General features: G+C 38.0%; 2 protein-coding genes across 2 annotated transcripts; both read right to left on the bottom strand.

Moving 5' to 3' along the window:
- Positions 1-3,686: 3,686 nt before the first annotated feature.
- TNFAIP8L3 (TNF alpha induced protein 8 like 3) lies at positions 3,687-52,187 on the bottom strand. Its single transcript, XM_064456403.1, has 2 exons — positions 51,947-52,187; positions 3,687-6,721 (listed from the first exon to the last, which is right to left on the bottom strand). The coding sequence occupies exons 1-2, from the start codon at positions 52,167-52,169 to the stop codon at positions 6,159-6,161; spliced, it is 786 nt and encodes a 261-aa protein (XP_064312473.1). The 5' UTR covers positions 52,170-52,187; the 3' UTR covers positions 3,687-6,158.
- A 34,710-nt stretch (positions 52,188-86,897) lies between these two features.
- On the bottom strand, positions 86,898-104,220 carry LOC104042374 (aromatase). Its single transcript, XM_009501807.2, has 9 exons — positions 104,037-104,220; positions 102,228-102,378; positions 99,478-99,632; positions 97,703-97,879; positions 96,863-96,977; positions 94,877-94,991; positions 94,070-94,232; positions 92,422-92,663; positions 86,898-89,490 (listed from the first exon to the last, which is right to left on the bottom strand). The coding sequence occupies exons 1-9, from the start codon at positions 104,176-104,178 to the stop codon at positions 89,239-89,241; spliced, it is 1,512 nt and encodes a 503-aa protein (XP_009500102.1). The 5' UTR covers positions 104,179-104,220; the 3' UTR covers positions 86,898-89,238.
- Between the last annotated feature and the right edge of the window lie 4,224 nt (positions 104,221-108,444).

Here is a 108,444-nt window from a genome sequence, read left to right as displayed (position 1 = left end):
CATAAATTTAATCAGGCCAATATCTCTGTCCATGAAAATGTACATGGAGGAAATTTTCATTTATTTTGAATTATTTATATCCTCAGTATGACTCTTCAAATCTTTGACTTGCACAGATGTGGCTGTTTTGTGTGTGTGCATGGCTAGGAACTGCAGTAAGGCATGAAAGATCTAAATCAGAGCACCACATGTGATAAATCTGTATGTCTAGATTGTATCCTTTTCTTCCTGAAATAACCTCACAGTCTTGAAAATCCAGCAATCTTAATTTATTTAGATATTAAATGAAAATTTTAATACTGTTTATTATTTATAACTGGTCATGTTTTTAATTTTAAAACATCAGAGATGTACACACAGTTCAGACACAATATAAATGGATTCTACAGCTGAATTCTCTTGTTTGTGTGTAATGTTAACAAGGAAATTCTTTGTTATGTTTCAGTGTTATTGATTCTCACCCAATAAGCACTGGTTGTAAAGGAAAATAAAATATTCTGTTACTTTGCTAGTGTTTTGGTAAATGTTCAGGAAACAATCATAAGAATGTTAATGTGCTGATAGTTTCTTTTTCCTTTTTTGTTTACTTTTTTTAAGTCAAACCTCTTGTGTTATCACAAGTAAAATCATTTAAAGCTTCTTTTTTATTGCTGTTTCAGTACCCTCTTACTGAGGAATTTAAAGTGCACTGAACTTGTAAATATAATTCATGTTCTGTATACTTTAATGTTTATTTGGCACTTTAAGACAGTTTATATAAATGAAAACTGATTTATAGGGGAATAATTTCCAGCAAACTATTTCCCTGCTGGTAAATCAGACTTGTGTTACACAGTTGGGATTTTGTAATTCTATGAACTAAAGTAGAAATATCTGTTTCTGGCCTATGCATTTAAACCATTTCAGCAATGCGATGTTCAATTTCCTAGTGTTTAAAGAGAACAGAAAAACACAAAGTCTTCTAGTGTTAATGTAATGTTCTTTATAACATTTTTCACCATATGAATAGCATCACCATCTTTGCATTTCTTGTAGTTTAATAAAATCGTTTCATGCAAAAAAAATTAGCTCAATACTTGTTAAATATTCCTTGCTACCACATGTAGCAGTGTTTCTGCATATTAAGAACTAGCTTCTGTTTTAGTTGTTTCTCTTTGCATCTGAACAGTGGTGAAGTCTTGAATCCATTGGTGATTTAAACATCCTGTGGCTCAGTTGGAGGTGTAAAAAGAGTGGAAGAGTACACTTCAGATCTTCTGAACAGCATTCTGTGTGCCAGCTCACATTATCTCACACTTTTTGGAATAATGCCAGATTGTGGGGTTTGTTTTCAGGCATCATAGGAAACTTTGGGGTCTCTTGTTAGTCATAGCTGACAGCAATAGCTTTTTTTAAAGTCCAGTGTTAACATAATGCATGATTTGCTATAGTATTGAGGAGGAGTTGGGAGTTTGGGAATTTTGATGTAGTTGTTGAATTGAAGGTGGTTGCAGCCCTGATCTAAATCCTGAGGCTGTTTTGTATGGTGCGGCTGTTGGTGTGTAAGAAGAACACATGCTACACTGCAGTTCTGGCTGAGTCAGGAGCTTAGGCTCTTCAGAACCTCAGCAATTCAGTGGTGGGCATCCTCTGATCTTGATCTATCATCCAGTTGTCTGTAAAATGAAATATAGCTGCATAAGATACAAAGGAATATTCTTTCATTTAGTTCTGTATTGAAAGTCCTTTAGTGGATATCTTAATCTTCTGTGGTGTTCCCATTTACTTTTCTTTGTGACTCATTAGATCTTGAAGGATTAAGCTGTTTTCAGGGAAAGGGAAGTAAGGTGTGTAGAAGTAGGCTAGAAGGGAGAGAGCATATAATCCAGTTAGCACAAAGAAGTTTACTTTTAAGAGGCAAACAGAAGCTAGTCAGAGTATATACTGGCCTTTCAGAACTGGCAGAACCAGTGTTTTGGACCAAAACCCTCTGTACCAGGAGATGCCACTGTTTTACTGCTCTTTGCCGTGGGCAGCTTGGAGTTCTGAACATTTTGGAGTCAACAGATAAGTGATTGTATTGGATCCATATTTCAGCTGTTCTGTTGGGTGTCGTGTCCCCCCAAGTATTTTTAGATATTTTTAATGAAACAAATACTTTGGTAGGAAAACTGGTGGAAGTGCAACATGGCAGTATGATGCAGCATGTTTTCCTAAATGTAGATCAAATCTTAATTGTGTTGTATTACTTTCAGCTAGGTATTCCCAACCCCTTCTCATCCTGTAAGGACCTGAGACAATAAATTTCTGTAATGGATGGCACTGTCTTGAGGTTTTCCTGTACTTGCAAGTAGCTTGTACATGATACAGTCTGATGGTTTCTAAATATTGGAAAGGCAGTTCTCTCCTATAGAGTCCTGCTAGTAAGTTTTCATCATAAAATATTGTATTCTCTTTTCTGTGTGGATAAGAGTGTGCATTGTCTGTCTGGCATGGAGGTATGTATTATAGTATGTAAAGATGGAAGTAGGCCTGCTTAAGTCATCCAGTTAAGACTTGCTTTTGCATTTCTGTGGCTGTGATAAGAGTTAATTGTGCTTTACCTCTTGGTTCTCTTCAGGGTCAGCTATTTATATGCCTTTCTGTGAGAATGTTTCTCTAACACAAATAAGATTACATGTTTGTTACAATGCACTGTTCTGTGGTACATGTGCAATTTCATTAGGATGCCAGAAGTGGTCACTTCCTTGAGTTTCTTGAACATTAACATTTTTCTCTTTATGTAATAAAGTTGGCAGTGATAAAACAAAGAATATTGTGTCCTGCCATGATATGATTCATAAAATTAACCTGACAGCAATATTTTACCAGCTGCGTGGCTCAAAACACCACTTACTAAGATTGCTTTAAACTTTTATTTTAAGATAGTTGGCAGTTTCCTCTTCGTGCCAGTGTTTAATGTCTTCCAGTATAATTGCCATGTGAGTTGTTTGCAAATCCTGAGCTCTTTCAGCCAAAAGTGTACCTTCTCTGGGAATAGGGATAGGAGAATATATGCTTGCTGCTGTTAAAACATTCTGGTAGGTTATAGCATCTCCATGTTTAGGGCAGGGATTTGAAATTTGTCAGGGATGTGTCTTCTGTCTAACTTAAACCACATTTAGCTAAACTGAGCTAAATCCATCATGGAAAACTTGCAAGAAGGTGCTTGGTAGAGAGCTAGATCTTGGCATGTTGCCTCTGCTCTGGCCCTAATACAGGATGCCTGTGTATGTTCTAGGCACCACGCAGGCTGAGCCTGGGGAGGGGCTGGTACCTGAAGGCAAGAAGCTTGTGCCATTTCCTCCACTTGGCTTGTGAGGGAGTTTCTGAGCCTGGTGACTGAACTGGACGACTAAACACATTGAGCCAGCATCGTTTGTTAGCTCGAGTGCTTGAGAACTTTGTGGAAAACCAGAAACTTCCTTTGCTGCTGATATGTTTGTCTTGCATGTGTGTGATGCAACAGAAAGGTGGATTTCCAGTTTTCTTTTAAACTCTTAAACTATCTGTCTACCTACCTCTTACCTTCCCAAAATCTGGTCATCAAAGAGCATTAGGGTTGCAAAAGTTGAAAGTGATAAAACTCAGATTACATGAATTCCCTCTTCTTATTGCTTGAGTTTACATTGGATTGCAGAATAAATAAATCAGAAGGAAACAAAAAGGGCAGTAATCACACATTTTTAATCCACAAATATGATAATACATCATATACTTAAGGTGACCTGAACATTGCCCATATTTTAGCAATCTTATTACATACTAAGCTACAAGTACAAAAGTAAACAGTGAATGTACAGGATATGCAAGTATGAGAAATACTTGAAAACATCTCTTCTTAAGGCTACTCAGATTTATAAATAAAACAGATGTTCAGCTGGTTTGTCTAAAATACCAGAATCTGAATATTGATACTTGGTAACACACAAAAATAAGGTCACAGATACAGGATATCCTTTTGCTTTGGACATCTTGAATGTTGAATAATCTCTTTTTCTGGCTTTAAAAACAAATACTTAAATTTGTTTGCCAGAAATGAAACAAACACGCAAAATCTGACGTGTGCACTGGGACCGGAGTGTTCGATACATAAACACTGTTCAAAAGCATCAATTGACAGTACGTGCTTGGAAAAAATGCAGCTAATTGTGCATGTAAATATGGCTCTCCAAATGGTTGAACTTGCAACCCCAAATGTTGGTATTTCATCACTGTGCTGTGTTGCAAAGGAATTGTCCACCTTCGTTGCTACTAAATATACTATTTATGCTTAAAGGAAATAGTGAGGAAAATTCCATCATTACAAACTGCTCTGGTAATGTGCTGCCATTTTTACTGTGCTCCAAAATAAGTTCTCCTGGGAACAGATAAAAATCCATTGAGTAACAGCCCTAGTGAATATGTGAGCTGGGTATGTGTATTCTCAACCATAAAGGTGTGATAGTTAAAATTGTTGTTGCAAGAGATACAACATAGTTACCCTGGGGTGAGGAAGAATAAGAAGAATATCACCACTGTATTTAAGAATTTAAATGAGAAACATACAATTTTCTTATCCTATAGTGATGGGTGATCAACACTGGAAGTTTTCCTTAGAGAGGAACGGCTTCCAAATATATTTTCTTGTCTTTGTCAATTTTCAGGTACATACATCTCTGCATTATATGTGATATGGAAGGTGTTACCCCCAGATAATGGGATTGTCTGCTATCTGAGTCAACTAGAAGGAGATGGTACCTGACACCAAAATGTCAGTACACATAGGTGAGTCTGGAAGCTAAGATGTAGAGGGCAAGGAGAGGAGAGATTTCTGAATGTAATTTTTTACTTAGGGTTAGCCAGCACCTTCTACCCAGCTGCAGGATTCTGCAAGTGGCAAGCTTGTCTGGCTGCTCTGCTCTGTTCTCCATTAATCCTAACAAAACTACACAGAAACCAGTATTTCTTTGCAAAGTGTTTTCAGTTTGAAGACACTATATATTTAGTTTAAAAAAGAAAAAAGTCACTGAAAACATTCTCAACAATAAGTCATTTATGAAGCTGACCAGAGTCACCAAGACTGTTCTCTTAAGACTACTGTGGATATACTACACTTAGATGGCACTGCAAGCATAGCGGATGGGGTTCCTTCTTTAAATCACACCTCTGACGGTAGGCATAAATGAACATGGATGCATTAAACCAAGATTTTTATCTAGGCTGAATATTTCAAGGATAGGGCATGTAAATGTTGCTTTATAGCTCTATTGGTGTCTTAGCTATGCTCTTCTTCATAAGTGCAATTTCATAATCTTCACAAAGGAATTTTGTTCTGGCAGGCAAAAAGGTAAGACCACAGAGAGCAGCACAACCTTCAGCCTGAACTCATCTGATGTTACCAAAACCACAAACCCTGAGAGTGGGGAAACCAATGTACTACTTCATCTACTTTCCTGGTTACCTTTGAGTCTGAACCACTGAGCTGCTTTTCAAAATTAAAATGAAACCTCCTCTCTGTTATTAGCAGATATAAAACAGTGAAAATATTGCTTCATAGAGCAGCTCTTTAAATTTTCTCCCACTTCTACTCAGTTTGTACTGTTATTCCTGTTAGTAGTTAACTACTATGTAAAATCAGAGATGCCTGCTCATATTGATCCCTAATGCTTTTGAAAGGAGTGAGCTTAATCCATTACAGCCCTACTTTCTGTCTAAGCTTTTTCAGTTAGCATGGGAATAATAAAAAAATACAGACCAAGGGCAGCCTGGGGGTAAATTCCATGCGTTGCTTTGTTTGCCTTCACCTGTCTCTTTTTACATAGCCAAGCGTTTGAGTTTACTTTCTTTTCACATGTTCAACCTTGAACCCAAAGCTAGTAGGATCATGGTGTATAGCAATCTGTTTCTGAACAATATATATCAGTATCCTTGTTCACTCCACTCCTTGGAAAAGACTGAATTATCAAACAAAACATTAAAACTGATAGCTTTCTGAGTTAAGTTTTCCACTTCATCATGAGCCTGGTGAGCACTTTCTGGCCCCTGCTGGAGACTGTAGCAAGAGACCAGTAGGAAGGAAGCTCGCTTGCTCACCATGGCTCATGAAGGGTGGCCAGTTCTAGAGAGTTTTGGTTGGCTTCTTGTTCTCGAGTGTAGTTTCAAAGGACCTTCTCATCAAGTAGTTTGTTGATGCCATCGCAGATCTTTTTGAGGTATGGCCGACAATCCCCATCAAGACTGTACAGGGCAGTTAGAAATTCCACATCAGCAAAGTGATTGAAGACATGGTTGATGCGCCCGTGGGATCTTGGTGTCAGGTGTCGATCTACTAGTTCATGCACAAGGTCTTTACATTCATTCAGAAGTTCTGCAAGAACATTTCTGTCAAAAGTGTATTCTACCTCGTAGAAACTGACAATTGTCATGGCAGTTTGGTTCAGCTTCTTCCTGAACTTGTCTACGATTTCCAGCTCTTCTTGGTTGAATTGATTATTTCGATAGAGAATCCCAATTTTTATTGCCACTTTAATCAGGTCTTTCATAATTTTATGGGCTTCCTTTTTGTTTCTTGTGTGTTCCTTTGTTACTTTGTACAGCTCATCAAAGATTTCACTGCTTGTGTCATCGATCAGCATGTTAGCCATGGTTTTCGTTGCCATTTTACTCAGGATCTTTTTCTGGGCTTGCAGTGCGAGATTCTTGGAACTGAAACAATCGGGACCTGTTTTGGGATAGAGAATAGAGAAAATGTTAATTTTATTTGGTGAATAATTTTCACAGTCAGTTAAGTAGTACCTACGTGTTCAACTGAGACATTACATGTATCACTGATCATAACAGTTGCGATAGCAATAATGGGAACACTTCCAACACTGTATTTCCAGGTATCCTTGGCATCTCAGGCATCCATGTTTCAGATCTTCCTTACAAATTAAGAACAGAATTTCTGTCAGGGGTTATCTAAGCTGGTTCTTTGCTAGTCTTTTAATTTTGAAGTTCAATATTAAAGCTTTCTTGGCAGAGAGATCTGTTGAGATGCTGTGGTCAAAATAATACATCAGCTATCAGGCGAGCGAAATGAGATGCTGACAAGGACGTGAACCTGAAAGAATTATACTTTTGGTCACTGGGAGGCACTCTTGATCCGCGGTTAGACTAAGCAGCATCTCGGGTAAGGGCTAATACAGCAGATTCATAAGCCTGGATTTATTTTGCGTGAATCTCTGCTAATGATGCCTTTCCATTTATAACCAATCTGCAAAATTATAGAATGTGATTTTTGTAAAATGTTGGTGCTTCAGTGCTTGTGGTTCCTGCCAGATGAAAATATCTGAGCTATTTGCTCTACATTTATCAAATAAATATCTTGGATTTTTTATCTTTTTACCCATCTGTGCAAGCATAGCACCTGAGCATGTGGCTACTCCTGCTGGACTTTATCCAATGAGTGTCTATAATTATTGGTAGATATTAATTTGATGTTCCTCTGTTTTTCACATTAATGTTGGGTTTTAACTGACACTGTGTGGACAAAATAAAGGAAACGGAAACACTTCGTATAAAATCTAGTTTAATACCAGGGTAGTAAAGTCTCTGTTGGATCAAAGGGGATTTTATCATTGTAGCAAAATAATGTTGAGTGCGTGTATCAGGCTTACGTCTGATAAGGTGAGTGCTGAGCACTGGCAGAATAGACTTTCTGGTATGAGACACCTTTGCCTTCCCCTCACACCTCGTCTTGGTATTTGTTCATCCAAGGAGATGCCGGTCTTTCCCTGCCAGCTAGGGACCTTGTCCTGCTTGCTGGGAGACCAGAGCATTGGCTGGTGCAAGGGGGATGGAGGTAACTGTGCCCCTCACTGGCTGCTGGGAAATCAAACCACTAAGAGATTAAAAGTAGTAAAAATCAAAGCTTCCAGTGCTGGTTTGATTTTGGAACCTGAGTGGGTCTTAGGCTGGTTGGGTGAGCCCTGGAGCCCCTTCCTAGCCCTCAGCATGTGAATGCTCAGCCGAGACAACCATGCTGTCACCCTGCTGCGTAGCCATCATCTGTCAGTGTTGGTGGTGCAGTCTGATCTGTGGCCTTGCTCACACTGCCATGGGGTTCACTGCAGCCTCTCCTTCCTGTACTCCCTACAGCCTCACATGAGGCAAACGGGTGCTGCGTGCCAGTGCTGACTTTGAATAAATAACACTCTGAATTTAAACAGTCTTCTGTTTAAATCCTGTTTTTCAATTTAGCTAGAATATTAAAGTTGTCATCTTTCTTTGTGTGCTACAGCTGTACTACTGAGCAATATGAAAGAGTAACATTTAATTTCAGCTGAACCACCACCTGGAAAAAATAATTCAATGTTCTTAAAAGAATTGCCTGTCACTTGGAGAGAAAATTGTGGGGCTGATTTGCTAACTGGAAGAAATAGAAAAACTGTGATTTAATCTAGAAATGATAAAACAGGGTGAAAGCATTATTTCACTTAGCAGTATGTGGGTATACAAATAGTATCCGTGGTGAATAACTGTGTGCATTTGACACAGTAAAATGGAAGATGAATATTAGTGTCTGTTTCTATAGGAAGTGTTTGTTATTAATCAGGTGGACACAGTTGTTCAGTATCTGTTTTGATCAACAATGGAAAATAATTGCAGTAGATTTTTAGAATATTAATTTTACTAATGCTCCATGTCATTTTCACCAGAGGAGAGCCCAGTTGGCTCCCGCCATGCTCAGCTCTGCAGCAGGGAGACCTTTGCAGAGCCAATGCAATTCTGTAGCTCAAAGCAAAGCCTGCAGTCATGGTGTGCGGAAAGGTGGCTAGCAAAGTATCGCGTCCCCCATTGCATGCCCCACATCTTTGTTATGCCAGTGCATCTGTGGGAGAGCCAGGACAGGCATGTTCTCAAACACATGTACATGTGGCTGCCTTCCCATCTATGTGATTTCTATGGGACAAAATTTGATGCTAAATTAGCACATAAAAGCTTCTAGTAAATTTACAAGAAGTGAGGTTTGTCCGGCACAAAAAGAAGTGGTTCCGGGGTATGTTCCTGTACTCAAAGTCCTGGCTCTCATCCATAATCTTCAAAGATGGGTTTCTTCCCCTGTGACACCCCTGGGTTTGGTACCTCAAATGACGGTAACACAGCTCCTAGTGAGAGGTGCAAGCTATGAAATGGGCAGTGCAGCCAGAGACCGTCAGGCTGAGTTTAACTGAACGTTGGGGCTGGAGTGTTTTTTCATGGCAAGTCCCAAGTGTGAGATCTGATATTGAGCAGCATGAGATTGAGGTCATTCTCATCTTTCTAAAAATAAAATAATCTGTTATTACACTGGAGCTGCTAAACTTTTCTCTAGAAGCTGTATTCCCCTTTCCTCTATGATTTCCTTTACCAGGCTCTAATGCTATATCCTCCCCCTCATCTCCTCTTGCTCTCCTCTGCTCAAACCAGGACCCCAATTTCATGCCTTCTATCCTTGCTGCAGACCCCTTCACCCCTTTTTTGCACCTGGCTCTCCAGCCTGTCTCACCATGGCATCTCGAGCACCTAAGCCATGCCAGCCACAAGTGCTCAGAGCCCTCAGAAACTAAGCAGATCAAATACTTTGTGCACTCTCCTTTACCCTGCCTCCTTCCATGATTTGTGCTGCTCTGTGTATTGTAAAATCTGTAATAACCAGTAATTAGTTTCACCACCACGACTGCAGACAAGGTCCTGGCGGGGAAGGGCAGTGCTTGGTAGGGACATAGGACAAGCTTGTGCCTCTGTAGCATACTGTGGTGCTCTTTGTTAAGCACAGAAGCTGCAGCCTGCTGCCACAGTCCCTCCACATCACAAAACTGCTGAGAAGCTCAGGGAGGAGGAGAACTGGTGCATCCCAGCTGCACTAGTAAGCCGCCAACCTGGCTGCTGGGATCAGCGCTCTGCAGAACCTCTGGTGGGGTCAGGCAACATGTGTGTGATGAAGATGAGGTAGACAACAGTCATCAGCCCATTTATGCAGCCTAGACAGTGGTGTGGGGGCTGTTTGCAAAGGGCTGTGCTCAACTTGCTTAAATTCAGGGTGTACACAGCAGTGTATCCTGGAAGGCACAAGAGAGATGGACCAGTTGTTTGGATTCCTGCCTCCAAAATCACATAGTGCTCCAATGACAAGGTGACACCTTGCCTTTCAAAGATCACAAGTGGTTAGCCACATGATCAAATTCAGGCTTTCATGGGGACTGCAGGTTTACTGTGGCGGTCTTTTCTTACTGTAGCACATTGCTCATTACACAAAATACATCTTTGACTCCTACATATGGCAATTCTATTTTCTGCTTTCTTTCACACAGCAAAACAAATCAGCAACAACATTATACCAAAGCTGAAAAAGAAAACCCAACCTCTGAGCATACTGCTTTGCTTGGTAATGATTACCTTCCATAATAGAAAGTCCGACATCTTAATTTTTACTAAAGGACGGACTGGTTCTGCATTCAGATCTGCTCTTTCTCTGTCATCTAGAGAGTTGTGTATGATAAAAGCTATTCAAAAAGCCCCATGTGATGGGATTAATCCCATAGTAATCTTCCATCCTTCAAAAAGCACAACTCTTTGGACCTCTGTTTCCACAGCTGTGATATCTGAAGAGGGAATGGCACATGCCCAGCTGCAGGCAGGACAAAGGGGAGAGGCTCCCTGTGCCCAGGCAGTCCCGTGGTCAGGGTGCTACACCACTCCCCACCAGTGATGGCCCAGCTTCTGGCACACGGTGCTGAACATGACAAAGATGTCTTCACATCCACTGAACTTAATAACAGGATTGCTTAATAACAGTTGCATAATAACAGAAGTGTGGAAAAAGTTTGGCAACTTTAGAGAGAGGATGTAAGAGTTTTACGAGGTTTTGAGACTAAAATGCAAGAGCATCTGTAATATTCTCGAAGTATTTTGATTCCAGATGGCTGAACCAAGTACAAAATGATTAGAACTAAATGCTCAGCAATACTATTTTCATGTAAATATCCATTCAGCCATTCTGTTCAAAACACACCGCAGACCAGTGAACCAGAACGTGCTCCTACTACGCCCAGGAGAGAGCCCGGTCGATTTTTCTGAAAGCAGTTATGCAGATGTGGAAACAACCCCCCTGAGCACATGAATCCATTTCCCTCCCAGTTGGCCACTTCTTAGTCTTAATAGAGCTTTTGCAGCCAGGATATTTTCTCCTCTGGCAAATGGCTGCAAAGCATGTTGAAGTGAGTGCTGGAGGGAATACTGCTTCACAGGTAAAAATGGAGATAGTAGGAGTTAATCTGCAGAGTTTCTGTGGGGTTTGGCCAGTGTATTTTTAATTGTACTAGCAGGCTTGCTTGGAGAGAAGGGATACAAAGCAATTTCTTTGGTTTTGTTGCACCTGTGGAGTTATGTCTGACTCGGAGTTGTTACTGTAGTGCCCGCTGCAGCTTGTACTAACTGATCCATTACTTCAACTATTGAGTTCACCTGGTCTAAAGTGAATCACACTTGGAGATGTGTGCCTCATTGCCCACTTACACTGGGAGCGGAACCCCAGCTCCCAGCAGTTGGTGGTGGTGGGCTGTGTTTTCAAGCCACTGCCAAGCAGCATGAGTGTGTGTGGTGCTGAGTTAGTTTGAGAGCATCCTGGAGAGATGAGTTGAGCTCTTGTAAGTTAAAGGACTGAGCTAAAAGCGTGAAGAGGTTGCATGACTGTGGTGGGCTCTTGCAGTCTGGCAGGAATGGGAGGTGATGGGAATCATAAAAGGTCTCTGCATCTGTGCTCCAGCTGTACTGTAAGTAAGCAAAGGGCTGAATCTGAACTGAACAAGAGGGAAATACATAGGAAAGTAAAGATGATGAAGAAGCTGAAATATTTTTAATACTCCTGAATCCTCAATTTTTAAATGTTGTGCAGCCTCTGCAGCAAAACGCAGGCTTTAAGGAGTCAGCAAAGCTGCTGGAAATGTGGGCATTCCTCCAGCTGCTAGCAGTTGCTCAGGCTTGTGGGAGATGGACTAAGCCAAAGGACAGGCACACTTTGAGTCTGCTACAGCATGAGATAGGTGGGATGTGAAAATTGTTGTATGAATGTGCTGTTTTAATGATTTGTGTGACCCAGTTTGAATGCGTCTATGTACTTTAACTTAGTAACATACCTGTCCCCGAGCTTGGAGAATCTGGGAATGCCAATGAGAAGGAATGAGGCAGTCGTATCATAAAGCTCTTGTAGAGAGTTAAATGAGCAGTGGGCATCTGAATGGTTAATCCAGTGTTGCTGCTGGTGTTGATAATTTGCTGGGCTGGCAGCTTGTTTCATTGTAACCTGCAGTTACCTGTAATGTCTCTTTTTCTTGACATAAATAGTTAAAGTATAAATAACCTTTGAGGAAATAAGAGCAGGAAATTTTATTAAGCTGTTATGTAAAGCTATAAGGACAAAAAAAAGCAAGTGCAGATTTGGTAAAGGAGAATGTAGAAAAACAGCCCCAAAAAATCTAGTTGCTTAATTTGCAGTACTCAGGCAAAATGCTTAGAGGTAATGAGCTGCAAACTTGTGTGTTTTATTTAACCTTTAAGTATCACTTATGCTATAAGATTGATTAGAAGAGTGAACTGCAGAACTCAGGATTTCAAAATAGTTCTAAAAGCAGACCGGAAAACAAGTGCACTAAAAGCATTTCTCCCATAGTATTTTAGTACTGAGCAGCCAGGGAGCTAGTGCTAAGTGTGTGTGTTACTCTTGGACAGCTACAGGATCACTGCAGAAGAAACATTCAGTGTTTCCAGTAACTTTAAGCCAAGAAGCCAATAGACCAGATGGAATATATCAGCTTTCAGGGAGGGCCAGTTTAAACATGTGTAAGCACCAGGGGCCCAGTGCTCTAACTTTTAACAGTTCTAAATTGTTACTATGAACATAAAAGGGTTGCTCATTTCCATAGTGGAACAGGAGCTACAGACTGTTAATTATATGATCCTTGGAGAACATACCGGTATCCAAATGTCTGAAGGCAAACCTTGGACATGCTGGAAATGGCAGCGACAGCCGTGTATAGAGGGCACATGACTGAATGGAATAAAGCACTGAAAGGAAAAACTGTCTTTTTACAAGCAGCAATCATGCAAAAAAAAAAGCACTGTCTGGGAACCTAGTGACTGGAGATTCCTAATGATAGTCTTATTTCAGCAGCTGGCTTGTATTTGGCATTTACCTTACCAATAATATTGCTGCTACATACTGGAGTGTGCCTTTCAATACCTGGCAGAGGCGGTGGTAGGCTGGGGAGCCCCTCCTCTAAAGAGAAGAGGAGCAATGCAGAATGAGTGGTTAAACTGTTGTCCTCCTCTTGGTAATGTCTCCAGAGACAATATCCAGGGGAGAGAAGCTCAGTGCTGGTTTCCATCAACTCCGCTGGAGCTGCCAAGAAAGGGGCTGGCTAAATTTCTCTTCTGCTACCCCCAGTAGCTGGCTGGGAATTGAACTGTATTCTTCTCCTGTGTCTAAAAGCAGTAGCTTTAGAGAGTGTCAAGTGGTGTCTGGATAACAGGACTGTCCTGTGGCTGAAGCTGGCCCATCATGTGGAAACCTTCACAAGAACTCCCTTGATTATATGGCACAGCTGTCACAGTGCTGTGATTTTTGTATGGCTGCTATTTGACATTACAAATGAGACATTATACTCGGTCATATCCTGAAAACTTGCATCCAGCTTGTGAGAGCGGAAACCGCTCCCTGACAAAAAGGCTCAGTGATGACCATCTCCATGCACTGTGTCTCTGCACCACAAACCAAAGGGAGGTATCAGACAGCAACTGCTTTGCTAATGGCCCAGCCCTTGGCTCTCTGTGCCAATTAAGAGCTTGGCACATGCAAGCAGCAAAGTCACTGCTCTGAAAGTGGCCACCAAAGCTCTTAATTTTTTCATTCTGATAACATATATCAGAACCAAAACCTAAACCATGCTGAAGCACAGGGAATGTAATCTTTGAAGAGTGACTTTCAAGTGTTCCATTTAAACTTTGCACCTCCCATTTTGTAGCATGCAGGGAAGCTCTGCCAAGGCAGCAAACACGTCTGGTTAACTTTTGGCAATTGGTGGCAAGTGTAAACAATTCAGAGCTTGCTTACACAGCACCCTGAGGTACACACACAGTACAAACAAGGCTTTGCTCTAATCTGTCAGTGCTCAGGTGTTACAGAAAGGAGTAAGTCTGTCTGCCAGGAGTGATAGTAAAATGCTGTGGTGTTTGGGTGTTTTAATCTTTACTACAACTAAAAGAGGTTTTGATAAACTGACCACTGCATTTTATAAACAGGCTTGAAGTCTTTCAATGTCAACGCATTATGTTGATGGCAAGTGCAAAGTACATTGAAAAGACTGAATGTCCCTACCCAGAAAAAGCTGTTTTAACTCTGGCTGGCCCTGCAAGACAAAACACTTGCACGCTGACATCAAGGGTTTGACAAAGGAGGTATTTGCAATAGATCAAGCCATAATAGACCAAGACATTGCCTGGGCTGATCTTTAGGGAATGGGAATGCAGGAAGATTGGTTACCACCTGTTGCAATGACCTATTGATCCTGTTCCTGTATTTTGAGATAGATATTTGTGATTATATTAGTGCGTTGGTTTTTTTTTTTAATGCTAGCTTTGGTCAGAAAGAGACTTCTACAGTGGAGAAGCATGCTGACATATCCAGAACACTACAGCATGATCACTGGTAAGCATGAATAGCTCACAAAACTCAACAGATGGTGCTTTGGTGGCAATAGGGGCCATCTTGAATTGGTTAGGATTTCTTGGCCTTCAAACTGTCAATGATTCCCCCCTGGCCCCATGTGCAATACAGTAAATCCTGGGCAGTAACTGTTGAGGTGTTTAATTTCAGTCTCTGAAACATTTTGTGCTTAATCAACTTTGTCTTCTCCATAATTACCACAATTCTTACACCTTCCTTTTAAAGACACTACATTTAAAGTTGACTATGTAGCAAAAATGTCTAACTAGATGAATAATTATTACCCCTATAGGAAAATTATGCTTGTTTTAATGTCTGGCCATGTAACTTTCACAACAGGACAGTAACAAGTTCTTTGATCTGTGCCATGTAACTGTTTATTGCTTAGATGGGACAGGGTCTCTAGGGGAGCATCAGGCATATAATGAATGATAAACCAATTATCTTGTTAAGGAAAAAAGCCTCATAGGCTTCTTTAAAAGGACTCAACCACCACATTCTTCCACACAAAAGTAACAATTACCTAGAAAAGAAAGGATTTTCTTGCTGAAGTATTCTTTGCCACTGAGACTCTAATAAGCTATGAGAAACCTTTCAAGATCTTGCAGCTACCCTGTTTTTATCCAGATGCAATTATTGTAGCAACTTCTCTTTGTAGATGATCTGTAGAACTTGCTTGCAGTGTTACTTTATGATCAGTTTCCAAACTGGTGGATTCTAGTTTGAGTAGACACTTGAAGAGGGGGAAAAAAAAAAAAAGCAAGCACTGAATTATAGAAAATCCAGCTTGTGTTAGCTAAACATGGGGGATATAGTTATGCATCCTGGAAGCCAGCAGCTAGAATTGCCTCACCTGAAGCTGCTAAGGCTTTCAGTTTTCAGTACATACAATCTTTCTTAGTCTCTCCCCTTGCCTCTTTAAAATAAAACACAGACAGTGTACAACTATATGGCAGGTGCTTTCCACCTGTTATATCTGTGCTTTAGTATTCACTTGCAGTAGTCCAGAAACAAATCTCCTGGTTCAACCTTTGGCCATGTTTTCCTGGTATAGATGGGGGATTTGGTGCTTGGGAGTAGCTATGCCATTCTCCTGATAGTTGAATGCTGTGACACTTGCAACAGATCCTGGGGGAGTTCAGTGCAATTTCATGAATGCCCTGAGTTCTTGTTCAGGATACATGAACTTTTCTGTGTATTCTTTCATACCCTTCTCTGGTAGTGTGAGGGAAAGAGAAGGGCTATGGAGGTATCTGTGCTTTTCTGGGCTCGGTGCTTGGTAATTATCATAGTCATCATTCCTGGTTAACAGGAGGTGCAGATTTCCCCATGCTTCAGTAGCTCAAATGCTTTCTATCCTTCCACAGAAGTCTCTCTAGCGTGCAGGAGCCAACCCTTCCCAGTAGGAGCATAATAATATGCTGTTAGTAAAGCAAGGCTTGGCAATATCAGCCCTAGATATTAAACAAGGCCTCTGTGCAATATGCATACTTTAAACAGATAAAGTTCAGCTAAGAAGCAGGCTATTGGGTACTGGGGTACTGGTTCACTGATTTCTTCTCCCCCCCCCCCCCCCCCCCCCCCTTTTCTCATCTCTTCCATAAGAAAATTCTGAGGTTTACTTTTGTGCCTTAAAGTTGTTTGTTGTTGCAGTACACTGCTCTTTCTCTGGAGATATAACGTCCTTGCCTTTTACATAGAGTGATTCTATTTTTGAATCTAATATATTAAGAATGGCATGAAGAATAACCATGTCTATGCTCTAGGGATGTACAAAATTACATGAGAAAGTGAGCAGTTGGGACCTGAAGGACAGCTAGTCCTAAGATGCTGTGAAACTCCAGGATGGCATTTCTCTGTAGCTTAATATGAGGCTGAAAGAAAATGGGGGGAAAAGTATTTCTGCTAAACCAGGTCAAGGTGAATAAATTTTCAGAAAAAAACACAACAGGCTGCAGCTGCAGGAGATGTCAAACTGTGGCTGACCAGGTGGGCTCCCTAGCTGCACTAGGCTGAGCTCTGCCACATCCAGAGGGGAGAGGATGGGGTTTGGCAGCTCCAGCACAGCATCCCTGCAGAACTACACCAATATTTCTGCAGAGCGTATGGTTCTCTTCATCATCCTCCAGCATGCTGTTCAGATAAACCCAAAATGGCCCACCTTGTTCCACAGAGAGGGAGTGATTGGAAGCAAAGTTGCAATTCACTCTTGTTGTGTGTTTATTTTGTTTTTTAAAAATAACAAAAAAATCCCCACTGGCAATACTACTTAGCCTTCTTTGCTTGAAATGCTTTGAGGACACAGTGCAAGCACCGGATGGGTAAGGGTAACTGAACAGTGTGTGTGTGAGAAGAGGCCAAGGGAAGTGGGGGGCTCAAGGGGAAAGGCAGGCTGTTTAAGCTTGGAATTTATTTAAGTTAATGGCATCTCTGTGTCCTGCAAATGAAGGAGATTTTTTTGTGAACACCATGAGCTATTGTTTTACTACCTTGGTATTTTCTTGCTTGACCACTATGTTTTGAATTATGAAGGTGATGGAAAGAAGGGAAATAAAACAACAGCAGAGATCAGGTATATCTGGAAAACCATAATGTGCGTCCCTAAATAAAACACCAGTTTCCCCAATTAACTCTAGCCATGCTTCCAAACTCTGTTTAAACTAGAGAAGAAAGTCAAAGGAGGGGAAGATGAAGAGGACAATAGTGGCAAGAAGTGTCTGATAGCAGTTAACTCTTCCAAGTTGGGAGCAGACTCTCTAGACTGATCACAACATATTTAGAACTGTTAGGAAAAGAAAGTTTAGTTAACCTTATGCATAGGCTATTTATTGTCTCATTTTTTATTCTTTGCCTGTTATGTTCTTTGGGGCAGTCAATTAATTTGAAGGAAAAAAATATTTTGAAGATGCCAGTTAGTGCTTACAATTCAGCTGCTAGTCAAAAGGGCTGTGGAAAATGAGGGCTTACAGGTTATAATGTGTTTGGACCTGCTGTTTGGTAGTCAACAAATAGGGACAACTATGCCTATAATACACCTGTGACTGATTAATGTTCTTAAACAAACAACTCCCCAGACAACAAAACAAAAAACAGCCGAACAAAAAACCAGAACGAAATTCTTGATAGAAGATGCTCTGCAGATGTGTAAGTCAATTGCTAAAAAAATATTCTTCTGAACCCTTACCTTGAGTCATGCCTAGTTATAATATTTTGTATGTCACAGCATCATTTACTTACAAGGTATGTGGGTGCTATCCATGCTTATAACAGTTTTAATTTCCTACATGAATGTGAAGGCCTAGATTTGTGAAGGCATCTAATGTATCACTAAGTGCAGTCCAAAATTTTAATTCCTAGCCTGAAAATATTCAGGAGGAAAAAAGGGCTACAAAAAATCTGAAAGAGTTACTTCAAGTTACTTGTGAAGTCTTTTGGGGTAAAGAAAATACTCCCGCTCTCTTTACCCAATGTCCTTCTGCCCCAGTGTGCGGTGCCTTCGCATGTAGCCGTGCACTGTGTTCTGCTCTGGGCCCTGCTGCAGGGTGGAGAGAGTATCCGCTTTGCTGACCCAGGTTTTAAACTATTACACTTTGCTTACCATAATGTTACAGGATATAGGTCCAGGCTCTGCCCGCACAAACATGGCGCTGAGAATGTCATTGCCATTTGAAGCAGACAGTTTTGCTTTGCCCAGCTCCAAATAGCTGATGATTTGTGCTGCAGCTTTACAACAGGGGTGTAATACCAGATGGGAATGTTGCTTGTGCAAGTCCATAAAAGACCTGAGGGCATCCTCCCTTTCTAAGAGCTGCTGATAATATCAGTGTCTGAATGGTGCCTGCTCTGGTTTCTTTTCACTCATTTGAAGTATTTTTTTTCCTCCACTAAAAGTTTAAAGATTTCTTTAGAGAATTCTAGCAGACAATCCTACTATGGCTTTGCTGAAACAAAATCTGTTTGCTGTTTGAGTATAACCATCAGAATTGATATTGGATTCTACAAATCCATCTTCAGTGAGTTAGTTATAAATGACCCAATGGCGTTACAAGTTTTTAAAAAATTATTTTTAAATGTCATCTGCTTATCCTGGCTGACAAGCAAATGAGTAAATTCCTTCTTCTGGTAGTTTAGGGGTTTTTCCCCTTCTTCAATACAGAACAGAGCAAATGTGCTATGCTGAAATGGCTACCCATGGGCAAACACTGGTGCTCTGCATACCTTTACAGAAAAAATCTAAACTGAACGTGTCAATACTGTTGATCCAGCATGAAATCAATGTCTTGTTTTCAGTCCAAAAGAGCTAGAAAAGTATTTCTTAAAAACAGCAAAGCTGAAACTGAAAAGGCAAAAGACATGAATACTTATAAAGAGAATCTGCTTATGCCTGTTTACTGTTGTTCCCAAAAGAGGACAACAAAACTGGAAGAGTCTCCATTTACTTATTGTTTTAAACAATGCTCTACTGTTTGCCTGGTTTAAAAAAAAATTATTACAGTTGCAGAATATTAGGCTGTGTGGAATTCTTGACTTTTTTTTTCTCTTCCACCACCGGCACCGCCTCCCCCCCACTTTCCCCTGTGTCTCTAGAGAAGGATTAGATGCTGGGAAGATGGCCAACCCAGATTCTAAATGGAAAACTCCTGACCAAAGGAAAAATTAATGTTGGTCAATGCAGCTGGGATTCATCACACTTTCCGCCTCTTACAAGTTTTTGTACATCTGATTGGGGATTTATTGGTAGGAAGAAAGCACATGTTGCCTCATTCCTTAGATGTGATCAATAACCCTGTTTTCCATTAAGATGAAGCCTGATTTGAACTTTAATATATCCTTTGGGTGATCTGCTCTGCACTGCTCATCTGCAGTGTTAGGTCAAGCACCTGATCAAGATGCACTAAATACTAAGAATGGAATATGGGATGGCTTCCATCTGTGTGAAAAAAAGACACAGACTAATATGTATCTATCTATCCCACATGAACTAGACCACCTGCTGTATTCTCCATACTTGTTCTCTGTAATCCTGTTGTAAAGAATTACCACTGTTTATCTAGCATTTTCTTTAATAAAAAGGAATAATTTTTAAACCATGAAAACTGTAGTATAGTTGAATGAAAATATAAGCTGAGTCCTACAGCAAGAGGAAATTATTATTTCCTGTGGAAGGATACAAAACTCAGTAAGGTGGAATTGCAGGTCAGTTCTGCTCCTCCTTGGTTCAAGATCTCCATGAATAATATCTGCCAAAAGTTACAGTGTCTTACTGTCTTACGCTAATGAAATTAAAAATCCTGAGGTTATACTGCGGGAAAAGGGAGGATAAACTAGGCTACAAATGATTGCTTCCTTGTTATGGGTTTAAACTGAAGTGCTGAACATGGTGTCAATACATGTTCACAGCCATTAGCTGACCCAAGTAGCATAGATAATATCTTACAGTCAAAGCTCCTGCAGAGCATAAATGCTAATGAAGATAAGCTGATTTTGTACTTTCATCTCGTTCATTGGGTGTATACGTATTGCAAAACATATAATGCCAGGACGAATATTCTGATAACAGGGATGCTTTCTCTGTCATCAGGGGGTCTCTAATAACAGTTTAACAGCAGTAGCTGTAACCACCCGTTGTGCAGAAGTTCACTCTAAGTGCAACTCTCTATTTCAGGAAAGCAGAAATGGAAAAGATGCTGGAAAAGTACTAAAACAGGCAATTCAGTTTTTAAGAGGCCTGTTTCATTATTCTGAGGCATGTTAGTAACAGCAATGTGTTGAGATTTATATACGTGTGTGTATAGATATGTATCCTCACTGTATGATATTGCAGCTATATGGAGTCAGGGTTAAATTTGCAGAGGAAAATTTAAAAAAGAAAATCACTGCCTTTATATTACCTAATTAAAACCCTACAAGGACAAGCCTCAACAATAAACAGAGAATGTGCCACCCCTCATGAGGCTTCAATTCTGTGAAATCTCTGAGTACATATCTACTGAGTTTATTTGTGCTGATACCTACACATGTACTGAAAGCATCCAGCTGAATATCCAGTATAATGCAGAAATGTTACCTCTGAACACAGCAGCCACAACAGTCTCTAGAGCGACTCTACGTGAACTGAATCAGGCCCAGCCTGATATTTGGAGAAAGAAATGTAGCACAGCCCACATGCTGTTATCATCTCATTGTTTCAGATGCTAGCAAAACTGCTGCCTTTACATCTGGTTAGTGGTAACAGAATAAAAGACAATTCCACAGCTCTGCTAAAAAACAGAAATACTGCCTAGGAGCAAAAATTCATTCCGTCAAAACGACTGCTCCTTCTGAAGGTAATTTCGTCACTTTTTCTGTTTCTTAATCTTGAGCATGAATTTCTAGAGTGTCTGGGGCACATGCTAAAGAAACAGCTGACAGCATGCTACTTTTCTTTCCAGAGCTGTTCTACACATAGGCAGCTTCTCAAGGCTCATCAAGAGTTTCCAAAAGTGAGTTTAGATCCATCTGATCTCTCCTGGATTTGACATGGTATTCAAAGAGTGAACGCCCTGTGGAGCTTCCTGGGATAGTCTAGCAGTTGCCTGAGGGGAAATACAGCTTAGTTTCCTCTTACTGCTTTTTAGGACTTGGTAAGTCCTCCTTTCCTAGACACCTAAACTTGCATTTATTTCTTAGTCCTGCTCTAAGACTCTGAAGAAGCATGACAAAACCTACTTCTTGCTCAGCTCTCACCAGTCTCATAGGAACAAACTGGGTTCTGCCCAATCTCATGTTTCCAATTCAACTTTTTCTACAATGAAGAAAAATGTTCATTCCTTTCTTGAAGAGGGACTTGAACAAATCTTGTCTGTACTGCTGTGTACAGGCAACCCACCAGAGAGGACTTTGTCAGGTAAGGATGGGCCAGACCACTTGGGCCCCAATTCTAACTGGTCTGATTCCCTTTAGCAGGAAGGTCTAACAATCACTGTCACATGCTTGCCTAGAGAAATGAGTCTACTGTGCTCATGCATTTTGTAGGGTTGAGCTTTTCCTGAAACATCTATCTGTAGTTCCTACTCTGTGCTTCTGTAGTTGCTGTAGCATAACCCAGGGACATTCACATCTAATTACATAAAAAAAGAGCAGAAAGCAATCACTACCACAGACAGCCTTCAATCAAATGATACATTTGTATGCTTTTAAGGGGAGACTGGAGCCTTAAAAAGTAATGACTATACCTGTCATTCATTACTATTATTTTGTATACCAAAATAATCTCAAGAGTTTCCTATGGGTTTGTACCACAAAGCCTAGACAACAATAATCCAGTGTTTGTGCTCTAAGTATAGGTATTGCTATATTGCTCATAGGAAATAAACTGTTAGCAGGAACATTTAAATAAACTCTATCATCAAGTTGAATGATAAAATAAATCACTTAACTTCTACTAGCACTCATTATTCATTTAATGAAACTTCCCAGGATGATTTAAGCCAAAAGAGAGAAAGCTTGCAGTCCTCCCTGTAGAGACACAGCACATTACATATTCAACATGAAATGTCTGAAAGAGGAGCCCTTCTGTTTATTCTTATTTCATTTTAATTAAAGCTAATTTGAGCTGCTACTGTTACGCTATTAAGCCCTACACCACAATGGAGCTGAAGCTTCCCTTGGCAAACAACTGAGCAGAAATTTAACTCTGCTGACCTCACCTTAGTGGAGCTGATTTTGCTGCCAAACTCAAGAGATGGTATGCTTTTTTCCCTTCCAGTCTATTCAAATAGTTTCTTTTGCAGCAATCTGTTCCCTTCCTCTGGGCCTGATGGTGTTGCTGAGGACCCCTTGGCACAGTGCTAATTGTTCAGGCCTGCCTTTGCCTTCAGGGTGAACTTGCTCACCTGCATTTCTTCTGCTTCTGGCAGCATTAAGCCCTCCCTAGCTACAAGTCTCTCAAGACTTGTTATAGGAGTGATGCTACCAGCATCTCCTCATCAGTCAGCTGTCTGCCTGTCCTTTTTTCAAGCCTAAAGCCTGAAGATGATTTATCACTTGCTGCTTTTCAGTATTCTCTCCCCAAATATTAAATACTGTCATGCTTACAGAGAAAATGCATGCAGAAGCTTTCCACACTGCTTTACCCTTCCAGCACGCTTAACAACCATCCCTCCAATGCAAAATACACTCATGATAAAATTGCATTTTCTTACAGCAAATGGGCACCCCAGTGAGCCTCTCAGACTAGCTTCCCACTATGTGAACTCTCATGAAGTGTAGCTCAGGGGTGCTAGCATAATGCTGCATCAGTTGACACTTATTTGACTTTAATACACACAGAAATCACTTGTGGAAAGCTTTTATCAAAGAAATAAAACTCAAAATGCCAGGACCCTGTATTTTATATAGCAAGAGACTGCTTAGAAATTCAAGCAGTGGGTTACAGCTTGCAAGATTTCTGACAAATAGAGACGGTGTGTAAAAAAAGTCAGCTGTCATTGCCTATGTTTTGGTCCCATGTTCATGCTCAGAATTGGTTAATGCTTTTTTGTCCAGGAACTCACACAGAAAATACATCCTGAGACAGTAACTGAAGAGAGATTTGATTCTTGTGACTTTTGGTTAACTGAGAATATTAAAATGCTATAAACACAAGTCTATAAATGTGATGATATGCCACAAGAATTTATGCAGAGCAGCACTGATTTTCTTAATCTAGATAGTTGTAATAACTGTACTGCTTTGTAAACTGGTCAAATGGAAGCTGATAAATCTCATTAACATTTTTATGAGTATGGTCTGTAAGGTTCTAGAGATATTTGACAATTCTCCAGCTATCTGCTTTATTCCAGAATAAAAACCAGACCAACACCATAGAAGCAATGTGGTATATTTCAGTATTTAAAAAACATATGCCTGAATGTCTGAGTTTGAATATGCCTGTAATGACTACTTCTAGTGTCATTTAATTACTTATTTTACATTTACATATAAAAGATCTTTATTTTTAAAAAGCAAATATTGTCTAATACCTATGTATTGACAGAAGAATCAATGAAACTATATGCATTTGGAGGCAGCTCTCCTTTGTTTTCTTTCTAAAGAGAACTTTCTTTACGAAGGTAAAGGAAATGCTACCTTGTGGAAGAACATTTGCTGTATGAGGATCTGCCTCTGAAATACCTGTAGATCCTAAGGCTGCATATGAACAAGGAGATTTAGGACACGATTCTACCTCCGTTTGCGTAGATCAGAATTCTTTTGCTATATTTGGTGTTTCATGACAAAAAGTGTTTACTGGTATCAGTGATAATGACCTAAACTGCCCATGTAAAAATATCATGTATATGATGAAAGGGAGATTATTCTTCCAAAGACACTTCCCTACTTTCCATGATATACTTGGGTTTGTGTCGAACCATGTCTCATCCAAGGCTGGTTTGATAATCCAGCAGGTGCTCTTCCCTAATTCTTTTAGAGGGAACTTGCTATTGAAAGGGGATGTATTCCAATCAACCATATTTTTTTTGAGATTCCCTGCATCATGTTTCTCAGACTATGTTGTCTCTGTACAGGATATCTGGTGTTATTGTTCTAACTTCCCACAGCTACCAGAGGATAACCATGCATCATATGGTGGCTACTGCCTGAATTAATGTCCCAAATACAAGAAGTATGTCTTCATCATACTTAGGCTGCCATCCTCCAGACTGGGGAGTGGATCAGTAAACGCAGAGAAGGACTATTTTCTGATTTCTTTTAGTTATGTTTACTTTTCACTGTGCAAACTTCTCAAGCAGAGAACAAGCTGAAATCTTGTTGGGTCTGTTCTTGCCTCATTACTCCTTTTTTTCCACAAAATTATTCTGCAATTCATCTGGAATATAGGAATATAAATTACTTGTCTCAATGGCTAGATTTAGGAGTGACTTTTAATAGCACTATCTTTGCTTTGGCTTCAGAAGTGAAGAGACCAAAGGCACAGGTCACCAAAGCAGCTAATTAGAAAACAGCTTCAGAGATAGGAATGGAGAAATGTGTGCAGTGGATGATTAAAAGATCCCAAAGTTTGAAATATTATCAGCTAATTCTACCAAGCTCTCATGATTTATAAGATCTCTGGAACTCTTAGTTCTATGTTATTTTTTGGCTGTCATTCTTATCCCATATGCTAGTTAATGTGTTTTGGTTAAATACAGGCAACTATAATCACACTCTGTTCTTCAAGTCCTGCTTGTGTGATCTTCTCCTTCTTTGTTATACAAGAAAAATGGACTTTCTTCTTCAAATAAAAGCCCAGGCCAAAACCAGTTTAGGCTTCTGATAATGTCTAGTATGGTCTAAATGATAAGGGTCTATTTTAATGAAATTTAATATTCTCCTGAATATAAAATTTTGTTAATTTTGTGTGAATTTTGATTTTATGTATTTTCTCAGTTGATTGTAGGACTACCTAGGTATTAATTTGACCTGGAAAACCTACAACACATCTCTGCTTGGGTGAGGAAAGATTAGATGGAAAGTGTTGCATGACACATAATGCATTAGCTTGCTCTTTGTTGTTCAATAGACAGTTTGTATTGTATTAATAGCAGCATCTCCTGTTTTGTTCATCCTCTTTGCAAAACATACCTGGTTTGTTTTCTTTAGTGGCAAAGGTCCAAGCTAAATGGACTTTTCCTTCCTCCCTCATTTCTACAAAATAATGTTCTTTCAGATATCTTGTTTTATAGTAATCATTCAGTAGAGACACAAACACTCCCCTGCTCTCCTCCCTGCTTCAGAATAGGTTTATCTGTGTGCTGCTCAGTACACTAGCAGCAATGATGCAGAAGTGGAAACTGTTCATCAAACACAGGACTACAATTATGACACCGCAGCTTCAACTCACCTTGCCATAGGAGTGAGTTGTGCTGTCACTCTAGGGGCCAAGAAAAAGTAATGTGGCTAGGTACTGCTTTGGGTAATAACTTGTTTAGCAGGTAAGTAAAGGACATAATCCTTTAAGCACTGCATTCTTGGCTTCCTCAGGTAAGATGCAAAGCCTGCACAAAATCTAACAACAGGGCATTCTCTGCACTTTTTTACCTCTGAAGCACTGACACAGCAAAGGAGCCATTTGTTTTACTGGCAAGTATTCCATACAGAAATGTTAGCATGGGAAAGAGACTCATAGATGCAACCCTCAGGATAACATGAAGTAAACCACTGAATTCAGAAGGGTCATCGCTTCCCTTTCACAACTACATTTTTCTTTCTCATGCAATATAGAGTATGGTATTTTCCAGAAAAAGTGTTCTGTAATTATAGCAATTCCCGAAGTGTCAGTTAGCTCTAATTGCTGCCTTTTGCTGTATTGTTTGGACTTGCAGCTTAAGATGGCCACTGTTGGCTTAATGTTTCAGACATAATGTTTACTGGGGGAGAGGAAAATGCTTAGATAAATTTTATGGTAACAGACATGTTTACATGGAGCCTTTAAATGATCCAGTGGAAGAAGTTTCCTCCGATTCCTTGCAGAATTTGAAACATTATATTGCAGCACACTGTTAATGAATGAGTTCCAGAGAGTAAAGCTGTTTGGTTTGCTCTCCCTAACTGAGGTGTAGAGAAATGAACTTAATGATCTCAGCGGTAAGAGAAGCAAAGTAATGCTTTTGAAGTCAGCTCACTGTGAGAGGTTAGTAACACCTACAAACCCACCTCCACATAAAAATATAAAATCCTTATCCTTTGAACAGGTACAATAATGAGCCTATTCTACTCAGTTAGTCCTGACTAACCCACTGAAGTGGGAAGAAAATGAATGAAAAGCCGTTTCTTTCTGCATTGCCAGAGAACAGCTCTCAAAACAGCGCTTTTCAGCAGTACCCTGATTAGAATGGCTGGCAGCTCAGGGTAACCTTGGTTGCCAGCCTTGGCACCACGCTGATTTTCAGCACTATTTGTTACTTTTTTTAAACCCAAAGCAAGTTGAAACTAATCAAAACATGCTTCTTTAACAGCCAGGGATTTCACAGCCAAGCCCTGCTTAAACTCATTAATGTAAAGAGCTTTGCCATTTTATAGGGTATATTCGGAGTAAAATGAACAGACCTTAGTGTAAAACTGAATTAAAAAAAAATCTTGATTTTTTTTTTCCCTTCCTGTCTCGTATCTTTCCAAATGTGCCCTAAATTTTTGCATGCACTAAGGTAACTTTGTTCACGGGATCTAATGTTTAATAGCCATATTGAATAATAGACCAAAGATGAGTCAGAACATGGCTAAAATTTGCACTGAATTCATAGAAAAACATAACCCCTGAATCAAGAAGAATTTGTGGTCTTTCCTATATCTCCTGTCCCAAGGTACAGATCCAGCCTCTGAAACTATTTGCTCTTCTTTAAAATAAGAAGCTAAATCCTCTGGTGTACACTGGCATAGTTCCACCTGCACCAATAAACCAGTACAGTTCTATACCAAGGGAGGGAGATCTCCCCTCATCAGATTTATTTTTAATAGGTTGACCAAAGAACAATAATCACTCTGGACCTAAAGAGGCTTAAGACTGGATGAATATTATGGCTGTATCTACTTATGCAATCGAGAACAGGGAAATTAATGAATTATGGGCTATCCCTAGCATTAATATAAGCTGGAAATGTTCTTATTAAGCTATTGTGATGGAAAATGTTGACTGGTTGAACTATTGTTGGAAACTAATGTATATTTTATAAAGTTTCATATGATTTCCTGTCAGTCTCCTAGGTTGTCAGACAGCCCTTTCTTCTTGTGTCTGCTGTTCTTCATATTACCTTTACTGCATAGACTTTGGCTGAAAAAGTGAGTTGTTCCTGTTGTACAATAGGGAATCCAGCTCTCTGCTCCTCTTCAAACTACAGAACTGATATTGACCTTGGTCTTGTAGACTCAGTGTCCTTTTGGAAAGAAACCCAAACAAAACCAAAACAAAAACAACCCCATCAAAAAACTGTGTATGTATGCATAAATATATATATACACGCGTATATTTTTAAACTTTCTCAGGAAGTCTTTCATTCTTAATGACAACACACCACCACTAGATTTTGCTATTATTTCAGCAGTAAAAAGGCATTAAAAGACTGCCTTTTAATCAGGTCTAATCTTGCATACACTTTGTAGATTTCCCTAATGATACTACAATTTCATCTGTGACACCATAGGACTAACAGTGATAATTGTTTCAGCATTTTTTATTACCTACTGTCCAAAACCTTTGTCATTTCATAGGATACCAAATGCATTTATTGGGATACCCTACTTCTAAAATATGCAATGGAAGAATTATTGCTGTCACAAAATGTTCTAAATATATGAAGCATGAAAGGAACAGCCTTATTTCTCACAAACTCTGCAGGATTAAGTCACATACTTTGGGAGAACTGTTGCTTATTAAATTGTTTATGAGCTGAATTATATCACATCTAAATATATAGAGAGTTGGGATGGCTTCCAACAATTACTAAAGAAGCCAGCCAAATGATGCTTCCCAGTTAAATCAGTCTGATGTTTTGTTGTTGTTTTTTTTTAAAACTTCTCAGTGTTCTGTGTTCTTTCTTCTGTTTTTTCCATGATTCAAGTAGATAATGTATTAACCTTGTACAACTGAAGTCTCGCATGCCTCCTCTTTGGTATCCTTTCATGTGGTGGTGATCAGTAGGAGTCTCTCTGTAGGTACTCACTACATGAAAGGTTTCTTTCTTGTCCATATAACTGCTTCTGGTGATGTTTAAGTTCTTGCTTTTATTTAGGATCAGTTGTTATATGAGCTTTAAAGCTTATAATTTCTGATGGCTCATTTATATTTGTATTGTTCATTCTTTGATAGTGACTGTGTTAAAAAACCTGCAGAAAACAGAGCAGTACAGAAAACATTTACTTCCATGGTAGCACCTACACTGTTCAAGTTATGCAAGGAGATAGCTGTAACTCCATTACCTAATTTATTAGCAGGGGAATAAAGACAGATTAATTAAAAACAAAAATGCCGAACAAGAAAATCCACTAAACTGTAAGGCTTTTCCTTTCCCACTTGTATTGGGTGTTTACAGAGAGGTTATGCACCAGCACTTGGGCTATATAGCACTTGTACCAGCTCTCTAGAGTGAAAAATTTCACAACTCTCCACAGAGTTTTGAGTTTATTTCCTAGGTAAACCATATAGGAATTACAGTCTAGCACTCAGCCTAGATAAGTAAGACCTGGGTGGACACACCCAGACTAGAGCAGCCCATGAACTTTTTCCAAGATGTTAGTGAGAAAGGTAACTAAGAAAACCTAGCCAATTATCTATAAGCTTAAATTTACTATCTAAGCATAAGTAATTTGCAAAATGAAACAAAATATTGAAAAATCACTGCAGTAGACTATTGGGTGAGTGTTTATTCCTTGGCAGATCAGCCTTCCTGTAGCTGGCTATAGTCATCATTGCTGCAGAGTTCACTTTGTTCTATGCTAAAGGAGTACGTCTGCTCCAGAGTACATAGGGCCTGCCTTTATTGCTGGGGTAGGAAGTTTGCCACTCAAAGAACTAATCAGAGTTTTTTTCCCAGCACTTTGGAGAAGATAGCAAGCTCATTTAGTATCTGGCACACCTCTTTAGCTCTCTTACCGGTTCATCTAGTTACTGATAATCATTTACAAGATTTAAATAAAGGTTTCTCCTCCATTAGTGCTGGAAAATGAAACCAGATTGTGTTACTTGGAAAAATGATTTCAAATGATGGAAATTATTCTTGTACAAGACAGAAATAGCCCAACACAAGTGTATTTTGGAGTTGCCAGTTGAAACAGCAGCCTATTTTGTGCTACGCCTTTCACTGATTCATTTCTAGCTTTGTTCTATAAAAAGAATCTACAGTTAGTGCATCTGAACTGCTGCTTTCTGTCAAGTGGACAGTGAGTGGCTATTCCACAGCCTTTTTCCAAAAGCTTCTTTTGAAAGCTGAAACACTTGAGCACAGAGATCTGCCAGAGAGCACCACTGGGAATGCAGGAATGCAGTCCTTGCCTAGTGTCTGTACGTCCTGCCAGCTCCTCCATTTCTGCTATGACAATTCATATTGCTGCTCATGCCATATGTAGGGGCTTTAGCCAGAGGATTCATGAAGCCAAATCCATTTGTCACGTGTCCGCATCTCCACCAACCTTTATGAGAACTTCCCTGAAATAATATTCAACAGTACTTGGATTTACAAGCAGAGCACAGCTTGACACAAACCGCTTCCTATGGAGCGGAATTACCCTGTCATGCTGTTCCATGTGACTATATATTAAGGGGTTGGCACTTACAAAACTATGTACTGTTTTCAATAAAGGCTTCTTTAGGTTGGTTTCAGGACCTCAAGTTTTCTCGAGACAGAGCTACCATCTAAATTGATGCTTTTAGGACATTGCAACCATCTCTGCATGGGAGACAATACAGTCTTTTGCTGAGACCAATAGAATGAAGGTAGTGAGTGACGTGCCTTGAGTAGGAGAAGGACAGTTTCTGACTGTGTGCAGAATACCTGCACTTTTCCTTTACATTGTATATGGACAGCCAGAACCCTGGCCATGGCCGGCGAATGCAGTTCTTACTCTAAAAGTCCTTAGGAGCAAGCCAGAAGTCAGGTAGTCTGTGAGGCATTAGCCAAAGAGCACTCACAAGAGAGTGGATGGGTCTGTGACTATTATAGTCAAGCTGCTCTAACTCATGGTTAGTTTTATCCACAGATCAATCTCATAGAAGACAATTTAAAGCCACTGTGCTAGGCTCAGGTAGGGCTGCCAGTCTCTTGGGTAACATTTCTCACAATCAAACGATGCATTAGATGTGGGAAGCAGCAACAAAACTCATCATCTCATTGAATTATACCACATCTCGCTACATTTTCACAATGACATTCAAAGGGCAATAGCACACTAAAGTACATATTTATGTACTTGAAACAAATGCCTTTAAATGTATTTTTGTGGAATGTCCACTGTGCTTTTTAAAACTACATTCTCACAAGCCAGCAAGCTTCTGTAAAACTCTTACCATCCACTATCAACCATGGATAATCTTCTATGGCTAGAATTGATGAGTTTTCTTAATACTGTATTACCTGGGCGGGTGATGGAACATATAAAGAATCCCTGCAAAACTCTTCAAATTGCTTAAAGCCAACATAAGCCCTTAGCAGGGTATGGACCATAGGTCCTTATTGAAGTGTATCTTACAGAGATCTTTTTTACCCATATGAATTCCACAGTCAGAACTAGGGTGGATAGAGGAAGGAGTGGGAGAAGGGAAAGCCTTATCCCTCTTTCACCCCTAGAACTGCTCAATTAACTCATTTTGTTACGTGCTTATGGCTATACAATGTATCTTCCTCCCTTAGGTCAGGGCTGCATCCATCCCTGCTGATCATACCCTTTAACCTTCCTCTGCCCCTTTGACAACAGCTAGTTGTTCAGCTCACTTCCAGAGCAGCACTTAGCTGCTCCAGAAATTACCATAGCTTCTCTTTTGGGACACAGCCAATGTGGCCTCTGTCAAATTGTTTATTTACAATACATCTTAAAAGCCCACTGACATCCCAGTCAGTAGTAAAATGAAATAATCATTGATTTCTTAGAAGATTTATCAATCTTTATACCATTATGGAAAAGAAGGAAAATAGAGGCTAAAGAAATAATCAGAGTAATAACTTTTGAATCTCAGTCTGGAAATAGCAATACACATACACAAATACACACGTATATTTAACAAATAAGGATTTTAAACATATTTTGTACATTTTTGTAATTTGAAAGGTCTCAAAGCATACTGAACACAAATATCTTTCAGTTTTTGTTTGCAGAGTATATCCTGCTTAATAAACCATCATCACATAGCATATTGGCTCTTATAAATATCCACTAAAAGGAAGGCTGTCTAACAGGGTGTAGAGCTAGCCAGTTATTAATGTAATTAACACTTAGCACCTAGATAGTCTATGAGAGTCTCTGTTCAGCAAGAACTGAGAAGTCCATTGCATTTGTGTTAGAAAGGTCTTTCTGTAACATCCCTATTTGGAAAAGAAAAAGGAAAAGACACTGAAGCAACTTTTTCTTTTCCTCTCCAAGCAGAAGTTCTGAAAATTGTCTCCATATAAAATTGTACGGAGGAAAAAAAAAAGGCTTTCACAGCAATCAGTTTCTGAGGTATTTAAAATTCCCTTACTTGTCTTAGTTAACAAGTAGCATTACTGCTACTGCAAATTTGCTAGAAAGATAATGACAGATCTGTCCTGAGCTTCAAATAGTAGGCACTTGTTCATTGTTCTTTCATAATGAAATACCAAATTTTCACTCATGTTTGGAAATCAAATGACAAAATCCATTGACTACAGCTACGTACAACAAAACTGCTAATTAGAAATTTGCCCAGAAAATGACAAAGCCAAGACTTCTGTTCAAGACCATGATGTTTAAACTTATTCAGGTAAATAAGAAGTGCAGAAGACAAGGATAATCTGGTATGTTTGTGTAACCTAAACGTTTTTATTCCCAAATAATTTGTACCAGATTCTTTTTTATTTCCATAAAGAAAGTATACCTTCAAATTTTCTAAAAAGATAACCAGCAGCATCTTTTACTTCTCACCTCCTCCTAAGCTGTAAGCCGCTTCCTGCTGTATACGCTATCCATGTCAGAAAACAAATTTCATTTTTTTAAATTTATCCAATCACATAATCTTTGTCTTTGTACCCATCAGATTTCACACTCAAGCTGAGAATTTTCATTAAGGTCTGCAAAAGAACAGATTTTGGGACACAGCCAATCATGAATCCTTTATTCACCCCAAGTATTATAAAACATTCTGGGAAATGTAAACTTTCCAAAGCTTTTTGCCATTTGAACATTTTGATTTAGAATGAATCCTCAGTTCTTCAGTTATATTGGTTTCTGCATTTAAACATAAACTTTGTCTCTTTCTTCTCATACTCAGAATTCCACTTCATGCATAGGCTAATTAACTGTAATTTAGAATGGAGTAGGAATGATTACTCTACTGTAATGCTGCTGTTTCTTAGCAACCGTGAAAGATGTGAAAGAGAGACCCAAATAACATCATTTCCAGATTGAGAACTTCCATCTAGACTAACCTGCTAGTTGGATAGTAAATTAATTTTAAATTTCCATTTGCCTACTTCAGCGCTATGTCCCTTGCAGGCTCTAACAGTGCGATTTTCACAGTCCATGATGGCACTTAAGCATTTAATTTCCACAGAGCTGATAATGCCTCCTAGCTACGCCAAAAAACTTGTAAAATCTCATTAGAAAAATATCCTTCTGCTTCCTTCCCACATAATGACTTATGTCTAGCAGTAACTCCTCACTTGATGGGAGTTTTACCAAAGTAAAACTGCAAGGTTAGGCCTTGCTTCAGTGTTAAACAAACAAAATGCATTTTATTAATAGCAAAATTGGTAACTGTATTTTTTGCCATAATACTAATAAATTATTTTTAGCATTTAAATTGCTTTACTGTACTCTGAAGATACTTATTTCATATATTAACCAATTTTACACTGCAAGACAAACAATGCCATCAATGATTTTCAAAAGTATTAATAGATTTTTAAAAACAGTCTGACAGCTGAAAGTCCAACTTAAAATAAAATTTCTTTAATACTTGCAGAATCTTTTTATTGAAGATTATCCTATTAAGTATAAGCAATTATACTTCTGCCTTGCTATGTAGTCCTACTCTGCAATTGCTACTTGCATATGACATTGTCAATACTGCAGATTTAATTTTTACCCCAGAAGGGACGGAAGATTGGTCTCTGCGATCCTATTTATATTTTGCTTTTTGAGCATGGGAATGTCTGAAACAGAAAACCACACAGCAGACTTCAAAGTACAAAACTGAGGATAAAAATGAATTAATGGCTCAAAATAACATGAACCCTGTAGTCAAATTTTGGTCTACGCGTCTGAGACACACAGAACATGGAGTCATGGGAGATATGCACAGTAATGCTGTTTATTCTCACAGCCTCTGGGGCTGGGGAAGCCCCAGCTGGAAGAGATAGACGTCTGTGTACGTGTTGATAGACTCATGGCTAACCTGAGACTCACAACCCCTACCAGGATGCAAAAGTACCATGTCCTCAGCTCCAGTATCTAAGGTAGTGCTGCAGCCTGTCATGGGAAATGCCTCTAGCACAGAATGAGGGAAGAACAGTGGTGCCAGAATGCAATGCAGTAACCTGCCTTTCTGCAGCAGGACCTTCCTAAGAAAGCATCCAAGCCAAAGAACCTTACTGCTGTCTCATCCATTGCACAAGGTGCTCCACATTAGCAAATCAAAGGCTTCACTGACCAGGTGCACCTGGTGCTTAAAATAGAAGACAGGTGGGAGGAGGGTGTGTTATCCACTGCAGGGGAGTGTAGAGCTACTTATGGAAGGCTGAAACACAGGGCATATGACTGGCAAGGTGGATGTGTAGCTCCTTGGTACTGCTGGTATGTCTTCTAGCTTAGGAGGTCTTGGGGCTGTTACTTGTTGGAGGTTGTAAGAAATTCTTGTGCCCCTATTATAATATACTTAATTCTTTTTGTCTGGGTGTTCAGTGTTGTGAGAAGGTATGTACTGGATATAACTTGGTGACTATTCTGTGCAGCCTACAATAGTATGCTGGGGCTTACATGGAAAATATCTGCAAAAGACAGTAGCTTTTTCAGTGCTACAGAGTATGTATAGGGTTTTTGTGGTCCTGTGTTGGTCTGGCAGCAGGCACAGGTGGAACTAGGGTTTCTCTGGGTGGTCACTGCAGTTTTGTTTCGTGGAACTGAGAATGGATCCAATGGCTTCTTTCAGCAAAAATATCAACAACTTACACAAGGAAATTTAAACATATAAAGATCTGAAGCTGTAATTCTTTAGTCATAAACTTATAGTGGTGTCTGGCAGGGCATTCTGTAAAGTCCTGTATGAACTAAAGAGTCATCTCTGAAGGTACTGTGTGGTAATGCATCCACCAGTCTGTCTGATTATGTATTTAAAGAACTTCTGTTTAGCCTGTGACCTTAATATTAAGGTTAGTTTGATAGTGTTTGAATTTTTGCTTGTTTAGGTTGTGTGATTCTTGGCGTTTGGCTTTTCTGTTTTTTGTTGTTTGTTTTTTTTTTAAAGCAGAGATACTCTTTAGTAGTCTGAAAGAAACTGTTGGACTAACTAGTAAAAGCAAGTACATGCTCCATGTTCAAGTGGTGTTCACAGAAAGTGTTTTCTTGCAGTGGAAGCTGAGATTGTCCCTCGGAATAACATTCCACTATAACTGCTTTTTGTTGAGGTACTTTATATTCATCTACAAGGTAGATGAATATAAACTCCTTTAATATTCAAATGAATATAATCAAGGCTTGATGAATTTATTTCTGGCAGCAGAAGAGCTGAACATTATGCCAATTGCTTTCTGTAGTAGTATTGTTCGTGCACTGTTTTTTCAGTAATTTTTCTCTGACGTGCTTTCCTTGCATAGCCCAGACTGACTTTGTAGCACACTCTTTGAGAGGAAAAATGACTTTTCTCTTGTCTGCCATATATAAAACTTAATAAAACATTTGTGTTAGCAAGTTCCAAACTTGCTGCTCCTAAAGGCTGTACTTGGTTTGGAGTCCTATCCCTATAAGGCAGTATGAATCTCTTTCTCTTTCTACAGTCTGAAGCTGAAGAGAGCCTATTTTCCTAGCCTTTTGAATTTTGAATTCATAAAAACTGTAGGAAAAAATTGGTGTTCCTGACTATAGACTCAGCAGAGCAACTCAAGACCTTGTCCTCGGAGTGTTCAGTTGAGTGACTACCTGGAAGGTATCTCACCTCCCTTGCTTTGCATGGAAACCAAAGTCTGTGGGAGGAAGGCTGAAGTGTCTTAAGCCCTCCCCTTATGGGTCAGGCTGGAATTCACAACAGGACACTGGACTCCGAAGTCTGGAGAAGTCCAGAGACTCTGAGTTTCTGGAGAGGCTAACAACTCTATCTGTTACGATGTAACCTAAAACCCACGAAACTTTGCTTCTTTCACTCATTTTTGTAAGTGGAAAAAGTCTTTCTTTTTTTCTTCTGCCCTACCCCCAGCCTGCTTAGAATTTTCCAGGGGAAAATTTTAGTGCTATGGAAAAAGGAGTAAGGCTAACTATAATTCATAGGTTTTAACATTCCTCCCCACCCCCCCCATTAAAAATCAGATTCCTAAGATAGATGGTCTGTTTAGTCTATCTTAGGTCACTTCAGGAACAGTTCTACTTTTGTAAGACTTTTTTTTTCCCCTGCTATAACAAAGCCATATATAACAAGATTAAAATAAAACCCCCAGATATTCAATGTATAAGATAATGTTGTCAGGTTTGCCAGAAAGGGTATCTGGTCCTCAGCAGCTGCACTTAGTATTAATTTGCCTCCTGGCCTCACTGCACTATTAGGCTGTAAAACAATACATTGTCAGTCTGTAGGCTGGAGGTAGGTGGTGTATTTTTAACTGAGCAGAAATCCACCTTCATTTTTTCCAGGTGTAAAAAACTCTCTAATGGGCATTAGGCAAGTTGCATCTACAACTATCTACAGGAGATAGTTGTATTGTAGTATTATTTAAGATGGGGAGTTTGCCGTTAGGTGTCAATAACAGCTAGTGTATATGATATAAGATATTATTGACAGGCCTCTAGATATAGTTTGCTGATGACTTACGCTGGCTTTTTTTTTTTCCTGCTTTCAAAGTGAGCTGGCACAGGAGGTGGCTGTACCTTGCTTCTGGAGTGGTTAGGGCAGTGCCTGCTGTAGCAATTAAGGATCTGTAACACCTGAAGTGGTGCTGGGAGGGATTAATCTGCATTGAATCTAGGGAGAGAAGAGTGGATTAATGAATGTGATCTGGTAGCATAAGATACACAGAAGTACTGCACTCTCACCTCATAGTTTAACATAATCCATGTTTTTATAGCTTGCTGCAGAAAAGTAGAGATAAGAATAATCAAGTGGTTTTTCTTTAATTTTATTTCAGCTGTGTCTTTATGAGCCGCTGCAACTGAGCTGTCTGCATTTACATTCTGGAAATCACTGCTTGTGTTGAAATCACCTGTAACTTGGTGATTAGGTAACTGACCAATGAGCAAGGCTCAGAAGCTCTGAAGTTGCAGTCAGCAAGGGTTGCTTGACTTAGGATTGGTGTAATATCTAGGAAATCTATACAAGCATTAACTGAAGTAATGACACTCTCCAGAAAGACTGGAGCTTGTATGTAAAAGACTATCAGTGTTGAAAATGAGATGGAGTTAAGGATGGATTTTTGGCAATGGTTATTCTGTCTGCTTGCATGGAAAGCAGAGTTAGGGTAACAATTTGCTTTGGTATAGAAAATCATTGTTTATGTCACTGAACTAAGCTTTGATTTGCTGTGTGTTATTTCAGTATCATAGAAACATGAGGTTGAAGGAACAAATTTTTTATCAGCTGTCTAATCCATTCCATTCTCTGAGACAAGACTAGCAGGCTAGAAATGATACTTGTCTGTTCTTAAAGACCAACATCCCTTTGTAGCTTAATGCAGTGCTTGCAACTCTTAAGAGATTTTCCTAATGTCAGACTAAATCTCCCTGGCTGCAAATATTTTGAGTGCTTCTTGTTCTGTCTCCAGCAGACATTGATCCCTGTGCGCATTAACTAACTTTAACAAACTTCCAGTATATGTGTGTGTGGAAAACCATTGTTGTGTAGTGATCTCATTTCTAGATTAGATAAACTGATGTTGAGAAGTGAGAGAAGGAAAATAACACTACCTACTATAGCTGGTAACTGGGAAATCTTTGACCTGTGTTTCTACTTGCAAGACAACTGTCAGCTCTAATAATGAAAGGTTATGCCTCAGATGGACCTGATTTTCAATTTTGTTATATTTCAGGCCAGGTTCCATCTGGCTTTCTAGAATTGGAAATTTAGTGCTAGGTTACTAGATCTTGTCACCTCAGAGGAGCATTTATTATTCATTCCACTAAGGCATTGCCTCAGATGAAGCAACTGAGGGCAGATGGTTTTAAAGCACAAATTCACACCCTAGAAAGCCAGTTTTATGCAGAAAAGTCTTAGCATACAGGATCAGAAAATGTCCACATTCCTTGGCTTGCGCACAAGTCAGCTTGGCAGCAAGCAACCTCTTGAAGATTATGGTGTAGGTGGGTTATGGGTTATATATGTAAAGTCCACATAGACTGTTTTATGTGGAAGAACTGAAACTTGAGTTATGAACAAAATGGAGTGACTCTGTGTGCTGTGGGGAATAGTTTTTACTCTGACTTACAGTGGCTTTCTTAGGGAGACTATGGTCTTAGACTGTGCTGTGTGTATCACAGTCATGGAATAAAGCCTGTGTCCTATCACTTGATCAGGATCTCTTTGTGTTGATCCCATCTGGTACTTTGAAAGACCTGTATCAGAAAATATGCTAACAGTCATGGCTACGTTAATTCTGCCAAACTTTTTTTTTTCTGGTAAATTCTCTTTGGGTGAAAGGCTTTCCTCATGTCAGTGAGAGGCTCATGTATTAAAAGCAAAACAAAGCAACACTCGATATTTTTCAAATTGTGGGTTCTATTTTTATTCCAAACATGCTTTCACTGCCAGAGAGTTAGACGGTTGGAATCAGAAGCAAATGGAAAGATTTGGGGGGAGAGGGGGGAACATGTCTGTTCTCTTTAGCCGAATTGCTTAAAAAAAACCAACTAATTTTTCTACTTCTGTTTCTAACATTCCTTATTGTTTTATCATATGCAGTAGCAATGCTTATTGAAAAAAATCCCCAATTGCAGTCATCTGTTTAATATGACAAGAAGACAAGTGTGGTTACAATAAACTAGTTCTCAAACTGCAGCCTTTTATGAAAGACTTCTGAAAAGACCATACTGAATGCATACGTATTTTTCATATTCAAAATGACGTGTTAACTGCAGAGGTACAGCTTCTTTCTCAGGGAATAAAATTTCTCTCATACCTTTAAAAGCACCTGCAGTGACCATGCACTGCATTGGTATTAGTATTTATTAGCTTTTAATAAAACATCTTGGGGTTCTTACTGCACAACCTTGCAGTGAAAGACAGTCCTGACCTAAAAATGAAGGTAAACAGACAAAGCAGACCAGCGCTGGGAGGAGAAACAGACACAACTGAAATACTTGCTCAAGGCTGTGATTAAGACCCTGCTGTCAGTCCAGTCCTTTATCCATCAGATTTTGAAACGATATCATATGAGAGGTTGCACAAAGAAATTAGACCGATATCTTTACCATGTCCTTAAATTTCAAATCCTATTTGCTTTCAAATTCAGGAAGATGTTCTTAACAGAAGTCTGAAGTGGCAAAATTCTGTTTTAGAAGATATACAGATACCTCTTACAATGTGTTAAATTGGTGGACAAACCATTAATATGGAAGTCCAGGCTTAATATGAATACAGTATTACTAGTACACACACTTACTGGGATGTTACATGAAGAAAGGATCCTGCCATTTTTTTAATGATGGAAAAACTGGAGAGAAATAAAAAAGGGGGAACCTTACTTGGGTATTTTCTTTCCATCTTTTTCCAAATGAGCATGTAGAAACATGGTAAAGCTTCTTTAAGTACTGCCATTTTCTGTTACTCTGCATGTGTCTATCCCTGTATATTCTTAGAACAGCTCTGAATGACATAAACCCCAAATCAGTATTCCGTCTGTTGAAATCTGACACATCTGGACATATCCTAGGAGTATCCTCCCTATACCCTTTCATTGTAGCCATCTAACATTTCCTCTGTGATGTCTGCTCTACATGGTTAGCTGTGCTATTGCAGACTTGGTCACCCTGCTTTCACTGGTTCAGGTAATACTGTCCTGAGATCAATTTTTATTTGCTATTTCACTGTAAATTGTTTGCTTTAGGCAAGGTAGCCTCTGTTTCCCCCTTACCATTGTGAAAGGTGTGCATGTATATATGAGCCCAAGTGAAAGTCACTTTAAGTACCAATTTATGTGTGTCTGCATATATATAATGTTGGTGGTGTGGTTTTTTTTTGTGGGGGTTTGTTTTGGGTTTCTTGGAGGATCTGCTAAAAACAAAACAAAAAAAACCCAACATGAAAACCTACTCCAACTCCTGGCACAATCTAGGTGGGCTGCCCTCAAGGCCTGAGAGAGTTGCAAAAAGTCAAGATGCAGATTTCTTCCAGCGTAGCAGCAGCATTGTGTGCAGTTCTCCCTAGGGAGGCAACTTCCCAGCCATGGTGCTCCCCAGGGGCCTCTATGAGGAGGCCAAGACTGATTTATCCCCAATAACACCCGGCAATTTTGATGGCGCAAAAATGCCCCATAACATTCTCTCCTTTCCCAGAGCTGTTACTCTACACTGTACTTCGCAAGAGTTGCAAAGCCCATGCCTTCCATGACTTATTCAGGTCCTGACACTTGTTAAAAAAATATTTAAAACTTAGCTTTAAAGCCTTGCCCACTCATGTGTGTGAACCTCCCATCCTCAGCAACATGGCATAGGCATTACTAGAGTGAAAAATGTGAACCAACATTCTGCAGAACGCTGTTCTTTTTACTTACTAAGGTATTTCTGATGTTCTGTGTGTTCTTATAAGGCAGTTTCCTTCACATAGGCTCTCTAGGGATGATGTCAAAAAAACCTACTGAAGCCTATGACTTGAAAGTATTTAGCTTTTCTTCTATATATAGCATTTCCTTAATTAAGGAAAATGACTCTTGTCCACTTTGCTTATGTATAAAAAAAGCTTAGTTATATTCAGTCCTATGCTGTTTATACAAAAAATGTTTTCAGCCCCAAAAAAGTTAAGCTAAGGCAAGTTTCAAACCAAATAAATTCAAGTAGGTAGCTGTAAAACTTTCAGTAACAGAATTGCTGTGAGACTTTCATGAGCTTTATGATGTCACTTGTATTTTTATTACTTTGTCATAGTAAAGAATCCCCATTGCTTTATAAGCAAGCTAAGTACTTGTTTAAAGTCTTATTTTCAATCTCATTAATAACATATGATCTGTAGAGCAGACAGAATTTGTATTTTAGTCATTGATGAAGCAACTAAGCATAGGCATCAACTGTCCCTAAATTATAATCCCTATTAAGAAGCATAAGTACTGCTTTAATGTCTCTGAGTGAGGAAAGAAACTAAGTATTCTCGAATCAGTTGTTTAACATCATGTCACACATGCTATCTGAATTGCCATCAAATGTGGCTACAAGGAAGAAGGAACTCTACAAATATAGAAAAGCTGTTTCAGTAATGAGTATATAATCAAAAAACCTCTGTCTGTGGTTGCCTGCATTTGTTATTCGGTATGTCTAGTCACACTTCATTTCAGTGCATAGCCAGAGGTATTTCACATGCACCTTTCTTCCTCCTTGCCATTGACTGCAGTAACTTCAAGGAAATTAAATTCTGTTCAATGAAACATGGAAAATGTTAAATAATAGTTACCCCTACCATCAACCTAAATTTTCTTCCTACACATTACTTCTCTGTCTTAATGCTGCTCTGCTGTTCTAAAAGGCAAATAGAGAGCTCAGCAGTGCAAGAGCAACTGTTATCTTCTGTACGTGGGTGGGCAAGCATGGACATAGCTCTTGGGAGCTGCACAGGAATCTTGCCTGCAAAAATCATGTCATGTGAGCATGTCGCTCCTGCTGTGCTGCACCATGCAAATGGAGAAGGGCTGTACTGGGGAGAGCTTTTCCACCTTGTCCTTGTCTGTCTCCCTATCCGCTGGGTGGGACCATGTGTCGTCTTAGGTTCTGGCAGATCACATGCAAGATATTGCTGACTGAGGGCAAATGAGGTGGGTCTGGCATTTAGGGTTACAATCCAGAGAGATGCCGTGGTGGAAAATGGAGACCTGTTTCTAGCCATCCTGGTGATGGAAGATAAAAGCTAAGTGTCAGGGTGGCTGCTGGCCCTGCAAAGGGCAGACTTGCCTCTGACTTAATTCAGCTTAGCTAGGTCAGTGGTGGAGTGAAAAGGTGGATGCAAGGCACTGTGGTGGCGTTCTGGTGAACCTGCACCATCTTGGCAATTCCCCTGCTTCAAGTCCTTTCCCTGAAGCCCCGACTAGGTATGTTTCTGTGCTCCTCTCATCCTTGTCTTATTGGCAGAACATTGGGAGAAGCATTCTTGTCCTAAGTGAAGAAGAGTTTAGTTTCTAGAAGCATCTCTCGCCTTCACTGCCTCTTCGCAGCTGTCAAAAGCTTCTGCTTGCTTTCTACAGGCAACCTCTGTGAATTCTCTTGCAATATCTTTTAATTTAAAATTATTAAACTTTTATGAAAATATATTGGTAAACTTGGGTGGGGGAGATCTGCATGCCATGGTTCATCACAATACTCTGCAAAAGGGCTAGGCTCTGTTTTCCTTTATTCAGTGTAATTAAGCTATGTCTCTAGAAATCAGTGTCCTCCTCTGACCTCATTTGATCAGTGACAATCATAGGCTGCTGTATCTGGAGAGAAATGCAATTCCTCCCCTGGATCTGTTATTCAAGCTCAATGATTTGATCTTACAGGAGTGAGGATATACTGTTTCTCCAAGTAGGTGTTTGTTCTGGAATGCACTCTGGAAACAACAGGGAGGCTCTTGCTATCTGTAGAGATGCAATTGTGTTCTCACTGTCTGGCAAATATTGCATCTACCTGTTTCAGTATTACAAAATCAAATTAACTTCCCTGTTCTCAACATGCTTTACTAATCAAGATAACACCAATCTCATTTGCAAGCCTGCTGTCTGTATTGTTTGTTTGCCAGAGGAGGCAGGTTAGTTCCTCTGGCAAGGAAAATCTGTTTTTAATACCTCTAATTACAATGACAGGACAAGATCTTACTCCCATCAGTTTTCTCTTTCATGAAATATAACCTGACAGCATTTATTCCCTTTCATAGTGGCAGAAATCATAAACCCAAGAATATTTGAGAATAAATGAGTTAAGGAAGAAGAATCAGATCAATACTGGAAGAATTGAGGCTTGCAAAAGAATAGCATATTGGTCAAGGCACAGGGGAAATGAGATCAGTTATATGCTAGAAAGATGTGGTTATCTGGAGGAGGGACACAAATTACTAGTGTAAAAGGTGAGGATGGGTGGAAAGACAAAGAATTGAGAAAGATTCTAGAGGTTAGAAGATGAAGAATTTAACCAAAATCTTGGTATCTGCATTCCTGCAAGGGACTTAGCCTCTCTGGTAGCATGTGGCAGTCAAAGGGAGGGTACAAAGGGGCTTTTGACCTTCCTTGCCTTCAGCATGCCACAATATGCTGCGTGTCATGCCAGGCCTTCTTATTTTTTGCCTTTTTTTTTTTAAGCATGAGTCATTTCTACATGTCCTCCCAGGGTCCAGTTCCACTCACTGTTCTTGATGTAATCAAAAATCAATTTTTACTGGCACAAACTGTTGCATATAACAACATAACGTTGAAAGTGACTACTTTTTCTCTTCATAACTATGCTTTTAAACACCTAGCACTGAGTAAAATCAGCACAACTTCCTCTGAACTTGAAGTGAATTTAACCAGTTGGTATCAAAGAACTCTATTTCAGTTGGGAAATCACCCTCAAAACTACAGGAGATACTGTGGTATGGAGGATAAAGTGATACCAGCTGATTAACAACTAAGTATTGAACTACTCTAAGCCCTCAGGCATCTGATTTAATCCAAACTTTAAAGTTAATTCATGGAATTATGGAGAACACTGGTATTCATCTGCCCTTAAGATGATTTGTTCTTGGCTTTCTACCAATTCTTTACAATTTCTGTAAGGGGAAGTGCTTTATGGAGTGATGCCAGTTGCTGTTTTGGATTAATATACTGGTCTGGGGTTTTTTTGGTATGGGTTTTTTCTGTTTGTTTTGTTGTAGTGTTTGTGTTTTCTGGTTATAGGGGTTTTTTTTGGGGGGTGGGGTGGAGTGCAGGCAAGGATGAAATGTCAGCTGTATCTGCCCCAAGGATACAAAGTGTTATGTCATTCCTTCTTGCAGCATGATATTTGATACTAACCTTTAAGAACTTATACGGAAACAGACTCTTAAAAACAAATACAGGTAAGAGAGAAGCCAGAGAGACCTCATAGCTGAAGTCAGGCTAGATTTATACAGTAGAAGCTATTTTCTGGGAGAGATGAGTTTTAATCCCTGAACAAAACCTTCCTCTTTTAGTTATATAGAACCTTGTACATTTAAAGGGCCCCAGTTAGTCCATGTTGGTAAGAATGGGGCATACTGGCACTCTACAAAGTTTGTGGAAATAGTCTTTACATATACTTAAGCTTGAACTTTTTATTCCATTCCTAAATCTGTAATCCAAGTCAACATTTTTCTTCACTGATGCTTCATCGTTTTCTAAGAAATCGGCTGCTGTGCATTGTAACGACTGTACTGATTATTTCTGCATCTACTACTACACTTTTTTCCTAACAGTGGAGATTTTTAATGAAATAATGTATCAAAATAGCAAGGCACCAACTATAACTTGCTTTGAAGTGAACAACAAGGGTGCTCTTCATACCTTTAACCTACTTCCCTCCAACTTCTGGGAGAGAAGGGGAAACAATATACAGATAAACAAAGTTAAAATTAAATACAAGTAAACAAAAACCACAGACATTCACCTGGCATAATACTATATTGCACAGCTGTTTTGTTGAAAAAATAATCCAAGAGATTGTTATCTTAATTTTAAAAACCCCAAACCTCACTTTGAAAAGTCAAAGAAAGTTGTATTTGTTTGATCTGTGTCTGTCAGTGATTTGACCATGTAAACTATGTGCTCTAAAAGTAAACCGAAAACTACTTGGAAAGGAAACAGTAACACAATAATAGTGTTAATATATTTCTTCAAAGAGAAAGAGGGAAAATCTAGCTTTTTCCTGTCAAACTGCTTGGATAAACAAAGTTAATGCCAGAAAAGAAATGCTCGTTGGTGGTAGCGAGGTTTTCTGCTAACTTTTACTATTTGTGTTTCATATTAAACTAGCACCAGTAAGAAGACCAAATGGAATGTCTTCATGGTAAAGTATGTTTCATATCATGGATGGAAATAATCTTCCTGCTTTAATTTCTGTTTTTACATCAACAGATGTTAGCCAAAACCTATATGTGTACAGAGAAACTGGTCACACTGTTCCTCTGTAGGAAGGCTAGATAGAACCAACTGATAATACTTGACTTAAAACAGAATCTCTACCAAGGAGGGATTAGTGGCCACTGGAAAGGACAGCAAAGTGACTTTTGCTCCTTCTCAGCCTTTTTCATTAAAGATAGCTGCCTTAAAGAGAAAAAAAAAAAAATAATCACTGGATACTAGCCAGTGCCTGAGCTCAGCTTGGCTTCTCAAGAAGTTTGAGGCTTAGGTATAAGGTCATAATTATCACAAGTCAGTCTCAGCTTCCTGTGAGTCTCCTGCAGCTAGACTTGTCAGCCTATAGGGTGCCCTCCATAATCTAACTGGCAGAGAGATTTCTGTAGACAAACAGCAAATAAAACTCTCTTAACTGGTCAGAGCTCTAAACCCAGGTCTTGGCCCAAGGCAGCTGCCCTGAGAGAGATCCACAAGTGGTCCAGCAGCCTGGACAGCAGTGAGCAGTGCACCAGAAGTTACAGCAACAGTGAAGAACCTCTGCACCCTTCTCTGACCACAGGGTGTATGTCAGTAAATAAACTGGGACAGAACCTGTTGTACATGCATTGTACTGCCATCTGGATGCAAGCTGAGTTCTTTCCCACGCTCCAAATGTTGTCTAATTCATACTGGCCACTGCTATACTCTGTCTCATGCCAGGACATTTTGTGGGAGGCTATCTGGCATGGGCTGAAATGGTGCCAGGAAGTATATTAATAGATAAGCGGTTTAGAGGATTGTGTACCACTGCTTGGGCCCACAGCCAGGTCCTGCTTAGTTTACTAGAAAAGCTAGTACTCTTAGAAAGTCACAGGATTCTTCTCCTTTCCTGGGACCTGGGAAGGCCTGTCACTCCAAGGCTGATGCTGTGGGTAAAATGCAACTACAAAAGGCTTCTCAGGTGGGCTAGGTCTCCAGAACTTTGCGATCTATCTGGCCTACTGTTTTCCTTTTTACCTGGGATTTATAGCTGCTTTGTTCCATTGCCAACAAAATCAGGTGACCTACTATTCCTCCCATGACTACTTAGTTTTTGGTGTAGATGAGAAGAAAGGATCAAAGACTTATGTTTTCAAATGGGAAGTGTGAGGTCTTTGAGGACATGCATTCATTGCCTTGTACAGGTTATCCACCTTTGCCAAAACATCACATCAAATGGAACCCATTCCCATCCCAAGCCTTTGGCAAGGCAGACAGGAAGGGTCAATGACCGCTGTGTGGCAGGATATTGCTTTATGTTCCTATCTATGAACTTCACCTGGCATCATAAATTCCTGCACCAAGGCTTATCCATATCCACATTTTAGAAAAAGCAGAGGCTTTCTGTTCACTGACTGCTAGCAGCATCATAATTTCAGGTGGGAACAGCTCAGTTTGGGGCTATGGACAGCCCCTTACAACCATCATTCACATAAGTGTAAAATCAACTTCCCTACCTGTGAAACAGGCTCTCTCTGACCTGGCAAAGTTGTGGCTGGCCTCTGCCTGATATTTGTGTGTCTGGGTGGCACTAGCATATACTGTCCTGAAAGTGAGTAGTTCTGATGAAGAATATAAAATATTTATGCACTAAGATAACTTAACACAACATCCTTCATGTGCCTGCTATCCCTTGGGAATCAGATTCTGCTCTACCCATGATGACAAGTCCTTCTGAGGCTGCATTTTCATATGCCATCTTTTCAAAAGTAGGAAGAAACTATCAAAGCCACTAAAAGTTGTTACCTCATATACTCTCAGCTATTGCTGCTTAAGTCTCATCCACAGATGTTGCTATTGCACAAGCAGGTGATTTGAGCTTCAGTCTAGTGCTTCACAAAGTCCATATTTGCACTCGATTTTAAAAAACAGAAGCCTGTACAAGTTGATCTGGTTAACTAAACTGTCTATTCTGCTCATCCAAGTTGTCGATTTCATTTTACAAAACTAGAATAATTTATGGTCTTTATCATCACAGCATGATTAATTTTTTTTGCCTTTCAAAGTTCTACCTTTTTTTTCCAGTTGGACAAGGCTCCCAACCTGACAGTCACTGGGCTAAGGAGGGGTCCGTATGTAAATCAGCAGCCCAGGTGTTTCCTGGAGGGGAACAGTGAAGAGATCAAAAAAAATTTCACCCAATGAGGCTTCGGCTCATGGGCCTGCTCTAGGTGCTGCTCTAACAGACAGCTGCTGCCTGCTCATCCTGAAGTGCCTCTGCCCACTCTGCCTTGGCAAAGAGACTTGGACACATGCTTGCCTCAGCTTGCAGTGTTTGAGCATGGTTCCCATGATATGCAAGTTCATGTCTGTTGTCTGTCCACCTTTTTTCAACTAGCTTTGTTTTCCAACAGAAGGAAAGGGAGAGCCCTTTATTAGACAGGTGCTAGAAAGCACTTCAATACAGAAGCATCCAGTAGAGTCTGCACCTTCCACACAAAATAACTTTCTGGATTGTTTTTTTCCTAGCTTCCTTACCTAAAACACACTGTTACCTACCACTTCTGCTGGCTTGTCTAAAGCCCAGTAAATATTATTGTATATCTGACTTAGACCTTTTTATGTAGAGTCAAAACCAGGCTTTGTTAAATCAAAACCCACTTTGTTCAAACACACAAGTTTTCCTGAGGCAAAGTATACCTTTTGTCATGAAAAACATTGTCCAAATGACCAGTGTGATACTGCAAAAAGAGTTATAAAATGCTTAACTGCATTTTATATCATATAAGCATGTTACTGATGCCTCAAACTAAGTCCTAAATATCTTGAAGTACACTTTCTAATTCATTTTATATTTATGAGAATATATTAGCTCTAAAACAGTGATTAAAATATGTAACAGGCTTAAAAGATTAATATCCCAAAAGTATGGGCGGTTCATGTAGCATGATAAATAATTTATAGGAAAAAATTATTTGCTAAGCACTGCAAATCAAATAATATTACAGCTCCAGAAAAATTAGTCATGTCTGTTGGGGCTGTTTTACAACAGTAAATAATGTTTAAACATGTCGTTGTTTTTATTAAGTATATATTTATTGTCTGGGGTAGAGTTCAGATAACTTATCAAATAATTTAAAATGCATTAATATTTTTGTGCCAGGAGATGCAGGGTAAGATATTGGCCCTATTGAAGACAATAATATGACTCCCACTGCCTTTATGGATGCAAGCCTGGTGATAAGGTTGTCTTCATTTTATCTCTGGCATCATATGAAGTTGTAGGCTCCACAGTGTTAATGCTTCAAAAAAACAAAAAAAAGTCCTGTCACCAGTTTAGAGCTCTGCTTGGAGTGCAAGCTGCTCTCTTTCCTAGGCCAAATGTCTTTTGACTTCAGCTGGAGGAAAGCCAGAGGAGGGACCAACAACAGTTTACTTTCCAGGATATGTTAAACCTCATTAACCACCACCCCAAAAAATAATCTGTATTATTTCAAAGACCACACAGGCAAATTAGCCTCTAGTTATCATATGTTAATAGTGTAACATAATAGCTCCATTAAAATAAATGTAGAAATCTATGTAATGACTTAGTAGCTTGTAGAAAGGCTTAAATCAATATTGCATAAAAGCTATGTGGCCAAATACCTGCACGTTTCAGGCAGGGAACTGAAGACAAGGCACACCAAATGAAGGTCTGTCACCTTCTTTCTCTTACCTGCAGAATCTCCAAATCCACTGCAAAATCATTGCAGTTGGTGAAGACCTGGATTTTTGTGAAATGTTACTCTGAAAGATGGCACAGAGGACCATACTTTCATGTGGTAGGCTGCCTATGAAAGAGCTGGGAAAAAGTAGCCCATTGCTTTACTGACGAGTTCTTAAAAAAAAAACCACCTCTCAATAGGTAGACATTAAAAAATGAGAACAATGTTCTATTTTAAGCTTTTGAGAACTCAACAGGTAATCTTATTTATAGGACAAGAAAAGAAATGTGACTAGTTGCATGTACAGTGAAACTCAAACTTCACTGAGGGTAGTTCTAGTAAGCATGTAACTTTCTTTTGCATTACAATATGTAATTTTTTCAGAATCATGAGGATCTGATTAATGCTCTTAATAGGAGTCTGTCTCATAAGTAACTTTATGGAAAAAAACCAAAACTTTTTTACTATATAGAAAACTCAAATGTGAAGCAGTAATGGATGAATGTGAGGAGACTGGTGGAAGCCAAGGCCATGGAGGTGGATGTTCTTGTGTGCAGAGGTGTGGTGCTTTTTGTGATTTGTTTTTTTTTTTAAACTTTGTACTTTAAAAGTTTGTTTTTAAGCTGTTAACATCTTGCACTACTTGCATATAAGGGGCTTTTTTGTTTGCACCAAAGAAATATGAAGATGTTATTGTTACATGTTCAGAATAAATACAGAAAAAATGCTTCTGCCTCCTTGGAGACTCAGCTTTAACTGGGCTATTAAAGGAAATGAGGCTGCTGGAATCTCAGAGTAGGACTCCAGCTGGCCCTTGGAAGCCAAGTGTGTGTGGCAGATGATGGGGGCACAAGGTAGCCTCCTGGCCTGTGCACACCTGTGTGAGTCCCAGGAATGACAGGTGTGCTGGTCTGCTGGGACAGAGCAAAAAGCTGAATAAGGGTTTGTACTACTTGTGCAAATACTTAATTGGGATAAGTTTTAAACATATGTATTGCATGAGCATTGTGGAGCCCTGGTGATAAAGTAAACTATCAAGCTGGGCTTGAACAATCGGACAACCTAAGGGGGCAATGGCCACAAGGAGTTTTAATTGTAAACTGAAGTCATTGCTTTACAAACTTGGAAGTGCAAAGACTGGTAACGAAGAGAATAAGCTAAACATTCAAATTGGTGTCAGTTTCAGTACAAAATCCTAGCTGTCCTAAAGTCAATGGCCAAAATCAAACCATTACTAGGACTTAATTCCAAATGCTTCTCTGAAGCCCTCTGCTTGCCCTATAATCACGGGCAGAATGTCCCTGGTCACTAGGATGTGTTGGATATGGCATTTCTCTGAACAAGGTGGTGACTCAGTCCTACACTATAACCCCTCAGCTTCTGTGCCTGCAACAGTGACTGACAGCATGACTGCTGAACACCCACATACACTGCAGTATCTCTCTGTGCATATGGCATAGTACAGAAAAAAGACCAAATGAAACCTAGCAGAAATGTATCTTTCAGAATAGGATGGGAGATACAAACAGCAAGTAGTTCTTTAATGCAGAATAAAAATTATTGCAACTGGTTAAGACAAAACCACCAAGTTTTCAGTCTCTTCCAATTTTATTCTACTGCATAGGCATCTGCCATGTATGGTCAAAATACCAGATTTTTCTCTTAGTACAAAGAAGGAATAGAAAAGAGGAAAGGAGACTAATGAACATCAACTCTTGGCAGCTAGCAAGTGATGACATGAAAAGCACTTATGGCAATCTCTAAGCATAGTTACTTTTAATTTATTTAAAAGAAAATCCTATTCAGAACAGTTGTTGGCAGGAGCTATATTACATTATTTGGTCTATAAAGGTAATGTTTGTAACTTGTGCTTCACGCACTGCTTTGAATATTTGGATGAAAAAGTATAGCTGTTGGTAGTCTGTTAGTAAGTTCAGCCTAATGGAGCTTTAGGAATACAAGAAGCTCTATGACCTGTTGGTGGTCTTATTTCATTATCTAGATATCAAGTAAGAAAATACAAAGCAAGATATCAAGAGTAAATACCCCTAATATTCAAAACTTAATTGGATTTAAGACCGCTAGAAAATCCTGTTCTGCTCAGAGACTAGACAACACCTATTTGTCTCACGACTTCCTACTGTTGCTCATCACTGCTCTATTGATAGGATGGTTGAAATATTTCACAAAATATCTGGCATGTTTTTCCTGTAGTAGTTAAAATATTGTTTGGTGTTGAAACCTTTCTTTTTGGGGATGGGGGCAGGTGCCAGCTGTGATGAAGGACATGTCTAAACTGGACAGATTATGGTGAAAAGATTTTCTCAAAGATCTTGTAATGTAACGCAGTAACTGTTCTAGTGATCATAATAAATGAAAATAGAAAATTTCAGACAACATTCCAATTGCGCTTACTTATGTCAGATGCCAGTTAAACGGTTTCACGGAAGCTGCCTGTGACTTCCATCATGGGAAGCTGGAGGTCAAACGGGTCCCTTCTGCACCTAGCGTCAGTGATCACCCAGCGTCTGTCAGGTGCCAGCCGTGTGTGATACCACTGCAGCTCTGCTGAGGGCAGGGTAACACCACCGCTGGCCGAAGAAGAGTTGGAGACCAAGAGGTGTGCATGGGGAAAGAGGTGGCCTTGAGCTGGGAGCAGCTCTCTGTGGACTGGCACTGGGACGCACGCTGTGCTGGCAGAGCAAACCTACCTCTGTGTATGCTGGATTTCAGTTTATTGTCCCCATTTACTGTTTGTGCAGGACAGCCTTTGATTAGGGCACATCAGTGGTGGTTAGTTTGGCGTAGAACACAGGAATGTGGAGATTTGGAAATGGCAAGGGAGGTTTTTTTCCTCTTCTGTCTCATCTAAGAACTATGCTGGCTGCAGCAGTTAGACAGCAGCATTTTAATGTTTTTTTCGTGACAAGTTAGGACATGAAAACAAAAGCCTAGCGGCCCGAGGGCCCTGCGTGCCGACCTCTGAAGGGAGTCTCCCCATCTGCACAAGGCTGGCTGCTGTGGTCCCGGAGCGGCAGCGAAATAACCCTGACCAAATCCGAAAAACTTTGCCGCCTCTGGATGTAAAGCACAACGCCTCGCACTCGCCCACGCCGCGAATTTAGCCGGCCGTCACGCCGTGGTTGAACGCAACTCCGCGGGGCAGAGCGGGCCGGGCCCGGCGGGACCCTCCCGCTGCCGCGGGGCGCCTCTGCCCGAGCAGCCGCCGAGGGGCCGGTTACGGTCCCCGCTCCTGCCCGCAGCCGGCGCTGGCCCGGGGCGGCAGGGAGCCGCTGGCCAGCCGCGGGAGGGCGGCGAGCTCTCCTCAGCGCCCAGCCTCGCAGCCCTGCGCTGGGCTGCCTCGGGGGGAGGCAGGCCGCCCCCGCCCGCCGCGGGGCCAGGCGGCACCCCCTTACCTGCGGGTGAGACTAGCTCGCCTTCGCTGAGCTCCCCGGAGTCCGAGTCCATGCTGCAGGTACCAGCGGGGGAAGGGGCACCGAGGGGCGGCTCGGGGCGGGCGGCCCGCAGCAGGAGGGGCGCCGGGAGAGAGCGGCGAGCAGCGCTTGCTGCCTCCTCCTCCTCTCCCAGCCCGGGCGCCGGGTCCGCGCCGCCGCTTGCAGCCACCTCGCTTAGTGCCATTGGCTGCAAAGGAGGAGCGGGGACGGGCGGGCCCGAGGGGGCGGGGGCGCGGCGGCGGAGCGCTGCCGTCCCCCAGCCTGTTACACAAGGTCGCCTCGCAGCCGGCTCCACCGCCCTGGGAGTGCGCTGTTTGGTAAATGAAGGCTATGTTGGAAGATTGTTTTGAACTCTGAGTCTGAAGTCTTTATTGCTTGAGCTTTGCAGGCTTTGCCTGTGTCCTACAGGCTACAACAGTCCTGAGCTACCCCTTAATTCAGATGGCTGAGGACGCTTGTTCAGCTCTGAGGTTAGCTAGGTCTGTCTTTCCCTTTGCTTTTACCCCTGCCTCCTTTTTCTTGCTGTTACAGGCCAAAGATCACTTGACTTCCAGCCACAAAAATCCCAGGGAAGTAGTAGCAAGTGTACTTTTCTAACTGGGAACCAAATTTCATCTTAATACAGACCTCATAGATTTATCTCATCCATAGACATATCACATCCGAGAAGCCAGCCAGCACCTTGAACGCTTACCTGCAGATTACTGCAGTCTTCAGCCAGAGGTTTACACCTGTAGCTGTAGATCACAGGTATCTGTTTCTTTACTCTGTAACTCTTTTCCCCCAAAACCATGCAGATCCTCGTTGCTGGAGAAGGCAACGCCTGGACACTGCTTTGAAGCTGCATATATGAAGTTACCTATTGTCATTGGACTATGCCCAATACCCTTGACAAATGTGAAGACTTTCTCCGTTAGGCATATACTGTGACATTTAAAAAAAGACAACCCAAACCAAAAAGGGCTCTTTCTATAAACTCAGAGGGCGTTGTTGAATTCCCTTATCCTGTGCAATGCTGAGTGTAAGAACTAGAACTACAATAGTAAAAATGAAGCCAGAGCTTGCCTTATATTTTAGGGTGTATCCTAGCATGCTCCCCTGCCTTCAAATCCGGTTGAGCCTGAAAAGATAGAAGACCTCAAGCATTCTGGCTCTGGAATACATGCATTGATATGTCGAATTTAGATACACAAATCTTCAGCCTCTGGAGTGAAAAGTTATTTCTTAAGTAGTTTGGCACGTTGCTGTCATACCCAAGGCCTGTCGTGTTAAGGCACTTTTGGTTTTTTTTTCTGCGAAAACAAGCTCTGACTTTGGTTTGTAATTGCTTTCATTAAAGTTAAAATGGCATTCCAGATACTGCTGGTTATAACCCCATAAATTAGTATCATATAAGGAAAAGCATCTAAATTTAAGTGATTCTTGGATTCTATTGTGAGGCACTAATGCAAAATCTGAATGCAGAAATGGAAAATCTACAAGTGTGGTATAAACAATGTAGCAACAGGAAAATGCCAACATAATCCCAGATACCCCACCAAGACCAGAATCTGAGAGCTGGGAAGAATTTAGTCTCTCTCTGTCTCTTTTTTTAAAATTTGTTTTTGTTTGCTTTTTACCAGTGTAGATGCAACTTAAAAACCTCCCCAAAAAGAACATAACAGTTTAATAGAGTAAGTTTGTATCTGAGTGTAATTAATTCATTTTCTGGACTGTCTTTAATTGCTTGAAACTTGAATGGTGATTTTTAACCTGGACAAGTTCTGACTTTGTAATGGCAATCACTGAATTAGGTAAGCAAAAACCAAAATGTTTTTTGCAGGGACACGTGTACAGCAGAACTCTTCCTGATCCCTCAGCGGCAAAGGGGGATGCATGGTATAGTGTATTCTGGGTCATGTAATGAGCTGGTACAGTGCAGCTGTGTGTGCACTTCCAAGGTATTCTAGGCACTGGCCTCACCCTATTTTCTGTGTGGGCTTTTTTTTTTTTTTTTCCCTGAGTGAATAACTTATACTATAATTGCAATTAAATGTTAAACTCTGAATAGTCACGCTTCTCTGCCATGGACCGTAGTTCAGCTGGTAAAAGGACAGGTTATTTTTCATGAACCTCTGAAAGACGAAAGTCTTGGCATAGAATAGTTAAAATGAAAACCAAATCCCACTTATTTTAATTCTTGTCAGTTTTTTTTTTTATCCTTGTATAGCCACACTAATAAATACTAATGTGGAAATGGTATAACTTAATATGGTATTGCGTCAGACTTGTGTTGTACATTGGGCATTCTCATTACTATGCTGTAATTACTTTCTATTCCACAGTAAATGCTGTTTAAAGATTACTTTCCCTCTTTATTGCTGCTAACTGTAAAGCAGTTATTAAAGTTTTCAGCTGTAACAGAATGAGCATACTGTTTCATTTCAAAACATATGGTTAGAATTCATTTTTCTTTCCTTCTTAATGTTCTCTGCTCAGCAGAGTCCAGCACTTGGTTTAACATGTGACCTGGAAAATTCCATATGCTTAGAGCTCTGAACTTCATAGTTTCCACTCATTACAATACTGGTGCAAAGAAAAGCACAGAAGGTTTATTAACAGCATTGTATGTACTAGCTAGATGCATGTTAAATGAAACTCCATGGAGAAAGTTGATGTATCATGACTTATTTTTTGCATTTACTACATATCCATTGTTATAAGCTAAAGCTCTGTGACTGTAGTTCTGTGACTGTTTCCTTTCTTACTGGGGTAGCCCTCAAGACTGTTGGGATATATAGAAACTGGAACACTTTTTCTTAAGGCTTAGTTAATACATTTGCCTGCAAATGTCTACAAATGAGACTTACCAGGGGAGCTGGTAACACAGCTGATTGGAATTGCCCCATGTGTTGCATGTATTCCCAGTTACGTGATGCTGTCTGTAGTGGCTACACCACTGCAAGGCTCCTTCATTCACATTTCAGCTGCATCTGGTCTTAATCTTCATTCCACGTGGAACTTATCTGAAACCTTCCTCTGCCTACTCATTTTATCTCAGTGGTGGAGGTCTGACTGTGAGAGCTTTAGGGATTCATGTTTTTTCACTGTTTTATCTGAAAATCACACTTGTGTGTTCACAAAAATACAATTTTATTGTATCCTAAATACTTAAGTAGCCCAGCTACCATAGCATCTATGTCTAGTATATTTATCCTTACAGGACTATTGTGAAATAAGGATAGTACTATTTCTCTCTTTCAGAGAAGGGGAAATGAGGTACTGAGAAGCTGTGATTTAAAGTCAAGCATGGAGCATAGGCTTTCACCTGTATGACTTGAGCCGTACCTGAACTGTTAGGTTATCCATTTCTGCTAAATAAAAGATTGGTGAACTGGCTCTGTGCTTTGCTCCTCAAGCTTTCCTTCTTCAAACTGAGCCTTTAAAGCTATCCCAGCAAGCAGTCTCTCTTTTCTTTCCATTATTAAATCTAACAGAACCTCCTCTGCACTACCATCTTTGTGTTTGTCTTGCCCGTTTTTAGACTGTAAAGACACACGGGTAGGATTACATCTTCTTTTTGGTTCTAAATGTGAAAATGTAGGACTTTTTTTTTCCCCCACAAATAATTTCTTAACAATATTTAAATAAGGTCTACCTTAGGAGGTATTGCTTCTAATATTGTTGCCTAATTTTTTGCTTCACAGTTTATGATATATATTTAATATCCAAGTGCCATTGCTAATGAATTTATTAAACTGAGAAGCACCTCCCACAGGCTGATATACTCATGAAATGTACTTTAGCAGATTTTAGATTTTTTTTTTTTCCAATTTCTTCATGATGTCTGTTTATGTATATATATATTTAATGAAGAAAACTATCTGCACTGTTATTGGCAAAGCACAAATAACCAGTATCAAGGATCACCAGATTCTCTGTCAAAAGCTTTGTCATGCCAGGAACTTAGATTCTTACTGATGTCTGGCAGCTAGTCAGCATGCATATACATATATATGTTTTGTATTCGTTTTTAATAATTTTTAGTTGCAATAGTGCATTTATTGGTGGCCTGCAAATGCTCTTCATTTTTGATTTATAATTCAAATAATGAACAAGATGTCTGCATTACTTTAATTCTTACTCATGTGCTGGTAGATATTCAAAGATCTAGATTTTTGTAATATCTGATTTAGCAGTGCATGTACATCCTATGCTGGAAGGATAAATATAGAGAGGGCAGTATTTTCTGCCCCCCCCCCCCCTTTTTTTTTTTTAATAGTTTTTTTTAATAGTGCATCAGTTCTGAATACCTACCACAGTATGGGCATATTTTTATCCATTGGACTTGCGGAATTATGTTCTGCCTTTTGCCTGGTGTTGACTTTTCTTAAAGAAGAGTTGAAGCAGTCACAGCCTCATACTGGTGCTAATTGACGCTGTGGTGTTTTTTGAATATCAGATTTAATGCTAGAACTGAAATTTAGCTTCAATTGCCTCAATTGCTTGTAGGTACTCTTATAAAATTTTAATCCCAAACAAAATAAAGTAGAATAGAAAAGTATTGTACTCTTGTGCAACTTATAGTGTGCTGAACTGCATTACTCTTGGTAGGTTATCAGAAAGGATAATTTTCTCAGAAATTGGATTTTCACCTGCTTAGATAGGCCAGGACTGTGGGTTGACTAGCACAGGAAAAGTTTAATAACAGTAAGTAATTGGTCTGCTCCAAATTCTGACTGCTCATACTAAGAAAGGAGGAAGGATCAATAAGTATCTTTTCCCTTGAGTTGATGCAATACTGAGCAAGGGTAGCAACTTTTAAAGAAGGAGCAGTTAAATTGGGAGGCAAGGTTGCTAGCATCTATGCTTACAGACACAGGAAAACAGCACAGCCAGAGTAGTGCCCACTTTCTGTGTGGTTGGTTGGTTGGGTTTTCCCCCTCTAAATCAGTAACTTGTCCTGTTTCCTCTTACCTTATAGAAACAAGACTCCTGAAAGAACTGAATGGCATAAATGTTCATATTCATTTTTTGGCCACAAGGATGTTGTTACTTTTCTGTTCATTTAGAGTAGGATTTTGCTTGTAGAATAAGGTTTTCTATATTAAACTGTAATTTGAATTGCCTGGGCATTTCATGGCTTTGTACTACTTTAGTGATATAGTTTTTACTTTTTTAAAGATACCTTACCATTCTTTTGTGTGATGATGATTTGTCCTGTGCTTAGAAGGATGTGTATCTTGCAAGCTATGTATGCAATTTGCTGTAGATGGGCAAACTCTTGCACTCATAACCTTACATTCTAAGCAATTAAAGAAATAAATGCTGCCTTCCCAAATTGAAAATGCACCTGTTTTAATTCTGTTGGTGGAAAATTTCTTTTGGGGAAATTCTTTGTGGAAATTTTATTGGTGACCATGACCTTCACTTGTTTTTATGAGCAGGGAGGTAGGCATTATTATTTTAAAGACCTGATAAATTGGATATTTTTTTTTACTTGCAATTTTAAATTTCATTACATGTGGGATACTAATAATATTAAAGGATAAAACTGATGAGCCAAGACATGAACTTTGTTTCTGCTTTCTCTGTTCTGGGGTTGGGAAAATAAACTTTAAAGAATTTTTTCTTGAGAGAATCGCTGTAAAATACAGGCTAAAGCAGGGGTTTGTCTTTTGTTTTGTCCCAATTCTGGTGCTGTCTAGAGAAAGCTAGGGGACAGCTGCCTGTCAAAACCATTTTCCTGTCTGCCACTGCCTTTGAGAATTATTTTTAATTCTTTTGGTGGTCACTGAAGTTATTTTAAAATATGTCATATTCTTCACTTCCCATGTGTTGTTGAGTTATGCTCTTCATGACGAGGGTTGATTATCTGATGGCTACATGTAAGCCTTTGACCATGTCTAAGATGCAAGTAAAATACAGTTAAACAAAAAACAGATGCTGGTTGTTACTGAGCTGTGTTTCAGCAAGCTTTGAAACAGTTTTCTGCTTCTAGTCTGGAAGATGGGTCATTCTTGTTTTCATCCCTGATTTCAAATTATGTGTAGGAGGCGGATTCCACAACTTCACGATACTCTGAGCAAGCAGAGAAAATTTTGTTGCTAGGAAACTATGGAGGACCTATACTGTACTGTCTTTCCAGAATGTTTTACAGTTAGCATCAGTTATTTCATTAACTTTTCTAATCCTGTTCTTTATGCAAACATCCACATTTTTTCCTACAGTCACGATGTTTGTTACATGATTCTGAATGCTACAAAACACATTCTTTCTGTGGTTATTTCTTTACTGCTTTCTTCTGTTCTTCAACACATAAAAAACAACCCACCAAACATTTCAGATTATATTGTTTTGAAGGCTAATATTTATTCACATGATATTGTTGCGTAGACATCCTGAATTATTAAAATATGGTAGGTCATGCTTTCCCACAAAAGGCAAATACTGAGATCCTCAGAGTTGCAGATATTATGTAGAAACTTAATAGCATTTTTCAAATTGTATATTATCAGGAAAAGTCTGAAAGCATACAGTGTTTTGCAGCTGACTAGGTCTGGTTGCTCCTTTACACCAGATGCTGTGACTCCCATTTTAGAGCCATACAACGTATCTGCATGTTGGAAAGGTGGCTGAATCAAGCTGTGGATTTCAGTCCAGGTGTGGTGCACCTGTGACTGAAATAGTGACGCAACAGTTGAGATTAGTCTTGGTATAGAGCCTCTGCTAAAAAGTGTAGCACGCTTTGGACTAAAAGGAATCAAAATCTCTGAGAGACAATGATAGAAACAGAAACCAATTTTTTATGGAGCAATTCACTGACATGTACAGACCTCACTCAAATGGCAGAATGTTAATAGACTCATTTGTGGTTTCTGTAGAGCTTGATGTGATTTTTAGAACAGTATGGAAACATCATCTTCATCTGACAGTGCGTGGGCTGTCATGACCATTTCTAAAAGCATGGCAAAAGGCACTCTGCTTCCCACCTATCTATAAATAACTAAATATCATCAACCCAGACATAAAATTGCATTTTATGGGTAGTCTTAGGAACATGCAACCTAGGCAATTAGATTACATGTAGTCCTCCAACATTCCCAGTAAAGAGAATGAAATTACTTAGAAACTTGCTGTCCAGATCACTTTCAGGTGAATTATTTCTCTTGCACATGTTGAGGGACTCAGAGTACCCATAAATACAATATATGAATGATTTGGATTCAACTTGGAGAACACGAATTTATTTGTAGATCGGTAGATCTAGAGCCTTTACTTTTGTATGAGTAAATTTTTGGATTGTAGATCCTGGGTCCTCTTTGCAGCTAAGTTAGCTGGAAGGGCTTGAGAATATGTAAAGGCCCTTTTTAATACTGCTGGAATTTTGAAGGAAACAGAAAACATAAAAGGCATTGATAACTTTGCATAGTCCTTCAATGAGCTCTACAGACTGCTTGCCATTGGCAACTACTAAGGGAAACCTATTCCAGTGCAAGATGTGGCCTTCAAGCCAGAATTTTTCAAAACAAAGCCCCTCCTGCAATCTTGATGGCTGTGTGTCTTTAGGCAGAATCCTTTGTTCAGCTGGAAGCTGCTGTTTTTCCCAAAACAAAAAATTTATGGGAAAACTTAGATGAGACTCTTTCTAGGTCCATCTTTCCCTGCCCCACCCTTCAGGGAAGAACACTGTAGATAGCAACCATTTCACTGAGCATTAAAATTGGTGCAGTCATTCTCATTGTTCTGCAGGAGCGAGGAGGAAGATACTATCTGGTTGAGAAGAATTTACGGTTTGGGACTGGGGAAAAAGAGAACACAAGCAGGTTGCAGTCATAACCTACTTTATAGTACTTTCCTGCTGAATCTAGAGAAACACAGGTTCACAGTCCTTGTCTGTCTGATTGAAAATTAAGACTTGAACATATCTATTTATCTTGCATCATATGAAGTGTCTATGAATTGTTCTGATTCATTGCGTGTATATATAGTTATTCAAAGAGAATAGTTCTAGCAAGAGTGGTTCAAGCTGGGCTACAGATGTAAATCAGTTGTCTTCTTGATAAATAGTACCAAGACTATCTTCCTTTAACATTGCTGAGGTTAGCACTGTGGGACGTGTCTGCCTAGTGGTGTCTACTTCACAATTTCATGTAAATTCTACCTATTCCCAGCATATAAAGGGGAAGAGTAATGCTGAGAAGCAGAAAGAAATGTAGCAGGCAAAGCATACCAAAGGGCTAAGAGGGAAAAATGCTTATTAACACACTTGGTATTGTGTGATTTGCAATAAAAACACTTGGGTGCAGTGCTTTTTGTTAAAAGTGCTTAATGCCTTAGTGCTGGTATGCTGACGTAGAAATCCCTGTGGCTGGCAAGTCAAAGCGCAGACACGCTTCTGTCCTGGATGGTACAGATTTCAGAATTACAAGGAAAAATGTTGGAAGGTAGAAACAGGAGTATTGCATTAATGTGTCTTTGTTCTTAGCTTTGTTAAGAAACCAAGCTCAGGCTGTCTCTCTTTGCCTTTGCCTTTGCCTGATTAACTTTCAATACAACCAGCCAGTTTCAAAAAGTCACAAGAGGAAAGCATGCCTCAAAAATTATTCAGTTTCTACAGACTGTGAAAATTGGGTCTCCCTTCTTCACTCAGCAACAGAACTGGTGTCCCCGTTAAAGGAAAAACAGGGAAAACTCATCTGTTGTTTGTTTCACAGCAAGTGGTTGGACAGTTGTCATGCACTAACTCAGATTTAGTTAGTGTATCACACGCTGTCACTTTGTTGGTAGGTCTTTTGGAAAGTAAATTGTAACTTACTATGGTGTGGGGAAGAAAATAGGAGTGACTTAAGTACTGGAGGATCCACATCTACAGGAAGGAAGGTATGCTGATTTCTGTGCATGTTGTACTAGTGCAGAAAATCACTGTTGTGACTCACTATGATCCATCCCACTTTTTTATCCTGACACGGATGTAGTTGGTTGAAAAGAAAGTATACCAGAAGAAATCCATAGTGATGAAAATTGTAATGAGATAAAGTAGTAATATGCTTCAATCATTAAACTGGAGTGACAGGCAGGTTAAGAGAGTCCAACATGCAGACAATCTAAAAATTGTGGTGAGTGTGACTAAGTAAAATGATCTTTGAGATTATTGTTTTTGGTTGGGGTTTTTGGTTTGGGGGTATTTTTGTTTGTTTGTTTGGGTTTTGTTGTTGGTGGTGGTTTATATTAGAAAGTCAAGTTACAAAGTGGTACAAGACATCTGGGGCTCAGCAACTCTAGAAGGGCCTGTTGTCAGCTGGTATATGAAATTAATGATGTGAGGATTAGAGAAAGAAGGATGGTCAAATTTTTCAAGGCAACATAGTACTAATTCAGCTGAAGCTTGAACTAATGTAGATATCATAGAGGATGAAAATATTACATGAATAGGAATATTCTGTGGCAGATTTATCTGATGACAATTGATAGTATAATATATCAAGCCTTGCTGTGTGAGATTTATAAAGCCAAGCAGAAACAACTTGGGTTTTTGTTGAGAATTGTTTTTTGTACATCTTGTAAAAAATAGTTTTGTTCATAAACTGTAGTGAGAAATGATAAGGTTATTTCTTAAAGAAAAATGAGTTCTGAAAGTGTAGAAGATATTGAAAGACAAATATAAAGTCTGTGCTGTAATGTGGATTGAATATAAAAAAATTACACATTTTTATCAAACTGTAAAGCAAACCTTTAGAGCCTTTCAGCATACAGTGGATCATTATATGGGTGAAATCCTGGTATTTAAAGTCAATTGAAACTTTGAGAGTTCAGTAAGGGCTCCATTTCTTTTTGGAGGTATAAATGTGACACAAAGCAGGCAACTGAAGTCCTTTTCCTCACACTTCATGCACTATTTTGTGGGAGCACTGGGAGAGATGATCTCTTAGTTTTCACAAATCTGATCAGCTGAGATTGGATGGAATGGTCTGCTGGGTCACATTATCATGTCATCATCTAGGTCAGTGGTGGTGACGTGATAGGGAAGGTCTCAAAACAAGACTTGCTGGGAATTTGCTTGATATCAAGGCTCCTTCAAATATGGAACTTCATTGCAAAGCCATCAGTCTGGGAGAAACTCTGTACTCTCTTGCATTGGCCCCTTCTGTGCAGTTATCACCTGCATCTGGTTTACGGATACTGGAGTAGCAGGCAGATTGAGTTGCCTGCATGTGGAACTTACTGGACTACACTCCCAGTGCATTTTGCACAATGGTGTAGCTGGGAGGGCAGGACACTGAGTCAATCTCAACTCATCTGCGCATGTCCATGGCAGAACACATCCTAGGGAATGGTATATGGTTAAAACTCAATGAATTCTCACAGCTTCAGTAGGTGAGACTGCTCTTGGGAGGCAGGTGTGAGACTAGGACAAGTATTGTAAGACTAGTATTTGCTTATGAAAGTAGAAGAATAACATCAGCTGTGTTGACCACGTACTTGGACAGAGAAATCGTGACTGCTGAGTCTTTCTTGGGGTATCGTTGTCTTCTGATGTCTGTGTGGGATGGGCAAAGAAGAGAAATGTTTGTTTCTCTGCTGGTACAAGTGTTTATACAAGGGAAGTGAAGAGATCATGATTATTGTTTCTGCTACTTCAAGAAAAAGAAATCCTAATGTACATCCTGAAGGGAAGAAAAAAATACCCTGAATTTCAGGCTTTCATCACTGCTCGATGCCAAAGATGTAGAAGAGAGAGTGGGATTTCAGGACAGAGCCGCAGTGGGGAAACTTTACATTGATATGCTTGAAGTTGCAAACTGCTTTTGTTGCATGATGGACTCCCTTTACTCTTTCACTGCTTTATTTGTGAAAGATGTACAAAGAAAAGGACCTGGGAAAACCCAAGATTATACAATGCCTAATACAGCAGTGCTGCATTTAACTAGTGTAAAGTTTATGGCTGCCCATCAGTCTGAACAGGCTGCAATAGGAAAAGTACTTAGGATCATAGGATAATTCAGGTTCGAAGGCATCTCAGGAGGTTAACCAGTCAAACCTGCTCAAAGCAGAACTCTGCCAAAGGTTTGTCTTTGTTAAAGACAGAGGATATAACATTTGTCGGTGGGTCATGTTCTCTCTTGGTTTGTTATGCACCTGTAAAATAAACGAATGGTAATTAACAAGTTAGACCTGAAATTGTAGGCAGAGGATAATCAGATCCATGATCTGCAAGGTAGTTTAGAGTTAAAGATGACAACCCAGCCATTTCTGTAACAACTGTTTATACTAAGCATCTTGTCAGATTAAAATCACAACGTCTAGTGGATTTGAAAAGAATGCCAAGAAAAGATCCAGTCACAGGAGGGACTGAGCTTTTCCCATTTTCAGGCAAACAGGTGGAAGTTGGAGGCTCAGCACCTCACCGGAGCACCGCAACGGATTTAGACTCTGTTAGGGGACTGAGCGCTGATGTGAAGGACACTAGTATGGGGTAATTTAATCAGCAGCATGTGGAGCAAAACCTGAAGAGGACAGACAGCACTATGTGTTTCAGAGTGTAAGAATCCAAGCCCTCTTTCTCTGTGCATGGCTAAGAAGCCCTGTTCATTACTGAGAGCAAAAGTAAACCAACAGATTTCAGATAGTATCCATGGGTTGGTTATATAACAACACTTTCAGTTCTGTATCAACAGCTACAATGAGTAGCAAGCTGAGTCACTGCAGAGATTCATCATGGATATCACAAGCCCAAGGGCAGATCAAGTGCTGCAGCAGGTGTTACAATGAAAGAATTCGAAGAATGATTGAAAGCCATCACAAAGTCTACAAACTGAAATGCTGCAGGAGAACATCAGGGTACTGAAACAAGCATGCTATTTCATTAGATAAAGAAATGCAGTAAGGTTCCCACCACTCTGAAGGACAATGAACTGTGACTGTACCCCATAATTAAGAAAAAATCACACATAACACACCAATCCTATTAATGAGACCACATGTCCCTAAACAGGGTGTTTGGAGCTTTGTTAAAGTCAACCAGGTACCATGAAGTACTAACAGTGTACTGAGAATTTCAAGAGGATCTAAAATAGTTAGTAGCTGATGTCATTCTGGAGATCAAAATATTTTACCTGGGTAAAAATGGGCCTGGCTACTCATGTTTTTACTGAAGGACAGTATTCCTTATTCTAATGAGTTCTAAGAGTTTAAGAGCTCTAATGAGCAATGTTTAACACTGTGAAGGAGGCATGGAGCCTGTGGTCTTGCTGTCACCTCCTCATAGTATCATACAATAGAAATGAGGACTGATTCAAATATTCACAGTTGAGGCAATCAAATTTTGATGTGAACTACTGGAACTGTTAGGAGAGGTGATCATTAGTTAACTGATTATATAACTTTTAAAAAATTTTCCAAGTTAAGGATAGATTTAAGAAGTAGAAATGTATATATCCTTGTACTTCTTATATTTTATTTTCAATTAGCACTACAGAGCATACAGTATCATACTGAACACTAGCCAAACTACTTTGGGATAATAGTTTCGGTTTCAGAAATGGACTTTTGTTTAAAGTGAGTTGCTCTTGATGTTGAAAAATACTATATGAAAAAGCAACCTTACAAAGCATTGGACAAAGCCTATGTGGGTTAGATTTCAGCAGTCCATTTGTTGTATTCCTCTCACATGCTATGATAGAATGAATCCTGAAATACCTTTTGTAATGACTCATCTGATATTAAGATGTGTTAGTGTTCATAAACAATGCTGTTCATCTTCTGTGTCTATGTTCATGTCTAAGAGGTGTAGGTGGAAGCTGAAGTTTTAGTTGTGATGACTCAGCCTTTATTCACTGTTTCTCCTATTTCTGATTTATGAAGACATTCTTTTCTGTGCACTTAGGTGGAGTTCCAGGGTTCAGTGAGGATCGTAATATGTTTGTTTCCTGGAACAGTCCTGAGATTTTTGTCTCAGATACTTGACTGTTAAAAATTAAACCTCCTGTCACAGACAGTGATCTGGGGTTTTTGGCCCTCATTTCTTCACTCCTTTTCTTGGTAATTTGCTTAAGTTAGTGGGGAAGTTCTACCTACCCTGTGCTTTGTCAGATTTCACATGCTATTATTAAAGTGCTTTTGTAGGTAAAGTTTATTAAGAGAAATACGCCTTTTATGAATTTCATATTCTCAAAGTAAATATCCTCATTTTGTTATCTTGCCAGACTATTTGATAAGCCAGTGACCAATTAGAGTACAATACAGAATGTCTATGAAAAAATATAGGGAAAAGAACAAATAGTTTTGACAGTGATTTAGGTCTTGATTGATAAATAGTTGAAGTAGTCTATGCAACTTTCCAGTGTGTTTTTTTTTCGATATTAGGATTTGTACCATTATAAATTTTAGATTCTGTAATTTGTATAATCTATCAGCTGATAAAATCTCCTTGAATAAAGCATGAAAAAGGTGATTTGTCTTGTAACAGGACTAAGTTCAGACTGAGAGTTCCCACTTAAATTTTTTATTAGTGCCTTGCAAGCTGCATACACTAAGTGTAGCCAGCAGATGGAGGGCTGTACTAGCTGCTTAAAATTGTACTTTTCTCCCTATCCATGGCAGACATATTACAAACTGTCTAAAAGCTGTTGCAGTTTTGATGCTTCATATTTCTTAAAAAGTAAGAACCTATGTTTTAAAAGATGAACCCTATTATTATTATTTGAACTCTCTTTTCTTCACAATGATGTATGGCTCCATTTGTGACTTTTAAATCTTGGTGGATGGTGATGGCACTTAGAAACCAGGTGATCATTGCAAAGCTGGGACATACACACATACCTACCTACATAAATATATATTTTTAATATATATTTATATGCAGGAGTAGGGGGAGGATGACTGCATTTCTTTTTAACATCATGAAAACTCAAAGGTCCATAATAGAAATGTACCTGCCAGTCTTGGTACACTACAATGGTATGTGGGCTTTTCACAGAATCATAGGCCGAGCCCAGAGACTTGTGGTGAACGGAGTTAAATCCAGTTGGCAGCTGGTGACAAGTGGTGTTCCCCAGGCCTCAGTTTTGGGGCCAGTCTTGCTTAATATCTTTATCAATTATCTGGATGAAGGGATTGAGTGCGCCCTCAATACGTTCACAGATGACACCAAATTGGGCAGGAATGTCTATCTGCTCAAGGGTAGGAAGGTTCTGCAGAGTGACCTGGACAGGCTGGATCAATGGGCTGAGGTCAGTTGTATGAGGTTTAACAAGGCCAAGTGCCGGGTCTTGCACTTCAGTCACAACAACCCCATGCAAAGCTCCAGGCCTGGGGAAGAGTAGCTGAAAAGCTGCCCGTTGGAAAAGGACCTGGGGGTGCTGGTTGACAGCTGGCTGAACATGAGCCAGCAGCGTGCCCAGGTGGCCAAGGTGACCAAGAGCATCCTGGCTTGTATCAGGAATGGTGTGGCACTTCAGGACATGGTTTAGGAGGCATCGTGGTGTTGAGTTGATGGTTGGACTCGATGATCCCAGAGGTCTTTTCCAATCCTAATGATTCTATGATTCTGTGAAGGGTGACTGTTGACTATAGACATTGTTCTGGAACTCAAGAACATTGTTACACCTGGTCAAATGGACACAATACTTGCTATTACCATAATCCCTTCTTTTAAGGCATGCTCAACCTGGAACTTTCTCTTATATCTTTATTTGTTACCTGCTTACTCCTTGAATGGCTAAAGCAACTTCAGTACAAAGTTTATGGAAACTGTGACAGCCTAAGCAGTGACAATAGCAGAGAGGAAAGAGGCAGTTGTGCCAAGTGTCATTGGTATGTGAATTGACCAAGGCTGCCATTTTCTTTGCCAATTTCCACTTTGTTCTGACCCCTTGCATTTCAGGGAGTAGGGGAGAAGCAAGCTGCATGTGTCATCTCCCCCACCCTATTTTTCCCCTTCTCTCCACAATGCATCTGCTGGACCATCTCACTCTGTTTCTTTTTAGCTGGTCAGCCAACCCAGCATGACTTTTCCCTGGCTGCCTACCATCTGCCCATAGACTCTCTTCTCCTTTTGTTCCTTTTTAAAAGCTCACTCCTGTGAGGCACTAAGAGTCTGCAGTGAAATGCTAAACATGTGCGTTTCTTACTGATGTTTAGGACAAATGATTGCTAGGAACCAGGAGTTAGCATCTGGAGACAAGGTATCATGACTTGTAAGAAGGACACACCAGCAATGGTAGGTCAGTTTGAGCCATCTTTTTCATAGTTTTGTAATGATGTCCTAATGAATATTTATAATCATTTGTGAGACCCTATTTTCAGCTGTCATGTATTATAGTAACAGCTGAAAAGATGTTCATTTTGGTCTCTGTTTTAGTTGTTTATTATGATGGGGATGTCACTCCCATACCGTTATCTGCCATTGTATCACAGCTGGATTATTGGCAGGCTGGTAAGTTTAAAGGCATATCTGATTAGTTTGTTTCTTGTCCGGAGGAGAGACTCTGAGGGGAAATGTTAACTTTTTGCACTGTGTGTTTATCTTGTAGCAGAGGTGAACAAAGTCCAGTCAGATTTGACAGGTTTCTTTAGCATAAGAGAGCTCTTCCAAAACTGTCCAAGCTTTTGTTTTTAGTAGCAGTCACTAAAATAAAACTCCTTCAGTAAGAAGCAATACAAAAGAGTGTCCACTGATGATAAAGTACATTCAACTTTAAATCAGTTAGAATAGACTATAATGTAAGTATTGCAGTAAGGAATGCTTGTTAGGCATGTGCCACAAGAAAGCTGTGTATGCCATTTGGCAAAGTGTAATTAAGTAGGACTTCATTTTGAAGGATAACCAAGCCCTTGGCTCATGTGTCAGACCTTGTACTTCACCTTTCCTGTATCCTTACTACCCTGGGCTGATTGATGGAGAGATGTTCATGATGGAGAGGATTAGCACACATTCTGTTCATACATTGTCCAAAGTTCTCAGTTGTCTTGTATTCTTCTTCCTTTAGCCCCAGCCAGTGTATTAATTCAGTGAACTTATAGGGCCCTAGAACACATTTCCCAGTTTTATACTTGTTTAAAAAAGCATTTGAATAAAAAAAAAAAGCTTTTAACTTCTTTTGGTCCTGACACCTTAAAGTAACTTTCTATATTTTCTTTCAATCTGATATGACTTAAAAATTAAACTTATTTTGGGTAAATCTGTCTTACACCAAAATAAGTGTCCACAGAGAGTGTTCATTAGTAACAGGTATTGTACTTTAAAGCCATACACACTTCAAGCCAACATACTGCATTGACTTTGCTGCCACATTTTTATAATATCTGACATAATAGTATAAAAGTATGTTTTTATCTTTTGGGGAACTGCTGATAGTGGCTAGAGGCTTTACAACACATAAAACAAGGCCTGACTCCTCTGCCAAAGAGTTGGCACTCTCATTCAGTGCAGTACTGGCCAATTCTGCACACAGTTTTCTGAACAAAAAAAAAGAAACCCAAACTTTTTAAAATGTAATGATGTCTTTTCAGCTGCAGTTATTAATTCTTTTGGCCTGAATATAAGACAAGGCTTTATCAGAAAATAAAACCTAAAATAATATCGCTTGCCGTATTCCTCAGAGTAACAGTCAGGGATGGCAAATGTTTTGTTGCCTGGTACCAAATTTGTTTTAAAAAATGCACCACTACTCATTGTTTTTGTTGCCAGCCCACAGTTCTGTTGGTGCCTAAGCTGGAATGAGCAGTAATAGTTTGGCACAACCCCTTGAAGCATTTATCAAGTTTCCTTTAAAAACCACAATGGCTATTATAAAGGCCGCAGTGGGAGCTGCTGGTGGAGCTGCTCCTGGAATTTAAGACTTGTTTGAAATATTGGTCTGGCAGAAAGGTGGGAAGATCGTTTCCTTCTGTAGGTCCAAAAAGCAGTTTAAGAGCCTTCTAGCTCTCTCACTATCCACTGCTGAAGTTCAGAGCCAAAGAATTTGTAAACAATGGTGACATACTGTGGGAGAGGTAAGCTGTAGTGTGGCAGTGGGGATGAGGGGTGAGTGGAGTGGTTGGGCGAGTTTCACTGGAGCCTTAACATTGCTCCTGTCAGGAGACCTGATGAGGGGCGACCCTCTGATGTAACAGGTCACTTGACTTGGACATCATGTGTACATGTAGCACTGTGCTCCCCCTGCCCCTCTGCAAGCATCCCAATTGTTCAGCAGATGACAAAAATAGGGTAACCAGCTAAATCTGGCACTCGGGATTGGGGCACTGTAGCAGTGGTATATGAGGAGCAACCAGGGGATTGAGCTGTAACATGTGCAACCACAGAAGTGAGAGAGTCATCGAGGATGATTGTGGGAATGTGCATGGTGGTGTACCAGGGAGAAAGAGACCAGGTTTGAAGCTAGAAAGAGGCTGAAGGAGAGCAGGCTGGAAAGCAGATTCCCTACTGCATGGGACAGCATGGCACACTTCATGGTTTTAATGTAGAGTTTGTTGGTTTGTTTCAGTTCTAAAACATGGGATCACATTTGTATTCATTACCTCCTTATTATTAGGCCAATATAGTAATCCAGAGCCTGATTCCTATAACACGGACAATGCAGGCTTATGTATGTCTTTGCATGTACATTCTTTCTTTCACTGCATAAGCAAGTTGACGCAGGAGATATGTATCTACGGAATCCAAAGAAAGATGTTTTGGAAGCTAGAACCTTTATTTTCTTTCCTTCCCTGGTCCATTGACCTGATGGCTTTAGATTTGCACTGGTAATAAACCCTGAACTGTTTAATCTGGCACACAGCCTTGGGTTTTGTCTACCAATGTAATTCTTCTAGATCTTATCAGTGAAAGATATTTGCAATTTTACACTGATATTTAGGAATCTGGTCAAAATGTTTTGTTGTTATTTTCCCTGACTTAAGTGTTAGTGTGGAAACTTTTTTACACTGTTGTTTTTTTAAACTATGAAACAAAAGAGCATGGGAATGCTCATTAAAGTAGAGACCTCAATCTATGTTTCTGCCAACAGAGAACAGCTTTAAATGAACCAATCTTTTGGGCTTAGTGTCTCCCTTTTCTCAAATACTTCTGCTGTTCTGAGGATGCTTAGTTTAGGCAAATGCCTTTTTTTCAGGTAAAAAGATACTTTATTAGAAATTGATAACCAGCTCTGATTTAATGCTGTATGATGGATTAAACCATAAGTTTGTCTTTGCAATGTTAATTTTGAAGCTTCACACAAAAGCTGGTTTGGGTTCAGCCTCAATTGTATGAACTGAAATTCAATTGCATTTGAGTGGAAAAGGAGTCTTGGATGGTTGATTCCACCTTTGGCCAGTCTCTATTTCACTAAAAATTGAGAACAAATAGGGCTGATTTTGCTGTAGAAAAGTGTAATGCAGTTGGGTTTTGGCTCTTTAAAAAGTATCTGGAATGATTTGGAGCTGGATTCCATTTGTTGTTCGCAAATTCCAAAGACTTAGCAGGGAGAAAGTATCTCTTATTTGTTCTGTATAACACAGACCATTGAGTACCTAAGTTTGTCACTGCAGTGCATATTGCACTACATCTGGTTTCTTCTTACATCCTCAGTTTAGAAATAGAAATTCAGCTGTTACCATAATGAAAGGAGAGAGCTGTGCTGGCATTTTAATTTTTAAATAGCACATTCTAGAACACTTAAGTTAAAGCAGGAACATTCTTTCAAAATGATAGTCCGTGTTCCTCTAAGAGTATGTAGAAAGTGTTAATAATATAACACAGCACACAAGAACAGATGTCCCATGGCAAAGTTTAAATAAAATTGGAAGAAAATAACACCCAGTTTGCTAATGCACAGCGATGGAAACTTTGTTATACATATGGGGGCTCAAGCTTGGACGCCCACATCCCCTCCCCTTCATTATTGAACAAAGAGAAAAATAAGAACACAATAAAAATAGAAGCTGATAAAAAAAGCTGAATCGATGTGTTCATTTTTATCCTGTAGCAGTTTCATTTGCTGATCTGTTTTCTTTGCATAATTGCAAGTGAATTGAGCTCACCTTTAATCTCTGAAGCACAACTCTTAATTGCATAAATGCAGTATATAAAGGCATGCAACATAATCCTAGTTCCAGAATGTTGCTACTTTGATCTTTCCCTAAGACATTATCTCATTAAATTTTTATATCTCTGGAATTGTTTGAAGTCAACAAAACTTGGAAAATCAGGAAGTTTAAATAAGTGATTTCAGGTTTGGCCTGTCCTGTTTCAAGCAGAGATGAGGAAAAATCAGTATCAGATTGAATAAAAACTGTATCCAGTTCCTGAAAAACTGTGAGTAATTTACACATGGCAGCTTTGTAAATTTACAGCTTTCTGCCTTCCTCACAGTTCAGAAATAAATTTATATACATATTTAGTATCCAAATCTCTTCTTCCTTATCTGGTATTGAGTTATCTCAGGTCAGCAATATCACAGCACAGAACTTAAGAGGAGATGCCATAAAAAGCCCTTTTTTATCTTTAGGTCTTTGCTAACTGGTTGGGATTTTGGTTTTTGTTTTTACACTGTATATTATTCTGAAGAGACAATGAGCCAATAATAACTCACCACTCACATGTGAGGGCTGCCTTTGAAGTGCAGGAAAACTCTCTCACACAAATGTTATTCTTTCATGAGAATGAACCAAATATATATATTGCTAAATTATTCCCAACTGAGCAGTTATTTTGCTGCCTAGTAAGGACTGACAGTTGAATTATTGTTTTGGGCTTCTTTATCAAAGTGATTGTTGAATATCGGTCCTTTTTAGAGCTTGCAGAGTCAAGGAAGTGTGATTAATTTTGCTCATCAGAATAAAATAATTTACCTGTAACAGTCCAGGATATAAGAATTTTACAGCTTGATCCACACTTTATGGATTGTCCAACTATATGTTAGTCTGAGAAGCTAGCATTTCTACTATGTTTGGTAGGTGGAAAAATGCTGTGGTGTAACTGTGTTGTGATGACTGACCAGCAAAGAAATTCTTTTAAGTAGATCATTCAGAATGCAATTTAAAGCTTTTTCTTCTACTTGTTGTTTTCTTTTAAATTAATTTTAGAAAGATTTTGTGCTTTCAACAAAGTTTATTGGAGTTTTACCCTTTGGTCTCTCAAAAATTATGATTCCTTTTGTGAGTGCCAAACATTAGCTATTTTTCTTTCTCATCCAGAAAATAATGGATCAATTTAATCCATCAATTTAATCCTATGTGTCTGCTCTTCTATTTCTAATAAAGCTTAATTCTCAAAAGATGTAATAATCCTTTTATAGCAGTTGCATTAATTAGACTTTCTGCTGGATATAATCATTCTGAGTGCTTCAGTGCTTTCAGTTTGATAGTTCATTACATCCAAGCAAAGCTTGTGGAGCTATGTTAGCATCATATTTTACCTTGTCACAAAGAAGTTTCAAATTTTAAGCCTTCAGCAATTTTGAACATCTGCCTGAAAGAAAAAAAAAGGATTCTTAGAAAGTTTGATATGTTGAAGTTTTGGGTTATCTGGTCTTTGTTTATCCAGAGAATATCTTAAAAATTCCATTCATGTGTCTGATTGTAAGAAATAGATTAGAGTCCCTCCTTTCATTATGTCCGAGTGTTGGGGAAACACTGTTGAATAGGGCTGGGGAAAGGACAGATTCAGGCTACCTTAAAGATAGGTATTGCAGCACTGACCACTGTATCTGTCTATCCCCATGTATCTTTGTATCACACCTTGCATCTTTGGGGGACAGTGGTACTTTTGGCCATCAGGAAGTAATATCTGTGATATCACTGCTGTCTGTACTTTCTACCATATGTCCAAAATACTCCTTAACTGCTATTATTGTAATGCCATGCTGAAACTACGAAGTCCTGCTGAGAAGCAGGTTTGTTCAGACCATGGACAAAGCATGCTCACACCTGCCTTCCAAATACCTTGTAGATATTAATGTAAAGAAGAGGCAATTAAATTTAAAGATGTTCACCCAGTAATTTAGTGAAGTGAACCCCAAGTCTCGAATAATCCCCACTGTGTAATTTATACTAATGTTTTAAGTCCATTCATTATTATTTTGTAGTGATTTTATAGATGAATTTATAAAAAGAGGACTTGAAGGTGAATGTGTATTAGTCAAAGACTCAGACAAGGAAAATCCTCCTCTTTTTTATTTCTAGGAGAACTTCTACCTAGTTTTTAGTCTGCTCAATGTGTCATATGTAAATGTTATTTGCCCTGAACACAGCTGCAATATTTTGCCATTTATGGAGCATTGGAAATAAAGCAGGCAACTAAGTATGTATTGATCCACTGTCTAATCATTAGAGACAACCTTAATATAAGCATAAAATTGCTTAAAGCATAATACAATTGTCAGCTTGTTTTCTGGGAAAAAAAAAGTGCTGAAGTGTTATGGAGTAGTATATATATGGAGTATTGAGAAGAAAAGAGATGTAGTTAGTACAACCTTTAAACTGTGATAATATGTACACTTGATATTGTTCTATAGGGGAACAATAGAAAAGAAAGATGAATTATCCTGTAAGCCTTCACAGCTGCAAGGGGTTTGGATGATTACTGTGTCCTGTTTTCCTAGAATAACTGGAAAATGCTTAAAAAATAAAAATCTTCTCTATGATTCAGTAATATAATATAGGAGTTTTGAAAGAAACGCTAGAAAAAAAAGAAAGCATCAAACTCCCAGTAAAAATTAAATACTATTTCAATGAGCCTTTGATTTCAGTGAAACTGCACTGGACTTATGGTTCAATTCCTCATGATCAGTAAAACTTGATTAATGTAGTAAAGTATGTTTTAGTGTTTGTTACTTATGAAAAAAAAAGCAGCGTGTAGTATTTGATGACCAAAGGTTTATATTCTGTTGCTGTACGCTTCTATGGGAGAACTTATCTTGGGCCGCATGTCTCCGGGACACAGGGCTCTACCCACCCTGGGGACAGTGATGCACAGACATCAATATGATGGATACAAAATGTCTGTTTATTTAGCTGCGTCACACGCTTATATAGCTCTTGCGCTTCCTGTTCCTGCCACTCCTATGGGGATGAGTCTATCTTTCCGTCACAGCCCGTGATCTTCCGGTCGCCGATCCCTGTCTATTCCCCTACAATATTCCACATTATGGAAACTCTCTTTGACTTTAGGCAAAATACTTCTATATTATGACAGAAATACATTGACACAGGTAGTAAATAGAGAGAGAACCTACTGATTGCTATATACTTGTTTTAGCAAGATTTCCCGTAGTCTAATGAATTAGTTTTATGTGTTTTACTGGTCTTGTCAACTGGATTGCATTGAATTTTACATCAAGTTTTAGTGAACCACACTGAGAATTATGTGAAATATCACTTATTACTGGCTGCTGTGGTGGGACAAGTGTCTGAGGTTTGATGTGAGACAGAAGATTTTTGAACCATCAAACATCAGCTTTGGTGAAAAGCAAGGAGAAGGAGTAGGGCCTGTGAAAACTTCCCATCAAGAGACAGACCAGGAGCAGGCAGACAGGAGAGAAGGGATTTTTTTTTTTCCAGTCATTGTTCCAATAGGCCTCATAAGGGATGTCTGTAATAATTTTGATAAAAGAACCTTTCACAACTTGCTGTGGTGATATAATGGCTCTGAGTGCCATCTGTCTTTGAGATCGGTACAATATGTCCTATATAATACTTATCTTTAAGAACTACAGTGTCTGAAATGGCCAAGTAGCAAAAGGGAGAACTTTGCTAAGGGGGAAAGAGAACACTCCACAAGATTTTCTAGTACTGTTGAAAGCCAGCCATTGTCTGCTGGCTGCTAGCTGACTTGAACAAAGCAAAATAATACATTATGTCCCAGCTATAGACCCTCAGGTTTCTGTGTGTCAGCAGTATGTGTTAAATAGGAAAAGATCCTGATTTCTGAGACAGGTGCACACCTTTATGAAGAAAGGCAAGGATATCCTTATAAGACTTACTGATAGGAAAAAACTTAAGTTACTACTGAGTGAATCTTCAGCTGTCCATTATGATGGAACCAATCTCATTTGATTAAGATAGTATTTCTGTTCTGGGGTATTATCATTGACAAGCACCGTAAAGCTGTTAAAATTTAGAATAAACCCATGCTATTTCCAAAGTCTATTATTAAAGCTTTATTGGTTTGACCTTAGGATGGCTTGTGAGGAGGGCCTGCATGTCCTAATGATCCAGAAAGCAATGCCTGACCATGTTATAACTCTTAGTAAGGACTACCTTAGACAAGTCAACAACTAGGGAGGAGATGGAAATTAGACTGATGGTTGTCAAAACTAGCACCTGAACAACCCATTCCTGGAACAAACTATGCTATGATGTCTGCTCCTGCAAGCAATGTGGTAGTCATAGTGGAACCTTGTTCAAGCTTTTTATGCAGTATTTGGCAGTGCAGGAAATGTCTGCAATCTGATATGATGTTTTTCCATTGTTACTTCACCCTGTCACTCATCAGTCTTCTTATTTTCATAAAACATACAGAGCTTGAGCTAAAGTGTGCAAAAGGAAAAGCTGCTTGTGCCTTCAGTGGTCTTCATGCAACCCCTGTTGTGAACAATTTTTTATTATTAAGAACAAGGATCATTAGAGAGAGAATTATCATCTCTGGTTGTTCTAGTAAGCTTTTGCTTTTATTCAGGGATATGTTTCACATAACATTTTTCCTGTTTTCAGCTAAAGAGGATAACAAGTGCTCCTCTCTCTGCAGTGAACATATTGTGCTCATGTAGGTGTGGGGATGAAACATTGATTTAAGAACTGTATGAAGTGGTCACTTTTTCCACAGAAATGTTTTCCATTTTGTTTTTGTAAAATATAAGAGCAATTTCTGTTTTTCCTTCAATGGCAAACATTTTGGAAAGTGGGAACATGACATACTGCTCTACTGCTGAGTGACTCCAGTTGTCACGCTCGGTGTGTTATGTGCATCATAACAGTGAAAGACAAAAAAACATTGATATCTGCTGATGTTACTACACCTGATCTCTAGTTTAGAAAGTTTCTTAAAAGCTTTAATGACTTTAGACTACCCTGTGGATTTATTCTAGACCATAGTAGTAAAACTACCTGTATAAGTCTGGGCTCTATAAAGATGAGGATAAGAGTATCCTTTTCTAATGTTGTTTTGAAGCAACTGTTGCTAGTGATGAGCCTGAAATCAGGATACAGAGTGGCTGAGAGACAGTAAAAAAATGTGATTCCAGATATAAGCAAAAAAAAAAAGTTAAATGCATTTATCCAGTAATGGCACTACCAGGCTGACCAGATAAAGTAAAATAAACAAAATATGTCATGTACATCACAGTACAACACATTAATCCTGGGGATAAAAGAGCTTTGATGCAAAAAAATTTGCTGTGAAATATTGTTGCTTCCCTATTCTTGGGGGGGGGGGGGGGGGGGAAGAATAATTCAGGACCATATGGGAATGGGAGTCTAATAAAACTGAGTGTCAAGAATCTTCTCACATCCATTCCAGATGGTTTAGACTTTCCTTGGAACAGAATGTTTCATGTAAAATTAGCTCCCTGTTTATTTTCAGTTAATAACAGTTGCAAAGGTGAAGAGAAGATTAATCTAGCAGAAAAGACATGAGAACAGCAAGATGTCTTGTAAAATAATTAATGTTGAAAGATACAATTCTGATGTATGAGCAGAAGGATATGACTGCAGATAAGCAGTTTGATTTACTACACGTATTCAAACATATGATACCTTGCAAAGAAAAGGAATCTTTCCTAGTAAGGAAAGGCTTGGTTTTCTTTCAAAAGGAGGACAACCCCACCCCACCCTGCACCCTCCCACTCCCCCCAAACCCCCTTGTGATTTCCCATATTTTTCCAGTTCTTGATCTCAAATAAATCATGTAGATTTTTTTGTCATAACTGCTAATAACTGAGATTTAGGATCAAATCATTGAACTTAACATAGCAGCCAATACCAGATATTATGTACCAATAAAGAAATGCAAATTCATCTAACATTCCATCCTTACAGGCTAAAAACATGTGTTTTTCTGTGCATTGTGCCTGTGGTAAATATTGTGGTCTAATGTTACTTTTTTTTTCTTTTAAAATGAGTGTGCCCTTTTTTTTTTCTTCAAAATCTGTCTCAACGCATGATTCGAAATATGTTCTACTGCTGCTTAGATCTATGGGTTTGAGTTTGCATGACTGCTTTTACAACAATAAATCTTGCCTTGTCCATAGGCTAGTTGAACTTTTCCTGCACAGATTAAAAAACTAACAAAAAACAAAAAACCCCAACCCAACAAAAGTTCTTAATTTTACGCTGTCATTCTCTTTATCCTAGTCAAAAACTAGAGATTTTGTCTCCTCTGACAGCAGCAACTGGAACTGAATGAGCTACAGCATGCAATATTATCACGTTGGAACAATGCAAAAATCAGCCTTGCTCCCTGGTTTCTCTCTCTTCCCTCTCACAAATATTAGGCATCAAAACATTTAAAATTTCATGTGAAATGTTGTTACCTGTTTTGAGTTCTCTATATCCATCTGGCTTGTTCTTCAATTACATTTTTAAGGAAAAGTGAAAACCTGGCTTTTGGAGTGGAGTGTTTTGTTTTGGTTTGGGTTTTTTTGTTTGTTTGTGGGTTGGGGTTTTTTTTGTCTTTATGTATTTATTTAAACGCTGATGGCAACCTTACTTATTCATTCAACTCTAGATAGCACGTGAAAATTCCAAAGTTTGAAAGCTGGTGATGGATAAAAGATATGATCAACTATGACCAAATATTAGGATTGAAGACAGATTTGGGTTTTGTATGAGTAAATAAGGCCTCCTTTGGTTCAGGTACAATTATGGTGTCTCCATTATGTTCTTCTAAAGGCTTAAAACTGCAGAATTAGAGCAAATAAGTGGAGAGTTGCATTCAGCTTCAATTCTAGTTAGGGAAATATTAAAAAGGCACTTCACTGATGTGAAGGAGAGGTCGATAGGAGGATATACTTCCCTAATATCATGGATATTGTGAGAAAATATTGCTGCAGAGTGAGAACATAATACTTTCCTGTTGCAAAAGATTAAACACATTTTATCCTTAATAAAGGTACTGGCAAAACCTCTTTTGGTTAAAATTGAAGCAGGATAAAATCTGGTTAGGCTTTTGTATTGCTTTTTACTTACTTTTTAAAATTAAATACATCCCATATGTCCTAGATAATCTGGTTTGACTACCTGTTGTGAGACAAAAATTTTATTGCATCTTTAAAAACATCTTTTGAGACCTTTTGGGTTTTTTTACAGTGTTTTTGTGCAAAATTGAGTGGGAAAGTTTTGTTTTCCAGAATGTATTTCTGTTGTGAGTGTCCTGACCAAGCACCCAGTGAAGTCTGATGTGGTTTTGTCATTGACTGTAATGGGTGAATAAAAAGTGTAAAACCTTATATATACGTACACACACTTAATATAATCACCACCATGTAATAATCAGTCCTTTGATATTCTTTGATATTCTTTAATAATAACCTAACAGTATTATTGTCACAGACAACTCTGTTGCTTATCAGCTGTATATCTTGTGCACAAGCATTAGTCTACACGAAAATAATTATTTTTGTGAGTCATTGTTCTAGGCCTTAGAGATATTATGCCCACTTGGCAGAAACATATTGCTATTGATATATGAAACCTGGTCTGAAAAATAATTTAAGCCAGTTTGCAATGATTGCTTTGTTCTTGTTGTTTGTTTTTAAAAAATATTTAATTCTAAAGAGATATTGGATGCTGGGGATTTAAAAATAGATCTGACAGAACGTATTCCCTAATTAATTTTAAAAAGTTTTGATGTAGCTTCTTTTGTACAGTTAATTTTGAATGCACAATTGGCTCTACTTTACAGTCTAGATTTATTATCTGATATTTTTACTACTGAGGGATTATTAATAGTTTTTGGGGAAGTGTATTGCCTAAGCACGACTCTTTATGGCTATATTTCATCCACATGGTGCTGTGTCGTTATCTAGGGGATAACAGATGGGTTCAGGTGTCATCCAGTTTGTTCCCTATAGAAGCAATTCCTTTCACTCAAGAAGTTCAGTGGTTTAGATTTAGCTATCCCATTTTAGTCTTTGTTGCTGTTTGGGGTTTACGAAGGCAGTTTCTTTCTCTAATATGTGACTCTCTAAGAGCTGGAAGGAAGACACACAAGTTCTGTTTGGTAAAACCAAATAGATAGTACTGAGGCACCAGGATTAGGAAAGTCTGATTTATTCATTGAGCTTTTTCTTTTTTAATGAACTGTAAGCATCAAAATTGGATCTGTGTAAGAAGGCTCCATCACAAGTCCATTAGATATGTTCTGATGGCTAATAAATTGAGTGGTTCTTTGGGGTTTTTTTTTGGTGTTCCTTCCCCCCCCTCCCCCCCCATTATAGCATTTCTCCCATCTATCTTGCTGCATGATTTAGAAAAATTGTAGGATTGAAAATATTTAAAAAATTTTCTTCTCTTCCTCTTTTAGTTTTTTTAGTACAAAATTTTTTTTGGGAGGCAGCACACAAACAAAAAGAATGCATGACTCTGTAATCCTTGTCTCTGGAGTAAATGGGATTAGCCCTGTATGTGTCGTTCTTCGATTTCCACACTTATCCATGCATATAGTAGGTAAAACTATCCACATTTCTCCATTTCAATATCCTACTAAGTTACATATAAAAGATGCAATGCATCAAATTTATTTTCATAACCTAGCAGAATCATCATTAGTAAGGGAAGGACAATTATCTCTCTTCTATTAAACTTCTAAGTGCTTATTTAGAGTAATCAGGAGACCATATGCTTTATAGTCTTGCATAGCTAATGCATGTGTATTTCTGCGTTTTCTGTAACACCAAAGCTCAAAATTATACTGAAGGGTTAGAATATGTCTGTGGTCATATGGTGATTTCAGAAATGGCTGTTAAGAGGTTAAAATCTTAGTTTTTCTAGATATATGTTTTAAATTTTGAACAGAGATTAATATAGATATCTGTCTACTACAGGAACCTGTAAAAATGCACTACTGAATATTAATCCAAGAGTTTAAAAGGTTTCTTTTTTGTTTGCTTTATCCACTGGAAATGGGTTTGGAGCCAATATCAGATATAAGTGCCTCTTTCTCAAAGTGAGTTCAGAATCTGTACCCATTTTACATGCTAGTCTCAAATCTACTTCCTACTTTAAACCAAAACTAAAGAAAATTAGCTGGGCTTAAATAGAAAGGCTTAGGGTTTATTGGGTTTTATTTCTTCTCTCAGCAGGCCATTTAAATGTAATTCAGTGGGGAGGGAAAGGTTGGTAAACTACCATGAATTCCATTGGAAATGGACTTGATTTCTAAGGGCAGTGAAACACCTTTTAAGATCTTCAAAGTATCTATTTATTTCTTATCATGTTTTCCTGATGAATTCCATGGTTTCTTCATTCACAATGCATTATAATGACTCTGACTGTTTGGGGATGTTTACCTGTACATCAGTAACTCTCTGATTTTAGGAAATGTCTGCTGCTAAACGAGAGGCCAAGGAATGAGCTTGAGCACTAGACCTCTTGTTTGCCTGTGCTGTAGTAGTGCTAGTCTGTCCCTTGGCTGTAGTTTGGAGAGCTTCAACTAGCTCTCTCCAGGACAGAGGGATAGTGTGGTAGATAAATCTCCTCCAGAATCCAAGTATTGTTTTCTCCATTATGCCAACAGGCTTTAAGTCTTTCACATGATCTCATATTTATCTCAAAGCATGCATTAAAACCTTTAGTTTTGTGTAGTTTGCATAAAAACATACTGCTTTGGAAGCCTCTAGTCCAGCACTTATGTTATTTCAGACATTCATAAGTGGAAAAAAGACATCAAGGACTAAATACCATATAGTATGTGGCCTAACTCTCTGCTCTGGAAAGTTTCTCCCTTAATAAATCAGTTAAACTGGTGTAGCTGTATTTTGTCATGTTACTGCAAAATGGATGAATAAGTAAATGAAAGGTTTCAGAATGCTACAGAAAATTTATTAATGTAATGAAATAGCACTATGAAACTGCAAATAGGATGTAAATATGAAATAATAAAATATATATTGCAACAGAATATCACTGCAAAAAAAAAGTGTTTGGACTTGGTGCACAAAACCAGATTGTGGCACAAAGTACAGCCTTAATATTTCAAAAGTAAAATATTATGATAAGTAATAATGGCAATGCTCTGCAGATTAAGTAAAGCATAAAATATAAGACAGGCTGAAGGAAGACTGTTACTCTAGGATTTATGTTGTATGTAGACACTGCTGTTTATTGCTAACCAATTAGAAGAACGTGATGTCTTTCCTATTAATTTTAAAATATATTTTTCCTTGCTCTCAGGAGCAATTGTAACACTTAAACTTCTAAATCCCACTGACTTTACATGACATTTCATTAGACTTGTTCAAAATACTGAAATGAACCCCTGTAAACCACACATTGTAAATTCTAAAAAGGCTTCGTGAATAAATGTCACACTTCAGTTTATTTTTTAACTTTTCAATCTGTGGACTAATATATAAATAGTCATTGGACTTGCAAAGGCTCCACTGCAGTAATATTCATTAAGGGTTTTTACTTTGATCCAAGCCCAGTCTGTGGTATTTTGTTTGAAAGACTATGGTGTCACAGAAACACCATGCTAATTAATCAGCCTCTTCAGAAGCCAAATACTGAAGCAGCATTTTGGATTGGTTTAATCTCCTATTGCTGAATTCATGCTCTGTTCCTACTTTCTATTCTATGGAGAAGTCCTTGAATTTTTGGAGGAGAATTGGGAATTTAATAATTTACTTAAAAAAAAGATAACTTGGGAACAGATTTCTGTTAGCAGACTTCAAACATAAAGTTCAATAAATGGTTTGAAATTTAAGTAGGTTCAATGTGATGCATTGAGCTGCTCACAAATCGATGATCCGTAGCTTGACAACCTTAAAGAATGTGGGAAACCTGGGCTTTCAATAGTTTGTAACGTTTGGAGACTATTCCTCGGATTCTCTTGTTAGTGGTAGTAGCTAAACTGCAGAGCCTTGTCTGCCTTAAACTCAAGGTCTTCCACGGGGCTTTTGAGGATGAACACAGTTTCCAAAGAGCACAGAGCGAGCCCAGGAGAGAACACACTCCCTAGGGAGTATATCTTCTTTGTGTAGTCTGGGTAAACTTCCTTGTCCTGTGAATCACAAGCCACACTATCTCATGCCAATGTTTTGTACCAGCACGCTGTATGAAAACCTTTTAACCCTATGAGATGTAGTTCTCCAAAACAAGTTATCCTTTGTTGGGTCATGATACAGTTCCCATGGCACTTTTCAGAAATTACTGAGTATAAATGACTCAAATTTAAGATAATTTCTACAGGCTTTTGTATTTGCTAGGTGTCATTCTATTATGGTAAAGAGCTCTACTGTGTAGCTGGAACTGAAAATGGGGAGCTGTCATTCCTTGATATAATTTTAAGTAGCTGTTTAAAAAAACCCAACCAACCAAAAAACCCTTGAGGTTCCTACACTTGTTTTAAGCAGGATACTGGCCAGCAACGAAGAAAAACACATGGTATAGAGTCAATAATTTACTGGTAACCTAGTTAATAATAATTAGCAAGCAATAATAAATCATAGCCAGTACTTTTTAGCAAGCTGTATATATCCCTCTTGAAGCGTTCTCCTTGCATCTTAGTTATGGGAGGGGTCCCAGGGTTGATGGCTAGTCTTCCCTAGGTAGAATGTCACAACAGGATATCAATGTCCCCAGTTCTGACAAGGTGGTGTTATTCTTGATGGTGTTGTCATCTTCTTCACCAGCAGGTTCCCTGGAGCCACATGTACATGTTTGTAGTAACAGTTGGCTTAACTTCTCATTTTTCTTTAGTCTGCAACTTTCTGCTATCCCTGCATTTTACTGTACATTCTAGCCAAAGTATTGTAATTTATTTTATATTCCCTGCTCTACTAACCTTTCATCAAATTGTTAGATCATACCTTTACATAGTGTTAGAGAAATACTTACTGTATACATAACCTGATTTACTCACACCTTACATACATCCTCATATATGCAGACTCTGGCCATATATCCTGACATCTAAGTGAAGGCATTTTAACTGGATTACGGTCCAGTGTCATGGGGTTTTGACCAAAGATTGTCATGTGAATGAAGGGGCCCTCAGCTGATTAGTTCCTGAGGTACACAGTAAATTGTTTCTTACTGTAACCTCTCTCCGGGGTATGGGTTTAGCAAGTCAGCTCTGTTTTGAAGACTTAATTGATACTCATAACATGCTTTGAGATCCTTAGGTGAAGTAATATCATGGATTGATAACACTTCTGTAGTAAGATTTTTTTTTTTCATTATTTTTTATGTAAGAAGGAAGACAAGACCAATAAATAATTTCATTTGTATTTATACATCTGAGCTGTTGAAATTTAATTTGAAAACATTTCACTTGATGTCAAACAAAAAAAGATCCATTTGCAGCTGCTTTAGTATTCATTCAGGAGCTGGATCTAATCCTTCTGCAAAATTTAATTATGTGCTTTCTGAAATGGAAGTAAGCGGCAATTTTCTTAATGCAGTTATCACCATACTTTAATATTATGATAATACTGATTTATACTCTTCTCATGTCTCTTTTGAACTATTGTTTAACAATGAAAAATACCTTCTAACATTTGCTGGAATGAAAAAAGGTGAATATAAATACATATATGCATATAGGTGTTAAAAGAGGCAGTTTCTCAATATATCTATTTTGATCTATAATTACTTGCCAAGAATCTTTCAAAGACTGCTAAATGGAGAATGAAATTCAACTCTATCTACATATCATTACAAGGTAAGGATAAGTTTATAAAGCATTGAGTGAGATGCTAATTAGCTCTTCTTAAACTAAAGAGGAATTAAATTATTGAAATCCGATGGGAGGTATTTTCAACTCTAATCAGGCAGTTTAATGGAGTTGTGCACACTGTGCCAAACATATCCTTTTTTTACAGCTGAGTTGACTGGTCTTGATTTTGACCAGAATTTATTTAAAGAATAAGCAATTATGATGACCTGCTCAATTTTTGGACTGATAAGTTTGTAACAACTGTAGAAGTGTGGTGAGGCTGCATGAAGTAATGGCACCTGCATTACTCATTTAAGAATCAATACACAAAAATCAACTTTCCTTCAAAGACTGTAATGTTTCATTAGAGATTACTGTTCTACTGTGGTCTATGGAAGAATGCCATAGAAGCACTAAATTAAATTACCCAAGCAACAGGGTAAAATATCATATAAAAACATCATATTAAGGGAAAGTGAGTTAGTATCAATGCATCAGATTAATTAAATTAAGCTGAATTATACTTAAAATAGTAGCAGAGCCTTATGATTTCTCAAAAATAATTTTGAAACCTACTAAGCAGGGTTCTATCAATCTTGATGCCAAATGATACATGCAAATTCCACACAAGTAGACTGGGAGAACACTTTTAGTAAAAGGTGATATATGAAAATAATGTTCTAATGCCAGTACTATTTGTTATAACACCAATAAATTCTGTTCACACTATTGGTGGTTAGTTTTCTCTCCACCTCTCCACTTTCAGTGGCTCTAGAATGACTCCACTTCTTCCTAAAGCAGTGTTTAATAACCGAGTAAGACTGTAGGAGTCTATTGGCCTTTAGCTTTTGTGTATCAGCAGGAACTTCAATAATACATAAGCTGTTCTTTTTGCATGAATAAATTTTGTGTGTGTGCCATCTACTGGACCCTGCTCAGAATGCAATGTTAACCCATAGATATTTTCAAGTATATTTGTACCTAAATAAAGGTATCTGCAACTAAAGATATGATAGCAAAAATAGGAACAGTATAACATCATCTCACTTTATGAAAGCAATAGGGGGTTTTGAGTGACTGTAGTTCGCAGTATATAATTCTAAAAAAGACAATTCTGGATTTATATTTTTTCAATGCATTCATGCATTAGAATGGAAGTATTGCCACAGTGTAGGTCTGTGGAACTGAGCACTTTTCTATATTGTAAAATTAAAGGTCCATGTTTGAAAACATTGGACTTATAACAGTATGCAAAACCAGCACTTTTAAATAGATATCATAAAGTTTAAGGCTTACAATAATAGTAGATAGGTAATGTTGTTTTGAGCCCTAACAGTCTTAATCTCTCAAGTTCTGGGTAACTGCCACTTTAAAATGAGTATCCCAGCAGCAAATTTCAGTTCGGGGTTAGAGGAGGATTCATATCACCATAGATCACAGAGCAGATTTGGCACAACATATTCACTGTTTTCCTCTTCCAACACTAATACATTCCATTCTGCTGTAAACTTTCAATTGGGATTTTTTGAATTTAATGGGATATTAACTGAGGCTGTAACACTGGATTGTACTGGAGAATGCAGAAAGTGAACAATCTGATGAAATGTCAATTTTTTATTAATGTTTAAAAATTACTAATAGAGCTTGTAAAATTTAAGGATAAATGTTTTAATTGGGAATGTCTTGTGATCAGGTTACTTTCTGAAAAATCTATCCATTTGTAAAATTTGTTAAATTTATTGGTTTTTTTCTTAGTGTGTCATTTACTACCTTCCCGTTTTCTGTTGCTTAGCTAAATACAAGAATTATCACTCATGTCACTTTCAAGTGAAAGCTTTCAAAATTAGTTATACAGATACAAACTGAATTTGTCATGCCATCATGATATGAGTAGAAGAGATCAAATTTCATTTGAAGTATGTAGTCAGTTTATTTCTTTGCTTTAATTCATTTTTTATTACTTTAGACACTTTTCTCACAGACAGCTGAGCTCTTCGTATCATCAGGCTAAGCTTTTTTGTTAAATCCACAAATCCCTATTATCACCTATAATCACTGAAACTACCTCTTCTCCCTTCTTTTAAAGCTTCAATAAAGTCATTCCTAGGCAAGCAGTCTTGTATGAACTTAAATTACTTAATCTAGTTCTGCTTTCTTACTATTATTTAAAATACCTTTTCAATACTATGCCCTCTGAAATCAGTGGGAAATTTGAGTTTAGAACATCCCCAATTTCATCATTGTATCTAATACTTTAATAATCAGTTTATGCATGCATACACACTCATACATTTACATACTTTTTTTGTGATTCTTAGTTTGGGAAAACACAATGAAGCATGATTGAAAACTTAGTTTTGTGCATACAACTTTTATTTGACGATTATTTTATTTTCTAGTAACATCCACATTTATCTGCTGTGAGCAGCCCATAATCAGTGATGTGTAGAACATAATCTTCAATTTTAGTCTATGTTGATGTATTGAACATTAGTAGAATAGTCACTTGACGATAGACTTGATGTTGTTTTAAAAGTCACTTAAATTTTTACAGTACCTGGTAATAAAACAACATTTAAAAGCAGAGCTCTGTTTTGTACAATGGCATATATACATTGAAAAGATTTAAACTATTTCTGTTGACATGGCAAGATTTGAAACACTGCTTCACCAACTGCAGTTCTCAAACATATGTAAATATATGAGGAGGGGAAATGGACCTTATCATGCAAATAGACTATTGCATAGCAGCCATGATAAAGATATGGAGAACGGGGCTCACATTAGCTAACAGCTCAGATTAATTAATTGGTCAGTTGTCCAAATGTGGACAAAACCTAAGTGCTGTAGAAATCTGAGGACCAGAAACACTATATACAAAGCATATCAGAAAAGAATATACTTAAAACACAAAGTGAAATAATTCTGCGGGCTTGCTTACAAAAAGTAAAAAAATGAAACTGCTTTATTTCTTCCATAGAATAATTATGGTCATCATGTTTCTGGAATTCCAGCCTACAAATTCAAAAATATATAATATATTAAAGAAATCAGAGCAGCATGCATTTTACACATATCTACATGATTTCGTATAATTATTTTAAAATTTTGAATTATAAAAGTAATGTATTAATTCCAATCTTGTCAAAAATTTCACTCAGGGAGAGACCTATAATTATGAGATGGAAAATCAGAGAGTAAATTATCACTATAAAAACATTTTTTGTGTGTGAAACAATCAGAGATGCATACTGTGTATGTATAAGATGGTAGTTTATTCCCAAGAAAAAAGAACCTTCAGTGGGTTTCAAACCACTGTGGGTTCAAACCACTATGTCACTTCATTACTTTAAAAATAGAGGTCCTAGAATCATAGCATAATTGAGGTTGGAAAATACCTTTAAAATGGTCAAGTCTAACCATGAACTCCTATTTCTGTGTCTTCAAATGCCCAAGTTTGTCTGTATTTACAGGTGGTATGGGATTACACTTCACTACTGTAATTTTTTGGGGTACCAGGAAAGTGCTACGGAGAAAGCTTTAAAAGTAACCTAGCTACAATAAATTATTCTGCTTTCAAGTTTGATTTCTTCTTTTTTTTTTTTAATTGAGAAAATTTACATGCTGTTTTGAGAAATCACCTAAATGTGCAGCTCCTCTTCTTTGTCATCAGCCCCAACCTGATCTAATTAATTACTTTGGTTGGAACACATATTTATTGGTTGGGTTTATGCAGTTTTTGTGTGCTACTGGATAGACCTTCCTTTGCCGGACCTGCACCTGAAAGTAGTGGTCTGAGGGAACAGATTATTTAATCTAATTTTAATTACATTTTCTAAGTAAGGACATAAATAATTTTTTATTTTTCCTTTTTTTTTTTTTTTTAATAGTTAAGTGACTTGGAAGGAAAAGATTAATATAAACCAATACATTGGTTGCTTGGCTCTATCAAGGCACTTTATCTGGAAACCCCCTTTCTTTGGGTTATATAGTATGGAAACTCAAGCTTACTGAAAATGGAAAGACTCTGTCAAGGAATGTTGTCATTAATCCAGGAAGGTCTTTTTCTTCTTGACCAAACCAACAACTCATCATTAGACTAGTAGAGATATCAATGACTGTCAGGATTCTGCAGATTTCAAGATAGGTCCATTTTTCAACAAGAAATGTTGGGTATTTATGTAGCTTTCCTGTTAAGGGCAAAGTATAAAACTAAGCCTAATTTATAATTAAAATAAAAATCTGTGTATGCAAAAACCCTTGAGAATGCTTTCTAGAAATCTGCTTCATACTTCAGAACTTTTCTCCTTTGCTACTACAAAACTCTGAACATTTGCCCAATGAAACTTGCATCCTACTTTGAGTAAATGAGTGAAGCCCAATTTACCTTAAAAAAAAAAAGTCTGCCTCTTGAGCCAGTATTTCTCCTCTTACTTTACTGATTCTCTTCAGTCAGTGGGCATAAAGCCCACTTGCATAAAGCAAGATGCTAAAGACCAGGTTACAGACCAGTGCTCTTTCAGGAGAAGCAATAATGGAGAATTTGAACTTCTTCACCAAACTGAGGTGAGGCAGGAAATTCCTCCAGTTAACCAGCTGAGGTGGAGCTGAGTGTTGCCCCTGTGCCATGTAATACTAGTGGTAATGTTTCATATTTGTTATCTTATTCTCATCCAGTCATTACTAACATGTTCAGAGATGCTCTGTAGCATACTCTGTAGCAGGACGCTGGGTTTTAAAAACATAGAACAGTTATCTCAACTGTCATATTACCTAGTACCCTGAAAATTACTGCCATCAGTAAAATCTGACACTGTAAGTCCTTGGTATCTGTTTAATATGACAGCAAAACATGGTAAAGAAAAGTGTTTGAATGACTTCTTGTACAAACATTTTTTTATAACTTGTATATATCCTAAGTATTTTAAATTGTTTCATAGTCTTAAAAATCAACTTCAATATTATTCATTCAGATGTTTTTAAAAACAGATAATTAGAGATTTTACAGTAGTTAAATACTGCTAGGTCCAACTTCAGGGAGGTCGGGGGGGAAAGGGGACAAACATAGTCCTGGAATTAAACATACATCAGGCAAATTCTTTTGTTGACCCCCAAACCTCTTGAACTAGCACTGTTTGAAAAGCAAGCATAGCTTTGTCTGAACCTGATGGTTTTAAAAGTAGCCAGGAATCCTGCATGTAGTGTGGCATCACCTAGCCACAAGACTATTTTGTAATTTTAGTGTCACTTTATTATGTTGAAGTTGTGGCCAGAACTTGGTTCTGCTGTTGTCATCTGAAGCTGTAGTGATTTAGGGGCAACAAAATGTTTTATTTTGTCTTTACTTAGGAATGACAGGTATTTCTTAGTGGCTGTGGCTGAGAAAGCCCTGTAACTTTAATGCTGATGCTGATCCATTTTAGTCACCCTGATTCTTGTTTGTGTTTCTTCTTGGTGTGAAAACCATCTCCAGGAAAGGCTGCCTTTCTATTGGGTGCATGGATAAGTCATTGGTTTTCTGGATGTTGTTAAGGCCTCTTCCTTTCGTTGTCTGTACTCTGCACCGTCTCAGGAGAGTCACCAGAATTGCTTTCATCATTACCATGGCAATAAACTTTCCTACGCAGCCCCGAGGGCCAAATCCAAATGGTTGAAAGTAGCGTGAAGGAACCTGCACAGAATAACATGAGGAATAAACTTTAAGACACATTTTTCTTCATAAGACAAAATTATGATGGGAACTGGTAGTAAATAGGTTCTGAAAAACTTGTGGAAAGAATCTCTGATGAGCAATGACTTCTTTCTTTACACTGAACAGCCCTCCCAAGTCAGGTCGAAATACAGAGACACCTACAGAAGGTATGCCATTTTAAATGCTAAGATAGCAGGGAGTTTAAAGTTAAGCAGTTGAACTCTGCCCATGTATTTCAGTCTGTTCGTCCTGTGAACTACAGGGATTTTAACACAAGCTGTGAAATTGAGTGAAGCTTTTGCTCTTTAATATACATTACCATGCATTAAAAACTTTTTCAATCTCATAAATATCTAAGATACAGGCTGATACCTTGTCTAAAGATAATCATAAAGCCAGAAAACTACTACAAATGTCATTAAAAAGCTAGTGTTCCTGAGAACTAGTTTGCCATAAAATTTAATGTTGAAAATTTTATTTGATATCTAATTGAGAGATAACACTTATAAAATGATTGTCTCCTCCTATCAACTAAAATGTGAAATACAGGATTCCCAGAACTGTTGAAGAATGCACAGCCAGCTTCTGCTACTTTTATTGACATTGAATCGATCAGTTATCCAAAACAGTCCCAACAGCATGAGTAGTACTGCTAATGAGGTACAAAGGTACTTGTTATGAGTAAGAAAAAGCAAGTCTGTGTGTGTATAAACATAAATAAGTAGTTTTTCTTCATCTGGGTAGCTTTCTTTTATAAAAAAAATAAGATATTAGCTGTGCTCTGACTTCCTATTTGACACAAGAATAGAGTAGAAAAGGTTGCTTTATATTAAATTACCTAGAAAAAAGTGTCATTTTTTTCTTTTTCAGACTAAGGAAAATGTTTTTGTTTAATTATTTTCAAATAAACTGATCTGTATTTTTTGAAAAATGATAGGTCAATACAAGTGTTTATGAGCAAGTACAGCAGCTGGCAGTATAGTGCAATGGCAAATGCACAGCCTGGGAAAATGGAAAAATGTTTTGATTCTAACAATGCCATCTTATCATAAATAATAGTGTGGATTGCTATTCACTTAGAGAACCAGATGAAAATTTTACCTGCTAGAATAGTTATGTGGCAAACTGAATGCATCAAGTCAGATAGAAAATGCATGGTTAAATATTTGATCAAGGGGAAGTATTTTTAGTAGCAAAGTGTACTTAGAAAATGAGCAAGAAATCAATTTTGATAGAAATACTTAGAATGAAAATAATGGGTGGCCAAATGGACACTATTCACAGTGAAGAGATATTTCAATAAACTTTATCACTTCATCTCTTCTTGAATTTTCTACAATGACTTTTTTCTTGAGCTGTTTTTAACACTGTGTGCTGAGCTTGCTATGGGTAATCAACCAGCAGTTTAGAAACGTTAACTAGGCTGTCTAGTGCTCATTTTTACCTGTGGCATACATGGTACTCCTAGACTTTTTGATAGGAAAAATGTAAAACATAGAAGTGTTTCTGGCTTGGACATTCATATCTTCCGTTTCTTTATTTTCTTAATTACTTCGGGTGTTTTACTAGTAAGCCCATTTTGGTGTATCAAAGTGGGTCATCTATTTATTTCTTTAAAACTGAAATTACTGTCTGTGGATGCTTATGTATGCAGCTGCTAATGTCTCAAAAGCGAAAGATGTTGCCAGGTAAACACATTATGTCTTAACTTTTTTAGTTAGATAAAATGATAACTATGACAGCTGTAGAAAACATTAACCCTTCAGCTTCAACCCCATTCAACCTTAGCATTTGACAAGCCACTAGAAAATATAAGAGAAAGCTTGCATACTAGGAAAATGTGTGTAGCCATGATAGTAAGATTAACATTTGCAGCTGAGATTCCCTTCACAGGACTAAGCTGATTTTGCCCTCCACACTTGCACGGCTATTTTTTCCAGAGATCTTTCTAATTCCCTCACAGAGCACTAACCAAACCTTAATATTTCCTATTTTGTGCTCTCTGTCACAGTATCTTCTGCTTCCATCTGCACTGGTTAACAGTTAAAAATGAGTTAAATTACCATAGAATCAATCTATTATTTTCTTTAAATACAGTTTTAATCTCTCCAGATGATTGTTGCTGAACAAATAGTTTTGCAAAACAGTTTGTTTATTCAGTTATCAGAAAAGCAGAGGTCTAAATGAAGGTAAATAATCTGAAGGATGATTTGCAATAGTAGGGGATTACAAGTAGGAAAAAAAAGTTCACATTGCTTTTGATATGGGACTCAGTAATGCAGACTAAAGAAAATTCTAGTTCTTTTGCAAATTTGAGTATAACTTAAATTGAAATGCTGTGCTGAACTGGGACTGAATTACTCCCCATTTGCACTATTGAGTTGGTTAAACCCTAGGATTTCCATTTAGGACTATAAAAGATGTTTGTTTTTATTTAGGAATAAAAAAAAGAGAGAGAGAATAAAATGGCTGATAGATTCTCCATGACTCAGGAGTTACTGTACTGCTTCACCTCTCCAGAGAATCTTCTTGTGGTCTCAGCTATGTGTTGTTCTGCTTGCATGGCTCTAGCTCCCTAAAGTCTCTTTATTTTGCCCAGTGTCAGAGAATATAATGGGAACTATGTTTTTCTGATAAATTACATCAGAATTTTTTAGTAAAAATTAAGGTGTCTGGGAAAACTTTGTTTTCAATATCAAAATTATTTTTAAGTAAAAGGCACTTTGATAGGAAAATATCTGCCCAGCTTTAATAATAATAATAGTAATGAGCAGGATGTACAGCCAACTAGGCACTTAGACAAAGGGAAAACAGTCTTATGGTCACAAAGTTCTTGATCAAAATAAGAGGAAGATACATTGTTAATAAATAATACCCAATTTCCTGTAAGAAATAAGATAGAAAACTTACGTTTTTCTCAAAATTTTCAAGAGAAAACTCATTTGGCTTTGGGAAGAATTCAAGCTTATGCATACGTCCAATATTGAGAATAATGTTTGTCCCCTTTTTCACAGGATAGCCATCAATCACATCATCTTGTAAAGCTTTTCGCATGATCAAGTCCACAACTGGCTGGTATCTCATGCTTTCATAAATAAAATTCTCCACAATTTTTAAGTTTGGCATGTCATCACTCTCTATATCTCTGTCACCTTGAGGAATAAAACAGATGGTGAAGGAATTGGTTATGAATTTAATAGCTTCCTCATAAAAATACCAAAAATTTTTTTGGAAGATTCTCAGTTCCTGAAATGGTAGGAAGGATCTAACAGCTTCTAAGTAGTTTTATGTAGCCTTATATATTTGGGAAATCTGGTATATTGTTCATCAGCATAAACCCTAGTTTATTAATTTATGATCTTCTTCCCTTATCATCTTCTTAACACATTATGAGTCTTTGCTCCACTTTCTTGTCAGTGACAAAACTCTGAAAGTCCTTCCCTGACTTTTGTATGACTGAGAGCAACAAGACACAATGAAGAAATCTTCTGAGAGCTGACAGCAAAAGGAATCTGGGAATAGTCTGCAGATGGGAGATAACTTTGTAGGGACCTTAAATTTTCACCCTGTGATTGAGGTTGGCTAGATGTACATCTAGGTGCTACTGTGGCCTGACTATTAGAGCTACCGTGAGTACCTTCGTTCCAGCTTGATTCCATCAGGACCAGTATCAATGCCACACCATACTGCCAGTGGGAGCTACACGCAGTTCAAGAACTACAGGCTGACCACTGCAGTGGTAGGCTTTCAAGATAAAAGACAGCTTTGCTACCGCAGTTGGCTGTTTGCTTAAGGAAAAGGCAACAACATTCTACTGCCTTAGAAATCAAGGCTGTCAGAAAGGAATAGGGAAGATAAACAAATACTCAGCTCTCATGAGAACAATAAAATAAGGTTATTGAAAGTACCTTAGAAAAAGAGTAAAGGATTTGTTATACACTTTGTAATGTGTAACTGACCAATTTTGAATAAGAGCAGATGAAACTAGTTTCTATACTAGTTCAGTGTCAGGCTTTGAATGAAGTCTAGAGAAAGGGAAGAATATAAATTGTGTTTTGAATAGTTAGTAATTAGTACTTAAAAAGGAGACCAGTTTGATATCAAAATGGATGACAGCAGTATATAATTTTAATTTTTTCTAGTCTTTCCCTTCTGCAGTCATAGTGAAACTTAGTCAGGTTCTATATATACACAGAGAAATATTGGTGATTAGAAGTACTTGAATACTTTTGCTATTTCAAGGTAAATGGAAAATAATTTCAGTGGAATTTGAAGTGAGTGCTGATTTGCACTGCTGTTGCTGAGGAGTGATATAGCGTGTTCTTTCTAATAGATCATCAATTCTGATGATTCTTGTTTGAATCTGTCTTACAAATTGCTCATCTTTCATTTGATATTCAACAAAATCTTTACATATAATGGTAGTTCATATACTTTACAGCAAATGCTTCTGTTAGAAGAAAATACTTAGAGTTTTCAGCCTTCGAAAAATCAAAATTAGATCACTGCTGAAGCAAAATTTTATTCCCACGTCACTGACTTTGCAGCTCCTGCTTACCCATAACAGTTTCAATTTCTCTCATCACCTCCTCTTCCACTGTGGGGTGCTCTGCAATCAGTATTAGCATAAAGAAGAGAGTCACAGACAGAGTATCAGGAGCAGCGATCATCATCTCCAGCACACACTGGTTCACATTCTCAGCAGTTAGATCCCCTCTGTTCTGAAAAAATTGGAAATTTTAGGGAAAATGTTGATTGTTGAACTCTGATGCCAACAAAGGTCCTATAGCAGTAGAATGGGAAGGACCTAGTATATCTGCTTTAAGCAAAAGTAAAAATATTGATAGTCTTTCTATCTCATATGCAAAATAGCGTTTAGTTTTTTGCTATGCATGAGAAAACTCATGCTTTGATGGGTGTGTATCATCTTACAGAAAAGCAAGAGTTTGCTCTTAGCTCAGGTTCTTATTGATGTATTGCCTTTCCTCATGAGTTTGTGAGCTGTCAGAGAATATACAAGATAGGATTTACATAGCATTTGAAGCCTTTGCAAACAAAAGGCAATATATCAAGATAAAATACAGGAGTTAGGGGAAGACTGGAGGACATTCAGGGATAGATGTAGAGTTTTAAGGTTGTTGTTTAATCCATAAAAAAACTCAGTCAAGCACCTGTTCCCAAAAAAGCAACTATTCAATGTTTGAGTCACCATCAGGGACTCCACAGAACCCAATAATTAGTATCCCTTTCAGATGACATGACTTTCAGATAGATATATGAAGTTTAAGCTGCAAAGCCTGTGTTGTTAGTGATAGGAGGAGGTCAGAAAAATCAGTTAGCTGTATTTTGAGTGCATTGCCAGTACCTGTGCAAAAATCAACTGGGATGCAAAATCCATGTGTTCGTCCAGCTTTTCAACAGTGGAAAGCATTTGTCGTTTCTGTTCTATCAAGATTTCCATTGCTCCTTTCAGATCCTTGCTGAAAACAGATAAAATCCAACATATTGATAAATATCTGCAGACTTTCAGTATACATTAGGATATGGTTAGAGACATAGATATTATACCAATAAAAACATCTAAGAATGATAGAAATTAAGTATTCCTAACAGTGGTTATATGGTTCTCTGCAAAAGCAGTGATACTAAGGAAAGGTATATTTTATTATTATTTCTTATTAAGTAATTGCTTGTTACTTGAAATCTTATTGTCTTTTTATAGGATAGACTGAAAAGAATGAAAATATGTCTGTATATCCTATTAATGAATAGAGTTTTTAAAGATTGATTAACATTTTGGAATAATTTGTTTATTTCCTTCTATTTTATACTGTATTTTATAAGTAATAATGTGAACTTGGAGAACATGAGGAATAATTGTTAGAAAAATGTAGGTAAATGTTAGAAAAATTGTGCTATCTTCATGGTAGAGCTGATCTAAACTTTTCATATTTAGTCAGCAATACTGTGTCAACAGTTTGCATTTCAGTGATGGAAAAAGCAAAGTCCCACAATTTTTATGATTTTATTTGGTATTTTCAATTAGCTATAGGTTTGAAGGCAATTCTTTTTTAAAAGGATTTTGAAAAGTTTTTTACCAAAATCCTCAGGCTTTCCATTTTGTTTGTTATTGTTGGGGTAGGAAATGTGACTGGGGTTTGTAGGGGTAAAAGCATTTAAAACTTAAAACCTGGTAAAGTTCTCTTTATTTATAACTTTTTAAAATGTATTAGAAATAACAAACGGTCCTTTTTGCCAACTTTATCAGAAGAGTATTGGAAGTCATCATAACCTGTGGTGGCTCTTTGCATTGCTTTAAGTCCAGCAATCTTAATCTGTAGAATATTATGAATATGTCCATTTTAATGGGATTGCTTTTGAAACATCACTATTTGTCCACAAGGGCTTTCTAGTAATAAAAAACTGGGCCAGCACAGTTAGCTATTATTAGAATCACAGAATAAAGCACTAATCAGTGCCATAATAAAACTGGCAAGCAAATGTTAGAGAAGGTAAATCTTGTGTCTAGCTCATAAGAAAGTTGTCAATTACTTTAGATGAACCTCTATCTTTCCCTTAAAGCTTTTATGTTATATAGCACTATCAAAACAATTTATTACACATGCTTCATAAGTAGTAGTTTTTCTTGCTAGATGGAATCCAAAATGAACAAACCGATTGCCAGTTCTTTTTATAGCCAGTCCTCTTTTGTCAGAAGAGAGCAAATGAGATCATAAAAATAGAAGAGGCATTTTGTATTTTAGCAAAAAGGAAGACAGCAAAATGTGTTTGTTCCTTATTCAGGAAAAAAAAAAAACAAACCCTTGAAATGAATTGTCATGCTGATCCTTGACTCAAAAATGAGTTGACTCAAAAATGCACTTTGAGGGCACCAATAAATAGAATTGTGCTCAGGGGTTAACTCTTCTGGGACAGTGACACGAATGTAGGTGGGTTTTCTTGTTTTGATGAACTGTGGCCTACTATTCGACCATCCTTGACTATGTCAAAAGTCATTTCACCCCATGTGATGGCTTTTCCTTGTCTGTTTGAACTGAACCAGTGATTTCAATTTAGTTTCATATTTGAGCTGGCATTAACTAATATTTTGGTGAGTAAACTAGGACTGAATAGACAAGGGCTTTAAATCATCCCCTGAGATCAGCCACTTGTAGCATCAGTGGCAAATCTTGTTCTGTTGCTATCTTGGGTCTGCAGATAGGGCACTTCAGCCAACCACCTTTGCAAGTTTCACAATTTATTTTCTAAAAGGCAGAGGAAAACATCAAGGAAGATCTCTTAAGAAAGAATGAATCTTATGCAAATGGTTTGTAAAACTGTTGATACTTACACTGCCTCTTCATATTTCTTGCACAGCCAAGAAATCTTAAAAAAGATGTCAGGCTTTAATAAAAGTGCTTGCCAAGCATCAAAGTAGTTCTGAATCTTAAGTACAATGGCACTTTCTGAAAATAAACATTAACAAAAAGCAGTATAAAATAAACCGCAATAGTTAAATAACACGAATGCTTCAGAGAAAATAATACTAAGGCCCTTTTCTCCACTCCGACTAAGTTCATGGGAATTTGATGAACAATTGGGTTTAATATGTGGTAGATAACATTAGGAAACATTTGTAGCATAATGTAGAAAAGGTATAGATCTTTGTAAAAACTCTTGGTAGCTAGCGAAAAGGAGACAGTGGTGTGTCAACCAGAGCCAAATGGTCTCCCACAGGAGAGCAGAAGCAGAACTCATGCAGCATACTAAAATGGGATAATTTATACATCACAATAATGTATTTCTGTCATATGGTTTTGAGGGTGAAGAAATCACAGAAGACATACATTGTGAGGTGAAATTTTCAAGGCAATCATTTAGTTTGGTGGAAAGATTTCCACTTCTTACATGTGTACGATATTGGGGTTCTACCAACTCAGTGCATAAAAATCTCTTTAAATGGGACTGTTTATTAAGGTGAGTGTGACAAGCTACATGCATTTTTTTTGTCATATAAAATCTCTTTTATAATTAAAATTACTCATAAACCAATTTCAATTCATTATATGGTGATATAAGAGTCTGTTCTTGCTCTGTTTACTGAAACAAAACTGTTGAGTGATGTCAGTGAGTTTTCCTTGGACATGCACTTTAGATCCATCACTAGGTATAAAAATAAAGCTGTTAGTACCATCCAAAGGTATCCCGAGAAAAAGCTTGTTAGATGTGTCAAGCATGATCCGTCTCATAAGATTCAACACATTGATGTTTCCTACTTCCGTGGTTACTTCCTCTAGTTTGTCCAGATGATCAATTGTTGATTCAACGCAAATTGCTATCATACGCACAAGACCAGGACCAGACAGAGCTGAAATATATGTACAAAATTATCAAAAGATTGGTTGACTTTCATACCCTATATATAACTTATCATTTGGTGATAATGGTGTCAATAAAATGTAAAACATTATCACGTGAGCGACTGGTATAAAATCATTATGAAACTTACTGATTTATCATCTTTTGAAAGAAAAATGTGAGCCTTGGGAGTTAAAATGGCAAGGAACTCAAAGCCCAAACTTTCCTTGCATCCAGCCACTTTGTGTCTCAGACACATGTTTTATGCTAGGTTCATACTGTGCTAAGGAAAGATATTTGGCATCATTTGTGCTATCATTCTGTGTGGGAAGGTATCCATATCCTCATCTGCATTACAGACACTGTGGATGTCTGGTCTCATTTATTGCATTTTAAGAATTCAAAAGCAACCAAAAGCAGTGGTCAGTTTGGTTGCTATGTAATCCAGCGGCATTTTGATAGGCTCCAGCTGGAATGGATTCAGACAATTTTTGAATGACTTTGGAAATCTTGCACTAAGTAGTCCATTTAAATTACTTTTCCAGACAAGAATTGCTGTAATTGCCTCAAGGACATTAATTTATCAAATATATGTTGAGAAAGATTGTATGTTTGTAGTTGAGAAGAGAGGAAGTCTGTTTTGTAAATAGGGAGAACTGGTGGTTCTAGGAATAAGTAGAAAAATAAAATATTTTTTTTCTCTGCCATCTTCAACCAGTACAATAGTGCTGATATTTTTCAATAGCAAAATCATGTAGGAAAGGCCCAAATGTCATATAAGAGCACAGATATATCAACAAAATAATATAGAAAATTTAAATCAATACATAATTAATTTCTTTTAGGTGCTGTGTTACTTTCATTTTCAGATTCTGGAATCACTGTCATAAACTACTGCAGTCTCAGCTGGTAAGGATATTTTCTGAATTGTGGAGCTGCAGAACAAGAAGTCTGGCAGTTTTGTAATGAAGGCTGTAAGACCATTGGAAGAGCTAATTCTAATGATATGCAAATACTGAAAATTTTTAATTTGCGGAAAGAAGGTGAATCAAAAAATTGCAGACTTTTAAAAGTTACACTGGAGTTTATTTATGTAATTTCCTATTTGATTTTAACCAGTGATATTAATTGCTTCAATCTTTTTCTCTGTTACTACATTGATTCTTAGCATATTAAAGGAATTTATAAATGACTCCACTGTGCAGATGTTCTAAATTAGTTTTGAAGCTAAAGCACTTCCATCCCCCCATTAGAATAAGACAGAAATGTCTCTGAACTCAGTGGAGGTTGGGGTAGGAACATTTATGGAAGTGCAGGTCGAGCTAATATAAGTGCTGGACTTGAAGCATAAAATCATTTAAAAACGTGGCTTGTGGGCATCATTTAGTTTTTTTTTATTTGGATGAGATTAAGAATCTGCAGAACTACTTCAGGACCATTTCAAATAGCATATCTAGCAGAAAAACTGTGAAAGAACATGTGCAATAAAATATTTCTATGGGATATATAAAGAGAACAGATTAATTTAAGTATGCAAAGGACAAACAGCATTTCACGAAAGATAGACTGTCTGCTACAGTAATGCAATGTATTTGCACACTGATTTACCTTTAGTGAAAAAGGGTCGAATTTCTTTCCAGTGTGCTGGGTTGTTATTAAATATGATCCCATTTTCATACATGCCAATGCACTGTAATCCAAGCTTGCTCCCAAATCGAGAAACATAATGCCAATGTTTCATTACATGGAACACACTTGAGGATCTGGGAAAGAAAAAGGGAGAAAAAAGCCAAAAACAAAAGTACTTTTTCATAGATTGTACGTAGAATTTTTATTCTGACATTTTATAGTTGCTCTGAAGTGCTCACTTGCATTCTTAATTTAGCAGGAAGTACAATGCTTGACATTAAACGTTGTTCCTTTTACATTATTAAAAAACTTGATGATAAATGCCTTCAGAACATATATTAGAGCAATAAGGTATTCTGTTCAGATTTAAAACTATTTTTCAGTTAAAATGCAAATGGTTACCAAAAGATTTTAATCTGAATAGTGTGTATACATGGAAACATGGAGGCATATGATACACTCGGACAATGACCAATGTCAGATATTTCAGAAGATGAGGTGTAAAATATTTGACAATTGATATTTTCATCATGACGTCTATTAAATTCCAGCTATGCTGTAGCTATTTGGTTGTTCCCACACACATACGGAAAGCATAAATATACGTGCATCATTTAAATATGCAGCATCATAATATGATATGTGTAGGATAAATATTCCTAAATAGAAATTTAGGGGAATCCATGATATATGTCATTCTTTTTACAGTTGATAAGGTTTATGTACACATGCTGGCAAAGAGGTTGTGGCCAGCGTTACTGCTTTAAGGTACAAATTCCTTTAGAGGGAGCTAGCATTTTAGAAATGCTGACATGATGAAAATCTGATCAAATGAAATCCAACAAAAAGAAAGAAAATCAGAAGAGAGATTGAAATGAGACAGTACGCTACTTTCTTTACCATGTAACATACTCTGTGGACCAAATCCCAGACTTCTTACATGGGTTACTTAATTTTTTCAGTCAGGCAAAGTAAATGGGACTTTTGCTATTGGCTTTGGCAGTGCTGGGTTTTCACCATAGTTTTGCATGACCAGAGGTAAAGTTAACAGTGAGTTGCTATATGGTACAAAGAGACAAACATGGATTAAGGACTGGGGTAAAAACAGGGAGGAGTGTGTCTGCAGGTCCAACCTTCCAAGGAAATCAGCATATTCTCTCTTTCCTACACTTCCCTACATCTACCCTCTCTTCTAATTTCCTTAAAGGTTTTTTTTTTTGCACATCAAGGCACATCATCTGTATTTTCATGAACATGAAAAGATGGTGTTGAATTATGACAGCTGTTCCCATTAATGGAAAGGTATAGGGGGCTCATTTTGCCTCGTTCCATTCCACACATCTATGCAGGAGACATGCAATAATGCTTTAAGAAAGGATTTTGACATATGACCTTGTGTGAAGAGATTTTTATGAAACTATTTAATTAAGTCCTCCAAAAGAAAATATCTGCTGTAGCCTAGACTGCAGGTAGTTCTCTCTGTGCACTAGCATCTCAGTATGATTAGATTTGATGGTAAATATTCAGCTGACATTGGTGGAAATAGTATACTTTTACAGAATTCAGGTTATGTTTAGTTTTGCAGTGAATTTATGGTTCACCTAAAACTTAGTTCTGCATTACTGTTGTGTTTTTGTTTGTTTGTTTTTTGAAAAAGAGTTAAGTACTAGTGCACTATGTACTGTCAATGCTTTTAAGCAAAATATATTTCTGAGGAAAAGTGATGTATTGACTGTAAAGTCTGATGTATCTGTCGCATTGTTTATCATTACTCCTGATTTCTTTCTCATGAATTGGTAGTACAGAAAGTGGAAGACAGCAATAAAAGCTCTTAGCATTTTACATTATCAAAACATTATAGCACACTAGTTGATATTTACACCTATGTAGGATAGGAATGTAAATAGTTTTCCTGTCATGATTACCTGTTTTTAAAGAGGCAAAACCAGAGAGGGATGAAGCTGACTTGCTTTCCATGGCAAATCCTGTGATAATCCTCTATACTATGTTGCCTTTCAAAAGCTTTTACATAATGAAAGCTGAGTACGGGTTGATTGATATTGCTGCTAAAAAGGTTGTGATTCTTTATGGATTACACATGGTAAATGTTTTACTACTTTTTTTTTTTTTTAATGGCATAACTCATAAGCATCCAGAAGATCCAATGTAAGAAGAAAGAAACCATCCACGGGAGCTAATAAAATGATAGACTGCAGTTTAACATTACGTTTAATACTGTGTATTATGGAAATCTATGAGTAATCCCATTAACTGGAGTGGAATTACTCATAGTCCTATAACACTGCATTTGCTTAATTAACTTGCTGAATTGGAGCCATAATCTTCAAGCATTACTCCCATTTTAAGGAGAAATTTAGGAACAGAGTAAACTAAAATTTGGCTTAATCCTGTACTGCAGTTGGTCTAGGTTCCTCATATTGAATGGAATAGTAAAAGAGATGGTAAACATTTCTTAGGATTGAACCACAGTGCTTAATCTTCCTTTCCACAAACAAACTGAGAGAATTCACATAGACTTCAATAGCAGCATCTTTAAAGAAACAAAAGACAGAAAAAGGTCTGTGAACAGCAGGAACTAGAAGTTTTTTGTTAGGATAACTTTTGAAAATAATAACTTCAATTCTACTTAAAAAAAAAAAGTAGCTAAGAGGTTGTAAAAATATGAAAAAAGCTCTCTGTATTATTAAGGATAGAAAATAAGGATTTACTTGCTAATTATAAATGTTTCTTCACCGCTGATCCAAACTCTCACAAATTCTCCATATGTCTTATTGTAGTAGTTGCAGGCGTTACCTACTCCCATCCAAAGAAATCTCCAATGTGAAATGAGGGGACCAATTCCCATACAATATCCTGGCCCTAAGAAATAGGGTGAGAAAAGTTTGGTCTCAGCAATGGTCACTGACAAGAATATACCTCTGAACATCGTCCTTTTGAAATGAGTTTTTTAACATGGCAGTCAAGGTCTGTACTAGGTTGTTCACATACACAGTCCCGTTCTGAAGTTCTGTCTTAGAGAAACTTGCACCTACGTTGTGGAAATCTCACTTAATAAATATGGAAGCCTATAGTCATTTCAGTGTGCATATAACTAATGACATTCATTACTTCTTTGTACAACTTCACATTGCTGCTTTGAGATTGCTTAACAATGCCTAGATATCAGAAAGAAGAAATGATCTAGAACAAATGCATATGGTTTGTTAAAATCACAAATTAATAAATCCTTTGAGTGATTTTTGTGTTGAAGTGTCATAGTAACACCTACAAATGTCAATATCCTTTTCATGTAATTGAATGTAATTTATTACATTTCTCTTAAATTCATTAAAACTAGAGTGAGAAAACAGATATTTGAAGGAAAAAGTACTGCTGTGAACTTACGAAAACATGCTTAAGTAGGAACTAAGAATGTATTAACATTCTTAACGAAGTTCTCAACTAAATCCTTCTGCTGTAACTCAGCACCAAACTTCCCCCTTACAACAAAAAGGAGAAAGTGGAGACAGCGTGAGAAAATTTGCCTTTAATTACTTTTAAAAGGAAGTTTCCTTCTTAAGGGAAAGCTTAATTCGCCCCTTTTGTCTGTAAAACATAAATCTAACTCCATAAAACAAAGCAAATTAAGTACTTACAAAACTTTTATATACTGTTTAAAAATGTAAAAGTTGCTTATGGCTCCACCTTTTACTAATAGAAACTGCAAGAACCCAGAGTACTTAAATACCTATAAACTTAAAGCATAATAATTTAGTTCTACCTTCACCTTGATCCATTCAAGCATTCAAATAGAATGCATCATCTTCTGTGAATATTTTCCCGTTACCTAACTTTTGAAGGGTTTTGGCATATTGAAGGGCATTTGGCAAGGACCTTTTTTCAGAATTTCATTCAGGTGCCACTGTATTGGTTTAGGATTATTCCTGTCAAATACCTTTGTGAGATGTGTACACTGTTCTCATTCATGCGTTGCAGCTAATGAAACATAGCCTGAATCAGTAACATCTACCATAAGCCCCCGAAACATTACAGAAAGGGCCCTCTGAAAGGGAAACCATTTAATGTTCTGTTCTGGAGGGTCTTCAGTGCCAAACATGGAGAAAAAAAAATTATAATCTACTAAAATCTGAATAATTTCCTAGGTAATAGTTTGTTTCTAGTAAAGACAATTTAGAAAGCTTTGAACTTAAAACATGAAAAAGCAGTTTATAATGCACATGAAATATGAACATCTAGAGTTTGTAAAATGGTATATCTTTCTGGCATATACATAATAAAGCAGAGAAAAAAATGTCATATATTTATATAGCTAAACCAGGTTTATTATGGAAATTCTGAGATTAAATAGAGCCTGATTTCTTTTATCAGTTATTTTAAAAAGCTGTACTATTTAAACTGACTTTTAGTAAATTTTGTTGGCATACAATCATTATTCAGCATTACTTTCTCACTTAAATTTGATAAACAAACAAACCTCTGTCAGCTTTTAGGTGATACTATAGCTAAAGTTAATTTACCTGGTATTGATGAAGTTTCTTCATGATTCCATATTAGAAGCAGAAAGCACATGAGAATGAGTATGGGCACTGTGGCCACTGGTATCGTATCTGGTACTAGGCTAGTGATGTAGTGTGTTGGATTCAGAGTTTCCAGTACCATCTTTTCCAAGAGATTCTGCTTTGCTTTAGAGAGAGAGAAATGGGTAAGCGGCAGAGTTTTTCAAAGCTCAAAAATATATTCAGTCAGTACCTCTCAACCCCTTTGTAGGTCTTGTAAATGAGCAAATTAGCTCCTGAGGTAGCTTTATTTTATAATGAGAGTGACTGCCTGGACTGCTTGCCAGGACAAGCTACATCACAAGTCGAAACAGACATGCAGCAGACACTCTTTTTGCTTGGAACTAACAAAGCTTTTCTGACCTTGATATTGAAGCATAGTTTTGGATACTTTGGCTGACAGACCTCTTATCTCTGATATTGACTTGGCTGGCACATACTGAGGTTTACTCCTTGCAAATTTCTAACCAAAACACAAGAAGTTAAACTTTCAGCACATGTGGAAGCATTGAATGAGTTCACTTGCAAGCTTTTATCTCTGTTACTTAGCCTTTTTCCTTCCTGCATGCCTGTAATGCCAGAGACCTTGAATTTCCAGAATAACTATGTTCGTTTTTCATGATTCAGATAGAGTGTGCCCCAGGTTTTTGTTTGAAACAATGTATTATGTGTTTAGGTTGTTTGTTTAGGTTGTTTTGGGTTTGTTTGTTTTATTTTTTTAATTCTTGTCAACCTTTGAGTGTAATATAATGTATTGCATTTCTTTATGGTTCTTCTGCTAAATACTTTGGAAAATATAGTGTATGCCATACCAAACAAGATCATGGGTTGTCTGATACCATAATTTTCCTCAGGCAGTAACCAGCACTTGGCACAGGAAAGAAAACCCAAGCAAATGGACAGGTCTGTTTTGCACAGGGGGAGTAGAAGGATTGCTTTGTCTTTGACTTTAAGTTATAAAATACAAGGGATGATTGTACCTGAGAAGAAAGATGATGTTCTATGAGTGAGAACTCACATAACCACAGAAAGATACTGCTTGCATCTGCACAGTAATTTATTAATAAAACACTTTCTTCATCCTGCTCTGGCAATAATTAAGAATAAATTTGCTTTGCTCCTTCCTGTGACTGTATTTCAAAAATGAAGGATATCTTTTCTTAATAGGAAACTTTTTGTTACTGTTTTACTTTAAGCAAGTGCTTTCTTGTTTGTCTTGTGCTTTGGTCTCACATTGCAGAAGAAAGTATAGCTTACTTTGTAGTAACTGTCAGTGATATAATTATATTAAACTAAGGCAAGAATGTGATAGATGCTTTCTAGATAGTAAGAAGATTGGTGTTTACAGTCGAAGTAGAAAATGTATAGAGTACAGGCAGAGCCCTGGGGCAGGGAGCAAACAGTGGCTCACAACCTTGCAGGTGCATGCAATGCTCTGGTGTTTTGGATGATTGCTATGCAAGGCTTCCGGTATTGTTGTGATCCAAAATGACCAGGACAGAATATGCCATGTGACCTTCTAGAAACATGCGTGCTATTCCAATAGCTAGCAGTACACCTCTTATGAGAGTGTCCATGTACATAGCACATCTTGTACACATTCAGCTGTTGTACTGTCTTGAATGTAATGAAAAATGTTTTTGTAATCACAAGCATTTTTTATCTTGTAATGGTATTTTATTAGTGTCACTAATGTACTGTTGCACACTAATGATGTTTGTTTAGTACAAGTAACAATGCTAGCTTTAAATTTCCTTGAGTACTATTTTACCACAATATTACCACAATAAAAGCATGCCTACATGTTTTTGTAAATACTTTTATTAGTTTCAGTCCCTTTCACTATATGAGCGTACATTATAGAAGGAAATAACTACACTTAAGGCATATAGTTTCACTTTTTTGTTGCTTTGTTTCTGAATCTGGATGGACTTAATCTTTGTACTCCATTGCTACAGATAGGCTCTGATATTCATTGTTTTTTGTTGTTTTTTTTTTTTTAATTTCTGAGACATTCTGGTGTGTCTGTACAGTAGTTTCTCTGCCTCATATTCCCTATGAACAGAAGTATGTAGGTGGTTATGCATTTGGGTGGTATGATGGGATTTTTTGTTGTTGTTGTCGGTTGTTTTTTGTTATTTTTTTTTAATTGCAAAAGCGTGCTGGACCACAAAAAATTCACCTTAAAAATATTTCAGCTGAACTGTTTGTCCTGCTTGTACCTATTGTATTTTTTAAGAGTTGTCCACAAGGTCAATTACTTCTAATAAAAACTCAGCCAAGTAGATTTTGATAGTAAGTAGTCACTGAATAGACTGAAGAAGTTCAGAAATGGAACAACGCTAGAGTGCCCATTGTGCACGAAGGAAGCTGTCACTATTCTTGCTCATTTTGTCTTGAAATCTTCTATAGGTAACTTTCCTTTCCTTGCAACTGGTTGAGGTATGTGTCTGATCAGAGGGATTTGTTGGTTCTGATTGTTACTTACGTGGCAGAGGGGGGACGGGGATGGGGCAAAAAAGCTTTTAAAATCAAATAGTGGGAGGAAAGAGACTTATAATAAGGAAGTGCTTTTGTGACAAAGCAGATGGATGTGCACAGGCTGCCTGACCTGACAACAATTGTGGATCTTAACCTCTGAGAAGTCATCTGCCAGCAGAGGGCCCTTTACATTACTGATCTTTTAAGTCCTGACCGTAAAGCATTGTGGGAAAATTTTAGGTTCTGTTGCACGTTTTCTTGCAAAAGGTGATATGATGAATGATGACAGGATCCACAGTAAAGAAAAAAGTGCATGTATATAAAGGACCAATGTGTTGATCCTTCTTCTTCCAGCTAGAGCTTTGTACTTAAAACTATGTCAGTAAAAGAGCAAGTTATGTATCATTGGAATATTGGAATATATGTATCATTGGAATTGGAGCAGAATATTTCTGATAATTTTGAGAAGGAGCTCATAAAACTGCCTGAAAACTCTTGAAGAACCATTCTTGAGTGCTGGAATTCTTTCCTTTGTAGTGGTTCATCTGTCAGAAGGGACATGGAGTAAAAAGTCTGCTACTTGTTATAAATCCTCAAAGGTTATTGACCAATACTAGCAGCATCTGCTTTAGTTAGGTTTAACTAAACAGTTTGGAAAAATAATATTTTAAATAGACTGATTTCATACAAAAATAAATCTGTTGGCTTATATGATCCCAGTCAGACTTTATTTTTCCAGATAAAATGTTGTAGCCTTCCTCTGTTTCTAGAAGCTGATCCTACATATTGCCTGTTTTCACTCAATTAAGATTGACGGTTTCATGCAGACTGTAAAGGTTCAGCCTTCTACATGTAAGTATGCAGATAGCTTTTGTTGTGTGTTTCACAACTAGAAGGCTAATGTCTAGCTAGGTAAGTAGTAGATTTCTTGTATTTATTCTGTGGATGTTGCCTGAACATGCAGTAGTCCAAGACGGTGGCTCATGGCATCTGCACCGGTCTTTTAGTTTGTATCAGGGGTAGGCTTTGATAGCAAACCTTCAGATTATTCCCATTCCTGTGCATATCACAGAGAAATCTCAGAGCGTGCAAACTGGGGTCTTTCTGGATGAAAATAAATCAGGTAATGTACTCCCAAAGCTGTGTCTCATGCACACCAGCTTTTAATGGGCATTCAAATAATAAAACCAGTTCAGATCTATATTGAAAAAACTCCCACGAAATATGTATAGTGTAGGGTGTGGATCATTGCCAACTATTTTGTTTTACAGAGCTGCTCCCATTGTACCAGTGTTTGCCAATGTTGATATAGCCTAAAAGGAACACAGTACCTTTTGACAAATAAAATAGTTGTTTTTAATTAGTTTTAGGCATGTAACTCACTCTCTGTATTGGGATTATAGCACTTAACACAGGATGAGGACTGTTTCTGACTCTTAACTGCACATTGGACCTCTTTAATAGAGCTTGTGCTGAAGGAGTTCCATACAGCTATTTTAACATTGCCTTCAAATTGTGGATTTTATTGCAAAGTCAGAAATTATTTTCCCAGCTGTTGAATAAGAAGTCATACGCAGAACTACTGTAAAGTTAGTTGCATTTGTGTGAAACCTATCGTAAGAACCACTAAAAAGCATCTACCTTTCTGTTACATGGTTACATTCCTTGTAAAGAATTAATTAATTTGAAGTAGATAATTGTCACCAGGAGTACGGCATATGTCACATAAACCTTGGTACTGGGATTGTCTAGTTCCCTTGAAAGTCTGTAGGGTTTAAAGTTGAGAACACATCAAAAGACTTACCACCTTGGGGCCTGTCATTCCAGGTCATCTACTGAGATATCTTTTGGGTTAAATCAGAAGTTGTCATGTATCAAATAGGGATTC

The sequence above is a fragment of the Phalacrocorax carbo genome, chromosome 7 (genome assembly GCF_963921805.1).
Source record: "Phalacrocorax carbo chromosome 7, bPhaCar2.1, whole genome shotgun sequence".
In the NCBI taxonomy this organism is placed as follows: Eukaryota; Metazoa; Chordata; class Aves; order Suliformes; family Phalacrocoracidae; genus Phalacrocorax; species Phalacrocorax carbo.
Note: the sequence above shows the minus strand (reverse complement) of the source record. Positions and strands in the feature narration are given on the sequence as shown.

Bases quoted from the DNA above. Each gene is read 5' to 3' on its own strand.
- TNFAIP8L3 (XM_064456403.1), bottom strand. From the start codon at position 52,169: ATGGCACTAAGCGAGGTGGCTGCAAGCGGCGGCGCGGACCCGGCGCCC. The intron at 6,722-51,946 runs GTAAGGGGGTGC...ATCCCAAAACAG, and splicing joins CGAGCTAGTCTCACCCGCAG to GTCCCGATTGTTTCAGTTCC.
- LOC104042374 (XM_009501807.2), bottom strand. From the start codon at position 104,178: ATGGTACTGGAAACTCTGAATCCAACACACTACATCACTAGCCTAGTA. The intron at 92,664-94,069 runs GTAAGCAGGAGC...TTATTCCTCAAG, and splicing joins AGAAATTGAAACTGTTATGG to GTGACAGAGATATAGAGAGT. The intron at 89,491-92,421 runs GTAAGTTTTCTA...TATTCTGTGCAG, and splicing joins TTGAAAATTTTGAGAAAAAC to GTTCCTTCACGCTACTTTCA.